A 144,179-nucleotide genomic window follows, 5' to 3' on the forward strand; every position below is an offset into this window, starting at 1 on the left:
TAATTCTTTCAAAATGAGAAGAGCAAAGTTAGACAGGAAAAATGTTTTCCATCCTGTTCTCTGACACCTAGTATTAGGTAGTAGCAATGCAGAGACGGTGAAGGCCTAGGCTGGTCTACTAATATACTTTCTGACAAAGGGCTCGCACAGTGGGAGGTGGCTAGAAGAAGTGATTTGGGGATTAACAATAAAAACTTCAGTAGGGTATTAAAGGCAGATGAATGCTTTCCATCTGATTTTTTAAAAAGTAACTGATGTAAGGGATGCTAATCAGAGAAAGAATAAAACTCGGTTTACAGGATGAATTGAGCTGTAAGTGATGTAAATAACACACTTCATGAGTGTGGAGATCCTTCATGCCTCTTTTTAAATTGAAGATATTACAATTATGAATCCAATGTTATCCTGGGTTCATGGATTTTTTTTCTCAGCTTTTCCAGTTTTGTTAATTTACAGCAAACAGTTTCTCACTGGTATCCGATATGGATTCTGTAATGCCAGTCCCTAAATCGGTGGGTTTTGGCTGTTTTCTGTCCGTGACTGACAGTCACTATGCTTAGCTTCGTCTTTGTAACTTTGGTTTTCATTGTGCTGCTTTGTGCGCCCTAACGCCATTACGCTTCAGCCTTGCCATTGCATTTCTTTGTTCGCTCGTATATTCCTGACCTAGTTTTGTTTCATTTTTTCCCCTTCATTTCTAGAAGCTGCTAGATTAATTTCTTAACTTCAGCTTTCTGTATCACTCACTCAGCTTGCTTGCCCAGGCACACATACAAGAATGCCTTGAGCTCTGCCCTTTTTGCGTTATTTTGCCAAAAGGTCCCTGGAGGTTCCTCCCCTGTGTTTGCTGGCAGTTTTCTTCTCTTCTGTGGTGGTTGTGCTGTGGGTTGAGCCAGGCTGGTGATGGCGAGTGCAACGTAAGAGGACTCTTGTCTTGGTTAGCAAAGGACATAACTGCCTTGCTTACAGTTTGCCGCTTAATTACGTGAGGCGATAGAAAGCTGTTCCTAGGTCTGCCCCTGCAAAAGAACTTACACTTTATTTCAGACTGACCCTGCTCTGTTTTGGAGGTAACTGGTTTTCATTTTGCTGTAATTCAGCAGCATTGCGGTCTAGCATTGTGGTATCTAGCAGTTGTTAGACAGAGGCTCAGAAATACAATTCTTGAATGTTTTCTGTGACAAACTACCATCTACAAGCTAATTTAATAGTGGCTTTAAATTTAATACTTAGGTGTAACTGACTTTTAAGTAGCACCTCTTCAAAACAGTAATATATTGTATTCCTGCAGTTGGGTTTGCCTCCTTTCAAACAGTGCTCTCGGAACTTTCAGTTGTCTTATATTTTTAACAGGCTGGTGGGCATGCTGTAAAATAGCCTATCTGGTACAACACAGGCTAATGAAAAGCTGGAATCCTTTTTATGTTCTGACAGATGCTCCGGTTGTGCTAAACTTGATGACTATCACTGCGGGGTTGGAATCTTTATTACTGCACCAAGTGCAATCTGGTACTTGGAACAAAAAGATAAAAACCACGCACTGTTTTAAAGTAATCTGTAAAAACAGTTACTTCGACTCCACATCACCTTTCACGATTTACTGCTTGCAGTGGAAAAGCTTTGAATTTTGGGGGGAGTCTACAAAAGTATCAAGTATTTCAAATTTATTTGATGGCTTAAAAGGATTTCTGTTCTTCGTCCTGATGATCGCTAATGCTATGAATGCTATTGTGTAGCAAAACCTGCTTATTTTATGGTAGTATTCAGTTTTACTTATAACTGCTTTCAAGTCTCAATCTTGAGAGTTTTTGTAATAACTGTCCAGCACGTTCACACACAGCATGCGCACACACACACAATGAATTATTCAGTCAGTGGCGTTTTTAAAACCATATTTAATCAGTTTTAGCTGTGGGACTTGCACTGTATAAAGTTTTCATCATGCAATCCATCACCTAGTGTGCAAGTTCCTCAAGGTTTCACTGAAATGTCAACAGTTTCAGTAAAAATACTCAGCTATGTGACGCCTCTCTTGTTATATGTGATACATATGTGTAATTTTTTTTTTTTTTTTAGCATGAGAGTATAAGAGTCAAGAAATTCCAAGTAGATAACTTGCTTTTCAACTATTCCTTTTATGTAACACTGGAAAGGCATAGCTTCTGAAAATGTTACCTTTGGGAAAATTAATCTTGGAAAAAGTATGCACATATTTAAATTAAAAAAAAACCAACCAAAACTTGAACTTTTGGTTATGTCAACTTTAACCTCATGGGATTTCCTAGAAGGGAAATGGTCAAAGAAGAAAATTCAGAAATTTGAACGTATTTTTACCCATTATTACTTGAAAAGTTAATGGAAAAGGATAATAAACTTGCTGGCTTTGTTGCTTCGAGGCTAAAAAGCTTCAAATGAGTTTGACTTGAACTGAACACAGAGTTCAAAAAAAACCTAGATGCTGGAGTAGAAAATCACAGTAGCACACACACAAAAAAATAAAGTTTGTTTTTGCTGTTTTACAACAGTTTAACTGATCTGGCACTTCTAGTTTCTAAACCCTGCAAGAATGTGGCTTGCTGCTTTTATCTGCAGTTAGCATTTCCCTAACAGGTTCTCTGTGCTCTGTTACAAGTCGTAGAGGGCAGGGGTATCGGAGAGCGCTTGGGCCTTTGTCTAGATTTCTTCCATCAGTGTTTTGTTCCCCCTTCCACTGTAGTTGTGCAAGATAGTGTGTTTTACCCAAAATTGTTTAAATCGACGATTGTTTAACTCTGTGCAAGTGAGGCAGGATGAGTGGGTTATGTGTAAAAGTATTTCTTAGATTTTTCAGTAGTGTTTGTTGGGGGAAAAAAGGAATAAAGCACATTTTATATCTTTCTTTGTGTTAGAAATCCACAGAAAACGCGAATCATTTTACAATGAACTGTCTAAAACAATGAAATAAATTTGGGTTCTGTACCCTTGCTACTTTGATATATCCATTGTTTACACGCTGTTCTTCTACACATAGTTTGTTAAATGTTTGCAACTTAAAACCAGTGAGATAATTATACACCAATACAAAAAAAAAAAATCCTCCTTTCCAAAAAAAGAAAACCCAAACCCCAACAACAACCTCCCCCCCTAATTTGTATTACTACTCCACAGGAAACTGTTGTGCTGAAAGGAAGAATTAACTGGTCTTTCAACTTCAGCCTTTTTATTGTGAGAGGGGAGATCACAGAAGTGTCACCATGGGGAGAACAGCAGCTAAAGGTAAGGCCTGGTAACTTTTATCCAAGAGGAAAGAAAATAGGGAACCTGTTAAATTCTCTTTTTGAAGGTGGTGGGGTTACTATACTGTTAGATTAAAGAAGACAGTTTATGATATGAGTACAGGTAAGTTCAAACTTCACGTTGTTTTAGAGTAAGTATGCAAAATTTGGCTTATCCTGGAGTTCTACAAGTTCAACCAAAGAAATTTTGTCCTGTGACAGCCTTGAAGCCATTATACCACTCTAAAATTGAAGAATGTGTCTAGGGTGTGATATTAAATAAAATCTAGTGCTTTATTCTGTAACTGCATATCATTTAGTAGGACAGTAACTGAGTAACTGACAGTAACAAGGAATCAGATTTTATCACAGTGAATGGCATTAGCAGCTGTTTCTTGAAGGTAAAATTAACATTTTTAAAGAAATTAATCCACAAATGCACAATGTACTGCGAAAGTGTGATTTCTGCTGTGTCATGTCTGCAGAAGTTTTTTGTGAATTAAGTGCTTTATTTAAGTGTTTATTATTTCACTCTTTATTCTAAAGAGTGAAACTTAGGAAGAAACAAGGGTGTTTGGCTTGGTGAAACAAAGAGAATGTGAAGAGAGAAAGACCCACGGTCTGAAACCAGGTTGCTGCTGCTTTTCAGAGCTTTCAGATGGGTAGTCCTCCCCCATAAAAGGCTACTAACACTTTTGTACTTTTCTTGAGCTTTCCACCTTCAGCCCAAGCTGCTTTATACGCTAGTGCACTCCCTTGGTAAATAATTGTCTTTTGCTTTAATAGATTTTCTGTAATGGCAGGAGTCATCCGTTTAATTGTCGCACCAAGAGTTTATGGAGGAAGTCTGTCCCTTTCTCTTGTAGGTTTTCTGCATGGCTGTTGTCTAAACATACTAAAAGAGACACCCGGTTCCGGGCAGATAAGATAAGAATCCCACTAGGGAAGCACAAAAAGAAGGGAAAGGAGATATTTCATAGTCACTCTGTCTTGCTGTCCCCAACTGTGTGCACTGAGGATTGCTGAAGGGTGGCTAAAAGGTGCTCACAACCCTGTGTAGTAGGGAGTAAAGTAGATTCCTGGGCAATGGTAAGTCTTGGACTTAGTAAACCTAGTGTGAAGGCGAGTAACTGCACGGCATGGGAGGAGCAAATGTTTGTGTCACCCAAAGATATTTCATATCCCTCAGGAAGAGACAAGGGGTTTCTTTGAGAAAAGTGGCCTCCTGCCATGTTTTGAACACCTGCTGGTTGAAGACTTTAAGGTGGCTAAGAAATAGCTGCAGAAATTTTGAAAGCGTGACTGTGAAGTGCTTTTACCCCACAGTGGACACCAAGCAAATAGCAAGTCTTAGAAGATAACAGGTATATGCCTTCTTGTGTAGCACACCATTCTGTGGTAAAAACTAATACTGTCAAAAAACGTGATGCTTGCCAGCATGCAGGCAAAGCAATCATTTTGTTTGTTGAAAGGTTAACTCTTCCCAGAAAAAAATATTGTAGATTTTTAAAGCATCTCAGACAAGAAGCTGGCATTCAACATAGGAGTTTATAAGAGGAACTATACATTGGTTAGTGGGATTATCTTTACCAGACCTTATATTCTAAAGGTGCCTTTTCTGATTGTCTTTTTTGTTTGTTTGTTTTGGGGTTTGTTGGTTGGTTTTGGGTGTGGTGGTTTTTTTTTTTTTGTATTCACAAGTCAGTCAAGATAGCTTTGTCTTTTTTCTTCCTTGTCTCTTAATTTCTTGCATGATAGATGTGGTTGGTCTTGCCTGTCTTCTGTTGAGTAATCTTATCAGCAGAAGAATTCTGTGGTTACAGATAGGGTGGGAGTAATGTAAACACATGGAGTTTTGAATTGGAAGGCAGAAAGTACCATGCTAAATAATCTTACTCTAATCTTGTTTTGTATCTACAGCTTTAATTTATGAAGTACACTTTAGAAAAACAGTTAGTTGGTGAACAATAGAATATGCTGCTTTTATAATTTTAGTATATGCTGGATTCTAATCTTGCTACCTAGAAGAAAACAATCTTTCATGGGGAGTTTTGAGGATAAGTATTTAGCCTGTATGTATTACAGGCTAAATGTATATATATATTTACATAATGAATATATAAACTCTGTACACTTATATGTACTACTATATTTTTGAAACTATCTTTGAAAATGGTATCCCATTCTTTGTTGGTTTTGTTATTTTTAAAGAGAGCTAAGTAGCATGTGATTTAAGTCCATAGTAGCAGCATTTCATTTTTGTTCATGTTTTGACAAAACGATCTAAAACTTATTGCGTTTTACATTGGAAAGTAGACTGAAACTTGTCTCTCTAAAAATGGACTTTATGAATAGAGGAAGACAGATAATGAATTAAACGGACATATTTTTTGGTCACCATGAGCTTCAATACTCTAGAACTAATAAGTCACTTCTGTCTCTCAATATATGAATAAAGTTCCCATTTTCAAGTCCACTTTTCAGGTTTCAAGGAATTAGTCATTGAATGTGGCTAGGTGAAGGAGATGAAAGGAAAATACTATTTGTACCTGCAGAAGTATTTCCCTCTTTCACAATCTAATTTTTGAGGTTTGACCAAGCTGAGTGTCATATGCTGCGGGAGTCATCTTCTTCAGCTGAGTGATTTTTGATATAATAGTCTTCCATGTCTTAATGTTGTTTTCAGTGGTCTTTTGAAACTAAATTTACTAGAATTAAGGATATCAGAATTTCAAATGTAGATTGGCATGCATTAAAAAAAAGGGGGGGGCAAAAAAGTGCATGTATTTCATATTTATAAAATTGGATTTTAATAAAATATTATTTTCTTTAATATTGATTTTGAAAATAAACCATGAATTCTTATCCACCCTAACTACTGACACTGGAAGTCAAACCAAGGCATTGTAGCAACTGTGAAGTATAGACTGGGGGAAAGTTTTCTGAGGTGGTAGCAGATACAGGATATCTCGTGTAAAAACAGGTTAGTAATTCTTGCTGCTGTTAGCTTTTCATCTGCTTAGACAAAACACTCCAGCTTTGTAAGTCTTCCCAGTGTTGAAGGTTGGAATGCATAAAAGCAAGGGGAGCCTTTGAAAAAAATCTTGATTTTATTCAGACTTATTTTTGGATGCTTCTGTGTGTGCTGGGTGAGTTTTACTTGAACGTTTTAAAGAGTAAATTTCTGGCCTTCAAAACCAAGTGATAGTGATGGTGCTTTGGGTTCATTATGAATGAAGAAGCCTCCATCTCAAATGAAAGGTGTTTAAACTGCTATTGAGGAATCCATTTCTTCTCATTAATGTCATCATCTCTTCTTGTTGTCATAGTTTTCTAATGGCTGATGGCAAGAAAAATGGGTTGCCGAGAGTGTTCCATTTCAGCATTTGTATTTGCTGTGATACTTGTGAGAGAGGCACTAAACCTAACTGGTACAGGAAATAATTCGGGTGGTGGTTGCCAATGAGAATGCATCTGGTGTCCAGGCTGTGGTTTTTTTACATTCTTTCACCTGTTCTTGGTGTCTCTCATCATGAAAGGCTGTCATCTCATTTGAAATCTGGCCCTGTGGGGTAGATACTCTTTCATGACTCCGTTCTTTCAAGCTTTGGGTGTTCACAGGAAGCAGTTATTATTTCTGTTCTATAAGTCTCTTATGTGGGACTCCGCTGGATTTCCTTTTCAGAAATAAGCAGATTGGGAAGTTATCTCTTCTGTAAGCTGTCAGCCTGATGTTTGTGACAGTCTCATGACTGCTTTTTGGGAAAGCCTGACTAACTGAGCTTGTAGAACATGGCAAAAGGCTCTGCTGGTGATTGCCTCTGCCCAGGAGAAAACTGGCTGGATTCAGTTCAATCCCAAAGGGGCTGGATGGAATATATTTCATTCTGTAGGAGGAAGGCGGCGAATGTTAGCCTTGTGTCTCATCATTGTTACTGAACTAGTTTTAACACTGTCCCTTCTCAGATTCCCACTGATGGTAGTTGTCAGGACATAGGGTGTCCACTTGTGCAGGTTAAAGCCCTACTTCTGAGGAGGTGCTGGGGTTTTAGAGCTCTGTGGGCCCCATCCAGAAGCATTTCAGCAGGTCCATCTGAAGTTGACCTCCATAAGGATTTTTCTTTGGGAACCTATCAAGTAGAAGATGTTTCAAAGCAAACTTTTTCCAAAAGAAAGAGCACGTAAGTCAAGACAGAAGACTAAGTCAAAGAGTAAACATAGCATTTTCTTTCCTTTTCAAAGTATCTGCGGTACTCTCCGTATCTGCTTTTTTAGAGACAGGTTATATTTTTGCAGGACATTTTGAGCAGGCGTATTTTCTAGGACTGTGGAGCCCGGGTTATTCTTGGAAGGTGTCTTGGCGCTGAGTACACTAATAGGTTTTAATGGCCCTGACCAACCTCACCTGGGGCCTCTCCCTTCTCTGCCCAGGACTCCACGTTGGCCTCCCAGGCCATCAGACCCTGCGCCAGCGATGCTGGAACAAGGCTGGTCTCCAGCTCCCCACAGCCCTGCCCTGCCATGGGCCCTGCCCAGCTGGGCCCACCCGTGGGCCTGTGTCCTGTCCCAGCCTTGACCTGTCCCCAGGGAGGGTGCCCGGTGCTGGGGTGGCCCTGGCAGGTGAGGCCCTGCCTGGCTGCCCCTGAGGAAGCCCTGGCCGGTGGAGGAGTACCACATCCTACCCGGCACAGAGCCAGGTGGATGGCTCATCCCCTCCTCACTGACTGAGTGGGGAGGATTTGGGGATTGATGACAGAAGATCGTCGTCATTCAGCTCTTGCCGTACATGGCGATTCCTCAGTGAATAATGAAATAAGTGGGTCAGCAATGACGAACATCACACGTTGCTCGTTGGTACTCTCTGTTTCAAGAAAAGCCTTACAGAAAACACAGAAGAGAAACGCTGTTAGGGCTTAATCTTTGCTGCAGAGCAACTCATTGTATCTCAAGTGTTTCTGTATCACCAAATGCTTCTTATTCTAGGTTAGGAGTGTTATTTCAAGCGCAAGTCAATCAACAGCTGAAGACTTAAGTGTAAGTAAATACAGGAACTGGCTGCCAACACAGTCTTTCAGTACCAGTGGGCCATCCCTTCACTTCTAACAGTTCAGGCTAGCTGGGGTGACCCAGGGTGTGAGCTGAGGCACACACCTTCCCAGAGGAGCGGCTCCATTCCTTGTGCTGAGGCGTTTGCGAACCAAAAGTGTTATTCTGCCACACAGACCTTGATAACCTTTTTAATTCTGCAAAACTTGTATTTTGCTTGCCAACTCAGTGTCATATCTGAATTGCGCTTGAGTCCATGAGTGTCAAAAGCAGGTCACCAGACCAACATATTTTAAAGACTACAAGGAACGAGTGGAACTGGTTCCCTCAGTCTTCTCTATTCTAGCCTCCCAGTCCACCTGTGTCTCTATGTTGCGAGTGAGTGGTTTGGACCGCTTAAAGAATCACCGTCAGGGGTATTAGCAAAAATGATTTAATAGGAATTTATAAAAGCGTGACTTCACAAAGTTCGATGGCAAGGTTCGCTCTATTACTTAATGCATGGATGAAACATACAAAGGAAGATCAAGTTAGAATCAAACTAGAATTATTTATACAGAGACTGCAGATGCAGAAGGGTAAGAGAAACACAAAGGAAAATTAGGTTAGAATTGATTTTTCGTGATCTGCAGAGAGATTGGAGGTGTAAAAAGGTAGGGAAGACCCTCCTATTGAGTCATGAGGTTCAGAGGAGGCTACCTTGCTTTTCTATACTCCTGATGGAGCTCAGGTGCGGCTGGATCCACTCCTAGTCCCAGACTTGGGCAGTGGTTTACATCTACATGGATTGTGTAGCAGCATTCTGAGATTCATTCGCAGTTTGAGGTGAATCACCAGATGTAGCAGAATTTGATCATTTTAACATTTCCAAAGTGATTCAATAGAATTTACTACAATCACAACAGTGACTTAGTGATAAATTTGAAAGGGCAATATTTATACTATACTTGCTGTAGGATACCTGGGTGAATTCACACACGCATGCACACGGACAAAGATAGATAGATAGATAGATATAAAGAGAGGTATACCTGTTAAAAGTTCCCCTCGAGTTCAGTGAAATATTCACATCAAATGTCTCAGCATTTTCTCAATAGGCAAAGGGTATCAGCCCAGGTCCCATCGTCAGCTTTCGGCAACAGTCCTCCCATTTTCACAAACTGGAGAGTTCACGAGCTGTGAGAGGCAACCCCCTCAGAGGGAGATGCTCGTTCCAGTCCGCTGTGATCCAGGAGATCTGAAAGGTCCTCACTTAGGACTGCCGTTTATCGGTTCGGAAGATGATTGGCTTTAGCCATCAGCAAATTACTGGAATTCCAGTAACACTGGTACTGTTTCACTCAAGCTATGATCCAGACAAGGGATGTTCCGAGGCTGTCAGGGGGTGACTAATTATTCCTGCTTTCGTTCCCCGCCTCTGCCAAGCGACAGGAATTCTTGGTACGGCCGGTGCCTCTCCCCACCTTAGCCATGCAAGAGTTCCTGGTATGATCAAGGGATGTGTAACCACCCAACTCATTGCACAAAGGCCAAGGCCTAACGGGAATTCCTGAGATCGTAGAGAGCCCGGGGGGGAGAGGAAAGGGGAGAATGCACCACTACACATTCACGCTGAAATCCGGCAAAAATGAGATGACGGACTCCTTTCTGTATGTGTGTAGAGATGAATGATCAAGAAGGTAGATTCTTCTGAATGTTTTTTTTTTTTAAGAAGTGACGTATGCACTGAGGTAGCTGCTTGCATTTCAGTATTCAAGATTTTAAATATAAAATGGAATCTTTAACTCAGAAATACGCTTTTAGGGTGGGTTTGGGTTTTTTTCTTGTTTCTCAGTTCATAGTGGTCTAGCCAAGATTTAAAAAGATATCCAGTGATCTTGAGGATCTCAAATTGTGTGCAGGTTGAGTAAAGCTGTTAAAAATTAGGACAGGGTTGCTCTTTGTGGAGCTAATAGTAGATTTTCTGCAGCTAGATTTATTCTGATAATGTAATGTAAACTAGTCAAAAGGTTTGCTTTTTCTTTCTGTACTTAATATATTTTGATAGAAAAAATAGTGCAGTGATTAAGTTTGTGGTACAAATACCTTTTTGAATATGCACTGAGTAAAAAGAAAGTCAGTATTTGGAACAAGACATTCTGTATTGTTTGAAAGCATTCTGTGTTATGCTGGACATCATTATGATGTGAATATTACATTTATTGTGTAATGGAATCTTGTCTTTTAGATTCAAAGAATATTAAAAAAGAGAAAGATGGAAAGAATCAGCAGGCAAACAACCCGTCTTTAAAAAGTGGTAGGTATTGCAGCTGTCAGGTTATTAGTTAAGGTACCCTAAAAGAAGAAGTATCTATTTGGATCGTACTATTTCCTGAGGATTTTTTTTTTTTTTTGCAATCTCTTTGGCTATTACTCGTGGGTAGTTAAAAACATACCTTTGCTTTTGTCTAACTCTGTTAGGAAAGTATGTTTTGGTATTGAAAATGATGGTTGAAACTGCTTGACTTGAGCCTGATAGCTTTACTAAGCCACGATAAGTACTCTTTGTATATATAATCAAAGATGCTGTGTAAACATTAATATTTTTTTTAGATCATTGCTGATTTGTCTGTTCTTCTTATCATGTATTTCCCAGTTTCATGCTTTTTCTGCCGCAGTTATCTTCTCTTTCCTTAATGTGTTTGCTGATGCCAAAAAAGGATTTTCAGGTTAACAGTCTAGAGTTTTTAGGATTGCTAACTGGATTAAATTGCCTGGGATTCTAATTAAACAAATTCCGTTTACAAATCAGTTGTGTTTTTATAGTAAACTAAGGAAACTACACACTTGAAGGAAATGATCCAGCTCCTTATCAAACTTAGCCTCTACTATCCCAACAGGTGCTGTAGGGCAGCATATACATGGGATTGTTGGCAGTTTAGCTTTTGTGGGCTGCAGTGAGAGGGCAGAAGCACCTTATATACCCTTTGTATGTTCATGTGGGTTGCTTGAATCTGGGGCAGTAAGAAATGTCATGAGTAGAAGTAGAAAATCTCTTCAGGAGTTGTTGGTTAATTCTCAATAAAATGTCACTGAGTCACTTAAACTCTCGCTCTGCTTAAATTTCTGTGCCCTCTGACTCCTAATAGATGATCTGGTTCAGAGCTTTTCTTGGGTACCAGCAGACGAGTTCCGTACAAGTAGTGTAGTCACTGAACAAATGTGCTGAGATACTAACATGGTAGCTGCATAGTTGAGGTGATGATTTTGCATAAAAGGTACGGTACACTGTTACCACCAGCCATAGTACAGCTTTCTGCTGTTAAATTTGTCAGACTTAATTCTTCCATGTCTTGGGATCCCAGCAGTCATCTTTGTTATTCTTCCCTGTTACTTTGAGACAGGAAAGGAGGTGTATTTGTGTCTTCTTTTCCCTCTTCTGCAGCATAAGAGATGCTCCAGTCAAACTGGACTTGGATAGCAAGTCTGTGTTTTAAAATAATGTCTGACATGACAGACGGAGCCCCATAAGACGCCCCCTCACCAGCAAAGCGCTTTTCATATGTGGGTAAGATAACCATATTTCATGAGTCACTGGAAAACGTCTCTGCCTCCTCCTGCAGTAGAGAGCAAGGTGTTGAAAAAGCTTTGTGGAGAAGCAGTGCTAAGTAGGCAAGCCTTATTTTGTCATCTGTGTTCTTCCACTTGGGATTACGCTGTTAATCTAGTGTCTGAGCACTGAATTTACTCATGAAATCTAGACTCAGCTCTGTCAAACACTTAGAGAGGAGTGCCTTGCTCAAGATCATGAAAGATCTCTGATTTTCTATAGATGAGATGCTAATTTTTATCCTGTGTTGTTGCTTGTTGGTGGCAAGGAAGAAGAAAGAGCCTCTTGATGCTGGATGAAGATGTCTTACAGTGCTTTGGGCTAGCATCCAGGAAATCTCCAGAGTTTTCAGGGGGATGCGTGATAGGAAAAGTTTAAGAAGAGGGAAGATAGAGAGATGTGAGAAGAACAGGTGAAAAAATAGACTAAAGTGGGTGGAGAAAGACAGGAGGAGGAGAAAAATTCTAATTGAATGATCACTACATACAGAAGGAGGTACAAGGTATAAAGCGGGATATGAAATACCTTACACTTAAGTTACTATGTTTGCAAGAGTATGTAAACCAAAATTAAAAGGAAACCTCATCTTTGACAAAGAGAGATTGTAGGCTGAAGACTAGAAAAAGATACGTCTCTGTGTCAAAGGTCTCAGATGCATGCCAAGGGAACCTAGGGATGAGATGAGAAGACACAAGGTGCTCTGTCTGCTTAAACAGTGTATAGGCTATGGTGATACTGTATTAAATTAACCTAAATAAACCAGGACCTTAAATCCTACCTATCTACAAGTGAAACTTAACTCATAGTTTAAATCTTCAATTTAAATTTTGTAAAACTTTGCCTTAAACTAAACTGAAGCATTATGTACAGTAGAAGACAACAGGGAACACTTTAGCGAACTGGGCATCCACGTATTATGGGAGTAGATGGGATGCCTCCAAGGGTGCTGAGGTAGTTGGCTGATGTTGCTGTGAGGTTTCTCTCTTATTTTGGAGAGATCATAGTGATTGGAGAAGTTTCATGATGACTGGAAAAGGGCAAACAGTATGCCCAGTGTCAAGAAGGAGAAGGGAGCACCTGAGGAATTACAGGCTGGCCTGCCTGACCGCAGTCTTCATGAAGACTACAGAGAAAATCCTCCTGGAAGCCATTTCCAAGCAAATAGAGGACAAAGATGAGATTAGGAACAGCTGAGATGGGTTTGCCAAGTGTGAAATGTGTGTGACTGCCTTTTGCGATAAGTGATTCTGTAAACAAGGGGAGAGCAGTGGATGTTGTTTGTATCGACTTTAGCAAGTCTTTCTGTACAGTTTCTGTAGTGTCCTTTAAGCCAAACTGGTGACACGTGGTTTGGATAGGTGGATGGAAGACTGGCTGGACTGCCAGTCAGTACAAGGTCCACCTGGCAGTTGGTAGCTAGTGGCGTTTCTCTGAGGTCAATACTAGGACTGATGCTACTTTATGCCTTGCTGACAGAGGAGGACGATTGGACAGAACACGCTGTCAGCTACTTTGTGGGCAACATCTAACTGGGAGGAGTAGCTGGTGGGCTGGAAGGCAGGACTGCTCTTCAGGTGGACCTCGCCATGCTAAAGAAACCGGCTGACGGGAACCCTGTAAAATTCAAAGGCAAATGGAGAGTCCCTCCTGCACCTGGGCAGACTGGAGCCCTGCAGCAGCCCAAGCCGGGAGCTGGGCTGCCCAGAAAGCAGTTTTGCAGGAAAGGCCCTGCAGTCCTGGCAGGCAGCAAGCTGAGTGTGGGCCAGCAGTGTGCTCTTGTGGTGAAAGACGTCAACTGCATACCGAGTCCTGTCGGCAAAACTGTAGGCAGCAGGCCGAGAGAAGGGGTTTGCTGCTTCTTGCTATTTGTGAGACCGTTTCTGGAGTAGCGTGTTCAGTTTTGAGCTCCCCAGTACAAGGAAGACACTGCTGTACTGGAGCAGGCTGGCTGCCAGTCCACCAAAAAAATGAAGGAGCCAGAACGCAAGATGTAAGCAGAAAACTGGTAGCGAAACCAGAAAAATGGTTTCTTCAGCCAAAAAGGGAAAGCTTATGGGAGATTGTCTTGCTGTCTTCAATTATCTGACAGGCGGCTGTGGAGGGGACAGAGCCAGGCTCCTCTGAGGTGCAGTGGAAGGATGAGAAGCAACAAATACTGGCTGGAACACCAGAAATTCCTACTTGATGGAAGGAAAGAAATCTTCACATTGACGGCGATGGAACCCTGGAGGAGCCGGAGGCTGAACTAGAGATGTCCTGGGGTCCCTTTTAGCTTGAGTTACTTTGTGATGGGCAGGCTTGATAAGAGGTGAGAGGGTGTTGATACAGCATTGCAGAGAGCATCAGTGGTCATTGACCCATTGGTCATTGCCAGTAACTATGGCATAAACATATTTCCTCCGTCTTTAAATTAGTCAGGCTGTTCGCACATGCTGATTATCTTGGATCACAGTATAGAGTCTTAGTCCTGTGTTGGTTACAAACTGTTTAATGTTTTTTACACAAGGTCCTAGTTACTTTCTAGTGGTTGGGGTTTTTTTTTCCTGTTCCAATATATGGTGTTTTGTTCTTCAGCATAAAAATTCCTTTCTCTCTAGCTTTCACTTGGCCGGTGGGTTATAAAGTTGTGCTTGTTGCATAATGGGTTTTTCTTAAGCTGTTTAATTCAGCCTGCAGGTTTGAGTGGGAAGAGAAATGCATGTTAAATCATTTAGTGCGAGCTAATTTTCTTAAGGATTTTTATTTCTCAGAAGTTGCATGTTTTCAGGGGCTTTAGAATTAGAAATTTATATATATATATATATAAAACAACTGCTTCTTTACCTGTGCACACTGAAATACAGAGAAGCTTTTTGTTTAGGGATTTCTTTCAATGTGATTATCTGCCTAGACATGCATCTTACATGTTGCAAACATACATTCATCTCCTATTTCTATGACAGTGGTAATTAAATGATAATTAGCACCATATCTGAGAGCTTGGTTTTAATTTAATACAGGATATCTTTGCAGGTGGAGAGATTCTGGTTTAAACTTCAGGTCATTTCTCCTTGATGAAAGAGGTTTTGATAACCAAGATTTAAAGAAAAGAGCCAGGCAATGTTGTTTTCCTCTTGGCTTTATCTGCAGCTGGCTGCTTGTGTTATCTTACGTGTCTCCCTAGTGAATGTTCCCTGGAAAAAGACCCTGTGTTTTTCCCTCTGTACTTTTGGGTCATCCCTCAAAATTTACAGTCCTGTTATAACAATTGAGATCATTTGGGAAATGCTGGTATATAGAGATAATTTTTTCTGGGTTTTCCAGGGGTTCCTCCTGGTGAAAGGTGCTGTCTTTGAAGTATCTGCATTTATACAGTCTTTAACACAGCGAGACTCTGATTCATGGTTACAGCTCTTACATCATGTTATATCCGAGACAGCTGGGATGTAGCTAACATTTTCTTTTTGCTAGATTTAGTTTTATTAAATTGGGTACTTTAAAGTTTACTAAGGTAAACTCTGACTAAAAAAACAACCTTTTTTTTTTTCTTTTTTTAAATCAGGAGTCAACCTGAAGTGGCAGCTTCATTATTAGACTCAAAGAAGATTTTTTTATAAGATGAAACATTTGCTAGCAGTTCATGATGTTTAATTTTTGCAGCCTCCTTGGCCTGTCAATGAAAAGAGCAATGGATCTGGAGGCTACTTCCGGAGAAAACTCTGAAGAGACGTTTCCTGAGCATGCCTTCCTGAAATACAAATATCTAACATATGCTTAAGTTTATGTACCCTGCCTTTTGTGAGTAATACAAAATTGATGTAACTGTATAAATGTGTGAATAAAATTTTCATTCCCAAATAGGCAGATTTCCAAGATGTTGTACGGAAACGTCTTTTTTACCAGCCTACATACAGTCCAGACCACTGAATTAACAGCTTTTGAGATTTTACTGACTCGTTACATAGCTAACAACCACATGGCCTCTGCAGTGCCAAGAACAAACTACTCAGACACTTTTAAGTCTGTTATGCCAAAGAGAGAGGATCTCAGTAGGCCAAGGGGGTAGTTCTCTTCTGCTTCAGGCACTGTATATTTTCAACTAAAAGCTGTGCTAACGCAGGCAGACTCGGGGTTTGAGCCACCATGCATGCTTCAGAGCAGCAGTGTGTGAGCGCTGGAAAATGCTGCTGTTGTCTGATTGTTTCTTTGCGTCTCCTCTCTCCTGAACGTTGCAGAAATGTGTTTAACTGTGCCCGGTGGCATTTTTGGAAGGATTACTGATAAACCCAGCACAGTCTCCCCATCATCACCAAGGATTTTGCTATAGGCCGTGTGAATGGCTGTTGCTGAGCCGCTGGGTGGCATCACTGCATCATTTTGGGGTTCACGGGTGATCGACTCTTCAGGAACATCAGAAAGATGCCAGCTGCCCAAACAAGAAAAATAAGCAGGAGAGCTCACTTAGATAGTTTAGGAACAAGAACATAAGCTGTGCTATTGTAGTTTTTCTCTGGTACTTTGTATTAGTTTAAGTAACGCTTGCTTCTATCTTTGATGTTAGTACTTCATACTGTTCCATTCATGCAATACTGATAACACTGATTAAATCAAATGTAGAATACACTCACCCATGCACATAAACAATGCCAATGTTAATGCTGCAAAAAATACCATGATTCTGTTGCTGAACATTGCCGTAGTATTTACCCTACAAAGAGAAACCTTTATCAGAGTTCAGATGAAAAGAGACAAAGATGCAGTTGGAAGGCTGTGCTAAGCTTTTTTGCTTTCTAGTGGACTGAGGATAGTATTCTCAACATACATTTCAACAGAATCTATGTGTCTGTGTTTTTCAACATATATCCTATGAGGTTATCATATCAGTTCTGCTGTTAGAGGAACTAAGATATAGAAAGGCTAAGGTGATTTGTACAAGAACGCTTGGGAGGTCCTTATGCAGATAATTGAGTCTAGATATCCTGACTTGTATCTTTGTCTATGGACCACAAAAAAAAAAAAAAAAGAATTTGGGGAAGCTTCATATTGATTTTGCCTATTGTGTGATCACCCAATGAATTAACAGTACTCTTAAAGCTCCTTCAAGGGTTGTATGTTTTTCAGAGTTGGAGTTTCTGTTTGAGAGTAATCCTGTTCTTGGAAAAAAAAAAAGAAAAAAAGTATTCTGTAGTTGCAGCCTGTAGTTGGTTTTTTTCTCTCCCTTTCTTTCCCCACCCCTCATTTTAATTTACGTTCCCTTTCAAAACTGTCTGTATGGTCTTTTTTTTATCTTATGTCTTCCAGAACAGTTTAATTGGGATGATTATCTGAAAGAGACTGAATCAGTAGCTGCCCCTCTACATTGTTTCAGACAGGTATGCCAGATACTATTCTGCCAGTGTGTGTGTATGTATGCATGTTATGGGGTGATCCTAGAGCAACTTTTATGTTCAGACTGCTTGCAAACTTCCCATTTGACTTCTTTTGATCTCTAGTTATCAGTAGCTTACAGTTTTGGCAGATGCTAGCTACTGAAGTTTTTCATTACCAGTTTCTGCCTCAAGCCAGACTTTGAGGGTTTCATTAAAATTGTAGCTTCGGACTCTGTTTTCCTTTTAAAAAAGACTAGTTAATGAAAACAGATAGTCTTATCAGAGTTCAAAAATATTTTCTACTTTTTTCAGTAACCTTAGAGGTACAGTGGTTTTAGTGAGAATTAAAATTTGGCTGATTGTCAGAGGAAGCTTTCTCCTGCCCCATTTCTGAAAGAGTCCGTTCAATTCTGGCTAGCTACAAGATGTGTGTGTATGTAGTAGAGTTCATTCACCACTTCTTTTCTGGATCTCTCAAATATGTTTAATTTTGTCTCTTTCTGAGCAGAGTGCTTTTTACTAAGGAGTAACAGATATTGAAGTTAAAATAAATCAAGGGGTATATATGGGAATACAAAGAAAATACTGGATTTATAGTGAAGGGTGTTTAATGTACTATTGTATATTTTACATTGTGCCCTGCAAGTTTGATTCTGCCCTATCCGATGGTGTGGTACGTATTTGCAGATGCAGTTTAAATCTGCCATCTTGTGTGAGCCAACGACCTCCCTGGAGGCCCTCCCCAGAGGACCCTCTGGAGACTGAGTCACCCTCTGCAGGCATCTTTCTCTGTAGATGGAGCTGGGGCCAGTATTTTCCCTCGTTGAGGAGTATCTTAGCTGCGTAAAGTTAAATAGGAGGAGTTCTGGACTGTATGCCTTCACTGTGTTAGGGAGATAGATGCTGAAGGAATTGGATAGTTCAGGTTGGTAGAACTGTAATAGGTGTGACAAGCGGTGCATGTCTAGTTTAGTGGATTGGGCATATTCAGAAAGGTATCTTCTAGAGTTTCTTGGTAGTCTGATGGTACTGTAAATGATACTGGCCTCCAGCGGGGACCAAACAAAAAGCAACATGAATGGAATAGTCTGAGGAGGAGAGGAACTGTCACTCAGTGAATCTGAAATAGTTGCAAGAATGGAGAATAGGGAGAGAGAAATGCAGGTGGTACCATTTCCTTGCAGTAGATCTTGAATCTCAGCTTGCTCTTTGCAGATGAGGATAAAGGACAAAGAGCCCCTCATATTCTGCTTTCAATGACAGATGGCCAAGTATAGCAGTGGCTATAGCTCTGTTTGAGTGGACCTTCAGAAATTAATTCTACAGTATGTGTTTTTCATAGTGGTTACCAGCTCAAGGCAGAGACCTCAAACTCTGCTTGGGTAGAGGCAGAGGGCAGTAGCGTATCCCTAGCTCATTCTGAGGTTAATTCCATCTGCACAGACCAGAGACCACCATGACCAGAGTGTATGCTCCCAAGAGATGTAGCTACTGCAGAAAGCTGCTCAGAAGCCTTTCCTCGTGCCTTACTTGCATCTTCCTCTTCCTTCCTAATGCTCAAGAGGTCCAAACTGAACAACTGAGTAACGCCTTAAATAAAGACGCTTAAGTGATGTACGTGTTCTGGGAGAGATAAATCTGAGTGACCTGGATTGTTTAAGGAGTGTGTGGGTTGGAAAGAAGAGCTTTAATTTCTGTGCATAACAAATTTCAAAACAATTTACATATGCAGACTTCCATTTTTTTCTAAGACCTTTAGGTAGAAAGTTATATGCAGTGTTAATTAGTGCAGAAGTAGCTCCTTTCACTACATGATGTTTGCAGATTTCAGAAACTAAAGTACTTGAGCTTTCTGTAGAACTAATTTGACTTTTATTGAGTGTTGTGGTTTAACCCCAGCTGGTAAATAAGTACCACCCAGCCCCTTGCTCACTGCCCCTGGTGGGATGGGGGAATGAATCAGAAGGGTGAAAGTGAGAAAACTCGTGGGTCAAGGTAAAGATAGTTTAATAGGTAAAGCAAAAGCCTCACACTGCTTCCCATCGGCAGGCAGGTGTTCAGCCATCTCCAGGAAATCAGGGCTGCATCACATGTAATGGTGACTTGGGAAGACAAAACGCCATCACTCTGAATGTCCCCCCCTTCCTTCTCCTTCCCCCAGCTTTATACGCTGAGCATGACGTCGTATAGTCTGGAATATCCCTTGGTTCAGTTGGGGTCAGCTGTCCCGGCTGTGTCCCCTCCCAGAGCCTTGTGCACCCCCAGCCTGCTCGCTGGTGGGGTGGGGTGGGGTGGGAAGCAGTACAGCCCTTGACTCTGTAAGCACTGCTCAGCAATAACTAACACATCCCTGTGTTATCAACACTGTTTCCCACACAAATCCAAAAAGTAGCCCCATACCAGCTACTGGGAAGAAAATTAACTCTATCCCAGCCAAAACCAGCACATTGGATTACACATGAATTGTACGTGTTCCTATCGCTCTGTGTAATGCAAAGAAATATACTGCTGCGGCCAGCTACAAAACAAATAGCAGAGAGAAGCATAACTTGACAATTATATCCAGAATTTGTGACCTGTGGGAGTTCTACAGAGTTTAAATTTTGTAGTAATCAAAAATAACCCGGGGAGCAATAAATTAAAGCCTCTGCCATGAATTAAGATACAGGCACAGGCAGCTAATGGAAATTGATTAAAGTTTTTTATCTGTTGCTCTAAGTTGTTTATAATTACTACTTAAAATTTTGATGCATCTCCCATACCTTTCTCTCACGCTGAAACTTTTTTTCCAAGCAGTTGAAAATTTTAAATAAAAAAGCTTAGTCCCTTGTGGTTTGAACAGAGCTTAAGATGAGGCTGCTACTGAGCAGGTTTTGTTGTTTTGCTGTAAGGATGGCCTGGCATGGAAGAGCTACCTTTTTAGTAAATGCCTTGAATTGTTGGTATTTAAACAAGCTAAACTTTTCTGCAAACAAATAAACAAACTCCTTAATTTCTCAATTTCAGTTGCCTTTCATGGTTGTAGAAGATAACAGCTTGACAAGCAATATCCTGAAATTTAATTGCCCTTTAAATTTAATATGCTCAGGCTCCCCTTACAGACAGCCTGCTGTCTGAATGCAGCATTGGCAGATGCTACACTCAGTGTTCACTGAATATTGCTCGATTCTTTGGGTTTTGGGCTCGGGCTCCTCCAGGGCTCCTGCCGTTGATCTAGGGTGTGCTGTCAATAGTGTACCTGCACACCATAGCAAGTAGAGCAAGATGTATTCTAAAGAATTAAATGTGGTGGAGACAATATGTCACTAACACTTCTTGCGGTTGCAGGTTTCTTCAGCCTTTTCCTGCATACCTGGACAGATAAGTGCACCCTCATCTGTTTACTATGGGATCCCTACCTGACCTGGTTAAGCGGGCAGGAGAAGGGACACAGGAATCTTGCAAACGTGAATGCCAATGGTTTTGTTTTTTCTACTTGCCTCCTGTATTAGGATTCAGATTGTGTTAGTCTGTATGGGGTAGCTACTGGGTTTAAATATCATGGGGAAGGCTGCCTCTGTGTCTGTCTTCAAGAGCAGCTTTGTACTTGAGTTGCAGGAAAGGGCTGCCAGGGTGATAGGAGAATAGTCATCCTCTCCTAAGAGAAACTTCAGTGCTTGGCTTATTTAACTTGTTGAAAGAGTACTGAGAAAGGGTGGGGTTGCCCCCTGTAAATACACTGTAGATTTTGTTGTTATTTGCAAAGGTGCAAAAAGAATTAAAGTTAAATGATACTGTTGGCAAAAATTTCCATTAATAAATTTAGGCTGGAAAATGAGGAGACATCTAAAGAGAATAGTGAGAGGCATTCAATCCCAGTTTTGAATGTCATCAGATGATACTGCCTGCAGTACTACAGTAGGCAAGTAATCAGACTGCGATCCAGTCAATCTCTGCCAGTAGTGTATTGATACATGAGTAAAAAATATTGTTCTTCTCTTTTGTTCGTCTTTAGCTTGTGACAGAAAGTTCTGCTCAGACCAAGTTGCATTCAAAATGTTCCTTTTCCCTGTGCTAATTAAATTGGCATTTCATTGTATGTGTATATTCTGTTTTCTGTGAATAAGCACAAGCTGCAATTTTTGTCTTAGCACAGAACTTTTATGTGACTTCAGGACTGTCTGTTTTCTTTCTGTAAAATGCAGTTAACACTAACTCCTTTTTCTGCCTTCTTTCTTTGTATTGTAAGCCTTTTTTTTTTTTTTTTTTTTTTTTTTGGTGCAGAAACTCTTTCTTGCCTTGAGCTTTTGTAGTGCCTAGTGCAGTAGGGTCCAAATTTTGTTTACATTTCCAAGATATTCCTATAATGAGAATAATTATTTCATTTGAATTGAAAGCTAATAAATCTTGTGGGTGTGGTTTTTTTGGGGGAGGTTGATTTGGGTTATTTTTTGAGTTGAATGTCATGTTTCCTAATGTACTTGTTTTCCATTCACTTCAAGTATTAATCACTGTTCCCCCATCTTTATGTTCGTATCTTTGTCAGGATTCCCTTGTTACCCTTCTTAGCGTGCTTATCTTTTTAGAAATCAGTCATGTTTATGCAGTAGGAACATCAAGTATCTGACTTGTTGTTAAACACTCAAAGTTCAAAGGCTTCTTTATATTTACAATTTATATGATATGTTTGGATGAATGAAAGCTGTATATTGAACTGGCTGGTAAATTTAGCAATACTACAACAATAAGAAAAAGTCTTTTACCTTTTATTGTAGTCTAGAATTCCACCTACGAATGATTTCAAAGTTGGCATGAAACTGGAAGCCCATGATCCTCGCAATGTTACCTCAGTTTGTATAGCTACAGTAATTGGAATCACTGGTGCCCGGCTAAGGCTGCGGCTGGATGGAAGTGACAACAAAAATGATTTTTGGAGGCTTGTGGATTCCTCGGACATACAGCCCATCGGGACCTGTGAAAAGAAAGGGGGCATGCTCCAGCCTCCACTTGGTAAGAAACAAAGCTTCTGAACTAATGTGTGTGGAGTATTGCTTTCATTAAGTCCATTTTACCTTTCTGTCTGGGCAATTTCAATGGTACTAACATTTCACCAATCCATTATTTAATTGAAAAAGAGGTAAGTAAACTAATTCAGGCTAAGTGAATTGTGGCTTTTTCTTCTTTTTTGGATTCTTTTGATATAAGAATGAGCAGAATAATTAGTTTTGAGTTCTGTTATTTTTCAAAATAGTCCTTTAATATTAAATGGGAGTGTCTGACAGTTTTCTTAATGATGAGATACGCTGTCATGTGCCCACCCATTCTATAAATGTTACCTCACACATACCTTGTCTTACCAGTGCATATGGATACAACGTTTTGCTTGATGCTGTGTGTGCTCCCTTTAGTAGACCTTCGTAAGAACTGGGGAAAGTTGACTTGCCTTTTTCTTCCTTGGTAAATCCGAGTGGCCCACCAGAAGGTGCTTACTGGTAACCAATCTGTGAAGCGCTCCGCAGGGCTGCAGGAGGTGCATCAGTTCAGACAGTCTGATGTTTTCTTGGGCACTGAGCAAACTGGTTGTGGTCTGGGAAAGGCAGCATAGGATGGGTTAACAGCAGTATTGCAGCATTCCGCTCTGAAGCAGGAAAAATAGCACTCCAGAGCTTTAGCAAACTGCAAGCTTATGTTGTATGTGATTTTCATCTCCTCAAAGTGACACGTGTTGGGGGATGTCTGATCAGTTTGTCAAGACTAGTTTGTGAGCACAAGGAATGCTCATGAAGAAGGTGTAGCTTTCCTGTGCTTAGAAATAGTAGGCAGTATTTCTTTTGCCTTCCATGAGCAATATGGGTGACAAGGTTATGTGTCTCCTCAAACTGAGAAATAGTGCTTGGGCTTAGTTTTATTGAAGAAGTTTATTAAATGGGGAACTGTACAGAGGAATTCCTTGCCATATGATGAATAGTCAGAGGTCATTTTGACTAACTACTAGGGGTAGTAAAGTGTGATATCACCTTTCTTTACTGTGATTAACCTGTATATTTATATCTGCATTCTTGTACCATTTTTGTTATAGCTTAAACTTATAGGTGTGGGAATTTTTAAAGATTTAAACACATTTTTTTCAATTTGGCCTGAAAATAGTTCTACTTTTAAAAAGGAGGAAAAATAATGACCAAAATTTATCTTAAACCACCACCACCCAAAGCTCCCACAACAGCAATACCCCCCCAACCCCGTTATCCTATTACCTTCTGTAATTTTTAGATGAGGCAAGAAATAATGTTCTTAATATAAGAAACAAACTGTAAGCAGAAATTGGTTACTGCTGGTTTCCCGTCTTATGGTTATGAACCTAATTCTGGTTTGGTGTCATCACTAACTCCTACAGGTTTCTCATCAGAGGTTTAGTGAAGATAGGTATGCTTTCTCTTAGTAGCTTCTCAAAAAACTTGTCATCCCTATTTGCTAACAACTTTCAGTTCTGTTTGAAAGGTGAGGTGAAAGGTATCCATTCACTACAGTATGAAACTTGACTTGCTTGTAGAGAGGCAGACAGATGCAGGTGCAGTTGACATAACCATTAAGATACTTCACATAGATTAGAAGGGTAGATTTTTGTGCTGTTGTGCTGCTTCAGAAACACAAGCAAAGCAATGCAACCAGTGTGCCACTCTAGAAAAATATTATTTGGGATAGATAGATAGATACAGTTTGAGCCCAGAAGGGCTTTTTTTCCTTCTTTCCTGTGGCTATATAGAGGTTTTGAATAAAAGCACTTGAAATTCTTGACACCTGGGGGAAAAGATTCTAAATTTTTTTTTTTTTTTTTTTTTTTGAGAAGTTACTCGGTTTAACCTCTCTGAAGTTCTTGGTATAACCATGTAGAATGAATGCAGTGATATCAGTATGAAAGAGGGTTGTAATAGAGAAGAGTATATTGATTCCTTCAGCTAAACATAAGTACGGTTTTAAATATACGGTTTCAATTCAGGAGCATAGTGCTTTTTAAAATGAGTTTCTAAACCAGTCTGATGAATAAAACAACTCTGATTGTGTATAATGGGGCAGTTGGTCCATTAAGAAGAGAAACTTTCCATGATCATCAGTAGAAAGGTTGATGCCTTCTCTTCGGATACTGTTTCTTACTCCTATCCGATCAGGCTGCTTGTAGTACAGAACCTAGCAAGCAGCTGTTTCCCTGCACCCAGGCATGGAAGTTTACCTGCCCTCCTAACAATTGCTGGTTATTCAGAGAAGAATGCAAGTGACATTATTTTGTCCCTCCTGCCCTAGATTTTTCTAGAGGTAGGCTAAATTCCAGCAATCAAACATTCTGGCATACCTAGCTAAATTTTTGAAAAAGCCTTTTTGGCAGTTTTACAGCATCCTGTTCCTGGGCAAAGCTGGGAGCTAATTGGGTGTATAATTACCTCCTGTTAGACATTTAAGCAACTGATTATATTTTTTTTTCTGAGTAGTGGGGAACCTTCTGGATACTAATGTTCTGCTTCTATCATAATAACTAGCTAAAATAGTCCCTCCTACCTGATTTTTATATAGGTTTAATTACGCCTGTTACATAAGGGTTTTGATAAAGTGGTTAATGTAGCAAAGGGTTCTTGTTCCAGCCTCTGTTTTTTCATAGGTGAGCTTTTTTTGTTGTTGAGAGCTCAATGTTCTCAACAAATTACGTTGAGGATAAAATTTTCTCTAGTTTTACCAGGACAACTTAAAGGCCAAATGAAATTAATTGAAACTGTTGTTTAGTTGTCACTCTTTGTATGTGTCTTTTTTGGGCTAGCTGGTTAGGAATATTGATTTTCAGTAACCACACATGTTTAGGTTGCATAAAGACTCTGATATCAAACCAGGACTGGTAATCAGCTCAGCAGCCGTCAAATTATGACACCATTTATCAAATATGAATTTTGTATTAATTTAGGTGTTGCGTGGGTAGTTCCAACTTGAAACCTGTTTATTCAACTGAAGACAGCTTAAAGCTACTAGTTAAAGAATGATTATAACATATAATCCAATTTTAGATGACTTAATGTTTTAACTGATCAAGAAGTGCAGGTATTTTCCACCTTTCTAGTTACTTTTTTTTTTTAAGAGAATTGTCAAGGCTGAGTTACGAGGGAACTCATCAGTTCCTGGCAGATTCTGATTTGCTTTGTGGAAAAACTTCTGATTTGCTCTGTTATGTCTGTTTTTCTGTAGAACTGTGCCAGACATATAACTGCTAAAGACGTAGAAAAAATGTCCACTCTGTTATCTTACTCATTCCTTTGAAACATCCATTTGGAAAGCGCAGAAAGCAAAAGGATTTTTTTTGTTTTGCTTTGTTCTTTTTTTAACTGGGAAGTAGTTGATTCTGAGGGAAGATTATCTGGAATGAGAATGTTTCAGCCAAACCTTTGTTCTGCTTGAATAAGGTAGTTCATTTAAAGAAATCTGATTATTGTTTGTGCTTTTTATTCACTTGTTAATGAAGAATATTAAAGTAGAAACATCTTCCAGTTTATGTTTTCCAATATGATACATTCTTTTATTAAAATAATTGTATCTTTTTCTTATCTTATGTGTTTGGTTTTAAAGGCTATTTATTAATTTATTTTAATGGGGGAGGGAGAAGAAAAGGATTGTTCTTTTTTTGTCTGTGGTCTGGTGAAAGAATTACAAGAGTCTCAAAAATAGAAAGGTATCTCCTCAGTAAATGAGAGAAACTGAACAGAGGATGTTGTTTTAGAATGAGACCAAAAAGCAGACCTGAAAAGTAAGCTAGGCGCTTTTGATGGGAAAGTTCCACTGGACCAGGGACTGTGTGTGACAACCTTATGATCTTCTGTAATAAACTTGGATGTTTTAAGTCCTAGATGTTTATCTGTAGTATCACAAATCAGGATGACTGATTCTGCAGGCAAGTCACTCAATGGAAATGCATTGCATGGTTTTCTGTACCAACAACGACCCTGTTTATTCCTTCTTTGCTACTTTTATTTTGGCCAAGTCCAAACCAGAGGGAATGAGGCATTAGTAAAACAGACTTTATATCCTTCTCCTCCAATTTTATTTTACAAACTGAAAGTAGGGCTATTTGTTTGTTTGTTACTCAGGGTTCCAGATGAATGCCTCTTCTTGGCCTATGTTTCTCTTAAGAACTCTCAATGGAGCTGAAATGGCACCCGCCGCATTCTTTAAGAAGGTAAGACGAAAGGGACTGCTAGTAAACAACTTTCCATTGACTGGTCCATGGTTACATTTTTTTAATGAGGATGTCAAGATAGTACCCTGTTGTCTGCAGCACAGGGAGGCAAGACTATTATTTAAAATTACTTTGAACTGGACTGGCAAGCTACAAAGCTAGGCAGGAAATGATCTGCTTCTAGTCCATTGAGATGGGCATCTCTTTTCCTGAGTTGAGACTTTAAAGTGTGGTCTGTTATTTAGAAAAATTATGTTAGCTCATTTTTTGTGTCTCATGGATTTAAGATACAATGCATATCACATTTCTTAACAGTATCATATTCATGTGATTGTGCACAGGAGTAAAAAAGAATTTTAGTGGGGGATAAGAGCTATTGGAATACAGTGGTGCCTGGAAAGGTTTTATTAAAACGTTTTCATTGGGCACGTACTCATCATTTAAAATGTAATTAGGAAGTAGTTGAAAATAGCAGAAAAAGCTGTTCAGTGTTTTAGATATGACTCTTGAGTAAGTTACTGTGAAACATGAAAAATTATATAAAACCAATAGTAATACTAAAATGACTTGTTAGTTCAATTTTTTTGTCGAGGTGTTAAAACCGTGCTGTTACATTGAGTGCCTTCATTTTTGATACTGAGAGTGATGTTGACACGTATGTCAGCAAATCAAACACTTTGGTTCAGACCTGTAATAGCATTGCTTGTGTGTTAACTTTATATATATTTTTTTTAATATAAGGTAATATAAATTTTCTGAGGCGTGATGAGCCATGCTTCCCTGTGTTAGCCTACCAGTACCTCTGAGATGGCTTTTGGATAATGAGGTTCCTGAGGCTGAGGTGGTAATTCAGGTTCCATCGGGTCACAACTCTTGCTGTGGGGGTACACCTATGCTGGTCACATTGACTCAATTTTTGTTTTTCTTTTGTCCACTTCAAATTGGTCTAAGGCCAACTGAGTTAACAGAGGCCTATAAATAATGTTAATGAATTTTTCATGAATTAATTGGGAGGTGAAGCTTTTACCAGACAGTTATCAGTCCCCAGAAATACCCGTTCCCTGAAAACCTCCTCTTTTTTATTAGCATGTAATAATTTCATTTTAGTGTCTTCGCTGTCTTGCTGCCCAGACATAATGTATTGGGTGCAACCTATTGCTTATGTAAATACTTTTAGCAGGGCCTTTCTGTCATGGAGAATTTTGCTAATTATCCCAGCTGTGTTTGTAGGAACAGAATCTGGATTTTTATAATACAGAAGAGCAAAAGCAAATCTGAAATACAAGTAAGTTTCCTTGAATGTCTACTATAACTTTTTGAGAGCAGTGAGTGTAAGAAGTAAGGGTGTTGAAGAAAAATAGAGGGGTTTTTTTATTATTCTTTTTTAAGAGGCCACAAATAAAAATATTCTACCACTCTTACTTTTGTAGGAGCCACCAAAACCTGTGCCAAACTGTTTTAAAGTTGGAATGAAACTTGAAGCTATAGATAGAAAGAACCCATACTTGATTTGCCCAGCAACCATTGGAGATGTTAAAGGAGATGAAGTTTTTGTTACATTTGATGGCTGGAGAGGAGCATTTGACTATTGGTGCAGATGTGATTCTCGAGATATTTTCCCAGTTGGATGGTGTAGCTTGACAGGAGATGCATTACAACCACCAGGGAACAATGGTAAGATGACCAATGATACTGCTTAATTATTTTTCCCCTCAATTACAGCAGAATTTTAAAAACAAGCTGCGTGTATGCAGATAAGACTGAAGATTTGATTTATGAGTAGCTGATGAGGATGAAATGTTGTTAAATTTTCTTTATGTAGTTTAAAGCTAATAGGATGGTTTCTGGGAAACAATTTTTGTCTGTTCATAGTAACTCTGGGAACATGTTTTATTTAATACTGCTGGGAGGGCTTTTGATAATCTTTAATTTTTGTGTGCTTGTGAAGAATCTTGGACTTAAACTAGATTTGCTGTTTGTATTATAGATAGTTAAATGCTCCTGTTTAATGATACTAATATATTGGCTGCAGCAGCACTTTATATTAAGCTAACTGCTAAGAAAGTAAAGTAGTCTTTGCTTCTGTGACAATTGGAGCTTTAAACTATAGATTTAGTGTTTCTTCCATCATACTAAAAATTATGTTTTTAGGCTGCCTATTCTGAATGTTTTATCATCCTCATGTCTTCAAGGATGTTTGTACATAGGGTTATAAAGTCCCTTTAACTAATGGCCACTGTGCTTTATAATGTACAGCTATCTACCTTAGAAAGAAGGGAAATGGAATAAAGAGGGATATCCCTGAATGTAATCCCTCTGCTACTCTGGGGACCTCCTGTCATGTTTCTGTAGTGTAAGGCTTTTCTGTCAAACTGTTCGGGCTCTTCTATCCTCACTCCCTTCAAATTTGACAGGAAGAGAGGTTTTTAAAGAGGGGAATGGTATTTTAATTAGTTATTTTAATATTGTTGACCAGAATAGTTTGTTCTTATGGTGAGCATTTTCACAGCAGGCTTTAGGTGAGTAAGGAGTGAGTAGACCAGTATCACAGAACTCTCACTGGAAGTACCAAAGGAACAGAAGCAAGAAGGCAAGGAATCAGACATTTCCTGCCCTCTCCATCCCCATTGTTTTTCCTCAATCTTTTGCCAGCAGGTCAAGAGCTGTGTGGAAATTCTAACTGAAATTAGATAAGGGTACCTCTGCATCCTTGCCCACACCTGCCTGTTTGTAGTTACTGTCTGCAGTTACTGCCAATGGTCATAGTACCTGTAATCTAGTTTAGTCTGTTTTAGCAGATTTCAGCAAGGGAACAACTATGTATGTGGCTGGCCTGGCAGATGCAGGATGATCTGCCAATACAAACCTGCCGTGAGAAGGCAGGGGGAAGTCAGGTGAGGACAATCTATATTCAGTCAGAAGTCATCTAATGGCGACCAAGCTGACCTCAGTCTTAATGTTTCTGTGTGCCCAATCTGTAAACTGTCTTCCTCAGCTTCTTCAGAAGGTTGACCTGGTCTTGAGAAATCATGAATGAGATGTGTTATTATGGTAAGCTAATGACATTAATTGTGGTGAAATAAAATGGCTTTCTGCAAAAGGGGCTATGTAAATAAGTGGCAGAAAATTTTTAGAAGATATTTTTGTGACAGTTTAGATTGCTGAGTCCAATTTCATCTTCTGGAAAGAAGTATTGTTTAGTCTACTCCAGTTTCACTGCTGGAAAACCAGCAGTATTTTGAGATAATAAGTTCAGAGTTTTTCTTGCCTGATTAGTGTTTGATAGAGATCAAGGAGTTTTTTAACGATTATTTAGTAAAGTTGATGATGTATTCCAGTTGTTCAGCTAATAAACAAAATTCTTGAGTATGTTCAAAGTTGCTGAAGAATTGAAACACCTCTACCCAGGTATTTCTCTGGATTCTATTGCTTTGTTATGAAAAACAATAACACTTTAGGCATTAATAAAACCTGAAACAAGGTTCTTACAGACTTGTAGTCAAAACTGAGAATTTTTGACATTTGATAGAAACTGAGGGTGGAGAGGTGCAGGCTGGGGATTTTATTATTTTTAATTCTAAAAGTGAGCCCAAGTTAACTGCGGTTTTATTAAAATTGTGTGTGCTCCCTTCTTCCCTGTTTTGAGCATAAAGAATTTCTTTCAATTTTGCTTCATGCACTTAATTTTTATGTGCTGTTTGTTCATATTATACGCACTTGTCAAATTTATGTAGCTAGATGAAATATTTTTTGCTCTCAGGTTATGTTTTTTCACTGTTATTTGATCGCTTTTGAGCCATTAGAGAACTGTAATGATAGTTCTTTATTAAGATGTAAATAATAGCTTCAAGGAGAGTATAATCAAGTCATTTCAATTCAGAAATATGATAATGTTGTCAGGATTCTTCATTAAGTCACATTAACATTGACTACTCCTGTTAAGGAAGAAAGTATGACAGATACTATATTGTAGGGATTCACTTGAAATATTATAGTATTATTCTGGCCTGGACTTTTTTTCTTGCGGGTTAGTTTAGTATTTCTGCCTTGAATTACTGCAATAGAAAGTGAAAATAATTGACTGTGTGGCTTAGATTTCAGAGTGAATATGATGAAAAGTATTCTTGGTTTTTGTAACTACCTTTTCTGAAAGCATTTAAATATGTTAAATCACTAGTAAAAGGACTGAAAAAACCCCCCTCAGTTTTTGGTGAACAAGCAAAACCAATATCCTGTAATCTGACAGTGATAAAGGATGCTTTAAATTTCATCCATACCTAGGACAACAATTTGTGCCATGAGACTTATATTTTGGGGTCTAATTTAGCCTTTTGAAAGAGAGATGAAATGCAGAAGGGAGGCGATACAAAAATTAGGGAAGATTTTATTTCAGCTGTTTACTGTCTTAGCCATTTAGGATGCCCAGAGAGAATGTAGGACCTCTGTCATGGGAGGTTTTTAAGAACAGTTTAAACACAGGCTGCTTACATATGGGTGAATTTATTCAGATGAGATTATGTGGTAAATTTAGTCTTTATAGCTGTATCTGCTGCAACTCACATTGGTTTTAGACAGATAAGCTAAGGAACTATGACACAATTAATAGAAGATAAAATGTAGAAGGTAGGTGAAAAGTTGGTTTGGACCAACCGTTTTTAGCATTCAGGCCTTAATCTTCGCGTTGATGTTTTGTCTTTGGTCCTTATCAGAAAATGTGACTTAAGTGGACCTGGCTGGGTGTCAGCATGTGCATACAGTGGTATAAAATGTAGTGTTCAATATTTACACTAGCAGAAGCTGTGCTTAGTTAATATTGTAGTTAGTTTCCTTAGAAATATCTCTGATAATAGTAATTTATGTTAGGTATGGTTTGACAACAGTGCTTGATGTTGGCTTGGCCTGCTAGCCCAAGGTTAATATTTTAAGGATGCAGGAGATTGTTTTCTCTGTGTCTCTTGGTCATTTAGGTGCTTCTAGAGATGACTTGTCACTCAGGAGCATCATTGTAGAGTTAGAGCTGGTGAAAGAAGTTGGCATGCTAATGTCTATGCTGGATCAGTCTGAAGGACCATCTGCTCTAGCAGGCTTTCTCCAGCAGTGGCTGAAAGCAGATGTCTGAAGAAAAGCATAAGCACATAGGAAAGAGGTTTGCGGAAGTATTCCTAATATCTGGCCGTCTACAACCCATTACCTCCCAAGCCCAGAATAATGCTTTTATGCGGAGAACCTCCTGGAGGAGCTTGATCTATTTTGTTCAGTTATATTTTGGGGCCATCTGAACTTCTAGCACCTACAACATGCTGTAGGTAAGGAGTTCTGTACTTGAGTATATGTTCTATGGAAAAGGAGATCTCTTTTTTTCTTGCTGGTAGTTCCATTTGTTTTCCTTGTGTTCTTGTACTGAAATAGCTTCTTGTACTTCCAGTGCTTGTACAGGAAGAGACAGTAAATAGTCATTCCGTAATGCCCTTCTTCATATCCATCACGATTTTGTAGACCTATATTCTAGCTTCCCTCAGCTACCTGTATTCCAAACTTGTAAAATCCTGTCCTGGCTTGATTTTCGTTGTTATGGGATCAGTTTAATTCCTCTGATCACCCTTGTTCTTCTGTACTGTTTCCATTTCAGCTATGGCGTTTTTGAGCCACTGGACTCAGAAGTGCAAAGAAGATTTAGTGACATAGTGGTGGTTTCTGTTTTGTTTTCTGTTCCTTCTATAATTATTCATGAATTGGTATTTGGGATTTTTGGACTTCTAATGGGCAATGAACTAATACTATAATAGAAATACTTATTTTAATTCTAAGATGTCATTTTTTTTTATACATAAGCTAATAGCCTGTCATTGATCACAGAAGCTGGATTATTTTGAATTGCTTGATACTGAATTTCATCTTTTACTTCCTCTGCTGAGCAATTGTTCAGCTTTGCAAGATCTATTTATACATCTTTACTGACTCAAATAATTGTTCAGCAGTTGTTACCATCTCATGCTTTACTCTTGTCCTAGATCATATGTGAATTGAATGGCACAAGCCCAAGCAGAGATCTCATCAGGATTTCTCTAGAGTCCTCTCTTGACTGTGGAAACATGTCTGCTTATTCCTGGCCACTGTTTGGTACATTCCAAGAAATTCTTGCAAAGGATCATGAGGATGTTCCCTCATACCCATTGCCAGCTAAGGATTTTTTTAAGAGACTGTGGTGTGAGATCTTGTCAAGCACAAATCCAAAGACTTATCAATTGACTTTCCATTGTCTACTTGCTTATTGACTCCTTAAAAAAATGAAATTCATAATAGATTTGTGAGATGTGACTGTTCTCTACAAAAGCTATGATTGGTCCTCCCCCAGCACATCATATTTATCTTTGGGTTCACTACCTCTGTTCTGTACAAGAGATCTTAGCAACTTGGCGAGTACAAACATTAGGTGTCCTGTCCATACCTTTCTGACTAGAGTGTTGGCATCGCATTAACCACCTTTTTTAAGTCTCTGTACTTGAGGCAGTTTTAAGGACAAACTTGCACAGCACCATCAGTAGGTTTGACATTTCATCTTTTAGTTTCCTTAAAATTCCTAAGTGCTGTATGTCTTGCCAGCTCTCTACAGCTTGTCTTTTCTCTGTTTCCTGACCTCTACTACTGGTACTTCACATGAGGGAACTTGTTTCAAATCCCTGCGAAGAGGGGTTCTCGTGGGAACCAATGTGATGAGCTTCCTTGGAGTGAGTATGAACACAAAAAAACATTCCATCTTGTTACTTTAGTTCTATCTTCTGCGTTTGTTCATTCTGAAATTTGATCGTCTGTTGGGTCTCTATTACTTCTGCTTTTGATACGCATTAAAAAGGCTTTTTAAGTTTGATATCTTTTGGATGTTTTTCTGTTAACTCTTTTTCTAGGCCAACCATACTACACTTTTCAATTTAACCACCATAGATTGTAATTTTTATTTTACTCAATTGGATAATAGAAGGCTGTTACTATACCTCAGAATATTCTTGTATTGCACTTAGCTAGTTGTATCTGAGGTTTATGATTGAAGTAGAGAGCAGATGACTGGAGATTGTCAGAGCAGTTTCTGTTTGCTTTTCCTATATAAAATCATTTTACTGTTTAGTCATTACATGTAAATGGCAGTTACTTAGGCAACCCACCTTTTTATTTATAATAGGAGTAAAACCTTTTCCATAAAAGAGAGAAAACAAAAGAACAACTGGGGACAAGCCATGTGGGAAATAAGTGGTTTCACCTGCAAAGATTGATTTCAGTATAAAGTGGTATCTGTCATTTAGATGTGAAGAGCATCTGGAGGGGTATCAGTTTCTATACATCTTTGATCCCCACCGTCTTATGAAGCTGGATCTTTGATGGATAAAGGTGATGCCAGAACTCATGAAGGAGGAACTGCTCTCTGCACTGTACAGGAGAGAATTTGGGTGACGAAAGGAAGATGATGTAGTAATCTAAATAAAAACAGTGATACTCTGTAGCTTTTATCCTTTGTCCTCTTCCCTCCTTCCCCTCTGTTTCTCCCCTTTTCCATGTTGTGTGTCCCCTCATTGCTTTTCTCCAAATTCAGTGCATTTATTGTCAGTGAGAGCAATCTTCCTTCATTACACTAATCAGCCTGCGATGTTAAAGGTCTCTTTCAGAAGCTGTCTGCAGCAATAAGAGTAGTACAGGCTCAAGCAGAGATTAAAAAGTATCTTACTTGTCTGTTTTATGATTTCTTAGTTTAGTTTTATTTAGTTTTCAGATGTGTTCTCAATGCTTACTTTGTGCAGATTTTTCCAAGCTAGCTACTGGAGATGTACTTCTCTGTTATTGATAATGAAATTACGTCAAAATAGCTGTGCTATATTTTCAGCTGAGTTATACGCAAATGTGCAACATCAATATAAACCTAATTACTACTTTGTATGTTTGCAGATGAAACAAAAGAAGTATTGAAACTTTAGACAGAGCTACAGTTAGATCTGTGAAAAGACTCCGCGTTGCTTAAAATAGCCAAAAAAAAAAAAAAATCAGATAAGCATAGTAATTCTTAAGTTTCATTAAAGAAAAAAACCAAATGCTGAAATGGTACAGTTTCATACTGCTGGAGGTTTCATTTTTCTCTTCGTGCAGCCAGCTTCTTTTCACGAGCAGGTCACAGTAGTTAAATCAGGCACATACAGTAAGCAGATTTATGCTGTCTTCAGAATTGTGCATGAAAAACTCCTCAGTGCTTCAGGCTAAAATCTGATTTGCCACATTCTCTCACATGTTAAGCTTTTTTTATTTGGTATTAATGTTTCTTGGCATCTTGCAGCAAGGCCTGGATGGTGCTGCTATAGAGCAGTAATCACTTAAGGAAAAATAGAGGTTTTGCCTTTCCCAAAGCTGTGACCTTCCTGTAAGTCTGGTTTCCTCACCATCATACCATGTTTATTTATAAGGTAGTTGTGATTTTTTTTTTTTAAGTTGGAAGTACTCCAACACATGTTTTTTTGACTGTTGCATGCAAAGTATTTTTTTTGTTTGCTCTTGTTCAGGTCTTGTGGATACTAATGTCAGCAGTGGTTGTGTTGCCCAATTAGCGGATGGGATTGAGTGGATTTTTTTCCAAATCTGTGTTAGTACATACAAGCTATTGTCATGGTTTCACCCCAGTCAGCAGCTAGGCCCCGCACAGCCGCTCACTCACTCCCCCCCCAGTGGGATGGGGGAGAGAATTGGAAGAGTAAAAGAGAGAAAACTTGTGGGCTGAGATAAAGACAGTTTAATAGGTAAAGCAAAAGCCACGAGTGCAAGCAAAGCAAAACAAGGAATTCATTCACCACTTCCCATCGGCAGGCAGGTGTTCAGCCATCTCCAGGAAAGCAGGGCTCCATCATGTGTAATGGTGACTTGGGAAGACAAAATACCATCGCTCTGAACGTCCCCCCCCCTCTTCTTCCCTCCCAGCTTTTATTGCTGAGCATGGCATCATACCGTCTGGAATATCCCTTGGTTCAGTTGGGGTCAGCTGTCCCGGCTGTGTCCCCTCCCAGAGCCTTGTGCACCCCCAGCCTGCTCGCTGGTGGGGTGGGGTGGGAAGCAGTACAGCCCTTGACTCTGTAAGCACTGCTCAGCAATAACTAACACATCCCTGTGTTATCAACACTGTTTCCCACACAAATCCAAAAAGTAGCCCCATACCAGCTACTGGGAAGAAAATTAACTCTATCCCAGCCAAAACCAGCACAGCTACGGTATGAATATCAGTGCTGTCATTCAGATATTGAGACAAAACAAATTGTGGCATTGCACTAAGCATGCTCTGTGTTTCTTTTTTCTTCCCTTGAAGCTTGTTGCATTTTATTGTTTCATTTTGGGCGTACCTTTCATCCTGCTGATGCTATTTGGGGAAAAATAATGGCAAAACCTGGGCAGAATCAGTAATGATGGGGTGAAGAATCAGGATGTTAAAACTCTTACCTGATGTGTAGAGCTAGGCTTTTCCAGGCTTAATGACAGATTCATCAACAGCACACCTAAAACTGTCTCCAGGTAAGTCAAGTTTGTGCTGCTTTGATAGTTTATTGGGTATTTACTTGCTCTCTTCCTTCTCAGCTTAGCAACAAAATAAAGTGGGTTTTGGGTTTGTTTTTTTTCGCTACTGTGGTTGCAATGGCAATGCTTTGTTGAAGGGTGAGATGAGAAGCTGCTTTTCACAGTTCTTGGTTTCTGGAGATTAACTGGAGAGATCTTTCCAGGAGTCTGTCTTTTGTTTTGCTTGTACCCCCTGTTCTCGCAGGCCCCCTGCCCCGGCTGGCTATTAAAAGTTGTTTTTTTGGAAGTGATGTGTGTTAATTTGGTTAGCAGTGGGTTTTGATGGAGCTTAATTAGTATTTTCACAGGTCTGTTCCGTAGGTGCTGGCTTGCCTAGCTCTTGAAAATGTGGGAGACTGGGGGTGGAGGTGAGGGACTGAAGGTGCCACAATGCCGCCTGGGGAAGTCACTAGGGAAGAAATGCTTTCCTTTCCTCCAGTTTTGTCTTACATTGCTTAGAGCCCTTGGTTTCACCTTTCAGGGCTGTGAAAGGAAGGCTAGGATTTTTCACAGAAGATAGCAAGAGATTTTTTTTTTTTTCTTCTTTTTGCTTTTTAGATAGCAAAATGATGACTTATAACTGATTTTGTATCATAGCAACATATCAATTAGTATCTCACAGCTGCCTCTTAACCCTAAGTAATCCAAACACAGATAGAAAGAGGTGGCATGTATTACAGACACTTACGCTTTTTTAATATGGCTCTCTTGTTTAATTGAGGCATAAGGACATAAATTTTTATAATCTTTGGCAGTAAGCTGTTCTGAAAAATTGCTAATCTTTTTCACCTCCTTTGCCGGTTGTCAAAACTATCATGATAATAACTTACTGTATTAAAGAAGGTTAATTTTATAGTTAAAATCCCGGGCTAGAACTCAGGAGGTATGTTTCCATTACTTCTGCTGTGGAATGCTCACATGGATTTAGGGTAAGTTGCTAAATCTCTTCACCTTATTCTTTTTATCCGCAGATGAGAGGAGGGCCAGGTTTTTATATTCTCAAAAGAACATTCAGCTTGTGTCTCAGTGGGGGCATAGGAACAGTAATGCAGTACAAATAGAACTGTTTCTGTCTTGAAAGAAATGCTGGTTTAAACACTGAATTACTGTTTTTACTGTCCTAATTGGCACCTTCACCTAAGGTAGCAATGCTGTGTTCCCAGAACGTACGGCAAAATGGGCCCCTGCCTTGCTTCATGTAATTTCACTTCAGCTTTTTTAAAGTCTTGTCTTGTAATTGCTGCTCTGTAATACTAACTGAATGGTAGATTTCTAATGTTTAAATATTACAAATCTGAACCTTTTTTTCCCTTGCTTTCCATAAAAACATGGAGTGAAACCGTCACTGTGGATGATTTGAGGGAATTTTACTAATTAGAATTGCATGAGAATTCAGGCTTCTGAGCTGTCCATCTGTCCCATCCCCTTCCCAAGTGCGGGAGGTTTCACTGTCAAGTAGCTTCAGATTTCACAGTTGTATTACATATCTGACTTATTCTGGCAAGACATCTTGGGGATAACATTCTGGGGTCAAATTTTGCAGTCCTGCATGTGTCTGGGCAGTCTTTCTGCTTCTACAAGCAGAATTTGGCCCTCCATTTGGAGTCAATCTTTCATGTCCTTCTCATGCAAATGAGCTTGGTTGACTCCAACGGATCTGCTTGTGTGAGTGAGGACTGAGTTGTGGCAATGCATCTTTTAGGCTGTGTGTTCCAAGACTGGATTTGGGGTTTCTCTTACACATTAGATACAAAGTTTATAGGTGTTGGGATTCTAACAGAACAGTTTGGGGGGGGATGGGGGGGGAGAGATAATATTTTGAATACGCAGTAATTGAAAGTATGTGAAAACTGTTTGAGTGTTGCATGAAGGTAGTCACCTATAGCCCTCGCTAACATGACAGTATAACTAGAGCTCTGTGAACTTTGAAAACGCCGTTTAGTTGCTAACATTACTATGGTAAAGTATGTTTGCATAGCATGATCTCTGTTCCTCAGTTATTGAGGATGCTGGTACAGTTTTTGGGTCTAAATAAGAGACTTGGTAAAGAATGCCATGCAATGCATCCCACTCCTGAAACTGGAGCAGTGAATATTTGTGTAAAGGAGCAACATGACACAAATGCTTGATTTTGTTTGTGCAAATGAGAAGGCCTTTGTGATGCAAAGCAGCATCCTGAAAAGGCAAATGTGCTTTTTTGGTTGTAAATATCCCAGCTAAATACTGCAGTAATTGCAAGCAGAGCTTGGCATTTTTCCTCTCTATTCTCTTCATCGTTATATTTTAACAAGTTCTCATGAGACTATTAAAACGTCTTAGTTTTTGGAACATGTGGCCTAGTGGGGATAACTCTGTCTACAGATGCAGTGGGTTGGCAGCTTGATTTTGCATGTCTTTTCATTTCCCTCCAGATCCTGTGACCCAGCGTAACCTTTGGTCTCCCTCTGAAGGCCGGGGTGAAGGAAGTATGAGCAGGTGACTGATGATCACTGTCAATACAGCCTGCAGACAATATGGGAATGACTTTAGCAGTCTCCCACTCCCTTGCGCTCCCCCCATCCTCTCTTAAATCAACAAATGCAAATAGCAGCCTCCTCATTTGCTGCTATCTCTGGGAAGCTGCCTGGGCAGCATGGGCTTTGTTGCAGTTCTGCCTATTGAAAAAAGCAGCTTCAGCCCTAGGCAGAAGAAAAAAATACCAAATGGGACCTTACCCCTCCCTTAATGGTAAATGCTGCTAATATTTGGTCCTCTGGCGTATACAGGTAGGAAGATGCTGAGATAAGGGTATTTGATGTTTGTGGTTCAAGAGGGCAGCCTGAAGTGGTTGGAGCTGTTTGCATTGTTCCTCTTTGTCCGGTAAATGTCCTTCTGGAAGGGAGTAGGGATTGCCCAGTGTCCCGAAACTCATACCTGTGCTCCCAGAACCTGTTGACATTGCAATTATCTGTGTATTTAACCTTAGCTGTGTCTTTGAGCATAGAAATGCATTTGCTAGATTTCAGGGTAGGCAGAGGCACAAAGAATTTGTGAAACATTTCTTTATGAGGTCATGATTGTTTTGTTAAACACATAGTTGTGTGGCACGAATAAATAAAAAGAGCTGCATTTTACATTGGTGTAAGCATAATAGAGGATGCAATATGTAGTATTGTATTGTACAGCATACAGTTGATATTGTTTTGCTTTCCAGATGTACAGCTTAATGCAAGGTGTCGTGCAGCAATTCAGAGACCTAAGAGTAATGCTATGCCAGCATTTGGTTAAAATTCTGTTCATCTTATTTTAAGCTGGCATTGCCTATGAAAATAAGTTTGGGCACGCATAAATAAAAGGAAAGTGATCACTTTGCGTATACAGAACATGGTCCTTCTCAGATATCTAGGGATATCGTGTCTGTATGTGATGTATTAGGATTGCAACCAGCCATAATGAAGAGATTTCTTCTGAACTGCCATTTAGGAATATTAGATTAGTAACCAAATCAGACAAATAGCAATGTATGTAAATGCTCCTATACAGCTTTAAAAATGTGTGTCAGTAGTACTTGTATTTTATAAGAAGTCTGTTTGCAGTGTGTATTTCATAGTACTGTGACATTTTGTATTGCAAATACTTAATAACAGTTAACTCCTGAATAAAATTTCAGAGTTGAAGTAACAGTTATAAAGCTAGGTGGTGGATTGTTAAGGTGAATATCACTCAGAGCTAGACATTAAAACTGTTACTCAATCTTTAAGTATGTTATTTTCTCAAGATCTCATTTCAAATGTATCTTTGAGTTTTATTTCATGTTTTATTTGCTTACCAGAAAGCCTCAACATACTAATATTTTAGGAGAAGAAATATTCCAAATGCACAGAAATCCAGGGAATTAACTATTAGCAGCCCCCTATGCTCCACTTTCAGTCTGCATTAGCACTTTGGATCAGGCACTGGTGACTGACACAGTCAAAGCCCACTTGAACCCTAACCTGCAATACTTCCACCTTGTGTCACATTTAGTTCATAGTGTTTAAGGTTAGGGTGAATCACGGGAGTTTCATCGTCGGCAAGATGCAAAAGGCTGTGGTAGGGGCAGTGTGATACTAGAAAGCCATCTAATTTTAGTGTTAAGGCTTCAAATTATTTCAAATATGTTGTGTGTTCCTTTCCCACACCTCTCGTGAAGAGGGTGGTTTCATATCACAAAACCTCCTGTTTTCATCTTCGACTTACCTCTTCCATAACTTATGCATTCCATAACTGCCTGCCAGCAGTCAGGCCAACAAAATATAATATTTGTGGGAATTTTGGTGTGGTACAACTTTGCATTGAGGATATGTCCTTATCCGTAGGTTTTATTTGGCATCTTTCTGGTGTTTTAATCTGTCCATTGTGAAGGAAATTGTTAAAATAAAATCATTATTACTTCAGAGAAGAGCAAGTTGGGTGGAAAAGATTGTTAACTAGAAGTTCTGTTCAATGAAATCTGATTACATCTTCCAGCTTCACACCAGATTATAATACGGTCGCATCATGTACATATTGGATCAATTTTGTCTTAGGATGGGAGATTCAACAGAGAACCACTTTAGTGTTAAGAATGAATAAAAATGATACTTTGTGTTGGATTTTTGGAAGTCCTTTTTCCAGATAAAATTTTAAGTCTGGATGGCTCCAGGTAGAAGAATCTGGTATAGTTATGTGAACCTAATTTTTTCTAAACTGGCATCTCGGACAAATGCTCATTAATGATAACTTTGCCTATCACCAGTTTCTCTTCTTCAGTGGTATGATTTTCTTCGCTGCTCAGAATTACTTTGTAGCTCCCTAGAAGTAGTTGGCATGTATTGTAATCGTGGAAACTGCTCTTAGAGGAGAGCGGATGTATTATGGGCTGTATAATTTGTGAAGTATTTTGAAAGCCTTCTTGATGAATGGCACTTTATAAATATCGTAATTAAAGTATGGGAAGCATTTATAAGGTGAGTAGATTAATTATTTTTTTAATTATTTTTATTTGAATGTTTTTCTCTTAGCAAAGTCCCTCTAAAGTAATGGGTATAAAGAGTTCTCTCTTTGGCTTTAATGAAGTTATATAGTTTCATGCCAACCACTTGAGTTCAAAATATCCAACTATATTTATTTTACAATGTAAATTATGCACTACACTTTTATTTTTTTTAAGCCTTTGTTAGAAAAGTTACTTTCCATCGTTCATTTTGAGGTTTTTTCCCCCCCTTCCCTTTTGTTTTTGTTTTTCCTCAGTTTCCATTACAAAGAGCAGTGCAAAAATCCAATCTTCCCCTTCCAAAGTGACCCGGCGTTCAATGCAGTCTCCACAGAAATCTGCTCCAGTACCAGCGCAACGGGGCAGGAAACCAGGTCGGGGCAAACCCCCTGGACAGTCTGCAGTTCCCAAGAAGGGCAGGTCTCCTAAAAATATTCCCCTGACAAAAAGCACCTCTCATACTGAAAATCTTAAAACAAGGAAAAAAAGTTTAAAACCTGGAAAAAAGGTTAGTCCTTATCTACTACTTTACTTTATATTGCAAAATTTTGTAGTGAGATTTTTTTAAATTATTTCTTTTTCTGTCTTCTCTTCAGCCTTCAGGGCTTTACTGTTCTCAGCAGTTGATTACAAGAAAAAGTCTAGAATAGCTATTCTGGAATATTCAGTATAAACTTCTGTGGATTATTGTATTCCAGAACAAGATTACTAATTTATTTATGAGTCAGTTGTTGGTGTTGAAAAATACTATTCTGGGATAGCCATTGCCAGTAAAATCACAAGAGCCAGGGAAGCCTTTAGGCTTTTTAGTCTGGGTTGTTTTGTTTCTGAACCATATCTATAGTTTGCATAACTTTTTAATTTTTTTTTGTTTTGTTTCGTGTTTAGAAACAAAGGATTAGGAACAGCGAGGTCTTTGTTGCAGAATTTAGGTATCTTAAGCATACAACTGGATTTGCCAAATGACTCTCTTAGATATCCCGTAATCCTGGAGATACTAGTATGAAGCAGGAAGCTTCTTTCCAGGCAATTCATTTCTCCAGGCGTGGGCCTAATTCTGCCCTGGTCTGAAAGAGGTGATGCCTTTCTGCCTTTCTCCCTGCCAAGCTGAGTCAGACCTGGAGTGTTGGCAGCTGCCTCCAGCTTCAGCTCCTCTGGAACTGTTTGATCAGGTACAAATTGGCACTGCTGTAACCCCCCCCTTCCCGCTCCCACGTGACAGCAACACTGGTGGGTAAACAATCCCGGAGTGAGCTAGCTCAGGGAGCTAAACTGGTAGACAGCTAACCCAGCATCCAGCCCTCTTACTTTCTTCTTTGTCTGCTCCACCCAAAAAAATCACAAATGCTACGGCTGCTGCAAGGAAGGATAGGATCGCAGCAGGGCAGATTTAGCACAATTTGAATTGCCGTGGAAGTAAAATCTATTTTCTGAGGCTTGCTCACCCACTGCAGGCTGGCAAAGAGGAGTAGCAATCTTGCAGTGTCTTTCCCCACGCAATTTGTGTCTGTCCCTGCGCTCCTCCCTCCTTTGCATTAGCACCAATGGCAGAGTAGAGGACATTGTTTTTTCTGTTGGGTTTGGTTTTTTTCCTTCCCCACCCTGCCCCCAAGTTTGAAAAAGTTGAAGTTTTGGGGGGTTTTCTACTCCAGCCTAGATCACTGTGGGCTATGGGATCTATTGCTAGTGATGTGTGGGAAGGGGTGGAGTAATGGCACAGGTGGGACTTCTCTCTTCAGCGATAGCGCTGTTCAGTGTAAAGTGCTAGTGAAGTAATATTATTAGAGCATACCCAGAAGGCTCTAGCACAAAGCTGGAAGCAGGCACTTCGTTGAAATGATGACCACAAGATAAATGATTCTGGGGACCAGCAATTGAAAGCCAAGTGCTGTCTCCTCTGCTGCCTGCCCCTTCCAGTTCGGTATCCAAACTGGTAGCCTACTGATGCAAGTGGTCTCCAGCTTTATCTCTTGCTTGGTGTATAGAAGTGCACAGAGGCATAGATCAAAGAGGAGAAGGGTGCTGCCATCCAGACTCAGCTGGTGCACGGGGTGTTCTCCATAAGTCTGGGGGGCTTTAAAGGAGAACATTGAACATAGGACTTCCATATCTTAAGAATGTACTCAGGTATGGCAGGGTGCGCACTTTCATGTAAGAGTTTTGTCCTCTGTATCTCATGAAAAAGAAATTGAGATGCTTTGCATATCCTTTGAAAGAATAATTGGAGGCATCTCACCCTTAGAGGCTTCTGGGCTCTAAAAGCTGGGTGTCTGAAAGTGTCTGCTTGGAGCACTGTATTTGGCACCTGGTCTGTGTGAGGTACTTGGGGGGATTTGCTTGGGGAATGGGGTTTACCACTGACACTCCCTGTCTTGAGGCAATGCACCTGAGGTACCTCTACACACTCCTGATTTCCTCTGTGTGGGACCAGGCAACTAAGAGTTAGGTTTTGCAGAATCTAAGTTTGATATATCTAACTTGCGAGTTTTACTACATTAACTTTTGCATTAAAAACTAGATCCTTTTGAGAATCCACGGAAGATTGTTATTGCTTTGGTACATGGTTAAATTGGCAAGGTGTTGTACATATGTGCAAGCTCTTCTTTGGACTGTTAGGCCTGTTAGCATAAGGGTGAAGAGAAGAAATGGCTTTGTGGGAGTTCTGCAGAGGCAGGGTATATCTGACGTGGAGTGCCATACAGCCCGTATACCTCACAATACATACACAAATATAATGCAAGTGGTATGTGCCTAGAGATTTGAAAGTGCTTCCCACCTCTCCTCCCTAGGCCGCTCCAAAAAAACCCTCCAGATTTCAGGCTAAGTAATTGTGCTTCATGTGTGAGCTGCCTATGTGGTAGTTCAAAAACTGTGTATTTAGGGAGATTGGTCTATGCCTCATACTCTGTAGAGCTGTTTGACTTTCTTTGCCCTTTTAGGTTCATTATGCTCCAATGTTTATCATTGTGTAGGTATTAACTTTTATTATACAGCTAGGAATGTTGAGCTGTTGTGTCATTTTTTTCCTTCAATGAAAAGTTTTCTAAGCTTCTCCCTATGAGATGCATGTTGAGTTTTGTTTTCCATTTGTCTCCCCCATTTTGCACTGTATGTTTTTACTCTGTCAAAATGAAGAAAAAATCTCTGTACATCTCTTTAATTATTTTAAAAGTACACTTTGCATAACAACGCAAAGAATTCCTTCCGGAATTTCTTGAGGAAGTGCCTTGGTCTGAGTGTGGATCACAGCCCTAAATTTGGCCTCACAAGAAGAGAGTTTTTAAGCGACAGGGTAAAGCCTGTGAACTTGACCATGTGGTGCCAGACTGTGAGCAGTGCGCTCTGCAGGCAAATGGAGCTGGTGTGCCTTCCCAGCTGGCTGGGGCCAGCCAGTGACACCCTGACCAAGCTGAGCCCTGCTGGGAATGTGGTCTGCCTCGTGAAACAACATGGCTTTGGGATCGCAGTTTGCTGCTCGTCAGTTTGGGGTTGCAAAATGAGAACCTCAGCTGAGCGAGCCTGATGTGCTGTATTTCCAAAACGTGTGCTCTTTCCTCCTTCTTTCGGAGAAGGTAGGAAATGTCTGGCTAGCCTCACCACGCTTACGTGTTAGTGTGGAGGGTGGATAGTTCCTCTGTCTTACAGTTTAGTGTTTGTATTTTGTTTTCATGCCTACATTTCTCCCATTTCCTCCTCTTTCCTCTCAAATCGACCACCCATATTTTGCAGCATGGTGACAGACAACTGCCTCCCCAAATAGTTCCTGCTCCAGAGGGACCTTCAGGAAAGCCTGATCAAAAGCTCCAACTTCCCAAGTGCATTTGTGTTCTCTGTGTTAAGGGTGGAGAGAAACCTTTCTGTCACCCAATGTTAAGATACATAGGTGATTCCTGACAAGTAATACATCACTGCTTGGTTCAGTGTCTGACCTGAGCCACCTTGTCTCATTCATGATCCAGTGCCAAGCCTTGGCAGTCTATTCCTTATATTCATGGTGATTCCACCCAGTGCCATGTTGTCAAGTAGTTTCTCCAGTCAAACCTATCTTCTCTGAACTGTAAGGGGCACAGAACTTTTCTTTGAAATGCCCTGGATTTCAGAAGAAAGTAAATTTATTCTTTATAGAAGTTGTGAAGAAGTTGAGCACTGCTGCTTTTAGGAAAGTGTATATTTTGATTGCTTTCTACATGATTTCTAATATATTATTCGGAAAAGATGCTGCCGCTTAAAGTGTAAAGGATGAATACTGCTAAATGGAAGAGGGCTTAGCCTCCCTTAGAAACTTGACTGAATTTTCACTTCACTATGGATTAATTTTAGCAGTAAATCCTTACTACATGAGTAGCCAAGTCTCTGCTGCCTTCAGCAATGTCAAGACCTTGGGTAATCTCATATATTCCTAATTTTTTTCGTAGGTAAGAGAATGAGAACATAATCTGTTCTCATGCAAGAATAAATGGTGAAGGGAGAGGTGATGAACTTTTCTCCAATTCATTATTTCTTTTATTTCCATGTATTTTCATAGCATGTCAAAGCAGATTAGAAATGTCTTCATTGTGCATGTCTCTGTTCTAAACCCCAGTCCAAACCAAATTACAGCAAAATTCTCCTTTTCTCAGGTAATGTGTGCTGACCGATTTCTAAGTCTTTGTGCTGTGAACTCTGTCTGTCATATGACAAGCTGCAAATAAGTTTGGTTTGGGAAAGGAGAAGGTTTTGGCAACCCACATGACTGGATTGTAACTACTGGTTTATTCGGTATCTTGCGTAAAGCACCAATTCTTGAAAGTGATTACTTGAGAATTTCAGGCCCTTTGAAACAAGCCGAGGGAAAATCTGGGTGCACTGTAAAGTTGATACCTAAATGTGACTCAAGTTTTGTATGGGAATATATACACAGCCCAACTAACTGATTTGAGTTGTCATAAATCCAGATGATTGGAAGGGTTTGGACAGGAAAATAATCCAAAACGCCTCTTTTGTGCTTCCTAAGATTTAGAAGGATCATGAATTAGCATATAAAGCTCATTATTTTCCCACTTTTTAGATAGAGGTGGGTTCCTTTTTTTAAGTAATTTGTCTTTCACTGCCTTACTTATGTAGGTGTAAATGCCAACTGACAGTTTCTGGTCTTTCTTTCCTGGACTTTATCTTCTCTGCTATGTGTAGTACTTTTGTAATAAGGAACCACTCACATTCAGTAAGATGGTAACTGATAGCAGAAAGGTTTTGCAGATTCCCTAAAAAACATGAAACATTTTGACTTTGGTTTTTTTCTCTAAACAGAAAAAAGTCTTGCCGGAACAACTGACTCCTGCATCTCCTTCTCCTCATTCTTCTCCTGAGGGGGACAGTGGCACTACACAGATACTTAAAGATGGAATTAGTTTGTCTGGGGCAACTGCATCGGTTATATCCACAGGTAAAAGATAAAGAAAAAAAATTAATGACATTTTTAGTGTGAAATGGCTTCCGTTTCAAGCAAACTAGTAGTGTCATTTTATGGAAAACGTGCAGCAAACTCATTACTTTAAATCATCATCCAGCTACCTTATTTTTTAAAGATATTTGTAGGTGCCAGTGTTACTTTGCAGAACTAGTATTTTGATGTCTGCATTACAGCAAGAAGTGCTGGAGCACAGGTGCTTTTGAAAGATCTCCCAGACCTGGCAGTTTGTTCCTGTCTGAAGATGGAAACTGTACAGTTCTCTCATGTCTGACCCGCTCCTTAATGTATGAAATGGGAGTAGATGTAGCTAAAAACCCATAGGATATTCTGATATCATGCAGGCTGTACTGTAATATAACAAAATGGAGATTTTATCTCTGTATAGCCTTACATAAAAAGAAACAGCTCAGACCGTTTAAGCCAAGTAAAGGCAGTCAGAGGAAATACATTCATCCTTCCTTTTATGCTTGCTTGTTTTTGAAATATAATGAAATGTATCTTGAAAAGGATTGGCAAAAGAAAAATAAGCTAGTTGATGAACTAACTCATTGAGGAACTTGTAACCCTGTAGTGAAACAATTTGTATGTTGTCAACCAAATCTCAGAACTTTCTAAAAACTCTATAAATTATGATAATTTAGTTTGGGGTGCTTTTTTACATTTTAAAACTGTTTATACAATAGAAGTTGTCAGGCTCTTCTCACTCCCAACTTCAGTCATGGATGAGAGGAAAATAAACCTTTCAGGAGGCAGTTGTTGAGCCCAGACAGAATATGCCATGAAAACTATTTTGCTGATTTGTATCTTTGCTTATTTGTACAAATAGGTTTCCTCCAATTTACAGACATCAGAGAGTGAGCAGATATGCATGAAGATATAAGATCATTAAGACACTTACAGAAATACTTAATTGTTAAAAATCCAGGTTTTTAACTAAGCCCAAATACTCCTACAGTTCAGAAAATATGGCAGTCTCTTGTAGGACAGAATGCTTAGATTGTCTGCTTAATCACCACAGAGGCACATTTTTTCATTAAGCTCTAATAATGTCTTGGGTGCCTTCCTGGTCATGTGACAGCCAAGGCAAAAAAGAAAAAAAATAAATCTTCTGTTATGGCTTTATCCCATGTTTTTTCTTCCTTGCTGTTCCTTTTGAAAGACAGTTTTGCATAGTCTCTGTAAAAAGTAATTTCTAAAGTCCTATTTGATTGTTTTGTGCTAACCACCTTACAGTATTTCTAGAGAAGTATGTTTATTTTATTTAGCAGAGAAGGCCAAGTTGCTGTGTGGAAATCATACATGAGTGGCTCGGGGCTTCTGAAGGTACAGACCTTCAGCAGCCATTATACATGCACACAGGACCATTATACATGCACACATGGGTGCTTCAGAATGAGCTTCAGTGGTAGGTATATACCATAGGGTTGTCTTTGTTGCAGCTTCTCAAATAGGACAAAAATTAGGGAAGTAACTTGGCAAGGCCAGCTTTTTAGAATCGCATCTTGATAGTTCAGAGTACCTGCCAGTAATTCTTTCTTTATTGGAACTAGTGTATGAACAGAGATTAGTCAAAATAAAAGATAAGCACAGATTACGACAGCTTTGTTACGTTAGTGGGGTAGAGAAGGGCTTTAGAGACCAGAAAGAAGTGGGTTTAGGACTCAGGCAGGAGAACCTCAGTGGAAGACAGAGCGCGCACTTTTTGTACACTCTGCAAGTACATATGCACATTCAGCTTCTTGAGTTGACAAGTACATCTTTTCCTCAAGATTAAAACTAAAAAGGTGGTTTGCAGTTGTAACTTGGAAACATGTCTTAGTTCCTCGGTGGTAAATATGGCTTGTTCTTTTTCAGTGTGTGTTTATGTCAACAAGCATGGAAATTCTGGGCCTCACCTGGATAAGAAGAAGGTTCAGCAGCTTCCAGATCACTTTGGACCAGGTCCTGTCAATGTGGTACTTCAGCAGGCTGTACAGGCTTGCGTGGATTGTGCCTATCAATCCAAAACAGTCTTTGGATTTCTGAAATCTGGCCATCATGGAGGGGAAATGATAACTGGTATGTGAAGACGCTTTGTTTCTTCTGTTTCTTCAGTTGGTTTGCGAACTTGAGGTAGGGCAGGAGAACTGAAGTGGCTGCAGTGAGTTTATATCACTTTTGTAACTATTTAAGCACAGTTGAGAACATGTACTTGTGAATTCTTTTATTTACTAAGCAAGTATTGGTGGTGTGTGATTTATCTGACTCCGGGTCCAGGATGATTTGAACAATTCTTTAAATGAGAATTTAGCAATAGCAGTGTTAAATTACATATACACAATAGAGTTAGATTCTTATACTAAGTAGAGCTCGTGCACCTGATTTAGCAGCTGTAGCCAAACATTTGTCAAGTAAACTCAGTACAAGTGAAATATCAGCTTTAGTAATTCAAGTCATTTGCATAATCTTATCCATACATAGTGTTTGTGTTCTTAATGCCTTAACCAAGTGGGTGAAAAGTTTCAAACTAATGTGTTTAGCTTCCAGGCAAGTGATTCCACGTGTTAAAGTTGCTGCTTCTCCCCTTTCCCCATTCCCCAGAACTGTAGCAGTATCTTAGGTCAGTGTTCATCCATCTATGTGCCCTATTATGGAATAGGTTGATTTCTGCTACATATTAATGGCAGGTCCACAGATAAATTATCTCTGTATCTCAAACTGTATAGCTGCTGCTTGACTTTTTTTACTTCTAGGCTAGGAAATATTCCATATATCAGTTAGCACATCAATTCATAATTCCATCACTGGCGATAAAAAGACTTTGTGTTACTTTAATCTCCTTACATTAACACCAGATGTGAAAGATTAGTGGAATACAGGTTCAATTAAATCCTCATAAAGATGTTTCTGTCTAACAATATTTAAAAAGCAGCACCCCAATCTGCATATAGCAGAACTACAGTAAGCCTTGCTTATGTACCCCCATGACTTTATTCACAAAATGGATGCTGCTTCTCAACTGCATTTGGTTTAATGGCATTGTATACGTGTGTTTTTGTAACCCGTGTTGCTTTATTTTTGCATGATATATGGAAGTTTATTACATTATTAATACCTTGCTGTACCTACTTCAGACAGGTCAATTTTCTTGAACAAAATGCACTGACGTGTGCATTGCCAGTATTCTGTTTGTGAGTTGTTTATCATGAAGGACTAAATTGTAGGCCGGTGGAGTTTCTGGGCTGTGACTGAGTTGTTGAAAATAATGATCTCACAGAGGAGAGAGAAATTTCAGAATCTTTATGTAGTTGTGGTTTGTTTACATTCAAAAATTCTGTACAGAAAGGAATTGCTGTTCTGCACCTGGCTTTACCCCAAGGCCTCGATTCAGAGAAACCAGCTCTGTAGCGCTGGATTTGAGGAACTTGATGATGTGGACTGCTCCTGAAGCAGAGTCCTGGTCCAGGTGATAGCGAGCCACAAGACCCCAGCGGGTTTCCGGTGTTCTTGAGCTCTTGCCTTCTTATTGGCGTGTCAAACAGGTTGCTGAGAAGCGGGTGAGCAAACACTCCCTGTCATTTTATCAGAAATTTGTGTAATGTATTTTGAAAAGCACAAAATGTGACTTAGGTTAATGTAGCACATTACAACCAGCTGTGCATATGTGAACAGGAAGGAAGAGGAGGAAAGTTACCGTAGAATAAAATGAGAGATTACAGAATGAAATTGTGAGAGTGTTTTCTTGTAGAGTTTTTAAAAGTGTTTTTGGAGTGTGGTTTGTTGTTCAGCTTTTTTTTTTAGACTGGCAAGAAAAAAAATATGTTGCAGCAGAGAATAAGGAAAGAAATCAAAATCTTTTGCGGACTGATATTTTCATGATGAGTATTGTACCTGCCGTAGGAGGAAACTGTATACTAATGAGGACATGGATAAAATAACCTTGCTAGAATACATATGAATAATTAGCGGGTTCTTTTGGTTCAGCTGCCAAGGAAAATAATTGTTTTGAATAGAAACAAATTTAGATTTTTTCCATCTTTTCTTACTCAAACAGAAGCACAAACCGTTTTATTTTTGCTTGATGCATAAGGTTTCAATTCAGGCAAATATAACTGAAAGGAAATTAAAGGCTTGATTAGCAAGCCCACTAATGGGGACAGTGTCAGCCCTTTTTTTCGCCTTGTTGCTCAGACACTATGGCATTTGGTGGGATGAAATAGACTGAGGCTCAGATAAATCTTCTCAAGCAGAGAATTAAAATCAAACTCTTGGGTGAGTTTCTTCACTATCAAACACATTTATCTCATAGCTTAGCTCTCAGCCTTTCTCCTGGCTTGAGTCTGGTATTTAAAACATACCTACACAATGGAAGGTGAAGAAATGAGAATGACTCTTCATTCCAGGGGCTGGGATTGCACACACAAGCTCCACTCCCTGTTTATTTGTCATTAGAGGTTGAGGTTATAGCACCTCAGCAGTACTCCTTTTTATTTTTTACCCTAGCATTTATCTGAGAAGAGGCTTATGTTGTTCCCAAGCAGAGCAGACAGTTGAGCCTATGGATCTGGATCCCACACCCTTGGAGTTCGTATGGTTGCCCTCAGGTGTTCAAGAGTACAAGAGCACTGAGTTTGCACTGAATCTTTATTTGTGGATTTTTCCCATGGTGTGTCTTGCTGAAGCAGTCACATTGCCTCAGCTGTTTCTTGCTTTACCCTCCTGACAACTCTAAGATAATATTGTTCTTTTCAATGCTTCTTTTCAAAATGAGAAATTAAGGCATGGAGAATAAGTGATTTCCCTAATGTCATATAAGAAGATCCATAAGGCTATTATAAAGCATTTTAATTTTTTGCTGTAGGTGACTACTGCCTTGCAGTAAATTTGTCAGGAGATCTGGCTGTGCTAGGTCTCACAGCCCATTTGCTTTCCAGAACTGGTTGAGTTCCAAGCAAAAATTTGCCTTCAGAGACCCCTTTCCCAAAAAGGAGGTAGAGGACCTTGTGTCTGAGCCACCTGCGGGACTGTGATTCATTAGCATTTCATTTGAATGTTGAGGCCTGGAAAAATGGAATGGGCCATGGAAACACGTTGGTCTGGGATTTGTCCCTGTAGTACTGACTCTTAAACTGTAAGCACTTGCATTGGGTCAGTCTGTCATGAAAACAGATGAGAGAAGTAACAACGTTGTTGTTGATGCTAGCTGGTTAACTTGCATTAATCAGAAGCTTCCTTACATAAACAGAGTTAAGTAATTGACACTTCTGATTTCCTAAGGAAGCCTAAAATATGCTAAACCTGGGCGTTTTCTTTGGTTTTGTGTATAGTATCTGTCTCTCTTGTAACACAATATGGAAATGTTCCTTAATTCAGATCTGTGAATAAAGGCTTTCTTGTCATTTCTGCGGTGGTTTTTATTTGTTTGGGTTTTTTGGGTTTTGGTGGGTTTTTTTCTTTTTTTCTTTTTTTTTTCTTTTATTAAAAGCATCTGCTACCATGCTGCCAACAAAATGTGATCTAAGGGATCACATTTAAAGCTTAAAGCTTTACTTACCGTTTGGAAACTTATGTTAACAACAGAAAGCTGCATGACAGGCTGAAAACCAAGACGATAAATTGATGCATAAACCTGGCGTTTATGCCACTTCTTTCTATCCCTAAGCTTAAGTTACAAATTTGTTCCTGCTTTGTTGTAATGTCTTTCTAATCAGAAGTAACTAAAAGTTTCAGCTAATGTAATGGTAATTATTTATCCGTATGTTGGTTCTATCGAGTCTTTTCAAAATCTTACTAATTTTCACAAAAAAAGGAAAATATCAGCTGCAACACTCTGTTTGTGGGACAAGGAAGGAGTTCAACAAGTAAAAGACATAGGCACATGTCCAGGCTCTTTGTAATCACTCAGTTTAAAAGACACCAGATCCATTTGTGGCTGTTGTGGTATCTCTGCCACCTAGCTCCTGTTGAAATAAATGGGAGCTTGACCACTGTAGTGTTGACAGCAGGATAGATTTCTCTAGGGATAAAATAGCAAATGGCAAAACAGTGTCTGTAGTAAGAATTTCAGTGGTAGTGGATGCTAGCACATTACCACAAGCATGCTCAGATCAGTTAGAAACTGCAAAAAAAAAACTTAAAGTTGTTTGCTTCCTTTTTTAAAAAAAAAAATTGTTTTCGGTTTTGGGTTGGTTGTTTTTTTTAGCAAGTGCTGTAAAGGGTCTTTTCTGTGTTATCTCCTGCAAACAGGTGGTGGAGAGCTTGCTGTTTTTAAGGAAACAACAGAAATTATACGTAAGGTTTTGGTAATGAGGGAATAGTTGCAAGTTTTGTTATGCTGGTGTGAATCCAAAATTATGTATTAAAATAAGTTCCCAAAGATCAAATTTAAACTGGCATGGATCCAACAGAAGGTAAAATCAGTCCTTTGGATGTAAATTTGTTAAACTACCAGAATGATTGCTTACTCCTCTCATGTCTTGTGTGGTTTAAATCAAATCTGGATGTCTTCTCCTTAAAGTTAATGATGGTGTTTTACTATACTTCATGATGCTTGGGGGGTGTTTGACATCATCTTCTTATTCACAGCTTCCTTTGATGGAGAAAAGCATGCCATCAATCTTCCTTCCGTAAACAGCGCATCGTTTGTCCTACGCTTCTTGGAGAAACTGTGCCACAGCCTGCAGTGTGATAATCTCTTCAGTAGCCAGCCTTTCAGCCCTTATGTGGGATGTGCACATAGTCCTACAGAGTATGACAGGAACAAACCAGGTACTGTTAAACAGCTGTTATTTTCAAGTGCTGGTATTTTTGAGAAGTGTGGCAATTTCATGAAATGTAATTTTTAAATCTGTCTTACTATGACGTGAATTGATTGAAATGAATACCCTTCAGTTCTTAGTGAATTGGTTCCAGTGCAGTAGTGCTTTGACAGGATGGGATAGCTCATACCATGTGTGCAGAAATCATTTTGTTCAGCAAACTCCTCCTTGTAGCCAAGCCAGGAAACATATGTATTGCACCACTGTGATACTGCTAAAAGGACAAGCTCAAAACTTTACATGTCATTGTTAGATTTATGATCGGATCATAAAATAAACTTACAAAAAGATACTTTCTGCCTTATGAGAAGGGGCTTGCCCTGAAAGGGAATTCAGTCTAGCCCTTACCACACCAGTAAAACGTCCTTTCTTCCCTCTTTATTCACCTTCTGAAGTGGTGGCTCTAAAAATTTTACATTCTACTATGTGCAGTCCAGTCTCCTAGTAGAAAATGTGGTGTTTGCAGGTGGCTGCTTGTGATATTTTGTATGAGGCCAGTATCTTTGCTGCACCAGGAGCGTGGAGTGAGTGGGAAATGAAATGGCTTGCACCAGATCTCCAATCAGGTTGTTTGCAGGGTTTGGCATTACAAGTTCTAGCCCAAAGGTTACCAGGAGCCGTAGCTGAGAAAACCTTGATGTCAGGGCAATTTCTAAAGATTCATACTGGGTATGAAGCTTCCTCACAGCTGTCTGATTGATTGGCTGAGTCTGTCTTCCGCGTGCTACTTTAGAAAATAAAATATTCACCCCTCCTCACCCCCCCCCAATGGAGAAATTACGTTTATAATTCTGTCTGTCATATGAAAGTCATTAGTTTTAACTCTTTTCAGAAAAGTAGCCAGGGTCAAGGTAATTTGGGCGATGACAGTATATAAGCTGTACTTGAGCTTTGAAAGTTTGTATCAAAATGACTGAGCCTGTGTGACACAAGAAACTGAATTGTAACCTGGTGAATGGCTGATGTATGTCTTTGCTTTTGTCCCTGGACTTTCCACCTGAGCAGCTTTATGCTAGAATAATAGGTGGTGACTTGTCTCTTCACAGCAAAAGAAGAAATACCTGAAAACAGGAGTGCTAAACGATACTCTCAGGACTCTCCGCCATATTCGGCTCCTCTTTCCCCTAAGCTTCCCAGAAATGATGCTCATCCATCTGAAGGTAATTACATTATGTCAGGATTATATATGAGGATTATTTATGGTTTCAGTATTTCCAGTCAAAAAGGACCGAGTTCAACGTATGTGTCTGGTTTGTCTCTAGCCTTTGACAGGTCAGGGTGAAAGTATGTTAATTATTGATCACTGGCACAGATTTTGCACTTAGGGAAGATCTACTGCAAGTTCCAGCAGTCCTTCTGCTAAACCTGCTAGCCTTTCTTGTGAAGGGGCTCACACAAATAGGTGACAGGTGAAGCCTCCTGCTTCATATATGGCTATTTAGCAGAAAACCAATTGCCCCGAAATGGATTAGGAGATAAATTGGAAGCAACCCTTAATAACTCTAGGCTGAAGCCATTAAGTGAGGAAGGGTGTAGCTTGATGGTACAATTCAGCTGAGTTTATGGTTAGCTGCCACTGAAAGTTGTGCTGCTCCTGCTTTCCTTGCCTCCTTGTCCCTGCAGTGTGTCCCAGGTCCCCTGGCTGGGCGGTGAGCTGAACCAGTGAGCAAAAGCACAGAAAACATTTTGGTGAAGAGTAGTTTGTAGTTTACTTCTCTGGACTGACTCAGTGTGGACTTGGGTGAGCACAAGGAAGGGTTCAATAAAATGCAGCCATGGCCAGGGCATCGGCGAAGCCTCCCCGTGGCAGCTGGCTGTTAGATTGATTTAGCTCACTGATGAATAGCACCTTTTCCTGCGCTGCAGCTGAGCTGCAGCAACTGAGCATGTGTCTAGTTTTAGTCTGCCTCAGATGTGAAGTAAAGCATCTAGGTTTAAACCTCAGTGAGAGAGACTTAAGAAAATTTTTACTCTGCGTTTGCTACTTAACTGGTTAAGCCATGGTAACTTGGTCAATGTTGAGTCGTCCTGATACATGCTTTCTGTTGCTGCAAGATATTTGCACAGCATTTCCAAAGGCTTTTTTGAAATATGGCAGGGATTAGTTATTTCTTCGTTAGGTTTTTTTTTTCTTCCTTCTTTTTGGAGATCCTGGGGTCATTTTGTGTCTATTAACATCAATGGGGGCAGAATGATCTCTTTTTCTGTGCAGATTAAAAAGTCATAGGACTACAGTTAAAGCAGAAAAGGATATAAAATTAAAATGTTCAAAATGAAAGCTTATCTAAAATGTTGCTTCTTATTATTTTATGTATACTTAGCATATTCACTTCTTTGCATGTTATAACAGCAGCAGGAAATACAGTTCTGCATTGATCATTGATTTCTGTGTCTTTCCAAAAGTACTGGCTTAAGTCCACAGATATATTGTACACCTAAGTCAGATATTTCTGGTATGTAACTTAATAAGAGTAGAGCACTTAATTATACTCAAACGAAGTTGTTTCAGTTGGAGCAAAACAAATGTTTGACTAGATCTGCATTATCTTGTAAGAAATCTCCTCAAAGTAAACATGCGTGCATGTACTGCTTTTTACTCCTTGTTTGCTAACGGATCCTCTTTACAGATGAAGTCAGTGTACTCCTTAAAATACATTTTAAGATCAATAGTTCATTATAAAGTGCAGTTATTTGGATAAAAAATAATTAAAGTGTTTTGCCATGGTTTCGGAGTTTTGAATTTGTACTCTGCATTTCAAGACGCAAAGTGTTTTCTAGGGTTGTGTGTTTCCCATTAGGGCAATGTCCTCTGCTGAAAATCTGGAGGTAATTTTATAGCGGTCAGTCATGGGTTGGTTAGCGAGAAAGATCTGCCCCCAAAAAGTTCTGGTTCCATTGAGACACAGTTGTCTTGAAATAGTTGGTTTGAAATACCATTTGAAGGCAAAATGGAATAATTGTGGGAAAGGGTCTTTCAAACAGCTCATTTTCTTTCTAATCTGCTCAGGGATATGTTTTGCAGATTTTGCTGTCTTTCCTGCTCAGTAACAGTTTCTTCTTAAAGTTATGAAAGATAAAGGGGGGTAGGGTGGGGAATAACTCGGTCTCCCTCCCCCTGAAAACAGAGTGTTCTTACTACTGAGGCCAATTACATCATTCCTGTTATGTATGAGGCAGAACAACTGGCTTCTAATTCCCGGAGGAGCTTCAAGAAAACAAAACGTCCAATTCCTGCTAAGGCCTTCAGTGTTTAAACAGTCTGTTGTCATCCTTACATTTGAAACATAAGGCCTTTTATTGGCTTTTTATTAATCTACCCAGACATCAGGCATTCTGAAGTGGAACCTCCCGTCTCTTTTCCTACAACTGTTATTCACAACTGCTCAAAATGTCAAGGTAGGAGAAGTGTGTCATTTGTTGCTCCATGGATTGCAAAGCTCCATTTACTAGATGCCAGTTTTGAATCAGCCATCATACCAGCTGACCACTTTTTCAACAAGACTGCAGCTTTGTTTTGTGTGTAGAGAAGCTAGATGGATAGAAAGGAAAGTGGATTGGACGCTATAGTTGCTGAACAGAAACACCTTCTCTAAAAGATGATGGGAAATATGCCAGCTTTTCCACCTTATGTATGTATGTGAATTGAGAATTTACAGTAAAATAAATTCAAATGCTGGTATCTTGGGAAAACAAGCAGAGCTGATCTTTCCCAGCCCTATTTACTATTCTTTACTTTAGGATATATAACATCAGAGAAAAATCTGGGATATAATTGGAATAAATATAATTAAATTCTTTTGTAATACAGTCAATTTAAAAAATCTTTTTGTCTTCAGAAATCCTGACAAGTATAATGTAAAACAACTATTTTTAAAAGCCCCTACATTTGGGACCTCTGCTTGTTTACTATAAAAACTACAAAAAGGTTTTTTCTTAATACATTATATGGAGTTGACTGGTAAATGCTTAAATACTCTAGTTGAAACCTTCAGCTGCGGAGTATCATCTCCGTTGTTTCATCCTACCTTTCAAGACTTCTGAAATCTAAATCTACAGGTTCAGTCAGTTAAACCTTAGGCTCCTTCATATAGCTTTGCTGTAACTATTTAAAGTATCACCTCTCCCTTTTGGCCTTGGAGTGAGATTTTTGTTAGTGATTTCATTCTTTACAGTTTTAATTTTCCCTTGGTTGGCTACCCTTTAATTTTATAGTGTATAGCATTGACTACATCTCTTAAAGTCTCTCTGAAATTCTATAGAATGATGGCTTTTTTCATTTTAGTGAGTTGCTGCAGCTACTTCAAGCTGACAAATGTAAATAAGTTAGTTTTCTTGTTTGTGTGTTTTCTTTGAAAACCTCAGCAGCTGCTTCTTTACTTCTGCGATTCAAGTCTAACAAACTAGAAAGTTTTGCAGTGGTTGTTTTGAGGGTTGAGTATATGAAAGAGGAGGTCCTGTGTCCATAAAAGCTTCTTTATTCCACGACTATCAAGTTTAGTAAAAGATGTTACATCGCCTTGCAGATCTTGCCTTACCACATTCACTGCGTAGGGAGATGACTCTCTGAGTGCCTTTGTTCCCTTTCAGGATTATGCTATCTGAAGACCAAAATACACTTAACAGTTCTTCACTGCACTCCAATTTTAAACAGGTTCCAGCAGAGAACCTGAGACCTCATGAAGCAGGTTGAAAACATTCTTGAGAAGCTCACTGGATTTTTTTAGGAAAATGCTCTTCCTTTAGTTTTAATTGGGTATTCGCCCAAGAAGTTCTTGAAAGTTGTCTCATAAGAATGGTAGTAAAAAGCTTATTTCAGGAACTTGTTTTGCAGAACATACCAGTTCTTATTCCAAAGAATATGCTGCTTCACTAGCATATGTTTTATAACTTCACTAGAGTAATTTTCAAGATGGCAGCGTGGAGTTTACACTTCTGTGAACCTGTTAGTTATATTTTCCAGCTCTTAACTCTCTGCCAAAGTAGCATTTGTTTCATACAGATTTGTACATCATGTTTCCAACTTCTTTCTCGGGCCAGATACTGGCCTGGCACAAACAGAGCAGAATACATATGATTGCTAGAGAATGGAGTAGTGTTCTCATTGATTTGGGGCTGGTTTTTTTCCTTACATGGCATTTTCTCCCAATCATGGCATGTTTCTCCTGAATTTGGTTGACCGAAGCTGGAATTTTCAGTGATCAGGCAAACCTGGCTCTTGTCTTGTGGCACAGGGAAAGGGATCTGCTGAACTCTGCTCATCTGGCTTAGAAACAGTATCGACAGGATCTAAAAACTCAGGAGTCTTCTAAGTGAGCGTTGTTTGTGTTTTGCAGAGTAGAAATTAGCTGAGAAGTGGTAAGAACTAAAAAGGGGAGTGGTGTTATACTCCCTTCCTGAGACCTGATATTTTTTTTTTACACTTGCTGGGGGGGGGTGTCAGTAATTTACATATCTAGGTTTGCAGAGTCTGTGCTCATAGACCCTGCCCTGTGCAAATAACTAACTGTATGTAGATACAGCGTTGCTGTCAAAACATGGTCTGTTACTGTGCTGTACCTGGCACTCACAGCCATCTGTGGCTTTGCCTGTAACCTGTTCAATTTTTAACGATGGCCTCTATGTCTGAACATATTGGGATCTAGAGATGATAATTGTCCACTTGTTTATGTAGTGACTCCCTCTGCTGCTTAGAACAAATTAAATAATTGTTAGCTAACATGAGAGTTTTTATTTATATTAAAAATTTCTTGCAAGGTAAACATAACAAACTCTTAATGGTTAGCTTTTTGAGAATATGTTTAAAAAAAGATAATGAAAATGCTTGACTAAGTTTGCTTGATGTATCAGTATTAACATCAAACAATTTTACCCCCCAAAATTTCCTCTGTCACTTCTCTGTTCATGGTATTTAACAAATACAACTGAAATGATATGGAAGACTGTCTCAAAGTTGACATAATAAATCTTTTGCTACAAAACATGTTTTAAAAATACAGTAAGAGCCCAGTGATTATTTAAGGAAAAGGGGCAAACACTCAGCAGCAGTGATTGCCTCACAGGAGAGTTGTTAATAGGTTTACAATCTGTCAGTGTCTTCAAGAGAACATAGCAAGGTGTTAAAAAACAAAGGTATGATGTCTATCACTTTGAACATATTGATACTTGCTTTTTGTGTAGCAGAAACATTACCTATAGAGGAAAACAGCATTTCCAAAGAACACCGATTTTCTGAGGACTCTATGGATTTTGCACTTAGTTCTGTAAATCCTTCAAGTCCGACCCATCGAAATGCCACAGAATATCGTACTTCAGGGAGTGCAGCATATTACAGAAATTCCCTTCAGCCAGTGACTGCTACCTCAAATTCAGCCCCAATCCTGCGCAGGCTGTCCTTGAGCTCTGCTGGGAGCAGCAGTTACTACGAAGTTAGTAGGAATCGAATACAGAGGCAGATTGAAGGTATGCTATATAAGTAAACTTTCCAAAGTATATAACTACTTTTATTAGTGCACAAAGTCTGAGAGTTATGAACAAAGGACTCCTTTGCCATAGGAAAGCTTGCATATGGAGTGAAATGTGCTGTTGCCAAGCATGTGAGCCCTGCTAATGTAACTGCAAATGCAGAACTTAAGCCTGTTAGAACAGAACTAAGACTGCGGTGCAAGCCAGGAGGGGTCTTGCCTGCTGCACCTTCCTCTCACTGCAGTTATGGACCCTGCAGCAGGTCAGACTGAGGAGGGCTGGTTATATGCAGCTCAGTTTCTGAGCATCTTATCAACTGTTGCCTTGTTGCTGAAATATGGGAATAGGGTCTCCTCCTGTCCCTCCCTCTGTCTGCACACCTTAACTTGGCTTTGCCACATTCCCAATTTATGGCATCTTGGGACCCAGGAGCCAAGTACAAGTCAAACTAATCCCTCTAGGTATGTCATAGTGCTAATGTTTATGCTGCTATAAATATTTGCAGTTATATAATGCATTTAAAGACAAATGTAACAGTTCAATATTATTTGGAGGAAAATAAAACATCTTTTAATATATTGCAAAGAATGCGTAATAAAAGCCGCATGTGAATATTAAGAATGTCTTACGTAAAATGGAATGTGTTATCCCTGTATAGACTAGTGATACTTCTTCCTTTCACAATATTTTTATACTAAAAGCTGCAAGTTCCACAACTGGACCAGATCTGAATTCACTAAAAAGGGAACCTTCAAGAATATTGAATAAGGATCCTTCCAGCTGGTCAATAGAGGAAGTAATGCGTTTTGTGAAAGAAGCTGATCCACAGGCACTAGCTCCACATGCAGAACTCTTTAGGAGACATGTATGATGCATATCCATTCTGTTCTAGTAGACTGTGTGTTGTGTTAATCTCTTAAAATACAGCTTTCCTGTCTATCGCTCTATTTGCAATTGAAGGTAGAACAGGCTCTACTTGTATATTAGGGGGAGGGTGAAAATTATTTTTCTACCTGAAACTCCTCCTGCAGTATATTTTATCTGTGTTCCAGTCTTGTTAGACTAAAGTAAATACCCACTGCTTTCCAGCTTATATGGAACAAGGCCAGTACTGGAAGTATCCAAGTTCTAATGGCCAACATCGATGGTACCCCCATCATCCCTGGTACCTCTAGAGAAGATGGCATTCTCATGTACAGCATGGGGCATTTAGCCTACAAAGACGACACCTCTCTAGGTTTGTTTTGGAGACTGATTATCCCGAAGTAGAGATGCTGTTATGCCTCATTAGCTTTACACCTGGTCATTAATACTAAAATTGAAAGAATCAATTGAAATGTTGAATTAATCTGTTTTGAAAAACAACGTGTAAGGTTTCATAATATCTAACTAGATGTTGTATTTAGATAGATAAGCTGTGTCAGTTTCTGTGCTGTTTTTGGTCTCCCCTCTTCCTTCTCGCTGTGATTTTCTATGGCAGATTGCTCAGCAAAGAGCTGCTTTCTTATTTCATTGTGTATATGGCCCTCCAAAAAGAAACTGGCTTTCTCTGTAGTAGTATTTCACCCTTGTTCTGCACCAGCTCCTACTAACAGTTAAATCTCAGAGTAAGCTGGATTGGAAGGAGAACTTAAAATAACTTTTAACAGAGCTTCCTGTCTTATGTTTTATTCTCAGTTGTATAACAAGACTAAATGTCACTTGTTTTGTCAGGTTTATGTTTAAAAAAAATGAGACAGAGTGGTTTTCTTTATGGTGTTTTAAGGAACTAACTGCCTGTCTACAGTATGTAAAGCTACTAAGAGCTTAGGACTGTCACATTTGAGCAGCTTCTCAACCAGGCAGTTGAAATCTGACTAAGTTGTCCTTGGTCTTGATCCTAACAATCTGTCTGCTTTAACCTGGACATAGATCTGTCTTATTTCACAGATTTAGATGGTCTGTAACCCCTTCCTCCATGTGACTGTTTGCATGAGCATGCCAGAATCCTCCCGCAGCTGTGTTCAAGGTTCAGTGCAAGGCCTCTGTGCTTGGATCATTTAATCTTTAACTGCACAGACCTTCCTTTGCAGCTTCTCTTTTTTTTTTCCCTTGACCCATTCACTTTTTTTCCCAGCCAGTACCTAATTTTGAGGGCTGTTCGGTCAGTTTCTTTTACTTACTATAATTTTCTTTAGCATCTCAAATACTTTAATTGTACGTTAAATAATACTAAAAAAAATTCAATTTCAGTGGCCATCTGTAAATATGAAATTATACTAAGTTACTGTTTTATATATAGTAGATAAAATTTTACTACAGCGTAAACAAATATAATGTACTTTTCAGTTTTACCATGCAGCTCATTAAAGTAGTTGTATGTTGTGTTTATTCTCTTCCTTCTGCAGGAAATTGATGGGAAGGCACTGCTCTTACTGAGGAGTGATATGATCATGAAATATATGGGACTGAAGCTGGGGCCTGCCCTAAAGTTGTGCTACCACATTGAAAGACTTAAACAAGGAAAGTACTAGCCAGTGGGAATACCACAAATATGTGTGTTCGTATCACACTAAGCTCTCAGGTTCACAGCCATCGCCTTTATTTGAAACTATTTTACTGATATAAATTATCTTTAGTTTTTGAAAGTGCTCTCAAAATGTAAAGAAGACATTCAGGATAAAGGAGGGGGGGGGGGGGGGTGGGATCTGTATTACATTCCAGTATTTTTCGAACTCTTTCAGAATGTCTGCAGGGAAGGACAGTTGATCATACTGAGGGCGGGCAGGTCAGGTAACAGTGCTCTCCGAATCCTGAAAAGTGCATTCTCTGTTACAGACTTCAGCCAACGTGTTCATATTCAGAACCAAAACAGCTGAATCCCAAAGGAAAATAATAAAACAAACCACATCAGGTGTTAATAATTTTTACAGGGGTGGCTGTAAACTTTTATATTGCAAGAAATATTTAAAATAGAAGATCTCATCTCTGTAGTGAATACTGTGTCTGGTCCTCAAGCAGAGTAATACTCTAGTATATTATTCTAGATTATTATTCCTAGATTTCCATAAAGGGAATAGCCATATGAATTGGTCATGGTGGATGGAGGTGTGGGGAGGGAAGGGCTATGGAGGAGAGGGCTTAATACAAATATAAGCTTTTATAAAGTGTGATTATCAGTCCTTTGGTAAGTTATGAGGACAAATGTACAGTATATTGTCAATTTATGCAGGCAATAAATATTTCTGTTTCATGGAAGGGCATATTGGCTGTATAAACAGCCATTTCTGGGACAGACTGATTTAACTGGAACAATGCATTCACATCTTAAACATTCCATCTTTTTGCTAACTTTGGCATGGATATGCGTGTTCATGCTTTTTATATATACACATGTATGTGTCGGGAAAATACATACTATATATATAAAAAAATATACATACACACTGTACATATGTATTCAGTTTTTTTAATGTGTACTTTGCACTGTGCCAGAGAGAACTGTACAATTTCTTGTTGGCTTTTTACCAGTAAATTTAGTTGTGCTCTACTTTCATATTCATTAGCACCTGTTTAATTTGTTGTCCATTCTTGGAGACAGAAGGTGACAAACAATCAAAGAGTGGCTTTATTCATACAGGCGAGATCCCTGTACTATGCAATACTCTTGGTTATTCACCACTTAACTCTGAGCCATATATTCTGGTATAGTTCTGGAAAGACACGCTTGGTTCTGATGTTTGGGGCTTTTATTTCCTATAAGGAAGTGCTACTATGTAACTGATAAGCCTTTTTTGGGTAAAATTGGTGCTGTTTATATAAGCTGCAAGAATGAGTGGTGATAATACAGCAGTTTGTTGTCACTGCCAATTGTAATATACGTCAGGGACAAGAAAATATACTTTCTGTGTAGGAAACTGAATGTACTGTATGTAATAGTGCAAGTGATAAAAACTATTTGCTAGGGAAGGTGTAGTCCTAAAATGGTAGGTTTTATTATATTTCTTACTGCCTTTTTATATGAAAGCATATAGTATAAATGTATTTTTTACAAATTCCTTTTCTGAAAATGCCTTGCTTTACTGATAGTCTGATACTCCTCAGGTTTCAGCAGAGATACTGCTGCAAAATAAATTTTGTGGCGCACAAGTGTCCAAGTATTTTGTTAGTTGAAGTGACTGCAATGCAATTTTGATTTAGCAAGTCATTTGGACTTTGAGAATTGTTTCTATTATTACATCATTAGACATTTGATACTAAAGGTTATCTATATTGATTTGTTTTGCGTATCTTTTGGGTGCATATATGCTTAGATGAATAATACAAGCATGCTCTCTATAGTAGGAAAAGGTCAGAGCATTGATTGAAGAAACAGAATATTTTCTCTTTGTGTTAGGAAAATACTGACTTGATTGTTGGTGTAACCATATGAAAGTTAATTATATATTGAGGAAAACATCATGCGATACATGTTTAGTATATTGTTTATACCTTACTTCTTCCACACATCATTATGCTGAATTTCAGAGTTCTTTAGTGTAAAAAGATCTCATACGATTTAAGTGGAAGTAATTGACTGAAAACAGTTTTCATTTATTACATTGGCATTGGTGTAAGAAAAACAAAGATGTTTAAATTTTCTGTTTGGCCTTTATAGAATGACATTTTTGTACATGGCACTATTATGGGTATATTATGGGTATAAATATTTGTTCAAGGCTTTCTGTGCACCTGTGTGCACAGGGATTACTGTGATGTTGCAGTACCAGAATTTCATCATGCGCTATAGTGTGAGATTCAAGCGTTCCAAGTGTTGTAGCAGAATATATTTTTTATTCTTTATTTTCAATGGGATGTTCTTATCTATCAACAAAAATAAAATAGTTTGTTCATTGTTTTAATTGTCCATTTTGTTTGACGTTGTGTGTATGTGTGAGCAGTGTTTACATAGGCAAGGGTAGCTATCTTATTTGGCATTTGGCAGTTCTTGACAGTTCACGTAAACATCTGATGTAAAGAAGTTTTAATCAAAAAGGTAAAATCATTCCAACATTGTTTATCTGAAGCAATTAATGTTTGAACTTGGGTTGGTCTGTGCTTTCAAAATACCAACTTAGGAATATATTCAACTATTTAGTTTTGTATATAGCATTTTGCCGCTTACAGAATTATCATATAACCACTGTGGGGAAGAGGCTGCTAAAAACTTTTTGTCCTATGTTCAGATGAAGACCTGAAGTGTTTTAAATCAAGGCAGTTAATAGTAATAGGTTTGAACTTCATACACTTCATGCTTTCTTATTTCTGTGATACAGGAGTCTGTTGTCCTGGTGGCTGTCTGCAGTGATAAGCCTGCGCTTGAGAAGTAACTTAACTTGGGTTAATGGTAACTTCAGATCCTTTCAAGGCAAATTATGGAACTTGGAAGTTGGTAGTGACAGTAGTCTAGAGGCATTTTGCATCTGATCTCTCTCAAAAGATACTGAATATCTTTTTGGTGTGTATTTGAGATAGAAGACATCATGATCTCTCTGTTTCTCTGACTTGCTTTTCTGTCAACAGGGATTAATCTGCTTATCTGGTTCTGTATCTTTTAGTTGCCTTGCAAGACAGTGCCGTAACTCCTCAATACATTGTAAGACCTCTTCTATTTGAAATTAAAATACTGCTACCTGGGAGGACTAGTAGCTCTCACAATTCTTGTTGCAGAAGACCTGTGCAATATTGAAATTGAAATTGAAGGGTGCTGTATGGCAGGGTGATTGCATGTTGCAGTTGACATGACTGCACTTCTAACAAGTTTGTTGTGGCTGTATACATATTGTAGGACTTTTTCAGGAATGACAGTGAAAGATAGCAACATCGTGTTATAAACGTTGGCTCAAAGGATGGACCATCTTCCCCTTTTTTGTTGCTTTTAATAAAGGCACACCATTTTTTACTTCAGGTGGTAGACACAGGGGCAAAGGTGTTCATCTGAATATGCATGGTATTTGTAGAAACTCTTCTTCCAGTCGCTCAGGTATATAATTTGATCAAAAGCAATGTTAATCTTCTCTGTAACTCTGACAGTTTTATGTGAGTGTGTGGATGTGATTGTGCATGCCCTGAACGTGATACTCAAATATAGAATTTTTGTATCTCACGTATTCCTGTAGGGGGGAAAATGAAGCCCTGGGTAAGGATGACTAAAATCTCGAAGTTTGAATCTGGTCAGCTGAAACGCCACAGTTTGTCTCATTCAACAGCGGGCCCACATTTTCCCCAGTCTTCCTTTTGTCACCTCTAGTCTATTTTAATGCAGTATCACGTGACAAAACACATTTTAAAAGTGGATGGAGGTATTTTTCCTTTGATTGGCTAGCTAGTTACATAATAGAGTAAAATGAACAATTAATTCCAGCATTAGATATGTGAACCTGTTCTAAAAGTTATGAGCATCTTCGTCTTTCCGCTGCTCTTTCTGCTGAATTGAAGCTATGTAGAGTTAGGCTGGCTTGGTTTAAAGAGAAAAAAATAGAAAAAAGAGACCCCCTCGAGATCAATTTCAAAGGTCATATATTCCTCCTCTCTTTTTTTATTACATGTAAAACTATTGGAGTGAGTAAAAAGTGCTCATTTGGAACTGCCTAAGAGTGATGCAGGGAGGCAGAAGCTGATTTCATGTCCATTTCAGTGGTGAAATGACTGCTGCTTTTTTTTCAAGTCTTGATTAAAATCTTCCACTCTGTAAAGCTTACTAACTAGCTTGTAATCCTGGGATCGTGTTCCCCAACTGTCAGCATTCCTGTTGTTTCAAAGGTCACACAGAGCCATTTTGAGACGTCGTCGTCTTAAAATCTGAACACTCTGTTGTAAACTCACTGTGTTTTGAGTCTGCAACTATGAGACATTTTATGTCTTTTTTTTTTTTACAGTGAGAACCTCAGAGATTGTTTTTTTAAAAGTAGCAAAATATTTTGCTACTTTCTTCTCTGATGGTTTGTCCTAAATAAATTCTCATTACTGTGGCTGTGTACATGATGGGAGTCCTATGTGTACTTAAAATATGCCATTACAGTAGTCCAATAGGCTTTTAAATCCCTCACATGAATCATCCATCCCTGTCCTAGCAGATCATTTTGATTAGCTGTAATTTGTCCCATTTGAATGGGAATTACCTTCCACCAGCTCCAGAATCCCCTAGTCCTGCTGTACAAGCTGAGAAGTCCTGCATGAACTGCTTCTCCTCATAGCTTTATGGACCACAGCTAGTTTTATTTCAGCTTTCATTATCTGCAGGGGAACTGTTTGGTGCTGATAGCGAAGGCTGCACACCTCTCTTTCTTTTCTTTTTAAAATACATGAAGACATTTTCATCCACAGAGATTGACTTGTCAGCCTCTGAAATCAAAGCCCTTCCAGGACAAACAGTACGAGAAAACAGATGCCAGCACAAGAGGAAAGGGAGATTGCATCCTATGTTGTGTGAACAGACAAATGCGAACAGATGTATAGCTTGGAGCTGGCAGAAACCCTCTCTGCCAGTAGTTCCTTTCTAGTTGTGACAGCTGGAAGGAAATGAACACACCACAAAACCACCATGATAATTGCCATTACCCTGCGTTGGCAGTCTCGGCACTGAGGTCAAGAACTGGAAAGACAAAGACTCATCTACCCTCCCAGGTGGAAGCTGAGGCAATTGGCAAGGCACTGGGAAAAGTCTTAATGAACGGTGGTGCACCTTAGAAAGTCTGGTGTTCAAATGCAAGAGGCCATAATTTTACTAGATTTCTCCCTTTCTCATATTTAGTTTTTTTCAGTAGTTATGGAGGCACTCCGTTTCCCCAAGCAATTGTGCTAGTGTTGTCCAGATCCTTAAGAGTGGGGTTTTCAAACGGGTCTGAACTCTTCTTCCCTCAACTTCCATCTCTGCAAACCAGTGCTGCCAAACAGGTCTTCCTCTTATTGGAGACCCTTTTGAGGAAGGATCTTTGCATGTGCTGCTTATTCCTGCGTGTTTTGAAAAATAAGAAAAGGATGCTGCAGCTTGCTTGCTTTCTCTCACGTATGTACCACCTATTGCTACTGAGGTCAGTCCTTGCCTGGGAATGTTGGTGGTACTTTGTTAGGAACAGATGCCTCTCACCTGGGCGATGTTACTCAAGGTGTGGTCTACAAAGGGCTTTTCTGTCTGTCAGTCTGTCTCTCTTTTCTTTAAGTCCCTGTGCTCACATGAACAAAACAGTGGGGAGGGAGAAATGAATAAATAAATGCTCGGTTTTAGTCTACCCTTGGTTTATGCTTATGCTTCAGGGGTGAGGTGCTAGATAGGTCATTGTAATGTACTGGGGACTTATTGCTTATTAGGCTCAGTGGGAAATGCTGGAGGGTTGGGGGTTTTTTTGGTTGGTTGCAGTTTTGGGGAGTTTCATTGGTTTCTTGTGGGGTTTTTTAACTGAATGCTGTCAGCTGTTTGTTTATTTCCAAGGGACCAGCTCAGCCAAAGGGAGTAAATTACTTTCATATATCTTTGCATTCACCATAGTGTATTAATGGTAAACTGTCTTTGCCTGGATGATGTTTGGCTACAGGAAATGAACAGGTTGGGGCAAGTTTAAATGTTTGGAAAGAAAACAGAAATGGAAGCCTGAGATGAGTGATAGGATTTATATGCAGTAAACATGGGAAGGAAAATATATGAAGAATGAAGAGAAAATCAGAAAGGAGAAAAACAGGTAGATGTACTAAGTTAAACTGTTTCAGATTTGGATGCACTGACTGTTGAGTCATGACTAGTATCTTTGTGTTGAGCTGGGATTTTAAAGAGGAAAGTTAGAAATTAATATTTTGAACTATGTTGGGGTGTGAAGTATTTCATCTTGATGTGATTTAATCTGAAAACATGGGCTGAGTCCTTGTAATTCCCTACCCAATTCTTGGTGCATCCTCTCTCAGTCCTTAAATTGTTTCTTCCTAGTTGAATGAGCTGCTGCTACCAACTCCCTCTTGATGTGATTTCTTTTAAAGCCAGACCAGTTGAGGAGCCAAAACCTAGGAATACAGGACTGGGTTTATTTTCATATAACTTCATGCCTTTATATCATAGCTTTCTAAACTCTCTCTCTCATTGTAGTCCATGGAGGTCTAGCTGACCAAGTTGAGGGTATGAGTGATCTGACCAGCTTTACATCTGCTTTACAAAGAGACGAAAGCTCTCTTGACTCTATGGGTTTTATTGACTAGATTTCTAGTTTCGGTCATGGGAGCCTCAATACCCATCTCATCTCACTTAACTTTAGCATGTAAGCTAATTCCCCACCTAAAGTACGGTTTGTTGCAAGTAAGATGGAACAGTCCCCTTACTTGAGCCCTTCACTGAAAGACCTAGTTGGCGCTCAGAAGGAAATGTTCAGATGCACGTGGTGCTAACCAAGAAATGCTGGCCAGATATCATGATCTGCCATACAAGAGGTCTTGCTTGAAAGTCCAAATGTCCAGAATATCTAGCCCCAAAAGTTTATCCATACAGAATATTTCTGCTCTCTTAAATCTTCATTGCTGCACAGTTAGAGTGCTGTTGCATATCTCCTGTTTAAAGTGGCAAAAGGCAGACAACAAGCATTTAAATATTCTGTTGGTCTTTTTTAACCCCACTCTGACCCCCTGTACATGAATACAGGTAGTGCTAGGCGAGTGTGGCATATGCATCATCAGGCTTGAAGATCAAGGGTGGTGGCGTTGTGCCATCATGGTTGAGCTGTGGAGGGTCTCCGAGGGGCAGGCACATGCTCTCTTATGCTGGACCATGCTCTGTGGACCAAGCTTTCAAGGCACTTATTTTGAAACGTTTGTTTAAAGAATGAAAATCCACTCCATACCTTTAGAACCGTGAATGCGGGTAGGAGTTTTTGTTTCTCAATAAACAAGAAATGACTTGTGTATCAGAAGCCTCAAAAATTAATAGGTTTCCCATGCTTCCTGAAGGACTTTTATGGGTTTTCTTGCAGTACGTAAGTTCTAGAAAGAAGGACCTCCTTGTTTTATGTCACAGTGATGCACCCTTGGTGTGCAAGATGCCAGAATAGGACAAAACATTGCCTATCTTTGGTCCTTAAGCAAAGAAAGATGGGAACTCTGTTGACGAGGATGTGGTGGGAAGGATGATATTGAAACAATGCAGAAAATGTGACTGTTTTGAGACAGCTGTGGGCTAAGGAACATTAGTAATCCCAGGATCAAGGGGCGGGCTGGGCACAGGCTGACGCAGGGATGCAAAGTGTCTGTTACCAGTGCTTCACTGGGAACATGTGCTACTTTACAGTGAAAACTTATGTTTTACCTGGAAAATAGTGCTCCCTTCCAGATAGTTGATTACATTGTATCCTGCCATTTTCTCTTTTAATTTTCCCCTCTTAGTTTGAAAGTATCCTCATCATTTCAGTACCAGGATATATGCTATTATTCTAGGAGAGCTTCGGATATATGGGCACAAAGCAGTGCTAAATATTTTAGCGATTAGTAATTTTTCTCCCCAAACATGAAGAAATGTTTCAGATGGTTCAACAACAGAACGGATTTTTGTAGCGTGGCTGCAATACCAGGATTTTAACAACTGTGGAAAATATGTTTTCCGCACTAAAATTAGGGGATTTGCTTGTGTGTGTAGGACTGCCCCAGAGTACTCTGAAATGCAAACTTCAGCATTAGGAGTATGTGGTACAGTCTAAGAGAAATGCAACTTTACATAAGAGGAGGGGGAAGCATTGAGAAAAAAGTGAAATGTGAGTGAAAAAAACCAAATTGCACAAATTAACATCATTAATGTTGCGGTGGCAGGCTGGCTCCATTCGGGAGGGCAGGAGCCAATCCAGCCAGAGGAAAACAAGGTCTTTGACTGAGCCCTGTAGCATGTTTTTATAAACTTCAGCACAAAAAGAAACTAAAACATCTGGCACCAGGATATTATGCAATGTTGTTTTATGCTATTTTCATTGTCTAAGATTCTTCATGAGGACTGTTAATGAGTTGCTTATTGTTGTCGATCGCTGTCCTGAGGTGCCTCTGTGCAAGTGAAGGAGCGCAGACTTCTCTGAATTGCTCCCTTCGGTGCTCGGTGGCCACTGCTGTGCCAGCCGGTTTTACCTGAAAGCTCTCTTGCATACCAGAAGTGCGTGAAGCCGCTTCTTGAGCCCCTGTGTGGGTCAAACCTCTGCAGGGATGTGCAAGGTGGTGTGATAGCCCAGGTGCTCTGGGGGGGCTGAGCAGAAAATGTTAAAAAAGAAAAGTTGGGAGACATAGTGGCATATCAATTTTACAGTGTGCAGGAGCGTGGGTGGTAGGAGAGCCTAGGTCGCGCGTGTTACTTCAGGCCTGTGATACGCAGAAACGGATGCCTTTGCTGTTCTCCTTGCCCTCCCCTTCCCACTGGGCTGGGTTTGCTGCAGCTCTTCCCCGTCACCTGCTGCATCAGGGCAGGAGCAGGAAGGCCATGCTGCCTCGCGTGCTCCGCGTCTGTGTGGTTTGATGTACGGTCTCCCCCCCCTCACTTCGCAGCCACCTTCAGCCCAAGAAAATGTTGCCCCCCCAGCTCTCAGTGCTCACCTTTCTTCCCGCTCTTGCTAAGCTGAGTGGCCCTGGAGCCTTGCCTTTGAAGCTGACACCTTCCTTTTCTCTGTCTGTCTGCTTATGGCCAAGGGCCGCAGCTTTCCTTCTCCTCTTCGTTCTCGGGCTGGCTGCTTGCTAACTTGAATAAAGGTGTGATGCTGTGATGCTCACGGGTCTGGAGGTGGCTCTTATCTCAGCTTCCACTGCCTGCTTTCATCTCCCCACCCTCCACCTTTTCCTTGCGCTCGTAATTGTTGTCTTCCCACCTGACTGCTTGTCTGTTCTCTCAGCCTAAAAACTGCCTGTTTCAGGTAAGTTCTCTGGCTGAGGAGCTGCTCATTCTTCTTTCGGATTCATTTCTGTTGCTAACAGCTCACTGCATGTGCTGAAGCCTTAGCCGTGCCCCCCTGGTCCCAGGGCCGTGCCTTGGGCAGCACAGGGGAAGGGGACCGGCTGCCCCGCGGAGGAAGGCTCCCAGCTGGTGCATCTGAGCTCTCCCACTCCGGAGGCTGCCACGTACCATGGCCTTCACCCAAGACGCACAGCCCTGCTATGCTCCTCCGATTTGGTGTCTGGCTTCCTGCAAAGCCCCTGCCTGATGGGGGGAAGAGAGCAGAGGAGAAGGTAAACCCCCCTCCCACGACCCTCTCACCCACCCTGTACTAAAAGCCCACACACCAAGTCCAAGTCGAAGGAAGCTTGGAGCCAACAAGGGGTGCCCTTGAGGGTCTGCAGTGCTCCTCTCTCTCTTTCTACCTTACATATACCCATCATTGTAAAACATCTTCCTCCTACCATTATGGCTTAATGACTTTCCCTTCAACTTCACAAGAGGTATTAATGTCTCCATTAACAGCCACCAGAAATGGAAGCGCCATATATCATGAGTGCAGCTCCGCGTCCTTCTCCTCATACAGAAGTTTCAGAAGCAGTTAAAATGTAGCCCTGTAGAAAATTAATGGCCCAATATACAAAATCTGTAATTGCCGCTAGAGGCGAGGAGGAGGTGGAAGTGCTCAATCTTGGTGTAATTAAGTGCCTTGTTCTGTGGCCGCCTCTCCCCCGTGCCAATGGGCTGTAGGTCTCAGGCTTCACACACGAGAGATGGTGGGAGGCAAATGGTCCCTACTTAGTGTTGTTTGCCCAACAGTTAAGCATCAGGAGAGGTGCCGGTGCATGGGTCCTCCTCCCATGGCACTGCCTTGAACAACAGGGTTGCGTGAAAGGGTGGCAGGGGGAGGGAGCAGGAGCTGCCCTAAGCCTTCCTGGAAAGATGCTGTTCGGAATATCCCCCTGCCATTGCAGTTGAAGCAATGGAAAAGCTGGGCATTGGGCGGGTGAGCCCAGTCTGCTCTGTCCGTCCATTTCTAGTGGGGTGTCTCCAGCCCGTGTCACCCCATGGGGGACACCCACAGTGACCAGCAGTGCCGGGGACCTTGGTCCTTCTGGAGACGGCCCCATAAAGCCAGGGGGGCTGGTCCTGGGTGGGGAAAAGGAGGATGCTAGGACAGCTGGAGCCTGTTGTGGTTTTCTCAGCCGTTTCAGAGCGCAGAGGCTGCACTTACTCTTGTAATGGCCTGGGGGAAGATGCATCTGCATGGCTGCTGGTCTGGTCTGCCTTTACAACCAGTACCAGTTGGCTTTAAAGTGAATTAGTTGCCCGTAGGCATTGAGTGTTTTGAAAGTGCTTGTATGGGTTTATAATAGTATAAAGCTGATTTAGCCTAATTTGTTGTCAGGGTTTCTGGGGCTTGTGGTCTAAATTCAGTTAAACCAGACCACTGTGTGAGCGCAGGCCAGGAGGTAGCCTGGGCATTGAAGTTAACGTGGGAGCACCAATAGCTCCCAGTAAAGGCCTGCGAAGGAGAGGAGGGAGAACCTCAGCAGCTTGAGCCAGTGTTGCCGACGGGCGCTGCTCTGCCTGTCGCCAGTGCCCCGTAGCTGGCAGGAAGGGCTTGCAGCGGCTGGATGCCCTCCCTCCGCCTGCTGAGGATGCTGTGGGGGATGATGCTTGCAGAGAGGTGGCGGGGATCAGGGTGGTCGGTGCAGCAGACGTAACAACCAGTGTGAGAAGCACACGCTTTTTGGGAAAAAAAAAAAAAAAAAAAAAATTTAAACAAAATCCCAGAAACTTCTTTTGAACTTGGTTCTGTCAACTGCAGAATAAAAATGACAGCAGCTAATGCTGTGACCTCCTTCTCTTTAAAGAATCTGCTGTAGCCCTGGGGAAAAAAACTACATTTTTCGGAAGGTTTTTGACACTCTGGAGTGGGCCCAGCTGAAACAGAGTGGGACAGTGACAACTGGGATGGCTGTCCCAAGGGATGTTGAAATCCTGAGCCTCTGCACTGCACTAACCAGAAGATGACACATTTCATCAGCACAGTTTCTTGGAAGGAGCAAAACAAAGTAGCAGAGTATTTTCAATTAAGAAAAAAAATATTTTAAGAAAATACAGTCAAATGACTAAACATTAACGAATCCATCAACGCTTTATGCTCTTCTGAACATTGTCAGTTCTGCCAGCTTTGGGAAAAATAAAAGGCTTTAAAAATACTTAAAAAGCGAGAGTTTGACAGAACTTGATGCTATGGTTATGTGAAAGTCCCCCATTTTTATATTAAGTGAGAGGGCAGCTATCCTTCAGCCCAAGAAAAGAGAAACAGCATGCCTTTCCTAACTTCCTAATGCAGATGCATTTTCTGAATAGCAAATTGGTGTCTGCTGGCATCAAAAGTTTTAACAGCTTTTGGCATGACCCTGGTGCCTACGGGTGCAATTAGACTTCTAACCCTGAAGCTGCTTCTTTGGGCAACTTCTCATTGCATGAACAACTGCAAAAACCTTCCCAAAACTGTCCAAGAGGAGTCTTGGAAGTTCCTTGGCTGCAGCTAGGTAAAGGAAGGCACAGTTAGCGTGCAACAGCATCCAGCTGATGGGTTTACAATGGCTTTTTTTATTTAGACAGTACTGGTGCGGTGCTGGGAACATGTAATTTGAAATAACAAGAAAAGGGAAGTTTTTCTACGTAACAGGTATAGCCACAAAAAAGGCAGTGCCCACCAAAAATTGTTCTCCTGCTCTCACATTCATCCTTTCGCTGGGATGGGTTTTTACAGGCAAGCCATGTGAACTTAAAAGCCAACAGAAAAATAATGCATGTCCACCTCGTTTCCATACACAAGTGCAAAACCGTAACCTACCAGAACTTTTATTTTAGTTGTACATTCACATTTCTCCATTGACGTGGGTGGCTTGTACACTGCCGAGTGATCAAGTTACACAGTTCTGCTCTTTCATGTGCATTGATTTCAGCCATCAAAAAAACTTAGAAAACTAACAATAAACAACCTTTCCATGTATGTGTAGTCAGGCTGGGAAAAATTATGTGACTTTTCCTTCCTCTCCTGCCCCCTGGCAACCGAATTCCCCCAACTTTTAGGCTTTTCTCTTTTAAATGACTAACAACATTATTTAATATTTTAAGATTGTTTCCTACAAGTCTCTCGCAATGAAGCTGGCATTAGGTGCACACTGGGCTGTACTGCTCGCTTGCTCTTGCTCTCGCTTCCCTGGAAGCTTGTTTGGGCGCATCGTTAGTGGCTGTTGTGACGTGCTCTCTAACAGTGCTGCAGGACAATATAATTTTTCTTAGCCTGCTATTTTTTCTTAACATTTTAGGCTGATCACAAGTCAGTTGCAACGCTTTACAGTTTACAGACTTTTTGCCAAACCTTCTCTGTATACTGAAAGCGAGTTAGAAATGACAAAGAATGCCGCGACCAATTAGCACGTACAAACATTTATTTTGAAATTTCCATTCTGACCGTTATGAAGAATTACATCATCAAAGCACTTTATGGCAGTGAAAATAGCTCTTACCCCTCTGACTCATCCATTACTCCATTAAAGCTGCAAAATGTGCAATCTGCTTGAAAAATAGGTTGCTTTTTATTCAGTTTCCCATGAAAAGTCAAAATTCAATAACAAAAAAAAGGAAAGGAAAAAAAAAAAAAAAAAACAACCCAGCTTATAGGGACTCTCCATCCGATCCTCTCCCCCTTCCCCCAAAAATAACTTACAAAGATAGTTTAAAGTTTTAAATGAGTTTAAAACCAAGTGCATCTTTTTTTTATTTTTTTTCTTCTTCTCCTCATAATAATCTTAAAACTCTAAAAACCCATAATTTACTTTCTTGGAAAAAAGGCAGCGAGCCGTTGCTTCTTGATTGGAAGAATATGTATCTCCGGCGAGTTCATTTTCTTTAGCTTTACGCTCCTGTTTTTGACGGGTTTCCTGAGGGCCTCGGCGCTGTCCCGGGGCTCGGGCGGGCTCTTCACGTCGTAGCACTGCAGCACCGAGTCCTGGGGCAGGTCCCTTTTGAAGGAAAAGTTTTTGGTGGAGACCCCCGACAGGCCCTTGATCTTGCCGCAGAAGATGGTGGGCACGGCGTCCTTGACGGAGACGATGACTTTGGCTGTCTGCGAGGTGCTGACGATCTCGATGTTGTTGCCGGCCTTGGGCTCGCAGCCTGCCCTGCCCGCCTGCTCCACCAGCCACTTCTGCGGCTGCCGCAGCAGCTCGGCCGGCCCGCCGGCCGCCCCCCGGCCCTCCGCCTTGCCCGACGCCTCCTGGGGCTTGCAGGGGGCGAAGGGGGCAGCGGGGCCAGGCAGCTTGTCCGGCGCGGGGTGACCGCCGGCCTCAGCGGCGGCAGGGCCGGTGCCAGCCGCCTCCCCGAGGGGCCCCGCCGGCTTGCGGCAGGAGGCGAGGGACAGGTCCAGGGCCCCGTCCTCGGGCGGCAGTGGCGGCAGGGCGGCCTCGCTGGCCCGAGGCGCGGGCGGCCCTTTCATGGAGAGGTCCAGCGCCTCGTTCTCGCCGCCCATCTTGATGACGGTGTGGCGGCTCAGCTGGGGAAGCTCCCGCGGGTGGAGGAGGTCGAAGGGCTTCGTCTCTTCCTTCTCCAGGGGAGTCTGAGTGCCCTTGCAGGAGTGGGGGGCGAAGAGCGGCGGCTTGGGCGGGTCGGGGGCCGCCTTGGCCTCAGCGCCGTGGGGCACGGGGATGGGGACGGGGATGGGGATGGGGACGGGGACGGGCAGGGGCACGATGACGGGGTAGGGCACCAGCAGCGTCGCGGGGGGCACCAGTGGGGAGAGGGGCGAGCTGAAGGCCTGGGGCGGGAGGGTGGCGTAGTCGGGGGGGGGCTGGCAGGGGGCTGAGCCCAGGGCGCCCTGCGAGGGAAACAGGTCCTGGAGGACGGCGGCGAAGCCCGGCGTCTGAAAGACGGGGGGCAGGACGGGCTCCTGCGCTTGGCCAGAGGGCTTGGGGTCCAGGAGCTGGGGCTGCCCGACAGGGGGGGCGGCGGTGGTGGGGAAGAGGCCGGCGTGCAGTGGGCTGGCGGGGCAGGCGGCCCCCGGGGGCAGCACCAGGGGCGAGTTCAGGTGCTGGAAGACGTGCTGCTCCAGGAGGACGGGCAGCGGGACGGGGCCCTGGGTGGTCATGACGTAGGGGGTCGCGGCGCTGGTGGCCGGCATCTGCGGGGCGGCGCTGCCAGCGACCTGCAGGTGGATGGGCAGGACGACGGGGCTGTCCCCCAGGCAGATGGGCTGCAGCACGGTGGCCGCCACCTTCAGGGCCACCCCGCTCTGCGACTCGGCCGGCGGCGTCAGGATGGAGGGCGCGGGGACCGTCACCAGCGGGGACAGGGCCTTCTTCATCAGGTCGGCCGAGTTGATGTTCCAGGCCTCGGCCGTGATCAGCTGGGCCACCCCGTTCTCCAGCTTGTTGTTGGCCATGGCCGAGGGCGGGCTGGTGACATCCATGGGCAGGTTCGGGGCGTCCTTGTACAGCTCCTCCATGTCACGGGGCTTCTCGGGCTTTGCCGGCGCCGCCTCTACATCGCCGTCAGTGGGACCCGCGGCGGCTCCGGGCTGCCGGGAGCATCGGCACCGACATAATTTGGCCTGCGAGCCAGAAACATGTTTTAGGCAGCGCATAAATCTCCTCCTTAAAATAATATTTGCAATTGCCTTTAAAGACCCCCATCACCAAAGAAAAGCTCCTAAACGTTTCCATGCTTCAGGCTAACGGCTCCGTAAGACAGTGTACTATATATACAGCGATGCTGGATATACATACATCCCTGAGTGTTGTACGAAGAGTTTTGAGGAACTTCTATTTAGCTGTAAACACAGATAATGTAAAAGGCCTCAAGGACTGCCTACAGCCAGCAACCCCCCCCTCCACCCAGTACGCAGCCTGATGAACAAGGACTTAGACCATCCGTTTCACGTTTTTAAACAAAGCTTCACGTAAAGGACAGTGCACGGCAGAGCCGAGCAACAGCGTGCTGTTTTAACTCAAGCAAAAGCCCCCAAAACAAACATTTCTAAAAATAGCACTGCTAAGAAACATTCCACCCTGAGCGAAGGGTACTCAGTTCCCCTGTAGCATTTGGCCCTTTTTCATCCCGGTGGGATTTACTAAATGCAAGCAGGCGCGCGCTGCACGGTGCATACAGCACCTCCGAAACGGCCGTGTGCAGGGTGAGAAAGGAGCGTGGCCAGGCAACGGCAAAGCAAAACCAACCCAAACCCCGGCCCTCACCCTGCCACAGAGCTAGAGAGAGACAGTAGTGTGAACCAAGCAGCTGATTGATTAAAGACCCAAGGAATAACAAAAAAATCAAAGCAACTGCAAATTTATTTTGACAGCCCAACCCTTCACATTAACCAAGCAAATGGCAATTAAAAAAGGACAGAGATGGTTTCTATTCATGAGTGCGGTGAAATTTCCAGCCTATTTCCTAGAAAGACTACACTCCGCCCCCCCCCGCCCCCAAAAAAAGCAGTAAATTAATGGCGCTGCGCATGCATTTATTTAGAACGATAAATAATTTCAACCCTGCGAGCTGCCACCAGCAGACTTTGTCTGGGGGATGGCTGCTCTGCCTGGCACCGCCCGTGCCTCTCCCAAAGTGTGTCGCGCATCCTGCCGTAGTAATAATCACCATGGAAACTTGTCCGGTTTCAGCTCCGTTACCACAGGAAAGCACTGGCACACCCCAAATTTACATTTTTCACCTGCACGTGGCTGAATTCTGCTCCCTATGAGCAAACCGTGTGCCATCACTGCAGGCTGGCTGGCACACTGGCATTGGGATGATAGGGAGGGCAGCGCCGCTCCGAAATTGGATGGGTAAGGACTCCCAGCCTGGGGATGTGTCTGCATCTGAGAGCACACGAAGAGCTCCGCTGGCTCTGACGCTTACAGAAATTATTTGCTCACATAGATGTTTGTAATACTGACAAACCTGCCAAAGGGACAGGGAAAAGGGAAGAAAAGAAAAAAAACAACAAACTCCACAAACAAAGGCTAAAAAATGGCCAAGGCAGGGAAGCGGGAAATCTCCCAAGTCTCTCCTGAGACTTGTAAATCCTTGGATTTGGCAGCAAGATGCTACAGTGAGCGCAAGACTACAGAAATGCCAGGAGTTAATAGCGGAGGCTGGTTGGGTAAAATGCTAATAATTTATCAGACGCGTTTGAGTTCTTAAAAAGGATTTTTAAAAGTAAACAGATGAGTCATTTCTTTTCCTCTCCTGCTGCTGGCTTAAGGAGAATAACTCCGGATTTTTCTCATCTCATGAAATGTTCTGCAGAAAGCATTCACAAATACAGGGTTGAGGGGTTTTTGTTTCCTTTTCCAGCTTTGGCTGAGACAGATTACAGGCAGACAGAGGTGCCCAAGCACCGAAAAAAAAAGAGCAAAAATCAAATCCCTTATTCAGAAAGTGACAAGAGTCAGTATAAAAAAAATTGCACCAGTCGGGGTTTTTTGGGGGGGCGGGGGGGGAGGGAAGAGCAATCATTTCTAAAAATAAAGACAATGAGGAGACCGCTCAGCAGATACAAGCTGGAAAAAAATAGATGTTGTTGTTTCTGTTTTAAGGAATTAAAAAGTCATTTTCTGCTGCTCTCATATAATCTCTCCCTGTTTTTAAAATGACCATTTTAAAACCCTGTGGTCTCTGCAGCATACACCAGCATCTTTGCTCCTCCAGCTGCTGCAGCACAGCTGAGTATTTTGCACATAACACTGGCTTTTCCCGATGTTTCTGTTTGCTTGAGAAGCGTGAGATCGCGGTGTTTTCATAGAGAATTAACGATCTGGCGGGGACAGGAAATGACCCCTGTTCCCCTGGCAAACCCATTTAATGTTGAGAAATAGAAAAATTAAGATGAAAATTATGCTGCGTAAGAGACTTGAGGGATTAGCATGCTGTACAGACCCATGGAGAGAGAGACAGATCACGGATGAAGATGAAAGTATAAGCCGTAATAAAATCCCCCCATTGCTGCTTTAAAAGGTGACAGGGCTGCAGGCAGAGGAAGTATCTAGATGAGGGGAAGAAGAGCTCATCTATCACCATCAGACACCTTGAAGAAATGCCTGTGGGCTTGGTTGTTTGGGGTTTTTTTAAAGCATAGTCAAATATTGTTTTCCACACTGAATCCTACATATTTCTGGGATCTATAAATACAGATTGTTGAGCTCGTGGCCCTACACTGCCTCTGGGAGGGCCCCACTGTGTGAGGGGAAGGAGAAGACAAGAAAGGTGAGATGCAGCCCTCGACCCAGGTTTATGGGTTTGGGGTGAGGTTTTTTTCCCCCCTCACCTCTCCTATGTGGAAGTTTTCCTTACTTCCAGTGTACCTGCTTCTTGAGCATGTGATCACTAAAATAAAATAGAAAAAAAAAAAAAAAAAAGACATACACACACACACACACACACACAAAAATATTTCACGATCCTGCCCGCAGCCTGCAGCTTGGCAGTAGCCAGCTGCCAGGTACAGCGGAGTCCCAGCACAACTGCCTCCTGCACCCTGTAAGGCAATTCTCAGTTTCACCTGGGAGGCAATCCCAGGGCTGCTAAAGATGTATTACACTAAACACCTATTATCAAGGTCAGTAAGCAGACAGAGTGAAAAGGATCCAAGTCCCCAAGCCTCAAAAGCGGAAACATTTGAAGATCTGGGATCAAGAGACAGTTTGAAGTTGTCCAAAGAGGTGTTTTGTAGTTCCTAGACTCCTCTTTTATACTACGTACACCGAGTACAAGGTACAAAACTGTAAGTCAACATGGAGATGACTTTAAAGTGATGTTTCAGTGTTGGTATTAACAGTGATAGCTATACTATATTTCTCCTTTAATAAAAAATCAACCTGAAACATGCGCTGGGTTTGGGGTTTGGGGGGGGTCTGGTTAAGATTGCTGCTTCACTGCACATACATTATTCAGAGTTACTCAGCTTTTAAAACAAGTTTCATGTACCTAATATACACAAATGAAGGTAATATAATTCAGTGAAATTGCTTTAAGTTTCCTCTGTCTACCACACCTCAGTGCCAGAAAATCAATTAATTTCACTTTGCCTACTTATCTATTTAATATTTAATTTGCTCTTTGTTTTAATTGAAAAGAAGCTTGCAACACTGAAACGAGCCCTATTGTAAATAACCCAGGCATTCCCACCGGGGTGCTGATAAGAGTTAAGTTCATGGCACTGTGCAATGATGTGTGTAACTGTACAGGAAATGGTATGTTAGCTATACAGAAATGCCATGAAAGGGTGCTGATAACTCTAGCTTATTTTTTTCATCTCCTGCTGATGGCCGTGCAACAGACTTTTCTCAGGGCTGTTGCATGCCTTCCTGTGGGACCGCAGCACCGCACCGTACGCAGCTATCCCCGTGCTCTGCGTGCTCGCCCGTACCGCAGCTTGTACTTCCCTATCTGCACAGAATTCAAATCACACTATGGGAAGGTTCTCAGATGCTCCCTTTGTGGGATGCCCTGCTCAGTACCCCCTGGAAAAATCGGGCTTCCCTTCAGTATAAACACAGTATCAAACACAAACCAAAATTACAAATCTTGACTTAATGGAACAGCTTGGGGACAAAATTAAGGATGGATTTGGACTTCAATGTTTTGCCAAAACTCACTGCTTGCCATCGCTGATCCTCCTGCCAGAAGCAACATGTTTGATTTTTGCTTTGCAGAAGCCCATTAACAAGGGTCATGGTGAGAGCATCCCTGACGGGGACGCCCCACCACCCTTTGGGAGGGCAGCAGACCTGCCGAGCACCCCCCGCAGCAAGCGCCCAAACAGGTCCTGCACCCCCCGGTCCCCGTCGGGCTGGTCGGCCACCAGCATGCCCTGTCACCCTCAACACTCCACGAAACCACACACCCAGCCCGTGCCTTGCTGAGACACGGGTTTCTGAAGGAGCTCAGGGTTGGGCCTGCCCCGTCCTCAGCAGTCTCAGCGGCCGAAGCCCAACCCATCTTTCTGCATCCTTCTGCAGTAAACATGCAAGTGGGCAACGAGGACACATATAGACCCAGACCAACCACTATAAGTCATCTAGTCATCTTCCATCCTGCAAATTTTGCTTTGTATAGTTCGAGCCATACGCGAGTAAAGGCTTTACAATAGTGTTATTGGTGTTTTGTTGCTAGAATAGAAAAACACGTATTTGAATAAAGTGAGCTTTCATATACCAGATACAAGGAGCTATTACTAGACAAATAATGTACAGGTGGGCTCTCCCATACATGAAAACCACAGATGATTTCAGCAGCGTTTGCCTCTCACGTTTCCCACCGATTCACATACTCAGGCACCTGAGACTGACAGTCCTGGCTATCCCGCATGCCCTTTTAGTAGTGTAATCCTCGAGCACCAAAGGGCAGAGGAGTAACCAACTCACAGCTAATGGTGAACCAGCCTTCTCCCCCACCTTGTTTCACCATTCAGGGTGCTGCGTTTCATAGCCCCCTACCTTGGCCAGGTGCAGAGGCACCCGGAGGGCCAGTGGGACCTGTCCCTTCTGCTCGCAGGGAGGCTGATGGTGACCCTCCCTCTGAGGTACGGGACAGAGGCAGAGTGGAGGAGACCCACAGGACATTTTGTTAAGGCAACCAGCCCTTCGCCCCCCCTGCTGGCTCACAGTCAGACCCCAAATGCAGTCCCATCGCCTCTGGAAAGGGGGCTCAATGCCCCCCACCTTGGTCATCAGCAATGGGGAACCACCGGGGATGCACTTCTCTGTCCCCTCCAAGGGGCACTGAGCAAACATCCTGGCTTAGCCCTGCCCTCTCCCCCCTTGTTCCCTTGACTCAACTACCCAGCAACTCCTTGTTAAGATTTAGGAGGCACCATTCAAAAGTGACCAAGGGCAAGGCGAGAAAGGCATTGGAAAGACGGTACCAGCCAGAGAGAGGAGGGAGGGCTACACCAGGGTACCCCTGCCAGTATGAAAGCTACACCCGCAGCCTTTGCTCCCCGTCCCTCTGCACAATGTCCCCTGCTCACCGCGCACCCACGCGCTGCCCCGTGTTACTTCTCACTCTACAGGAGCTACACGGCAGAGGATGAGCTGGACGCTGCCGAGGAGCAGTTAAAATAAGAGCATCTCATCAGACAACTTCAGAGGACACCAGAAGAGTAACAAGGCTCCCACGCAGCTCATGCAACAGGTACTTTTATTTTCCACCGCTGCATTATGGAACCTTCTGGGAGGCAAACCTATTTGTGTCAAGGCTCCCATCCAGGCTGTTAAGCCCTGGGGGGAACGAGAGGGAAAGGAAATCATTATGGCAGTGCAAAATGGCATGTTATAGATGGGACACTGACAATATGTATACACTGCTTCGGCACGCAGCACAATCGTTCCCAAATGCAGAGGCTTGACTGGCTGATTGTACTTTGGTCTTTCAAATAGTTCAGCTGAGAAATACCACGGTGGTCTGCCTATTGCACAGGCTAATCACCTGCAAAGAGCCGCGTTAGAGTCATATATTTGCTAACTATATTACTGTTGTCAACAGCCTGTAGTTAGCAATCTATTCCAGGGAGGAGAGAACTCACTTTCTTCTCATTTAAAAACAAATCAGACCAATTGAAAAAAAGATCCTGTCACAGGTCTCAAACCAGTGTCTCTATACCCAGGGGCAATATATACAAGACAGACGGTAAGTGCTGTAGAAGGAATAGAGCATTTGCCTGACAAATATCAACCTGTAGTGAATTTTTATACCCAATTTGGACACCTCACAAAAAAACCCTACATTTGCAGTGGAAACCACGACATACCCCAAGCATACGAGAGATGGCACATGCTGCCGTACTGCTAGATGCCTTTTCCCTTCCTCTGCTCCATTCACAAACTAGTCCACTAACTGGATATAACACTTAACTGATGGTCTCCTACTTTCAAAAGGACCACGACTCACGCAACATACAGTATTATATATAAGCAGGCACTATAAAAACAGGGCTACTTTGAAATTACTTGAGATTGATCTTGCTATTCCCAGATGCTCGTTTCTCATATTCACTGCACATCCCTGTTCCTGAGGTCTCTAAACTGTCACGCTTGGAGGAACCTTGCAGCAAGTTCCTGAAAACAAAACCTTTTGAATGGTGGTTTATTTTTTTTCCCTTGGCATAGTACAGAAATGCCTGAACAGTGGCAGCTTGCTTAGCCCGCAGTAAGCTGAACACACACTCTGAGGCGGAGACAGTGCACGGAAATCTGATGTATTAAATGTGACATGTGAAGGACAAATATAAATTTGCCAGCCATAATTACTGCTGAGTCACGTGCCACCCAGCTCAGTGATGTCCCTTCCACCCAGCAGGCTCTTCCAACTCAGTGCAGCTTTCGCACTCCAAATTTCTGTTCAAAAAGGGAAGGCAAGTTACCGCTTTTGCGACTGCAGAAGTATCTGTTTCAATCACCTTTCCCTCGATGCTGCCAGCAGCATGCAGATGTCTCCTCCCAAAGCGTGACATAGTCCCTTGGGATGGGGATGGCGGCGGCTGCAGCGTTGTGTTGGGATGGGTGCGTCGGTGACCCAGCAATCACCCCCCTGCCCTGAGCACCTGCGGTGAGGAGGTGCTGCCTGCGTGGCCATGGGGGAGCATCTTCTCACCGGCAGCTTCCCAAAAGCCAACCTGGAGGGCTGCTCGCCCCTGGGAAAGTCCTGCCGCCCTCCCCTCCCTGCCTCTCAGCCTCATCACATACTCTGCTTGCTCAGAGTCACTGAATCACAGATGGGTTGAGGCTGAAAGGAACCTCTGGCGGTCCTCTGTTCCAACCCCCTGCTCAAGCAGGGCCACCTACAACCACTTGCCCAAGACCATGGCCAGACGGCTTTTGAATATCTCCAGGGACAAAGACTCCACAACCTCCCTGGACAGCCTGTGCCAGGGCTCGGTCACCCTCGCGGTGAAAGAGTGCTTCCTGACATTCAGAGGGAACCTCCTGTGTTTCGGTTTGTGCCCATTGCCTCTGGTCCTGCCGCTGGACAGAGCCTGGCTCCGTCCTCCCTGCACCCTCCCCTCGGCTACTTCTATACATTGCTGAGATCCCCCCTGAGCCTTCTCTTCTCCAGGCTGAACAGTTCCAGCTCTCTCAGCTTTTCCACGTACGTGAGATGCTCCAGTCCCTTCGTTATCTTCATGGCCCTTTGTTGGACTCTCTCCAGTGTGTCTGTGCCTCTCCTGTACTGGGGAGCCCAGAGCTGGACACAACACTCCAGCTGTGGCCTCACCAGTGCTGAGGGGAGGGGAAGGATCACCGCCCTCGACCTGCTGGCAACACTCCTCGTGCAGCCCAGGGCACCATTAGTATTCTTTGCAGCAAGGGCACATCGCTGGCTCATGGTCAACGTGGTGTCCACCAGGACACCCCAGGTCTTTTTCTGCCAAGCTGCTTTCCAGCGGGGCAGCCCCCAGCCCACACGGGTGGCTGGAGTTGTCCCCAGGTGTAGGGCTTTGCACTTCTCCTTGTTGAACTTCATGAGGCTCCTGTCGGCCCATTTCTCCAGCCTGTTGAGGTCCTTCTGCATGGCAGCGTGACCCTCTGATGTATCAGCCACTCCTGCTGGTCTGGTGTCACCTGCAAACTTGCCGAGGGCACGCTCTGCCCCATCATCCAGATTGTTAATGAAGCTGTTAAACAGGATCAGACCTAGCATTGACCCCTGAGGTACACCACTCGTCACTGCCCTCCGACTAGACTTCGTGCCACTGATCACCACCCTCTGGGCCCGGCCATGCAGCCAGTTTCCAGTCCACCTCACTGTCTGCTCGCTCAGCCCATACATCAGCAGCTTGTCTGTGAGGATCTTACGGGGGACAGTGTCAAAGGCCTTCCTGAAGTCTACGTAGACAATATCCACTCCTCTGCCCTCATCTACCAGGCTTGCTTCTCACACAGTAGGTCAGCTTCCCACGGGGAAGGCAAACTGGCAGCAGGTTGAGAACCTAAGAAAGTCTAAATTAAAGTAGTATCAGGGAAAAACTGGACTTACTCTAGGGATCTCTCTTGCATCAGAGGTCCTGAGATTTACTATACCTTGACCTCCACGGTTTTCACACACGTGGTGGACCCACATGTTTACTTTTGGAGCAAGACCGTAGGAAGAATGCAGACTCATGCTAGCATTAAAAGACTTCTTAGGCTTGAAAAGTAAAGTGCATGATTTTCCTATGGGAAAAAAATATTTTAAACAATTTTTCCTGTCATTAAATATCCCGTTTAACTGATTATTTAGTATCGTTTTCAATCAAAACATTATATTCGCCAACTAAGCAAAGACAAATGAGCTGTTTTGAGAACACAGAGCTAAACAAAACAAACAAGAGAGCCGTTACTTTACAGTAAATTTTAAAAAACGTGCATTTTGTTTTCCCAGCAATTGATACACCAATGATAACAAGAGGAAAAGGATACCAATGAAACGTAATTGCCAGCCCCACTTCCCCCAAAACTCGAAACAAAAAGCACTCAGTGTCAGCCTGATAAAATATTTGCTCCTTTGCCAGTCGAGTGCTTTATTAAACAGTCCTTAAAGCATCTCAGTTCTTACAAAGGATTTCCAAGTTTGATGTCAGTGAAATGACTTCAAAGCCTCATTAGTTCCCCAGCGGAGGTTTGTTCTCTGCTCAGAGACGCTTGGCTCACTATTTTGTCCTGACCCTCTCCACTGATCCCAGGCTCAGATATTTTTATTACGTTCATTTGATCTTTTCTGAGATCCAGATGAGAATTGGTATTAGTGTGGCAAAGGCCGCCACCCATTGCCTGTCTCTTCTTGCTTATGTGAATCTGTCTCGCTCCCAGTTACAAGGGACAGGGACCCCTCACGGACCACTCACCAAGCCTCAGCCAACAGGTTAGTGAGGTAACGTTAAAAAACAGTTTTGAACTGCTACAGCACTTTTGCAAGTGAAACATCTGCCTTTGCCCCATTATACCGACATGGTTTCGACTGCTTCAGCTGTCTCCTGACTAGCCACACAAGCAAAGCACACCAGAGTACCCCTTGAGGGGTAAATCAGCTTCACCAGCTCAAACCCCATAAATGAAGTGAGGTGCCACCAGCACCACATGCACCCCGAGAGCCCTGGCCCTCAGACATGCTGCAAACCCTTTCCCATCCCCTCCTTATGGCATGCCAGCTCCAGTTAAAAACCACTTTTTCTTGGTACAGACAAGGCCAGAATAGGGCTAACCTCAGCACGGCTGAGAGGACTCCCCTTAAGCTCATCTTGCTTTCTAGACCTACCTGAGTCAGAGAGAAAGAACAAGTAGAAATCAGTGTTACTGTATTTTAAAGCCGTGGGGGTTAAGGATAGCAAATACCAACAATTCTGTAACTCATCTTAAATCAACTGAAAGCCAAATTTTCCCATAATCTCTCATCGTCCTGATACAGTCTGGTTTAAATAAATACATAATGGGAAGAAAAGCAAAACCAAATGAAAAACTGAATCTTCCAGCTCACAGATGCTTTTTGGTGAGGTAGAAATGCTCCTAAGACCACAGGTAAGGACATGCAGGTGATTAACCACATGCACGCGTGCCACCCAGCTTGCCACAGTGGGCTGAAAGGGCAAACCCCTTCTTTCACCTATAGCTCTGATAGCTCTCAGTGGCAGGGGTATTGTCCCGAATGACAAGATTCAGGGATGGGCCAAAGAGCTGGGGACCGAAAACAAACTCATCAGCTTCTCTTGTGGGACAGGGTCTCACTTGCGAGCACGGGCAGATAGGAAGGCATAGGAGTATTGGGGTGCTGCTTGGGAGCAAGAGGGTAGAGGAGTCCTCCCTCTCCCGGTGCAAAATGTGGAGATTTAATATTTCATCCTTCCCCACTGGCATGAGTAACCAAATGCTCCTTCAGCTTGCCACTTCAAGATCAAGTTTTATGTTCATAGCTTCAGATTTATTAGACTGACTTTCCCTCTCCTCCACCCCATCACTTTGATAAACGAAGCCCAACATTTCATCAGCTACCTGACGGTGCTAATCTTCAGCAGATTTCAAATTTGCCCTGCTCTTGCACCACCCACCCTATCTAAAAATGTGTGGATGGAAAAACTTTCAAGCAGAAATAGCCCCTTACTTTCATCCTTGCAAAATCTGTAAGCAGCTGCAAGGATTTTTTTTAAAAGAGACAGAAAAATGTAGGACTCCTGTGATGTGAGGAAAACTGCAGCATTTTTTCTTTGAATTTAGCATCCTTTTACACACTCACTTTCACCCCAGTGTCTGGAGCATTTCCTGGTCTGACTTTGAGAGGCAGAGAAATGACCTTTTCTCTCCGTGATGCACAAGATGTCAGCCTTCTGACTGAACTCAGGCTAACACTAGCGTGAGATGCAGCATTACAGTGCTGATGATAATGAGAAGACTTAACTTTTCACTGTGTTTTCACTCTCAAAGACCAATTTAGCCCCCCTAGAACTTCAGCCCCTGTGCTGAACTGTGAAATACAGATGCCTCTGACCACAAATAATATGTAAATAACAGAAAATACTGAAATTCTGTCTTGTTGCATTTCAGTGCTGCTGAGGTTACCACTGTTCAGTTAACCCATCCAGGCTACCTGTAACACCTACAAATGCCCCACACACACATGCACACATGCAAGTACTTCTTCTCTAGTGCCTTCTGCCTCACCTATTTGACCGTGAGGTCTTCTGGGCAGAGATCGTTTTGGCACATGATTAGCACAAAGCACAGACTTCAGCTTGGATGCCAGTGGCCACTGCAATCCAGATTACACCTTCCTCGTGGGGACAGGTGGGCACGCACTCACTGAGGTGGCACGGGACTGCCTTCCTTCTCAGTCTAGCTGCCGGCCACTACTTGCAGTTGTGTTCCTCCAGCATACCTCTTCCTCCCATTTCGTTAAGGTCTACTGTGTTTCTCTGCTCTCAGAGCACTTACAGTCTGCCTAAGGGTGAATGTTAATGTCCAAATTTTACTAATTTGATGCTATATGAACAGAGACCTTCCAGACAGTTCAAAGGAGTCTTCTCCAGCTGGGTATCCTGGCTCTGACCAACACACTGCTCGTACTGCACGGAGGTGAGACTATTCCAGACTGTGCCCAGACTACACAAAAAAGTAATAATGCTCTTTGTCATCAGGGATCCAGACTCCAACCACTCAGAAAAAAAAAGGTTATATTTTAGGAAATGCAGGCAGGGCAACCAGTGCTGTAAAAATAGCGCTGCTATTGCAAGCAAAAGTAAGTATTATTATCCTGATACTATGAACCAGTCAACATGAACGTATTTCGCAGACACATATTGCAAGAGGAAACAAGGTCGGTCCTGCCCATGCTTTTCCATCAAACCTTTGGAAAGCACATACATCATGATGAATGCAGTATACCAAACTTTGTTATTATCACCTCCCCTATCTTAATGATGGCTGCGTGGTTCCAGAAGAGGAGTGTGCTGTCGTAGTATATAGAGCCGCTGACATATTTACTGCAGCATTTTTCACCAGCAATTTCCGCTGCGATGTGTGCTATTACATGTTCAGAAAAACTTAGGGAAACTGCAGGATGCAGAACAACAATTACATCTTTCCCAGATGAGACTACTATGTTAATGGATCGGCGTCATCTATCACCACAGATCATAAGTCCTCTGGAGAATGTCACCAGGCCACTCCAATAAATCTGACCGGGAGATTTCGTATTTGGCTGTTCGGCTCAGCCTTAGGAAACAGTTTAGCAACGCACTCCGCAGCATGACTATGGGTCAGCTCTCCCGGTGAGGTGACGTTGCTCTACAGCCGTGAAGCTCTGGATGCAGGACGTCCTGCACACCAGCGTGGAAGGGTACACAGGGCTGCAGCCTGGCATTAATTCCTCACATAGTTGGTTCTTCAAAGAACCAAATTTTGGTACGCAGATCGAAGACTGTGAAGGAAGAAAGCTGACTGCGCAGCTTCATTCCTTTACCAACAACAACACAGAAAATAAAATGAAAACTAAAGAAGAACAAAACTAACAAAAACAAAACCAACACCTGCCAGCAGACCAGTGCAGCTCTGAAGTAAATTTTTTTTGCTGTCAATCTATCTTCTTGATTCTTCAGGCCACCTCAGCAGGCAGAGTAGACTGTCTGCCATTAAAATGTAAGGTGATGCTCTATTAGGGAAGAACATACTTCTCATAGGATCTTCCTTCATGAAAGCCAAACAAATAACCCACAGATAAAAGCCTCCATGGCTGTACCATGTCTTAGCTTCTCCTTGTAATAACAGGAGACTAGAACCTGAGGCTGTCTCCCCTCGTCTCCCGCACTAATGCAAATACAGGAGCAGTGTAAAAGCAGGCTGAGGGGAAGGTCAGCCCCATCAAAGTCCTTTTGGAAGGCAGCTCCAAGCAAGGGGGTCCGAGGGCACTTTTGTCTCTCCTGCTTTGTGTATATTCTGTTTCAGGCAACGATGTATTTTCCTGACACGCCGTTCACATAGCTGGAGCTAAGCATTTCCTCGTACAGAACTGGGGGTGGGGATCTGCCACGGCATCGCTGCTCCCAGGCTTAACTGTTTTGAGTCCTCTCTTCCCTTAGGCACCGGCTTTCACCACCCACCCCACCCCTGCCCCAACACCACTGGCAATGTGCATGGTCCTTCTCCCTCGCCCAGGTACCCAATGTGAGGGCATCAACACCAATGCCTGTTCCCACCAGGATGGGGCCACCACCGGACATGCCCCCTGAAATGGGGACAGCCTTGGGGTGCTGCCCATGCCTGTCCAACCCTCCCCATTCCCACGCGCCAGCCCTTAAGCTCCCTGTCCCCAGGGTGGCTGACCCCTCCTGCTGTCTCGGTGTGGGTGCAGCGGGTTTGGCCAGAGGAGCAGGGATGGAGACTGACGGCTTGAACTACTGCAGCTCCTGCAGCAGCGAGTAGCTGATGGTAACCAGAAAGGCGCACAATGGAGCTTGGGAGATTAGCAAAGCAAGGAGGAAATAGTTTTAACTACATAATAATTTCAGGGAATAAAAAACTGCCTATAGCCCGTGTAAGTTGTGAGAAACGGCACATGCTCATCTCGCCTCAGGCAAATCCATATGTTGGTAGACTAGCTCAGCTACAAAAATGATACCCTTTCTTGCAGACAGAAACAGCAAGAGCACCCAAGAAGTACAAAATGTTCGGTATTTACTTGGTGGGGTGTTAGAGAAAACAACCATGCTCATTTAAGAGCTTGCTGTTGGCAAAGGGGGAGGGTGGATGCCCCCAGCCCTTGCATCCTGCAAAAGCTCTCCACCATCCCTCCAGCAGGGCAGTCAGCATCAGGTCTCTGCACTTGCCCCCTGCTCAGGGGGCTAAACCATTGCCAGATGGAGAAGCTGCTGCACCCTTCAGCTCATGCAAAACGTGGGTCTGCCCCACACCACCCCAAGAAACTCTATGGCTCCAACTATGCCATAGGCACCCTCTATGTCCAGGCACCCCACGGGCAGGGACAGGTGGGCTGTGAGGTGCCAAAGCAGCGCGTGCCAGGCCGCTGGGCTCCCGGGGCCACTGCTGGCCGGCCAGTCTTTGCCCAGGGTGGCAGCTGAGGGAAATCAGAGGAGTCTGCAATACGGGAGGCACAGCAGGAACAAGCCACACCACAACAGAGGTTGCAAAAGAAGCCCAGAGAGCTAAGGTGGCAGCCAAGAAAAACCTCTGTTTTTACCGCACGTCGGTGGACGTGCTCACGTGCCAAACCCTTGGCTGAGCTGGGTAAACATCTGAACAGCACAAACCAAACCAGAGGAGACAGCTGTCCCCTGGCGAGCGCAAACCCTTTGCAACCCCAGCTGAATCTTTCCCAAAAAGGTGTCGAGATCCATAGTTTGAGGAACCGACCAGCCAGCTGCTGGCCACGGCTGCACCAACAAGGGTGGCCACCAGGGCAGGTGTGAGTAACCACAAACCAGGAGCCAAGCCCTCTGCCAGGATGTGCTCCACACCAAGAGGGCACCAGAGCTGCCCAGCACCCACAATTTTTGCAATGGGGAGGACGGGACGGGCTGCAACAACCAACCTGCATTTCCTTGGCTGCCTCATCCAACTAAAAGGGCCATCTCCACGTGATGCGTTTCCCGGAAAACACTTCATGCAGGTTAACTCCAGTAATCTCAAGGGACAGCAGCCAGCTGCTGGGTGCAGCTCTTGCCTCTGTTCAGGCAACATCCCTTGGCCAAACCCTGCTGGCAAAGTCAGTGCCATTTCCCATGACTTCACGGGGCACACGGCCACAGGGAGCGGGTCCCAGCACGCACCCATCTTGCCACCCCCAGGTGCCCTCCATGTCCAGTGGAAAGCCTCCCGCAGCATGCTGTAAAAGCATGAAAAATCAGTAGGCTCCATTGACTTTTAGCCTGACATTAGCAATTTCATAGCTTAATGCTAACCAGAGCAAAGAGGAGAGCATGCTGCTACCAAAAATTAATTAAAGGGGGGAGGGGTGGGGTGGATCTTCAAAGATCCCGAAGTCACCCAGTACCATGAACGCCTGGTAAACCCTGCCCTGTCCTCACTGTGATGAAGGACAATTCGGCCCCTCCTCCAGGATGAAGCTTTCGCCAGGACCCAGCCACCCACATGGGCTGGCAGAGGTCAAGAGTCAGGAAGAGGAGCAGCCCAGGGGCCACAGGCACCCCCCACCCACCCCCATGGTGGTGGCACCAAAGCCACCGACCCGGCAGCAGCGGCAGCACCAGGCACAGCATTGAGGGGCGCCGGCAACGGGGCGCTGGCGGCCAGCTGTTTGGGTTTATCTGTCTATACAGGCACTGAGGAATTAGGTCCCTTGGCGTCTTTGGCGCTAATTAAAGGCTGTTTATTATCCGATTGTTCCCAATAGCGTATATTTCTTCTGAGCAAGTTACGGGGTGCAAGGGACGCCCCGCAGCCCGCCCTGCCATCGCTGGGCTTGCTGCAGGCACGGCCGCTCGGTGCCGGGCCGAATGCTGAGCTCCGTCCGTTTCTTCCGACGCTGGTCGCGCCGTGGGCAATAGTTACCAGGAAGATAAGTTTTGGCTGAAGTGTTTGCTCTCAGAGCAGCACCAGTTAGGCGTGATCAGAGCTTAACAACATGGCCTGAGCGAGTGCACTCCAAGGGCAAAGTCGTTACCGGAGCATCTCAGGCAGCGCTTGTACACACAAAACGTGCATCTGGAACAACGGGCAGCAACCCCTTAACCGCAATTTTTGGGGCCCTAGAATGGGTTTACCTAAATATAGTTAAACACGGCCCTTTGGCAACGTCTGCGTCCTCGATAGAGCCAGTGGAACACGGGTGTTTCCTCCAGGCCTTGGCTTAGGTGGGCCGTGGGCACTGGGGGGCGTTCAGCTGGGACTGGAGCCTGGCCTTTACATTAAAAAGCCACCGAAGCTGCAAACACAGGCACTGAGAACAGAAATGCAACCTTCCCCTGGTTGCCTTGCCTATATGCTCCTGACTCTGCGTGGCTGCGTTACAATGCGTTCTTAAAACACACAGTTATCCCCTCTCTTTCCAAAGGCCTTGTTATGCGGCAAAAGGACATATGCAAAAGGAAAAAGTAATTTTTTTTCATAGGCCTCTTTCTTTGTAACTTTCAAGCTTCTGACTCCGAACTAAGTAACACTTTTTTTTCATGCCGATTTGTACGTGTAATATAAAAAAAATAAATTGGTCTATGAATCTGCTTTTAATGATACGATGCTACCTGCTACCCTTGTAAATGTATAGAATTATTTTAGTCGTCTTCTTGCTGTGTCTTACAAAGGCAACATACTGTAGTTTCAGCAGTTGCATTTTTAAACGTGTTTATCTGGGTCACTGCTACTTACAGCATAAGAAGATTTAGTGAAGCCAGTTTAACATCAGTCTAGTGCAAAGGAAAAAATTCTGTAATTAAAACCAGAAGAATTATACTGTTTGGAGGGTAAAAATCCCAACATTATCAAATTAAAGTCTTTGGGCTGATTCAAGAAGAAAATAGACCTCTGGGCAATTTCATTCAAAAGGCGCTTGGTGGTTTGGGGGTCTTTTTGGCTCATCACAAATTATTTCATGTAATTGGCAATTTCAGGTATAGAAAAGAGAACCGAGAGCATTACAACATCAGGATTTTCTTTAATGGTATGACGTAAAATCACTAACGATGGAAGAACATGACTCCTGATGATGGTGGTCCATCTGATGCACATGGAGCACTGCCGATGTGCGTGCCAGCTTGCCCCGAGCGGCTGCACCTCTTTGCCGTGTAGTGGCCATCACAGAAGACAGGGGAGAAGGCAACCTGTTTTGATGGCAGTGCTCCCAGATCTTTCCGCTAAGATACAACTGATCTGCAGACAGAAGAAAGCAGGGGGGACGTTCAGAGGCCAGGAGAGGCACCTAATGTAGTCTCCATGTGTTTCCAATGGTCCTAGCTTTCCCATGTCTTGGAAAATGCCAGAAGAAAGGAAGATGTTGTTCGGGAAAGGTGAAGCTGCCACTCACGCGGGAAATGACGTGTGAGGCTGAACAGCCACCGGGAGATCAAAGTCTGAGCGCGGCGGTGTGATGCAAGAACAACATCCCTCTGCATCACGCTGCCCGCCGGGTGACAGGGAAGTGACTCAGAAGACGAGCGCACTTCAAAGGTTCCTGGAATACTGGTTTATTTTAGCTGAAGCCCGTCTGCAGCGGAGTGGGGAGGACTGCAAGCAGAAAGCATCCACTCCGCACCCTGCAGCCACTGCTGGGGCAGTTCATCCCCCAGGAACAAAAGCCGTCCTCCTCTTTTCCCTTTCTTCTGGTCAACGGAGGAAGGCAGGCAGGGAAATAGCTGTCACTGCCGCTGCCAAACCACAGCCAGCGGAGAACTGACGCCGCAGTGGAGCGGGATGAGATGCTCAGCGCTCACCCCGATGTGCCCCATGGTCTCTACGACAGGAAGCTCGACAACTGTCCATCCATCAGTAGGGTATCAGTGCGACAGAAACATTAGGTTACTACAGCCACATCACCGTGATCCAGAGTTAATTATTCCCCAGATCCAAACAGCAGCAACATAGGGAGCATGGGACGAGTGTGTAGTCGGTAGTTTGATCCTGTTATCGATTGGATGCTAACAGAGGGACATAACTAACTATAAAATATTTCCTGTGTCAGAAACAGGGAGGAAGGATGATGGATTTTCTTCAGATTATTGGGGGCAAGAAAAGGAAAGTCATAAATTCTCAAAGCCTCAAAGTTTTTACTTAGTTTTTTCAAACATGGCAGATTTTTTCCAGGGTTTTGGGGTTGCTTTTTGCTTTTTTCAGTTCCTTCAACATATTCCTTGCTGACAGACAGCACACCAGCTATTTACTGGATATGGTGATCTACAGCTTCAGTCCTTGGGGTTCCTGTTTGATTGCAAGAGGGCAGCTTCTGGCACTCCCAGTCCTGCTGCAGCAGAAGTCGTCTCACAGTCAGCAGGGCCAGCTACAGATCAAGACCCCGAAGGAGTAAAAGGCTCCGTATCTGGCCCCTTAGAGAGGATTTATTTTATCATACTGGTTTTAGAGATTTATCACTTCCTTTACCTTCCTCCATACGCACAGTGAAGAAAATCTGTTTTAAACATGGGACAGGCACGGTTTCCATCAGAGGGTAAATTTTGGGGATAAATAAAGAAAAAAGGAGCTATTTTTACGACAGAGACACAAGTGTTGTTCATCATATTTACAAGATCAGGTTGCCACGCCGTTCTTCAGATGATCTGAGATCACTGGAACCTCTTTCCTTAAAAATACGGCTATAAGAAGTAATTAAACATCGGCTTGGGGTTTGTGCACATTGGCATGACCACTTTCTCCTCAGGCGCCTTGGAAGTCTGCCACTGGTCCTTACGGGAAAATGCACTTAGCCCTAATATGAGGTACCGCCAGTTATGAAGCCCTACATTCAACTCGGCAGGATTTTGGTGCAACAGCTTCAGAGCTGTATTGGATCAGTAATGCAGGTGCCTTTGCAAGCAGGTTGGACACCAATGCTGCGGAGACCAGGAGCATGCCCCAAAAAACTGAAGCAAGGGGCAAAAAGAGGGGGAAGGAGGGTAGGATGCAGGGCTCCTGACATCTGTATTGCAGAACTGCAAGGACCTCTGGACTGTCTCCAGATCAAAGGACCACTTGATAGCAGTCACCAAACGCCTTCTAGCAGAACACCACCATTCATCTCATCCTTCTCACATCCTCCCAAAAGAAGCCACTACGTTGACACACTTCATGATTTATTCGCAGGAGTAGCTGCAAATGGAAGGAAGTGGTAGCACATGGAGACCTGGCACCAGCAGAGAGATTGGGGGATCCAATTCTGGGGACACACATGGTGCTGGTCTGAAAAGTGGAGATGGTGCAGGGAACAAGACACAGAGAGTTCTGGGCCTCTAAAAAAACCAACCCAAAACAGAAACAAAAGGTACGACTGCTGTAGAAAAGACAGAGAGAGGAAGAGGGGAGCGCAGGAGAAAAACCTAGAGCTGCTGACACAAGCAATAAGATGAACGAAGCGGCAGAGAACACCTGAAGGGAGTTAGTTAGGGAAGATACAGAAAACAGTGACAAATAAAGAGCTGCTGTGCAGTGTCCTTAGCTTGCAAAAATAAGACTCATTGAGGGATGGATGTCTACTGTCTTTCTAAAATAGTTGCTAAAGATGGATGAAAAATTCCTCTGACCACAACTGAGGAAGTGCTCTATTTCCATAACTTTGAAAGCTGGAGAAGAATTGGGGTGTCTTGATCATACCGCAGAAAGCCAGGTCGTGCAAACAGGTGTCCTTGGGCAGACCCATGCTCTCTTTTACAGACCTCCATGGGGTCCCCACAGCCTGGGCGTGAAGGTCTGCTCTGGACTGAAGGCCCAAAGGAAGTGATTGGCCAGCAGTAGAGTCCCAGGACACCTCCACAGTATGATCCGCAAAACCATTCTCAGCTAAAATCGCAGGAGCTGAGTTTGCGCAGAGTGAAAAGATATTGAGGACAATGTTTAAGGCTCTCGAAGAAAAATACTCTACTTTCTGTCTGCAGTCACTCCCACATACAAATCCCCTCACACTTTGTCTTCTAGAAGGAAAGAATATTACACTGAAGCCATTCTTAAGCAATAACGTATCTTGAGATGACTGAAAACCAACTTTAAATGCATGTTGTCATTTACTAAGCCATTAGGAAATTTCTTATCATTGCCTTGAAGCCACAAATTCTTGTGGCCTGCTTAGACCCACTTTGCGCTTCAAATTCTTAAATCAGCACAATAGCAAAGACATTAGAAAATGTGTGTTATGCTGCAGCTGGTAAACACCAAGGAGAACGTCCTGAGCTTTACAACAAAAGGTTACCGTGATTTAACAGACAGCCTCCCATCTAAGAAATAAAGTAACTAAAGTAAATAAAATGGAGTCTGAAAACCAAACAAAATATATTCTCAGGCCAAAATGTAAAAGAACCTGAAAGAGCCAAAGAAGAGTCAATACAGATTTTCAATTTTATTACCTTGATTTAATAAAATTCTCTTGATAGTGTTGCTTGCTCAGTACAACCATAGAAATTGTAATGGCAAATACTGTACTGTGATTTATGGACTGAAAGGTTGTCTCATTTAATTATGCTGGTAAATATAACATTGCAGACACCTTCTCTTGGAAAGCTATTTCTAAATTGCTACATCAATATTCAGATAATCAAAATTGATATTTACCTTCTACAAGAACAGCATGTGTGTGTATGTCCACACATGTGCATGCATGCATGTGCGCGTGCACACACACTTATATTCTTAATATTTCTCCATCTTTTGGATCGCAGGAATACATGCTACAGGAACTGCTGCTTTATTCCAAAACAAGACCTATGCAGTTGCAGGGTACCCAGCCCTTCACATAGGACATTTCTGCTAATTGTGCCCTCTTCTCTCGCTAAAATAAATCCAAGCAGAAGTACCCAGCAGAGGTTCAGTTCAACCATTTGTTACTCTAGACCTACGAAGGTGTAACTTCACCTTCAGTTTAGAATGACATCACTGACGGATAAATCGCTGAAGCCCTAAAACCTGCAGTCCAACACTTACGTTAACGCTGTATTTTTCAGTCGGAGTAGAGCACGGGAAATAATTTTTTAACTAAACCTTGCTTTTCTCTCATGGTTTTGCAACAGAAGTATAAAGCAGCGTGTTAAGGCAGATTTCAGGTACCAGAGCCCACGTGCCACTCACTACCTACGGCATCCACGGGGCAGGAGGCTGACAGGGAAGCGAGGGATGCGAGACGGCACCAGCGAAGGAGAGAGAGGCAACGTGGCCAGAGAGGAACAAGGATGTCCCCCCTGCAAGGTGGAGCCCGCTGTCCCTGCCCACCCTCCCTTGCACACCCTGTGCCATGCATCCCTCCTGGCCATCCCCAAAAGTCCTGCCCTGGTCACTCTTCCCTTCTTCCCCATCGCACCGGTGTTAGACTGCCGGATGGCCACTTCGGGGGCCGAGGGAGTCGAGGTCCCACAGCAGGCACTTCACACGCTCTGCAGTGCCGGGGGAGCTGAGAGCGACAGGGACAGCGTCCTGGCACGCAGACCCCCGAATGCCGCAGCCTGGGCGGCCGACAGCACTCCTCCATGGCACAGACCCAGCCTCGGGCTGGCCCGCGAGCCCTGCCTCTGCAGCACGTCCTCCACGGCCAGCTCGCACGACCGTGTCCCCCGGCCCACAGGGCAGCAAGCCTCCGGGGGAACGCCTGAACAGGGTTGGAAGACGATTATGGGGACAGCAACAGAAGCTCCAAGGATACGTGCCCATCCTCTGCGGCAGGCGGAAGGACGAGGACGCGTCTAGCCATGATAAATCAACCAGGCCACATCCCCATTTCTGCGTGCCGCCGCAGGAGCCCACGGGGAGATCCTTTGCCTTGTCCCCCTCGATCACTGTCACCAGGAACAACCACCGGCTCTTATCAGCAGAGACGTCTCTGGGAAGGAGTGACTTCAGGACACAGTGTCCTTCCCTGGTCCCTTGAACCCCCAAGACAATTTACAACGCTGTCACTCATACACACTCCCTCCTCATCTGCACAGTTCTTGCCTCCAAATCTAACGTTTTGTTTTCTAAATAAATGTCCTTTAGAGCTCTTACAAGACCTTGATGATAAGCCATTTTATTGATATTCCATTTCACTTTTCAAAATATTTGCAGATTATAGGATAAATAGCGTTTGCTTTTATCCCTTCTTTGGGAGATAACAGTTCAGTAACTCACGTTATCCAAATGAGAATTTATTGGTTAGCACTGGGGAAAGCAGATCCTTTCCAAAATTAACCTTTGACCCAGTTAGTCTTTCATAAACAAGCAATGATTTAAAAAATCCTCAGCACCTAAGAGATGTTTGCAGTCGCAGCATCGACTTGCATGACTGTTGGAAGGTGTAAGGATAACAAAGCTACATCATCCATATTTCACAGCATCAAGATCGGGGATGAAAAACTACGGAAAACTTCCCTAATGAAATGTCAAAGCCAACTAGCTTCACTACAGCTAATCTGCAAATCTTGATGACAGTGCAGATTACCGAGCCTGCTAAACTGGCAAGCGCCCAAGGAAGCTCATCTCCCAGGGATTACACCTCCATTTAGGCTTGCCTTCCTCCAAATTATTTGGAAGAGTCCTGGAGGAAACAAGTTTCAGCTTATCCATTTCCTTCTCGAGGCTTTCAGTACACTACCCAGTCTTAAAGCATCAGGCAACAACAGTGTGCGCGCACGCATACACACACGCATAACCAGAGCCCCAAATATTGACGTTATTGTGCAATAGGCCAATCACCTGCAGATACCAGGCAGAAAGCTGCTGACAGGTGCTGCAGTATAAACCTCCTAAGAACCTTCAGGTTTGGTGAAGAAATCCCCTGTTCTCCGCCTGGATCCGAAAAACGCCCGAAATGAGTGATTATTTTTTTCTCACACTGCTATCTATGGAAGATCCTTTTTATAAGTCTCTGTTATGCAGCTCCTGAATGTCAGGCCCAGCAAATCAAAACACTTTATTGTAATTTCATATTGTTTACTTTTGCAAGGCAGGATCTTGGCAGAGATGAGCGTTTCCTCCAGGGACGAGGAGGATGGGGCTGGAAGGGGGGGAGGACGGAGGGATGGAAGGAAGCATTTTAATGCAGACTTCCTCATTGTCTGCTTTAATAAGGACCCTGGCTGAAATACAAAGGAAGAGGTAACTAAAAAGACCTTCGCTACAAATTCAGAGACGCCAGAGAACGGGTGTGAGGACGCACCAGGGCCAGCCTACGCAGGCAGCAACAACAGATAAGGGATGCAGCAGGAAAGAGCCCGCGGCCCTTGCCCCCACCACCCGGCCCACCCAGCAGGGCCGGGGGGGATCTGGGGCTCCTCTCCGGGTGGGCGCAGACCCAAGGGCCACGGCCGAGAAGGGGCAGGGAAGGGCAGCCTCCCCCACTGCTGCTCCCACCCCGCTCCCCCGTGTCCCTGCAGAGCCAGCCTGTCCCCCCATCTGGGGACATTCCTGGCTCCTTCCCCAGACCCTCCTCCTCCCTCCCCAGCCCCAGACCGCGGGCAGGTTGCCCTCCGAGGAAGACGGCACCGCCAGCGCATTTCTTTCCCCATCAGGGCTCTCCCGGGAAGGAGAAGAGGAGGAGGCTCCTCGCATCCTGCCGGCCAGGGACACTGGAAAGCACCAGTGACCCCACCGCAGGCGTCTGTTTTCCACTGCACATTTCCACGGAGATTTGACTCACAATGTTCAAATGTTTGGGTGAGCAATATTTAAGCTGATGAGAGCATTCAAGAGCTCTGCGTTGGGGGAATCGGGCATTTGTAGCACACGACATTCACGCCCCTTGCACAGACATGGGTTCACTCTGAGCCTGCTGCTGAAGCCACGGTCCTCCGAGGAGCCCGCAGGAGATGGACGATGCCAGGACAGCAGGCCAAAAGGGATTCCATTGCTTTCATTTTGTCCCCAACTGTCCATATCAGAGACCCAGACCTTCTCACCTTCTTTAATCCCAGCTTCCTTGGGCTGCTGCACGCAAGACAAAGTCCCGGGGCCAGACATGTGGAAGGAGCATGATGCCTTGAAGCCGCGACCTGCCCCATCTCTGGGACTACCTGCGGTCGCAGGCAGACGGGCAGAGGCACGTGAGACCCCCCCACTCCCACACACAGCCTGGCAAACCGTGGCAGAGCCCAGCTGCTGGCTCTCCGCTGGGCACAACAAATCTCCCTGTCCTTCGGCATCATCTCCCTCTCCTCCTCCAGCTTTGTTTGGGTAGAGAAAGTGGTTCACAGAGACCTTTGCACAAACCCACCCCAACGACAACGGCCTTGCTATGTAAAATGATTCACTGGTGTTTAAAAATCCCACAAACAGGAGCCCTCGCCGACTTTATGACCGACTTCCTACAAAGGCACCGAGGCCGGCAATCGCTAATGCTCCGTCTGGCATCGACTCCCCGCGAATATCTCTCAGCAATAACAACTGATAGCAGAGCTCGGAGCCTACACATCATCCTCCTGTTTGTACATAAATTCCCTTTAAAAGGATTTCGGCATCCTCACGCTGCTTCTTCCCAAGCGTTCAGGCTCTTAAAGCCAAGTCAGCCAGACAGAATGGTGCCACGCAACTACAAACAACACAGGACAATTTTTTATTACAATACATGGCACTATTCTTTCTAAAAGCACTGACAGTAATATGTTGTGTGTAAAAATACACGTTCATCATAAAGAGGTTAGATACTAATTCCTGCAGCTTAATTTTTTCTTAAGGGCACCAGCCCATTTTTCAATTAAGGCAGGATAATGTTATTAATCATAAAAAATTGCTGATGTGTAAAATTGTTTCCTTTCTAGCTAGCATTGGCTGAGAAACATCGGACACGCTGCCTCCGAATTAGTCTAACTTAGTGGCAGTATGGAAGCTGTATCATCCTTTTTGGTGAGGATTCACCTTGCTCCCAGCCTCAGCCGTGGGGAAAGGCACATCCCTCTGGGGAGCGCACGGACCCACAGGTCCGCTGCACTGGGTCCAGACTGGCAGTGGGGAGCCTACGGATATAGATTCCCAGGGAAGAGCAAGCACCGTCTGCTGTGGGGCAAAATGGCTGGCATCACAGGGCCGCCCCGTGTCAGGAACATGTTTTAATGGCCTCTGTTGCCTGAGCATTTCCGGGGCACCATGTTTCAGCACCCCCTGAAAAGAGAGATGGGGTTTCTGTCCCCTTCCTCAATTTTTAGTGCTAAATTTGGCACTATGGGACTCTCTGGTGAGGTTGTCAGTCCTATCTCTTTAATGTTCCCCCTCCCCGTTTCTCTCCTGCTGAATGGGTTTGCCTAACTCCTGCCAAAATAAGTGGGCACCTTGCCTTCAGACTGGGCCACCAAAAGTGGCATAAAGGAAAGAGAAGAATTAAAAAAACAACCCAAACCCCATAAAATAGTAAGTTAGGAATAACAAAACCTCTCCTTGCCCTATAGTAAGCAAGAGGGACACCTGGACTGTGGCTTGGCAGGACCCGAGAAGATGCTGCAGAGGTGTGGGCATGTAAGCATCCTCCAGAAGGACAGCAGCTCCCTGCCACAGTGCTCCCTGGTACCTGGCTCCACACCCTGCCCAAAGCGGGGACCTCTCGGATCACTCCCGGTGCGAGTGCCCAGCTCCACCCCAGGCTAGACGCGTGAATGCTTCAGGCAGACAGGAGGGGACCGGCGTGTGCCCTGGTCCTGCTCCTGTAGGCAGCCGGCCGTGCCCTCCAGGAGCCCTCCATGGGACACAGGCAGAAGCACCCAAGTGAGGAGCAGGGCTGCCCAAGGCCCCTCTGCACCGGGGTCCAGAGACGACCCTTCAGCACATTTGCTGGGGATGACGGCGCTGGAGGGAGGCAGCCTGGGTCCTGGCTCCGCAAGTGCCTGACGTGTACTTCAGTGGCACAGATCCAGACAGAACGCCTTGTCTCTGCCATGTGTGCAACCCTCTTCCCATCTATGGGCACTTTCCCTCCCACACATCACTAAGTCATATATCCCCCGACTTCTGTTGAGATTTTGCACTCCCCCACTTACAGGACCTCCCAGGAGCAGCTCATGGCAGTTATCTCCTTTGCAGCTCAACCCTTGCCCATCGCCTGGAAAACTTTCAGCATCACTCCCAACCTGTGTGCCCCCACCGTTCATCTCCTTCCTCCCTGGTCTTGTTTCTCCCCTGCGCTGGAAAATGCATCCTCTGTATTTTTTTTCCCCATAGTGACCAACCTCCTCCCAGCTGCAGAATTCCCCTCCTGTTTTTCCCCCACACAATCAACTCCTCAACACTATTCCCAGTTACCTGTAGCCTTGGGCCATTAGTTTTCTGACATCACCAAATACTTTCTTACCTGAAGCTGGTATTATTTATATACACATATATACAAAAGGCCATCTTCCACCATCTTATTAACTGCTGACCAAGAATAAACCATGTAAAGAGAAAAGGCCAGATGTTGGGACCACCTTGGGGGATGCGCCACCCCATGGTTGTTGCCTCTTGGCAAATACTACCAAGGGGAGCACTTTCACTCTGAAGTCTGCAGAGGCAAATCAAATAAATAGAAATTGTGAGTTTCAGCCAAAAAAATCATTTCTGACAAGAGTTACTCCTATCCATATGACTAGTCTCATTAAGATCAATGAGAACTGGAAAAAGCTGCAGGACAGAGTCTGCACGTGTCTCCTGGCTAAGATGTTCAGCCGTATTTTTCCTTGTGAAAAGGAAAACTAACCCTGTATCACCAAAGCAATAAATGTAGTGGGATTACTGGTCAGCAACTCACTGGATAACACTTCCAACAGTGCTATATTTAGTAACTACTCATTGACAGTAATTGTCACAAACAACTGAATTACCACAGAGAGATTTTTGTATTATCTACACCCATATATATATATAAAAATATCACTTTGTACAAATCCAAAGTATGTGAGGTTAAAGCTAATGGGCTAGCTTTGTTGAGCATCTCAAAAATCAAATTAACTGCAATCAAATTCATGGTACAACTCAGGGTTCATTTCATTACTATCAGAAAATTCAATCTCTGAAATCTTACAATATTAAGCTAAAGCAATGATCTTTCTGTTAAAGTTCTTTCTTTTTTCATTTTAAGGTGAGAAAAAGCTGGTGGGCCTGGGGAAGGTGGGGGCAGGGATTCCCGATGGATACTACTGAAAGCTTGGCAAACATTCAATCAATTACTCTTATATAAGGGAAAGAAAAAAAAAAAAAGCATCCTTTCAAACATACTAAAATACATTTTGCAGTATAAATTCTACCCCTTGCATCTATTTCTACATCATGCCTTTTCTTGCAAAAATTAAGTATATACACACATGCACGAATATATGCATATACATATTTAAATTCAAAATACAAATCCATTAGAGAGCTACTTAAAACTGCTCATTGCTGCAATAACTAATCATCTTATCTCTATGCCATAATGTAGGTGGGAGAGTCAGAAGTTCATTGCATTAAATGCAGGCATTTTCCTTGTTTTAATGAAGCAGCCTTTTTGGTTTATTTTACAGTAAGCCCTCTTTAACCTTACTGCAAGACCTAGTTGTAGAATACTCACTGCAATTTCAGCCTCCTTTTTTATCCCTCCTCTTCAAGGTTCCCAGCCAGGTTTCTCTGCAGGAGTCAAGTGTGGTTTTAATAAGGCAGATGAGGCAGGGCTTCTCAACTGCTTTTGATAGAGGTGAGGTGGTCAGCTCTTTATTGACTTTCTGCAGTACTGCAGCTACGGACCGTACAGACAATCTTGCTTTATGAGCATGCACCAGGCAGGAAATGGGCCTGGAAATTTCCAGCCGGCAGTGTTTGATGCACTGTTTGAAAAGCTGCACAATGTGCATATAAAGGAAATGAAGGAGAGCCTTTTTTGTTGTTGTTGCTGTTGCTAACCCATCACGCTGCAGTCGCTACACATACCTAGAAATGCCTGCTCAGGAGCCATTTTAAGAATTAGTATGTCTCAGCAAAAGGAAGAAAAACAACGTTGGTTATTTTGTGCACGTGAGAGAGTGCTGCATATCAAAGATCCTTTTATAAATGCTTGGAAAAATCACATGGGAGGTAACCAGCCGCTAAACGATTTTACTGTCCCTTTCTTATGTCAGCAGCCACAGCACATATACACTGTATACAGTGCACAGCTGCACCGATAGACACACATCCTCACAAGGGCACGTGGAAAAAAGGAAGCAATCACAGGCTGGTATCATGTACTATTAAGGTTTTATTGATACCAGCACAGAGCAATTGCATCGCTAATTAATGGATGCTCACAAGCTACACACATCCTTCCAATCAAGTGGCAATAAAACCAGGTAGCCTTCTTCACCCTCACATATATTACTTCAGCTATTTACCCTCCTCCCTGTTTTTTGGACTTCCACACACACCCCCTCCCCTCGCCACCCCACACCTACACTAGCAAGGTATATTCCTCTGCTCCGGATCAGGGAGATGCACACTCATGTCCCTGCTCACCAGCTTCCCACGTGAGGCAGAGTGACGAGCTGCTCTGAGTTGGGTTTGTAATGGCAGACAGGGTCCAAGCTACACAGACCGGAGGTTTGGAGTGTCCTGTCCCACCCATCAGTGTCCCTCCCCTCCCTCCCCCCCCCCCCCCATGAGATGTCTCTGCATATGCAGACACAAAAATAACTATTAAAATCAGGCTTGACATCTCCGCGCCTCTTTTACTCCCTGCCCAAGGGAGATAAAATCCTCCTGCCCCAGGGGAGCACAGTGACGGTGCGTGGATCAAAGACGGCAAGAAGGGTCAGAGACTTTGGTGATGGCAGCCCTACAAAAGCTAGAACAGGCTTTTAGTCCCTATGAAAATACCACACACGCGTACCCACGCCCGGGTGGTGTGCATGCAAACTCCAGCTCGCACCCAGCTGCAGCAGCATCAGCTGCAGAGCCACTCTTGTCAAGGACCGGCTGAGGAAGCCAGGTCCCACCTCCTGCTGAAGGACTGCACCCAAGGATCCAGAGCTGCGTGGTATTTATCATGATTTCCCATCTTTCTGCTAATTGCAAAGCTCTTGGGGACTCTGAAAATAAAGCTATACACACACACCCCGGTTAAAAAAAATCTTACAGCTACAGTGTTACTATCACAGCATATGCCCTTACTGCATGTACGATTTAACTACATGCTTAAATTCTGCCGACTTCAGTGGGACGTAAGGATTTGCTTAACTTTCATTATGGGCTTAAGTGTCTTTTCTCAATAGATAAGCTTTCCCGCACAAGAACTTTAATGTATACTAGCCATTTGTTTTATCGTTACCTGGATAATATGTCTTGCCTTTCCAAGTACAACACCGGGCTACTTCCACTGTAGGGTATTACTTGTTACACATAAATGGAAGAGCAGGTAGAAATTGGGGCATGCTGGATTTTTAGTTAGCCACGTGAAAAACATGGACAATGATGGGCAGATCATACTGCTGCACACTGCAATGCTATCTGAGTGCTCCCAAATTCTTGCCTGCTAGATAAGCATCAGTGGACAGCTATGCAACAGACCTTAAAAGAAGGTGAGGATAGGACAATAACCCATAGCACAGAACATTTCCATACCATGTTCTGCATTTTATATTTAAAATGCAGCTACAGGGAACAGGCGTCCTGTGAAATAACAGATGTTAGACTCTCACCACACATACACTGCTTTAATTCAGATGACCTTGCTGAATTAGGAAGCCAAATACAAGATAAACGTCCACCTTCTCTCCTGAACGCCTGTCTTGAGCAGACCTGGTTTTGCTGGTGTCTGGCTGATCTGTGTTTCCTCCCAGTTCCCCATCTGCAGTTCCCTAAAGCGCGTTCTACAGCAGTTTGGCTTGCTTTTCCAAATCAGATGCTGCTTACATCATGAAGCTCATGAATTTTCTTTGCTGATAGGAATTAGCGACTGCTTCACTTTAACCCTCTAACTTGGCAGAAGCTGGAGACTGGCCTGGACCTGCTGCCAGTTTGTGCTCTGGGTCTACTCCCAGTAAGCAATAGATGCTCAGGGCTTCTGGAGAATCATATGCAATACATTGATTTCATCAAAATTACATGCAAGTTCCACTCTTTAAAGCAGAATTTAAACAGTCAAATGATTAATGATTTCTTCAATTCTTAAGATCTTTCTCCCGCATGTGTTTAAAATACTCTAAGGGAAGAAACAGACTGGCATTGTCTTTCAGTCTTTTGCTGGTGGCAAAGCAGATTATCCCTATCATATTCTGCAGGGGTGCTGTCAAATGCTGTTCCAGGCTATGGGCCAAAACCTACCCCCAGTCCATGTGCTCCTTTCCCACTGGCATCAATGATATCTCCACCATGGACTGACAGTAGTAAATGGGCAGAGATGTGCTGGCTGCTCAAATAGCACGATCTATGTGCTGAATAATTCATTTTAAACTGTTGCACAGATGTCAAAATGTTATTGCTGACTTCTAGCCAGCAGAACGGGCGTTTCTTCTCCTGATACGAGTGTGTCAATGCCTGTAACGCCAGAGAAGATCTGGGGGATGTCTCAGCAAGACAGCAAAGCCCATACATGGCATGCTTGTGAACATACAATAAAAATGCTCATTGTAGGCCACCTTTCACTCTCCTTATTAGGATTCTCCTGTGAACGCACTCACCCATTGCCTCCAAAAAATTCCAGAAAAGCAGCTTAAAACATGCCGCAGTTACATAGGTTTGAGCACATGGTCTCCAACAATCACTTCAGCCCTTTGGATGTTCTGTAAGGTCCCACAGAAAGCCTCTAAGTACAACCAACTTCAGAGTCACAGCCAAGTTTGGATAACAAAATAAACACAAACAAACGAAAAAGCCCCTGCCTCTGTAAATGAGAGTAAGTACATCTATTCTATGGAGCTTGTCAGCCTCGCCATGGCAAGAGCCCCACAGCAGAAGTCAGAGATCTCCCTCCCCTCCAAAAGCAAGGAAGAGAAAAGGAGTTTTCCCGTGTTTCCCCTTTCACTATACCTGGAGCAGCCAAGCTGTTCGGCTGAGCTTAGCACCAAGATTGTCCAGGAGCTGGCTGACCCAGCCAGCCGGACTCCAGCTGCTGATGGCCAGCAGCCACCTCCAGGAGCAAGGTGGGACTCCCGTGTGCCCATGGGCTTGGGGTGGCATCACTGGGGGTGGATGAGGGTGACAGGAGAGAGGGAAGGAAAATGGGAAAGATGCAAGAAAGCCACAGGTGTTGAATTGAGATCAGAGATGGGGGATCTCCGACACAAACCAAAAGAGCAAACGCACCCTGTGCCAGCCCAAGCACATCTCTACTAGGAATGTGTCAGCTAAAAAGCGCAATTTTCCATGCTCGGAGATGGGCTTTTTCATGTCAGCTGATCTGTGTGGAAACAGACCTAGGCTTAATGAGGTCTAATTTGTTTTAAATCCATAGGTTTCTTTTTAATAATTAACAGTCCCCATCGCTCAGCAAAGCCATTCCTTACCCCTGACTACTTGCTATTAGGAATGAATTTACTGTGAAATACTGCTAAAAGGTGGAAAGCAAGTGACATAATTCAAGTTTTAATTAAAAAATATATATATCACACAAAGCCAGAGCCGTAGAAGGAATCGTAACTGAATAAGCAAAAAAACCCCCAACCCAACCCAATGCCTACTCTCTCCAGTTACCCACTTTATTCTTTTTATGCTATGTGAATTCTTGTAATTGGTTTCTCTTACTGGATGCCCTGTGCCCAGACTGTATGTAAGGTTTTCTCTCCGCGATTCCAGGAACTAGAGAACATGTCGGCATCATTACCGTGAACATCACACATGCTCACATTGCGAGGGTCCAGGAACTACAATTAACACATTAAGAAATAAGAACTGCCAAGGGAGCAACGAGAGATAAACAGCATGGAGCTGATGTAGCAAGAATTCTGCTTGGGAAAGGGCTGTCTCTTGGGTAACGGGCAAGGGAGAGAAATCGAAACGCTGTGCAGCACTACCCATTTAGCGAAGAAATCCCCCAAACCAGTTGAACAACTATTTATACATTAATTTCTTGAAATTTAATTTCACTAAAAGTATTGCTGGTTTTTAAACTAGATTTTTAAGGAATCCTGTTTACAAGGCTCCTGTTTACAAAGAAATAATATTCGTGTCCTGTTTGAAAGTTTAAATTTGATATGCTTTTTGCTATTGGAAAAATTGTCCTGAAGTGCTGTGGGTTTGTTGTTTTCTTGTTCTGTTTTTTTATAGAAGCCAAAAATATTTATTTCTTTTATACATATATTTTTATATACATATACAACAAATATTAAAAAATCCTAAAAAAATACTTTTTTTTCCCTGCTTAATATCTGTTTTGATGATTTCCTTTTTTTTGTTCTTTTTTTTTAAAAATGAAATTGAAAGAATTAATTCTTTTCAAAATTTTCCCAAGGATTTTTTTAATGAAAAAAATTCTTTAGATTCCAGAGTCTTTTATTTAAAGCTTCCAGTCTGAAAATGTTTTGTGTGAGTAGTCCTGCAGAAGCTGCATAATAAAAGCCTGCAAGAGCATGCCCACCATTTGGATATATATTTTCACCACTGCAATGAACAGAAATCATGGACCATGCTGTTCCTTCTGGATACCAGTACTGACTTTTGCTATTGCTTTCAGCTAGACCAGCTGAAGGCCTTAATACTTTATTTTTCGCTGAGATCAGAAGCCAAAGGAACACAATGGCACAGGCGACACTTATGGAATGTTTTGTCTCACATCTCTCCCACCTTAGGGCTGCACAGCCACAGAAAGCCCAACAAAAATCTTGCCATTATAACCCCTTTCCTCCATTCACTCAAATCCCTGTGAGGGAAAAGGGAGGAGGAAGAGGCACAGACACGAGGGCAGGATTAACAGCCCTGTTCAAACCCACCTTTTGGGGAGAGAAGGGCGAGCCCCTCTCCAGTTGGGGCGATGCCTGTTACCCACGTGGGGACTCGGGCGCAGGGTTTCTGTGATCCCCCATGCTGCCCCCAAGCATCGCTCATCAGTCAACTAAGACATTTCAGCAAATCACATGGCACTTTGTAAAAACATAATTGTTTTTATTTTCCAATTTTCCATGTTTTGTGCAGAGTGCTGCTGTGCTCAAGCGAAGTGAATAAAAGCATAAACAGTAAGCACCATCTGGAGAACATTCTTCCAGCACGCTGAGAAATAGCAGCCGCCTGTGCACTACCTGCTATAAATAAATGTCATTAAAAAATGTCCAAAAAATTGTTTGTTCCTATTTGATGGAACTGCAGCCAGATAAAACTTTCCTTAATCCTGTCTTTGGGTACCTGCCACCTTCACAACAACAACAAAAAAAGATGCAGATGTTTGTTTCTCATGACTTTATGTTAATATGGGTATCACTAACAGAGTATCAACCCTAAACGTTATTCTAATAACGGCAACAGAGGTTGCAACTTAAGAGTAACACGTGAACAAGACATTCCAAATGCAAATGGTTTTTAAACTCTTCCATGATCACAATATGGTGATATCCCTCAGCTGGCTAGCAAGACAACGGGTAAAATTATTCTTGCTCTAAACTGATAGTGTATCAGTTTGGAAGAAAAAAAAAAATTAAGTTGGTAATTTATTTTCAGTCTAGCACAAAGCCCCTCCGATCTCCCTCTCTGCTGACAAAATACAGACCAAGTTGGCTGTGGGGCTGTGTGATGAGGCTCTGTGAAGGGTCGGCATTTGCTGTGTTTGTTTAATCACTGCAATTAGAGCTATGCAAATAATGAAATTGTTTGCTATGGTGGACAGGCTGGGGGAGGGGGGGATTAAAAAGAAATGTTTGGGTTGAGCAATTTAAGAACTATCTTTCTTTTTTGGTAAAATGAAAAAATAAAACTGTTTTGTTTGTTCCACTCAGAGGGCAGCGAAGCCTTGAAAGAATCCACTCAGTTTGAAATGAAAAACACATCTTCACGCCGGAATGAAGCGTTTGAGCGTTTGACATTTTCCCTTCCTTTTTGTCAGACAAGCATTTCCAGCACCCAGAAAGGGATGCTTAGGAGGGCTTACTGCTTGTTGGGGGAAAGGATTTGGCCACCCCTGACCCAAACCTCCGACACACCTCAGGCCTTCACGCAGCGGCAGGGCTCAGCACCACGGATTCCTCCCTTGAGGACAGGCCACCGCCAGCCCTTCGCCTTTGGCAGACCCCCAGCTCTTCCCGCTCTCTCCCTCAGAGAAGTCCAGGGGGATCTTCCCGCTCTCCCCCTCAGCGCAGGGCTGGCGGGCTGCCTGCCAAAGGTACGGCGGCGGGAGCGGCAGCGGTGCCTCCTCTCCGTGACCGGTGGCCCCGTCACAGCTGACGCACCTAAGTTGCCTCACCGGTACTGGGCCAAAGCATCACCCCACTTACACCCACACCCTTTGGAACCGGCAGCTATGGAGGCTGGCATCTGGTTCTGGGAAGAGACAGTTCTCACCTCAGGGAAGTCAGTGAAAAGATTAAAAAGCTGACAAGAACAAAAGGACTAAATCTACAGCGATTAGGCTGCAGAAAAATGAGGGCTAGAGAAGCCTCAGAGGAAATGTGACCCCAGTACCCCGGGCACCACAAGACGCAGGCTCCTCTCAGAGGCCGGGCTGCCTTGATCCCTCAGAGAGAGGGTCTGCGCTGAAACGTCTTCCTCTTCCAGTGCTTCAGGGAACACTTCAGTCAGGTTTTGGGGGGAGGGAGGCACGTGCATGCCTCAAGGAGGAGGCTGAAACTACCCACAGACCTGGGAAACCGAGTACCCCGCACCGAGCACCCAGGTCTGGATGAAGCGATGGCCTTGAATCCTCCACAGCTGTAACAATTTACAATTGTCTGTTAAAAAAAAACCAACAATGACCTAAAGTCAGAGCAGCCCCTGGCATGGTGTGGCTCTCCCCCGGGCAGCACAGCCCCTGCAGCCCGCACGAGGTCAGGGTGTGCTTCATGGGGCAGCACAGGGCTGAGGGAGCCGGAGGCTGATGCCGGAGGCAGCCTGAATACTCACTGATGAGCCACCAGCAGGAAGAAGGATTTGAAGAAATTTTAGGGATTTTTTGTTTTGGTTTGGTTTTGTTTTTTGTTTGGTTTTTTTTAAACCTTGGATTAGTAAGTGTCATGAAGCGATGGGAGTGACTCTGCCTTGTGAAACAACATCCACGAAACCAGGCTGGGTCCCTTGACAGAGAGAGTGGCTGTGATTTCCAAGGCACAGGGTGCATCACCAGCCCAGCTCCACATCATCATTTCAGGGCAAGAGTGGAAATGATGGACATAAATCAGATTCGGTCCTTCCCTCGAGCTATGCTGCTTTCTCCAGACCCGAAGTTGTTGTACACTGGTATGTTCACAGAGCAGCTCTGCTAATGCCTTGCTTTCAGCTGGGACTGGCCACCGTTCCCACTGGAAGCAAAGACATCCTTCCCACTGTATTTTATTTTCTGTTTTCACAGGGACTTGGTGTGCCAGGAACTGCATGAATAGGGATGAGGGTACAGTCCCTTCCCCGAAGAAATCATCATCTCAAACCCACCAAGGGCAGGAAATGATAACGTGGTTATGGTTCCCATTGGCCATATTTTCCTAATATTTATATTTTAGCTACTTTTATTTACAGAGTCCACTCACCCTAGTTAAATGAGATACTTGGCAAAGGGATACTTAAGCTGTCTGGAAATGAAGACATTGGACTACTGGTTTTGTTAGGATGATGATTTGCCTAGATGAATAAGGTTTTCCCGGACCAGGTGTGCAGGGAAGGCAGGTGGTGGGAACGTGTCTGTCTGTCTGTGCACGCACACATGCATGCGTGCATGTGTGTACATACGGGGGTGGGGGGGGTGGTGTTCTTTGTTTTGGTTTTGCCTTCGGTCAAATTCAAACAATGTGCAGTAACAAGAAGTAAATGTCATTTTCCTCCCATCCATCTTAATTTGGCATCCATTTTAAAGCTTACCTTTGACCTTTTAAAATGTTAATACACTTAAGCAGATATAAAAAACACAAAGCTCCTGGAAAAATTAATCACAGCCATATCACGATGCTAGTCTAAAAATGTAACATCAGTTGTCTTCCTCTTTAATTTTAAGAAACATTTGTCCGATGCAGCCGCAGTTACTATGCTACAATTAGCTATTACTTCCTTTTCAAACAAATATCCACATTAAATGCTACAGCAAAACCCTATCAGCATAACCAGCACAAGCTACTATGAATTTGTTTTGCTGGGTAACAGCCTAGAACCACAGAAAAGGTCCTGAAAAGGACCTTGAGAAGTTGCCTAACCCATCCCTCTGCTCCAGGCAGGACCAGCTATATCTAAACCATTCCTGACAGGAAACCTTATTTAGGCTTCCTTAAAGCAGCAGCCTTAAATAGAACAGGAAAAAAATTGCACAAATAAAAATATATAATATAAATATGAAAAGAATTCATATATGTGCACTATGTATACAAATATGAAAATACAAAGAGACAACCCTGACCTAAATGATAACTCTCCCACCTCTGACCACTTCATACCCTTTAACCAAAGAGTTCAAAACAGGAAACTCTTAATAAAAACACCTCCTTCCTTTTTAAAAATAAAAGGCTGCTTGCTTGAGAACCTCAGCCCCTTGGAAATGCAGCAGCACCTCTTCTCAAGAAAAGCAGTTTCAGAAGCACCAGGTCCCAAAATATTTGGGCCTTTATGCTTCAAAGCAAAGAGCTCTTCAGTTCCACCAGAAAGCAAATAGAAAGCAAGAGTGTTGACTCACCTCTCCAGTAACCAAAGCAAATCTATCTGGAGCCTGTTCATGATCAAGGGCATCCATCTCGTTTGTTGACTTAACCGTTTCAGGTGGCAGGCTGTACCAGGTCCCTCTGGGATCGTCATTGCACAGCTCTGTGGTTCCACGCTATGAACATGGGGATCCATGGCACACAGCCATACACTGCTTTCACTTTCTCTTCTGTAGCATCTGACAGCATCCGGGGCTACCCCCATCAATTTAATAACCCCCTTTAGAAGACAGAAAGCTATGGCGACAGCCAAAATGTATCCTAAAAGACAAGTGATGGTTTCATGGCTAAACACAGCTGCTACCCAACCATTCAAAAAAATCACTTAAAGACCTAAATGGCAAACCCAAAGCAAAGGCACATGTATTCCATCAGTGAGTGGGGAAATATAACTCCTTGCAACTGCTTTCTTCTACCTACCAACATTACTTTGGTTACAGCATAACAGCAAGGCTCTTCCGTGCATTCCTTCTTCTAGGATACACTTGTGCAAGTACATGTGCATGCGTCTGCCTGTGTATATATGTATTTATTTATATCTACACACTACATGCTCTCTCTCATAGAAAGTATCCTGTGCCAAAGGGACCCTTTGCTGTCACACCAGAAGACCCTCCAGGGCTGCAGCCCCATGCTTCCACTGATCATCTGGGTGAAGCCCTCTGATCCACCCGCTCTCCCATGGGGCTTGTGGAGAACTCTCCCCCAAGGCCAGGCATCTCAGATAGCAGGTCCAACGGGCTTGGCACCTGCAACAACTGTCTCTGAGGACCCCAATGACAGCTGCCCAAGACAGTAACACAGACAAGATTTTTCCAAACAAGGAATGATCCTTCTCATTTTCTTCCCTGGAAAGTACACAACACTTGGGGGTTGGGGGGGGGGAGGAGTGCAAGAACATATATCTGTACATACATTCCTACTTCCCTCTGGCATCCCCTCAGCATCCCACAAGCTGGAGAGCAAGGCTCAGCCATGCGAGCAGTCCTCTTTCCCCACCTTTCTGTGGGGCAGACATCCTGGCCGAGAGCTGCCTCCTGATCTCCAGCCCCATCACCAAGGCTGGAGATGAGGGCATCTGTTATTCAGACAGTGATGCCTGACTGCTCAGTGAAGAAAATCCTGATTAAAAAACAATGTGTTGCCCTTCCTGTTTGCTTTGCAGTGGCCTTGTGTGGATCCAGCTCTACAGCAAGCGATCCAAAACCAACAACCAGAAAGATGCATATCATACACACACAAAAATACTTCACATTTCACTTAGTTTTCCACAGCTTCCACTCTCATTGACCTTCTGCATCATCTAGTTCAATGCTCCTCAGTATTTTTTCTTTAACCTAATTATTTTTATATATTTTATATATAGAGAGAGACCACTTAATTGCTATTTTTAAACCAAGGACCATTTTGTGCAGTACTGTCACATAAGCTTTCAAAGACAATCAAATTTTTTAAAAAAAACAAACACAATGAATACACATTTCTCACTTTGCCACTCCTGACCCCAAGTTTCAGGTTTTTTGCTTACATGCAACCAAATGCACATGTGTCATTGCCATACTGCTCACAACTGGTTTATTCACCATCTTCTGATATTCATGGACTATAAGTTAAGTAACACTCCTCCAGCTAATTAGTTTATTCAGGAAGCACAGATGACTAACTGATGAGCTACAAAAAGTCGCTATTGTCTGAGTCAGTCACCAAGTAACTAACTTGGCCATTCAACCAGGGAGAAGTTTTCTTCTCTGAAAGGTGACAAGTAGCTATGTAATGACTTCTATTATTTTTTCAATAAACTCAGAGAAAACAGGACATTGCAGCTAGAAAAACACAGAAAGAGAAATTAGCTGCTACTGTCATTAAGGATTCAGAGGCTGAAAAAGAACAGTTGGTGCAATGCAGCTGGAGAGGCTTTTCGGAGTAAAGTGATTATTCTCTGGCCCTTAATGAATTATTTTTTGCTGGAGTGCAAGACCTGCACTCCTCCAAATAACCTAGCTTTACCGCAAGGAGCACACTGTCTGCTGGGGCAGGCGAGAGCCATTGTCCTCTTGGGCCTCCTGGTAGCCACTGCACTTCTCCCACCTCTTTGTTTCCATGCCACAAGAAAAGCAGAGAAATAATTAAAAGGTTGAAGCACATAGAGGCACTGGAGGAGAGACTGCTCTTCAAAACTAGCCTGACCGACTGAATTTGGAGCTACGGCCTCGGGTGCTCAGGGGGGCACCTACCCTCAGCAGCCCCACTGAAGTTCAGTGAGGTGACGCAGCAAGCTTCCTTTGCCTCTCTTGCCTGTCAGAGCCCACCCCCAATCACTGGCTGAAAGATAACAAGATAATAAGACGTTTATGGACTTGGTCAGTCCTGGGGCTTGTTCTGAGAACTTGCGCCTGCCATGGGGGAGGTGGGGGGGGGGGGGGGCCAAATGCAAACCCAGCTTGCCCTTCAAGCCAACAGCAAGGGCAGTACTTCAAGGGGACTTATAAGAAAGATGGGGACAGACTTTTTAGTAGGGCCTGTTGCAACAGGACAAGGGGTAATGGTTTTAAACTAAAAGAGGGTAGATTCAGACTAGATACAAGGAGAAAATTTTTTACAATGAGGGTGGTGAAACACTGGCACAGGTTGCCCAGAGAGTTGCTTGATGCCCCATCCCTGGAAACATTCAAGGTCAGGTTGGATGGGACTCTAAGCAACCTGATCTAGCTGAAGATGTCCCTGCTCATGGCAGGGGGGTTCAACCAGATGACCTTTAAAGGTCCCTTCCAACCCAAACTATTCTATGATTCTATTAACTAGCAAAAATAGAAGGCTACTGGAAACTGGTCCAGCTCAGAGGGGTCCAGTCACTCACACCCAAAGCCAGCACTTGAATGGGGAGCGGCAGCTGCCGCAGGGGTTCCCCAGGACACCCTGCCACCAACGGGACTGGCGAAATCCTACAGACAGGCAAAATCCCACTGACAGGCAAAATCCCACAGATATGACCCCGTAAATTCACTCTACCCATGTTACAGCACTGCTCTGCACATTAAAGTACAGCATGGATAGACCTGTTTGGGGGGGGGGAGCGGGGAGGGAAAGCCAGAACTAACAAGCAACATTTAATCGCCCGGCAGAGCAGCTCCTCCACAGAGTGGCCTATTTACGGAGTTGCTCAGTGGTCCAGGAGGGATGGGCAATATTGCAAACCCAGGAATGGAAATACCCAAGGAGAACCAAGACAGGTTCATAATGATCCGCCGCAGCCTAGGACTGCTTGTACAGCCACCTCCTTTTTGAAATCTAGAGACACTGGGAGAATTTAGGCCTAGGACTTTGAACAAAAAATAAGGAAAACTTTTTCCTCCTGAAGACAGTCTATGAAACCCAAGCAGTGCTGAAAAGTGTTTTACTGTATTGTTATTCTGTAGATGTCATTTCTGGAGGCATGACCCAGTGCAGCCTCATCTCAAAACGAAGCCATTCATGGCTAGCACCACACACCGCCAACCAACTCCGTCCGCTCAAAATAAAATAAAATTTAAAAAAAAGGAAGTACCCCCATAAATCATTCATCCATCCCAGTTTCATAATGAGAATATTTGTCAGCTCCCATTTTGCTTCCCTTTCTCTGCCTGCCTGCTCTACAAAGCCACCATTTCAGCTGCCTGTGCATGCAGACCAGCGGGCACACTGTGCCGCAACAGCTCCTGCATCCCCATCCTCCTGCCTCCAGAGAGGATGGCCACCCTTCTCCCCCAAACCCTCACCCGCACCGCCAGAGATTTTTCAGGGGATATTTTTTTTTTTTAAATATATATATATTTTTATCAGTTGCTCTGGGGCACCCATCAGATGTACTCAGCTCCTGTAACAATCACGTGATTTATGTAGAAGTAATTGGGGTTAAACTATCTGCCACATCAAACTCTTCACATTTGGCCCCATCTTTAGGACCTAGAAACATCTGAAATAAATAAAGCCATGTGTCATTTCACAGGGTCTGGGCTTAATTAGGATCATTCTGGATTTTATGGGAGAAATCTTGTACTGCCAGCTTTATGTGGCTAGTCCACCACTTCCAAGGTTATCTGCTTTTTTTCCTTTAGTACCTACATCAAAATATTTCTATTTCCACACAGCTTTTCTTTCTCTTTCTTTTTTTTTTTTTAATCCTCCAACCAGCCGGATGACAACCACTCCTTATCTTTGGCTGTCTTCCATGCTAAAATAAGAATGCCGTTGTTACGCCGAGGGAGCTGCACCCTTCCACCTCCGTTCCCTCCCAATGTGCACACAGCTGGCTGCGCAGGAACGCCCGAGGTGCCATTTTCTGGCCATTTTTCTGCGATGTTTTTGCAATTTACCCTCTAGCTATGATCTGTATTACTAAATCACACCGGGCCTCTCTCATGCCATGGATTTTACAAACCTCAAGTGACAGACGGTCTCTGTCCTGAAGAGCTGGTGATACTCAGCCCATCTTCACTGCCACCGCTTCCCTGTCTTGACGTAGGCTAGCCAACACGAGGACAAGCACACAGCCAAACACCGCTCAAGCAATGCCGGGCAATTTGATTAGCAGCAGAGAATGACTGGATTAGAAGAGGGACAGGATTAGAGATTAATGAATAGCTGTGAGGCTGCTACGTCTGTATTATTGGCTCCAGCAGCAGCATTTGAATGTCGAACTGTATCCCCTCGGAGCAGCTAGGTACCACCTATCGCAGGCTTCAGGCTGCTATGCGCGAGGCAAGTGGGGAAGGTAAAGGGTTTGAGTTAGGGTCTGAACTGACAGCCTGGTATAGGCAAGCCCTTCGTGGGTCACAGGCCAAGATGAGGAGAGGGGAGGCATGGAAACATTAAATGATTTGCCCAAAGCTACACCGGCAATTTGCAGCAGAGGCAGAAACGGGAGCCAGATTTTCTAAAAAAATGAGTTCCTCATGCAGGAGATGAGCCAGCCGCCTTTGTTACATGCAAATGCATTTTTTCCCTGTAATTCACACCGCTGCAGGCTCTGCACAGCAAACGCCAGCTTCCCAAAGTTGTAGTGTGTTCAGCGCGACCTGCTCATCACACACGTCATGCCTGCTACATGACTAGCTCCATCCTCCAGCCTGCACTTGCAATGCAATCCACGCACGTTGCAAAAGCTTATCACTTGCATTTTTGGTAGGAAGCGATCAGGACCCTGCAAAACCCATCACTGGGGTGATTCCCAGTCTGACTCGGATAGCTCTGGTTACTGCAGTGCCTCCAGAATTTAATGTATACACGGAAACTCAGCATCACTCTCCAGTTAATTCGCACTGTTATCCCCTCTTCAAATTTGGCTTCCATCATCTCTCAAGGTAAAAGAGATTTCAGTGTCTCCACGAGAGTCCCACTAGAGCTTATCACAGAAATGCTACAAAATTCATCAGAGACGCCAAGAACAAAATAGTGAGGGTGCATTAACTGAACAGGCTTCTCTAGCAGAGCTGCGCAAGAAAACGTGCAGGCTATCAGCGGCCTCCTGGACTAGTTACTGTAGTTAACATCTGATTAACCAGGGCCACTCACAGAGTCATGAAAAGGAAGGAAAGGCTTTTCCAAATTTACATATTAAAAAAATGGAAGCGTGCTGATTTTCCATCCTGTACTAGTGTTATGCCTGAAACATGCCAATCAGTAGCATATTTGTGAGGAAATCTTTACTTTAAACGCTAAGCCAGTTTGCTAGTGATAGATTACATGAAAGGCTACTTGGAAAAAACATTTCCTCATCAAGTTTAAATGGAAAATACCTGAAGAATTAATGGGCAACCAGATACCCTTTCTTCTTTAACAATACATCCCCATTAGACTATACATACATTCTGAAGCCTGCATTTTAAGTGTTATTTTAAAAATTGCTCCTGATGAAGAACGGCGCGCGAGAAAAACGACATCAACAGCAGTGACTAAATCAAAGCCAAACCAACCTCGCAAAAAAGAGGGAAAGAACGAGAGAAGGCGATGGGCTGCCCTGCAACTCTGGCACAAGGGCGCTTGCACCCTGCAGCATCTCCGTCTCCCCGAGGGATGCAGAACTTCTGGAGCACGACACTCCGCCGAGGCACCCACCGCTCGCACGCCCGCAGCGCAGCCACGCCGGCGCAGAGGACCCACGCCCCGCGGCCGCCTCCCCCAGAAAAAGCCATGAAGGGGGACGCAGGTGACAGTTCACCCTGCTGGCAGCCTTCGCCGGGAAGCCGGGCGACAGCGGGAGGCATTTCTGCCCCGACTTCGGAAGGATAAACCCTCCTCCTCCTCACTTGGGACCGGCTGCGAGAGGGACCCCAAACCCCCCCACTACCGCCTCTCTCGGCACCCACCTTATGTCTTTACTCTCCTTCTTCCAGGGCGCGGACCCGGGTGCTTCAAGCCGCCGGGACCCGCCGCCTTTTCCTTCCCGTGGGGCAGGAGCCACAAGCCGGGGGGAGGAGGGGGGGGGGGGGGGGATGGCTCGCCGCGGCACGCGCCGCTCCTCCCCGCGCACCCACGGGCGTGATTTTGGAGAAGTTGCGCGGGCAGGAGGAGGAGGAGGAGGAGGAAGGGGCGGCTGGGGGGGGGGGGGGGGGTTGGCTCTGCCCCTGCGGTCACCGTCTCGCCCCGTCCCTCTCCCCGCCTCGGTCCTCCGCGTCCCCCCCCCCCCCTCCCCGCCACCGCCGCAGCCCCACTGCCGGGACAACCCGCACAAAGCCGCCGCCGGGGTCTCGCTGCGCCCGCTCGGCGCCACCAGAAACAATAGTCACGGGCCGAAGCGGGGACCGCGGAACCGCCGCCGCCCTCCCGCCGGTACCGCAGAGCCCGGCCGCGGCCGGCAAGGGCGGGGGGGGAAATTCCCGCAAAACGCCGCCGCCCCGGCCAACCTGTCACCGCTCCGCCCGCCCGCCCGCGGTTATCGGTGCGCAGCCGCTCCGCGGTACCTACCTCCGGTGGAAGGTGCGGCAGCCTCTAGCTGGGCTCCATGGGGGCCGCAGCCGCCGCCCGCCTCTGTCAACCCCGGCCGCCGCCGGGGACGCGCCGCCCTGCCCTGCCCGGTACCGCGTCCCGCTCCCCCCCGCGCCGGGCGGGGCGGGGGCGGGGCGAGCGGCGGGCGGGGCGGGGCTGCCCCACCCTGCGCCACGCCTACTGCCGCTCGCTCCGCCCTCCCGCCGGCGCGTCCCCGTCGCCCCCCCCCCCCCCGCCCCGCGCCCCCACGGAGCCTTCGGCGCGGGGGGGGGGGGGGCGGACGGGACGGGGACACGCGAGGGTTGCGTGGGGTAGGGCCCACTGAGAGTCCCGCGTGGCCGCCCCAGCCTTTGCGGGAACAAGCCCGACGCCCGGGAGGGTGCTGCAGCAGTCAGCGCCATGCTTCTTAATAAATCTCATGGATTTTCTGCTCCCCGCTTGCTTGAAGTTTTGCCCTTGTCTCCTCTGCCGCTATCTCAGACTGACCGCGTTTCTAGTTTCCTATTTTTATTCCCCCGCTTTCTCCTCTGTCGAAAAAAAAAATTTTTTTGGCCTGTCTTTTCCACCCTTGATCTCCCCTGTCCCCATTTTCCCCTAAGACTCTGGACATCCCAAGCCCCTTGACCGCGGACTCTGGGCTTTAAAATGGTTTTGTTGAGGGCAAAAGAGTTTTTCATAGGTTTCAAATCGCTATTAGTGTCACCAGCAGCTTATTGGAAGGTGCAGTGCATTAAACTAAATCCGTGGCTAGTATTACATAATATGCCCTCGAATGTACATAAAAGGTGATTGTAATTCCATCTGGATTTCTGTTGATATTAGCAAACCACTCGAGATTTCCTCTTGCGGTTTAATGGGCGTTTCAAAACCTTTGACTGGTGCTGGATCAAACAGATTATGATTTAAGAAAGGGTAAAGCACGTGCACTCATGACATTGTAGGAATTAGTGAAAGAAGAAAAAAAAATACTTAGTAGGTCATCTGCCTAATCCATCTTCCGAAAGAGAGTAGGAATGTCCCCCATAGGATAATTTATGGGCATTTGTCTAGTTTTCTTTCAAATGCTCCAAATATGTGGCTTCCTCATCGCCCATAGGAATTTAGGTCAAGCTGCCTGAGAGTGAATTTCGTAGCATCTTGGGATTTAACATCCACTACTGTTATTCCAAGGTTGGTTTTGTTTTGGTTTGGTTTTTTTCTCCCCAAACAGCACAACTGTGCATTTGCAGTTGGTCATTTCTTTCTTGCCCATCAGCACAGAAAGATTTTGGCCATCACTTCCCCCAGGTTGAGAGCCCAGGGACAAGAAGAGCTGGGAAAATGTCAGCTCCATGCTCTGTGTGGCCGAAAGAGTAAGTCAAATGTCAGGACTTGTTAGGACAGCAATGGAGAGGAAAACGGATTTTACGTTGGTCTGTAAATCCACGGTGCACCTGTGCCCTGAATACTGTGCAAAAAGGGCACGGTAGAGCTGGAATAGCTTTGAAGGAGGCTAGCAGTGATGATCCATGGTTTGAAATGGCTTTCCAGTTAGGTACATACAGCCTGGCAAGAGGCATCTGAGGGGAGATGTGACACAGGCTCCTCAACTCCCAAGTGGCACGGAGAGAGTGAGCAGGGACTGCTGACCCTGACTTCCAGCACAAGAAGCAGAGGCCATTAAATGGAGGTAGCAGGTGGCCACTTCACCTGACCGTATGGAGGTGATTCTTCATGCAAACACAACTGTGGAGCCCCTTGCCATCCGACAGCGGGCAGTTGATGTCATTTCAAGGGGAGAATGGATTAACTGGCAAAAGAGAAATCCACAGAGGGCAGCCAAATCACAGCCAGCTCAGAAAGATCCCTCCACCACAAATGGTTCGTGGCTGGGCTTGCTCTGTTCTTGCACTCTCCCCTAGGTGTCCATTGATAGCCATCATTTACCTGCCAGCAGTGAATACGCTTCTCAGATTTAATGTCACATCTGGGTTAATTTTGTGCTGCCCACAGCTTTCCTAGCACCTGTATTGCATAGAATTGAGTACTAAAAGGGATGAGTGGCTTTCTGGAAGGTATCAGGACAGTAAGGTGGAGCAGTCTTGTAAGCAAGCAGAGAGGCAGCTGGGAATGCTGTCAACCAAGCAGGCTGCTTGGGACAGTGGTCAGGAACGTGAGAGGAGGTGGTCACTCAAACGCGCAACAGCAAAACTGGTTTTAAACAGCTGTACTTAAGAGTGGAAAAAGGTTCTGGTTTGGAAGAATGGAGTAGGTTAGTGTTTCAGGACTGACAGCTGTCACACGAGTGCTTGGATTACATTACCACCTTTCCATCGAGAGCTGGAAAGGTCATTGTCAAACATATTCATTGAGGCATGTGTGGACTATGTGACATCACGTATGGAATGGAGGATGTACAGGTATGAAATCATGAGCCTGTTGTTTTACACTCTTGGGAAGGAGTGGAGAGGATGATGTTGGTGCTGGTGTCATAAGCTCTTAATAGTGTAAACCTGTAATTCAAAATTCAGTTCTTGAAGAAGATGTCTGCTAGTTTCAGTGGGAGAGTGGCAATGCTGTACCAATGCACAGCATGTCGTGGAAGTTGGAAGCGTCAAAGCCCACTGGAAAAACCATCACTATACATAGGGTCACTGAAGAGAGAGAGTCACTGGTTGCAAATAAGTTTCTCTCACCCTTCTAAAATGTGACAGAAATAATCAAATCTAGCTGTGGCCTGGAGACAGTGACCTTAATTTAAAATCAATCAAAAATCCCTCTGTCAATGGCAGCAGATCACCCTGTTCACATCTCAGACTGATGCTTTCCCAAGCCTGCCATTGTCAGTGCTGTTACACAAGTGGGTAAGCCTTGTGTCATCTTCTTGTCTCCCTTCTTCCTCCACGTCTTTGAAGTTGACATAGCATGGCCTCAAACACTTCTCTGTGTTTCTGACAGAGGAATTTTTTCTGTGCAGTAGTTTATAAAGCTGTACGGGTATGCCCAAGTGTCACTGCTTTATCCATGCAGCTTCTCCAGAGTTTACCAGTTCAATAGTTTTTTATCTTAGTACAATGCCAGGAGAAAAACTTGCTGTGGTGAGGTGGGTTGACATGCAGGAGGCAAACTACAGCAAGAATGAAGATGAAGGAGCCCGAACTCTGTACATGAGTGACCTTAGTCAAGTGACTCATGGACATAATTCTTTATGGGACTGACCCCATATAGTGTTTTCACAGTGTTTACACAGGAAAACTTATTCAGGTGGGTCAGGATAGTCACCATTTGCCTGTCAGGTTGCTCCCCCTCCACCTGAATCTCACCACAAATTCAGGCATGTGGCACTTCTGACCTCCCATGTAAGCTTTGTTCTAAAGTCCGGTGGCTAAGGTAACTATATATAGAGGAGGATTTGCATGAACTTTATGCCTGTGCTGGTAAGCATACCAATGGGCCGTTCCTCTTTCCTTTAGTGAGGCATGTAAAACAGTTGGTGGTATCGTTCATCTTGCCCTATTTCTTGGTCTTGTAGAAACACTTTGATCCCATGACAATACTATACAGCAGCAAAATTAATGCTGCCAGGTGTGATTATTAACATAGCAATCCAGGATGCACTGCAAGCTTTAAATTGGAATCACAAATTCTATATAAGGACTCACACTACAAATGCTGGGTGGGGAGAACTGACAGATGGGTGCATACACACTACCTGTTGTGAGCTTTCGGAGCACAGCAAGAGTGCTCATTGCACCTAAAATGGGGGTTCTGAGCAGATACAAGATTTGTAGTGACAGAAGTTGTTTTCAGTTTTTCCTCTAATAATACGTAGGCAGTAGGAAGCCTGTGGCAAGGCTGAATTAAGTACTAAGCAGCTTTAAAATTGTTTAAGGCATTATCTATTATAAGGAAGTTTATAAAGCTCCATCTCCATTATTTGAGTTTTCACGAGGTCATAATCCACTTGACCCTCGTGGTTTATTTCATCACTATTGTCCCTCAGAGGAATTATAACCTTTACCATTACCACTTGCTAAATATATCAAGAGGTTTTAGCGATATTATCATAAATCACCAAGCTCAGCTTTGTTGCTTGTAATGTGACCAAAGTACCTACTGATTTTTGATGCGGTTATTGTCAGCCTGATCTAGTTGTGTTTTTAAAATTATTTTATAACAAGAGCACATGCTAACAGATATGAACGTATTTGGGCTTTTCTTTTACATTTAAAAATTGCCTTTTTCTGAGGTCATCTGAACTTCAAGTGCTGGCTTTTTAGGCAATGTTTCTGGGATCAAACATGAAAAATATAAACTCAAGGATATTGAAATCAAGCACAGTGACTTCAGGTAATGCCATTCTCACAATTGTTTCTCTTTTCAATTAAATGTATGAGCGTTCATTAGAAATCATATTGTAATTCAACTATCCTGAAAGCAGTTATTGAGAAAGGCAAAGCTATCACAGGTAAGCCAGGTACATTACTACGTGGCTCTTTAAAAAGATAAGCCATAGGAAAACTAATGACAAGTGAGAATTTTGGATAACAGTAACGCATAAAATTATGTTGCTTTTTACAGTTCAATCTGTTTTCCAGCAGAAGGAGGGTCCCATGTCAACCCCCCAGGAGACCTTAAAGAGAATTTGCCATGAAAAAGATGTGCCACTGGAGCCAATTTGCAGTCATACTTAAAGATCAGCTAGGATCAGAAGTTGGCCTCAAAACCATTTTCACAAGATGTACCTTGTAAAATGGTAACTGGGATCCAGTCAAGCTGCTTCCAGCTCCAAGAAGGCTTCACCAGTGCTGTAAATCAGGGTTGCTTGCTGGAAGTGCTGGGATCCAAAACTGCGTAAGATTCTTCTTTGTAGCAGCACCTGCAAAAGAATTTTTTCTGTCTGACTTGATATTGTGAGGCAGGTCTGGGCATACAATACCATTTGAGCTGATGCACAGCAAAACACCTTGAACCAAAAATATCTCATCTGATGAAAACCTGGAAATCTGTCTTTGGAGAAGAGGAGGAGGAATTATCTGTCTTTATTCTACAGACCTTTCCACTGTGGCAGACAGGGGTACAGGAGTGCACTTCAGCATCCCCCACCTCCCCACCAACCTACAGGCTTGCATGTCTATGGTGTATTAATTTACATCTGAGCTAGTCTCTCTTCAACCTTCATGGTCAGTGGAGAGAAGTAGGCACTTTTAGGATGCAATTCATTTGACCTTTCTTAGACATCTACTTTAGGAAGAGATAAATCACTCCCCCAAGTGTCTATGTTTCTCTGTTGACCACGAAAGGACCAGAGAGTGATTAGTTCAGAGGCAGGTCTCTCTGTTGCAGGCTGTCTACATGCAATTAGGTGAATCCCAAACCGATTTTTTTCTACAATGCTGCTCTCACAATGGCTGTTGAAGTGCTTTACAAGGATTTTTATTTCTATATCATGAGTATATAAAATAATATATTTTTCTCCTTCTTTTGCAGTTTTTATTTTTGAGAAGCATTACGTTAGCAGGGCGTGCATGTTGTGTTGGGGTTGAGCATGTTGGTGCTCTGTTCAGAATTGTTTTCAGCTACCTACTGAGAAATTGGCAATTTTCGCACTATTTCACCCTGTGAATTTTGCCAAATACTTGTCTGATTTAATGAAAAGGTGGAAGAAGGGCATATTTTACACCAAGGAAATGAATACAGCATTAGAAACATCTCCCATCACTGTCTACAACTAGAAGGCGAAGTTGAATACACACACATTTTTGGTTTTATTTGATCACAGGGCAAGATTTTAAATAATATTAGTAATGAAAAATCTATGGCAGTGAGAGTCACTGTACTGCCATCAGCCCACTGAGCCTGTCCATGTACAGTACATCTCAGAAAAGGCCCAAGGCTCAGATGTCTATCTCTATGTTCTTGTATTCCCAACAAGCAGTGAATAATGCATTAGTTTTGCTTCAAGCATCCTATTTTGAATATGCTTTAGCCAGAATTATTAGCTTTCATGTAGTGTATATTGTTAACTGAGGTCATGCTCTGTGCCTATCTAGTGCTCTCTCCAGAAGTGCCCTGGTACAGCACACAGAAAGATTCCACTAGAAATCCTCCTTGTTGGTTGTCACCATGGGGTCCCCCAAGATTTCCATATTACAGGGCCAGATCCAGCTGGAGGTGGTGGAAATGTCCCTACGAACACCACGGGTCTTTGGCTCAGGCCCAAAATATTTAACAAAGCAGGAGGAGGGAACCTTTTCTATTACACTGATCTGGAAAGACTCCTACTTTCTGTCCTCATTCTGCTCTGTGGAGGCCAGCCCTGAGACCGTCCATCCGACCCTTCGCCCAGGCACCCCGAGCGCGTGTGTGTTGAGCTGCGTGGGAACATCTGAAGCCACGTAATAACGAGTAAGCCCATGGAGCTGTCCTGCACTTGGCCAAGGTGAGCATAGCCTGAAGAGAGCCTTTCTTAATCCCTTAGGTCTTGACAAGGGCCACCAGCACCCCAGTGCTGATGATGGGCCATCCCTGGTCATCTGCTGAGCGGGAACTTGTTTGAGAAAGGAGGTGCCCAGCTGAGTCCTGGGGTGAGGCCATGCTCTTGGCTGCTGTGAAGCTGTACCGCTCTCTCCTTCGGCAGCCGTGGTGGTCTAAAAAGAGAACTAGCTAGCAGAGAGTTATAAAGAGAGCATTATTTAAGATAAAGGGTATCATTTGCAAAAGAGTGAGCATTTACACACACACACGTGTACACGTGCACACACACATGCACGCGCACACATCCCTTATTTAAGTTTTCACAGCTACCCTTGGTGCAATGCAGCCAGCTGTTAAATCCGAAATAGCAACGAATGCACATCATACGCCCTCTGTATTACCATTTGAAAGGGACAGTTCCTTGGGAGGATGGGAATTTGACAGGATATGAATATGTCTGAGACTCTATTAGGCACTAATTCAGCAGGACTGGCTGAATGAGATGAAGAAGCAATGAGGAGGAGAGAATCTCTTCAAATCTGAGCTGATTGGTAATTTTGATGAAAGCCCTTTAGTCTCATTCAGTGACTGTTAATTACCTCTGGAAATTAACATTTATTTTTCTCTTCAGAAAATGTTGTTCACCTGCCAATATGGAAAGATTAATTAAATTCTTCCATGGATGAAGGTGAAAGTAGGGTCCTTGTGGTCAGTGCACATTTTGGCTGTGGAGGCAGGGATATCATGACAAATCCCCTTTTGAAAAGAGCAGTCCAGCTCTTTCCTCTGGTGTTTTCACAAGAAAATAAGTGTGTCCTTGTCCTTCTGGGGTGAGGCTGGCCTGTCATGTGCTTTCAGCAGGGAAGTCTGGGTGCGGGAGAGCTGTGAAAGAGGGGAGGGAAAGGACAGTGATGGCTAGAGTTAAACAGCTTCAAAGTAAATGAGAGGAAGCCTCTTGCTCCACCCAAGGAGAAATAATTAACAATTCAGGGCAAGTGTATCTCTGATTAAGTCAGGGGGAAACCCTCAGCTTTGACCCATCTATACAGAGTATCACAAAAGTTAATTGATTCCAAAAAAGTGATAACTTGAACCTCACATTCATAAGCTGTTCATAAACACGACAGCTTCTCCTACCAGTTCTCATTTATTTGATCTTGGCTCAGCCTCAAAAGCTGCTTTTGTCAGCACTAATGATGGCCCTTCCACTGCTCAAGAGTTTATTTCCAATATCCACTATTATGCCATTCACTCCTGCTGTGCAGAAGAAAAAAAAAAGGAAAGAAAGAGATAGTGGTGTCCCAGGGGAAACTCCTGTACGTGGTTGGTACGGGCATTTGATTGAGTCCCTGATTTGTAGCTGTCAAACAAATATCTGGGCGTAGTTGCTAAAAATCAGGCAGCATCATAAAAGGAAAGAAATGCTCTGTTCCTTTTTTTTTTTTTTTATTTTTTTTCCTGAAAGGAAGTCCTTGCATTAAGTTTTAATGATACATTAAATAGATGGAAAGTCACTTGGAAGCCCAACAGGCAGAGAGATTTCAGGCTGCCTCTGTTATGCTCGCAGGGAGGAAATGAGGCAGCTGAGAAGAAGCTCAGCGTCAGGAAGGAGGCAGACAGGTCAAACAGACAGGCTTTCCAGAAGCAACCTAGCTGAGTGCAAACAAGCAGCTGCAGTCAATCAAAACCAGCAGGGCAGCCAGCTCCAGAGCTTGCTCCTGGTTTCTGGCACAAGCCTAACCACCCCATGGGGACCCGCTCGTGCGCTCCCATCTTCCATGCAGCACCAGAGCGGCAAGCTGGCATCACCAAGCGACCTTGCCAGGAGCATGTCAGCTGGATTGGGAGAAGGATGCTGATCTGCACGCCAGCCTTCACACCTGCAAAAGCCATCCCCTCCACACACACACGCACACATCCAGCCCCCTGCTCGGCTCATCTGGGTGCTGGACTGGGGACCTCAGAAAGGGGCTGTCTGGGAAAATCAAGAACTTGGGGTCTGATCCTGGTCTCAGGCAGGAATATTCTTCACACGTCTGCCAGGATCAGCAATGGGCCACCACAGCAATGAAAAATGCAACCCTTGCTGACTTGACTTGCTTTGGTCAGGGGGAATTCTGCCTGACAGAGGCATGGGATACTATCTTGTAGGTTTAGCCAGCAGCAACATTGAAGGGTTGAAGAGTTACACTTTGAAGGCTCTGTTATGGGTGAGAGACCTGTCCGTTTTGGCTCTTCACTGTTCCCTATGCATAGTGAAGAGGAAATAATACCTTGGCCCATTGGCAAATTCCACACAGATTACAGATTTTACCTCTAGTCTACTTTAGAGTGTGTTTTGAGATCAATATGGGAAAGCACAGTGAGCCACTAGTGGTTGCTATATTTTGCATAAGATATAAAGTAAGAGGTTGCTGCCAGCCAATGGTGGCATCTTTTGCTTGCAATAAATTTGGGGATTAGTATCTTAGAGTCTCTTCAGCTGAATCCATGCTGGGGAGGAGCACTGGAAATTATGAAGACAGGCAGCAAGAAGCAAGCAAAAGTTATATGAACAGAGAGGATGGGATGGAAAAGAGTGAGAAACTCACATAGGACACATCTGTTTAGTGGTCAGTCTGGAAAATCAAAGAAAAAGAAGAGATTTTTCTACAGGGTCTAACCAGCCTAGATCCCTTTTAGTGGCTTTTAAATAATGTCACACGTGGAACAAATATATAATTTCCAGAGAAAAACACGGAAACTCTCAGTTATGTTCTCATGAATGTTTTCTATTTCTTTCCCAGCTAAATCTGTTTACCAAGTTGGACTCGATTCTGCAAGTTGCTTCTTCAAAACTACATTTTTTGACAAATTCATTATTTGCCAAAAACATTCTCCCAGCTTTAATTAAAAAAAAATACACCAAAATTCAATGGACTGGAGAGAGTCCAGTAGGCTTTGGTTCAGGCCTTGTAAAGCAGCAAATAAATATTTTCTGCATGCTTTAGGAGAGCATATGACTCCTCGGTCCTCCACAGTCTCTGTGTAGAAGAAAGGAGCTACACACATGGAGAAATACCTAGTTAGATTTATTTCATCTTCAGTTAGAAGGCAAGCTAGATCTCCTTCAGCCTCTAGCACTGATGGCAGGCTGTCATGATTATAGTCACAAAACCTTTTTTCTCTCATATGGTACACAACTCCAAGTGTCCCAAAGTACATTAAAAGGTAAGTAAATAACACCATGAACAAAAGAAATGAATGCACATAAGTGAAATAGAGAATACTGAGGCTACCTGAAATAATTCTGTCTTATTTGAACTTGCTTTTAACTTGTCTGCCTTCAACTAATCATATTATAGCAAAGAGGAACATGGAGGTGCTATGATAACAGCATGGTGAATGTGTTTTTCAGGCTGATGAAGCTAAAATGCAGTGTTTGAAGTCTAATGGCAAATGAGAGAGAAAACACCTATTAGACATGTTAGATGAGCAGTGTATCCAGTTCCTAAAAAAATGCTGGCTTGAATGCTGTCTTCTGAGACAGAAAGAAAGGTATAGAGATATATACATATATAAGTGTAACAGAAAGAAACATAATATAGATATACACACGTATATATGTATGTCAATGCTAGCACTGAAGGAATGGTTCAGAGCTGAGTTAGAGGTGCACGTGTACATGTTTTTGTATGTCCTTCTTGCTGCAACTTTCTTTTCACTGTCCAGAAGAGTTCACCCTATTATTTGCCCACTACGTTTGCAATATTACCTGCTTGTCTTAAAATAGCAGCCATACTGTCTTCCTACAAAGCTCAGAGAGTGCTGGCCCTCTCTTGCTGTTGGGATTTTGTGACAGCTCCTACAAGAGCAGCCAGTGCATGAGTAATATTTGGAGCCTGGCATCCTGTGTCATCATGATTCCACGAGACATTATTTTATGATGCAAACACACTCTGACCTCCATAGCATGCAATATATCAAATGTGTAATGTATGCAAAAATGATCCCAATAAGGGAGGAGGTAAATAAATTTGTTATGATTTTAATGATATGGATTTTAAATGTCACTTCTGCTGAGCAATTAAGGTCTGAAGAGAGTGACCTTTGCACAGTGCCCAAATTGTCCTGAGGCGTGGTACTTCTCCACGTATTTATTACTGCCTTACATGATAAAGTGTAGCTGGTACAATGTAAGTAAGTCCATCATTTGTGGTAGGGACCTTTCTGGCCGAGACACTCAATAAAAGCAAGGTGGTGCAAACATTTTGCCACAGTGTGTTTGGTTGACACTGGTCGGACACCAGGTGCCCACCAAAGCTGCTCTATCACTCCCCCCCTTCAGCTGGACAGGGGAGAGACAATATAATGAAAGGCTCGTGGGTCGAGATAAGGACAGGGAGAGATCACTCACCAGTTACTGTCACGGGCAAAACAGACTTGAGTTGGGGAAAATTAACATAATTTATTGCCAATCAAACCAGATTAGGACAATGAGAAATAAAACCAAATCTTAAAACACCTTCCCCCCATCCCTCCCTTCTTCCCAGGCACAGCTTCATTCCCGAATTCTCTACTTAACCCCCGCCAGCAGCGCAGGGGGATGGGGAATGGGGCTTACGGTCAGTGCATCACACGTTGTCTCTGCTGCTCCTTCCTCCTCGGGGGGAGGACTCCTCACACTCTTTCCCTGCCCCGGCATGGGGTCCCTTCCACGGGCTATGGTTCTTCACGAACTGTTCCAGTGTGGGTCCCTTCCATGGGCTGCAGTCCTTCAGGCACAGACTGCTCCAGTGTGGATCCACCGTGGGGTCACAAGTCCTGACAGAAAACCTGCTCCAGCGTTGGCTCCTCTCTCCACAGATCTGCAGGTCCTTCCAGGAGCCTGCTCCAGTGCGGGCTTCCCACAGGGTCACAGCCTCCTTCAGGCATTCACTTGCACCAGCGTAGGGTCCTCCACGGGCTGCAGGTGGATATCTGCTGACCGTGGACCTCCATGGGCTGCAGGGCGACAGCCTGCCTCACCATGCTCTTCCCCACGGGCTGCAGGGGAATCTCTGCTCCGGCGCCTGGAGCATCTCCTCCCCTCCTTCTGCACTGACCTGGGGGTCTGCAGGGCTGTTTCTCCCACAAGTTCTCTCTCCTTACTCTGGCTGCTGTTGCTGTTGTGCAGCAACTTTTTCCCCTTCTTAAATATGTTCTCCCAGAGGCACTACCACCGTCGCTGATGGGCTCGGCCTTGGCCAGTGGCGGGTCCGTATTGGAGCCGGCTAGCATTGGCTCTGTCGGACATGGGGGAAGCTTCTAGCAGCTTCTCACAGAAGCTACCCCTGTAGCCCCCCACCACTACCAAAACCTTGCCACGCAAACCCAATACACACAGGAACGCTATGTGAGAAACAAGGGATATTATTTACTGAAAGGCACTGGCCCAGTTGAGCAGAGACAAATGCTGCCGCCCAACAACCGCTCACAGTTGAAACACTTTGCTTGTAAACACGGTGCTGCCCACTGCGCCCACTTTGGGGGGAATCCTGTTGCCACCGGGAGCAATCAGTTTTGCAGCTCCTCCTGCCCATTTTGCTCGGTGGGTTGCGAAGGGCTGGGCCTGCGACCCCAGCACACACATGTGCCCTCCCAACACGCACACGTACAGACGTGGGCTGGGGGTCCCCTCCTGGGCAGCAGAGGACAAAGGGGACCAAACCTCCAGGCCATAGCGTGGCACACTGCCCTTCCCCTTGCTTCCCACGTGAGCAGCATGGTATCTGGCCAAGCCAGGGGAGATGGGCCATGTTGCCCATCTGGGTGTGGGAACAGCATCTTCTTCTTACCCATCCCTGCTGCTGGATTCTGCTACAAGCCCAACAACTTCCAGAGCACCATCTATTCTCAGGTGCACCCACCCTCTGTATCAGGTTTAAGATATTTTACCTACTCAGTCAAACCAAGAAGAGAGGTTTTAACTAGTGAAATGTGGACCCACTAGTCTCTCACTACTGACGGCAGTTTCCAAGGCAGTCTGTTGGGCAGAGAAGTGCCCCACGTGGTAAGGCAGTCCCTCTGCTGTAGCTGCAGCAGCAAAGGGGAAGCAAAGCCATAGGCAGCTGCCTTCCACTCCTGTGCACTCACTGGTGGTACCAACCGTTTGAGTACGGGAACTACCTACACCTCAGGTCTAAGGCTATAAAGTATTATCTTTACAGCTGAGGCATTTTAGTATGTGGTAAAATGCAATTGCAAGTAGGAAATATTAAAGTACAGGACTCTGTTTTGGCAAGGAAGAACACAGCAATAACATAGTAATGGGCAAGGTCTACCTTCCAACTGCGCCTTTGTAAGCGCTGCCATAAATACTAGACATCATGTGGCATCTGTTAGCTCATAACCAGTGTGATGCATCACCAGAAAGAGCAATGGCTTATACAGAGCCATTTTTTTCCCCTATTCAATATTTTCCCTTCAATATTCATAACAAGTCAGTGTTCATAAAAGCTGAGTCTCTGGTGGTGACTGCTGGAGTTGCCTGATGGTCTGACAGCAAGTGGTAAGGCTGGCAAGAGGACTAACGGCTCTGCTTCGTCAAGAAAGCCCCTCTCCAAGTTGTAAGGCCAACTTTAGCAAGGGATATTCAGGCCACCTCTGTACCTAATCCGTTCTTGGTGTTATAGCTAGCAAGGCTGTCCAGCATTGGGCAGATGGCTAATATTTTCTTTCACTATCAGTCTCTGTTGGATTCAGACCAATGATGTAAATATAAACAGCTCTGGCTCTCGGTCACCAAAGCCTCCTGCCATCAGCCCTCCCAGACAGGAGTTATTTAAATGAACTAGGGAAGTGGGCATCAGTGAGTAAAACAAATCAATTTGCCACACAAACTGGGGAATGGATCTCTTGAACCGAGTACTCGATTTTGCCGTCACTAGCTCATATCCAAGGGGATTCAGTTCTGTGTTTACTACGTGCCTGGTGTTTGGTGGCTTTGCAGGGTGGGAGAGGTGTCAGAGTATTGAGGACAGTGTGTGTTTTAGGCCATCTGGCATATTTGAGCCACATATGGAGCTCCCGCAACTCTGAAATGTGGAACAATTGAAGAAGAAACCTGGTGGTCTGCCCAAGTCTAGCTGTATTTCCATGGTATGAGTCCATCTCTGTGGCTGATTCCAGTGAAACCGGGGAAAATTCAGGTAATCGGTTAACAGCTTAATAGTACTTTGTGCCACTTATTTCCCATGTGCCCATATGTGTGATTTAGTGCCAGCAGTTCTGCATTGTCCTTGCATTCCCATGCTCTGACGCATTCAGCACGCTACTATGGGGCATTCAAGTCTGCTACCCCGCAGGTAAGGGTAAAGGTATGAAGATGCCTAACACTGCTTCCCCATGAGGAAGAGTCACTCATGTGACACTATCATTCATGTCGTCCTCACCTGACCTGCCCACACGGTGTTAGGAGGAGAGGGACTGGTCTTACCACTGGCACAAACCCATCATGGAGCAGTACTCATGACTCCACCCCAGCTGAGGAACTCATCCTAGAGGGACACCAGTCCCTGCCATCATCCCACCCTGGGCACAATGTATTTTCAGTGCAGCATTCTCCCTCCTGGTACCTCGCCTCCCTCATTGCGTGCTCCTCCACATCCTCGTGGCTGATCTTTCCTGAGCAGCAGCATCACCAGTAGCAAGCTTGACCCTTTTCGGTCTGCTCTTGCTATGGCAATGCATATACCACTGGGGTCCACAAGACATCGGAAGTCTACCTCAGGAACACCGCTGGGTTTTTTTTCCACTCATGGAGTAGAAAAGGGGAATATAACAGGAGATGAGGAATGTTTTAAGTCCAAAAATCATACTTTCCCAGGCTTAACTGTTTAAAACCTCAGCTTCTGGAAAATCTCCCATTCCAGAGTGGAGACACCCCACGGCATCTTCATTCCCAGCTGGGAGGGAGACATTAAATCAGAGAATTATGTAGCATTAATAGGAGAAATAGCTTCTCTAATCTTCAGCAGTATGTTCCATCTCAGGAACATTTGCAGGTAAGCAGCAGTCCTATACATCATTGGAGAGGTATTTAGTTTTCATGTCTTTCAAAAGCATTTTTGCCTGTTGGTTTACAATGTCATGTGTCTCAGGTCTTTCCTTCGGGTTGGTTGGTTAGTTTGCTATAGCAAAGGGTAGTGCATTGGGATGGGATGGTGCTGGCATTATTCTGGTTCTTACTACATCTGAAGCCAGTATGCACCTGTTGTAGAGCAATGGCTTCAGACGGTAGGAGGGGAAAGGAAGCATCTATAGGTTTCTGGATTATGCATTAAAAATGAATCATGGATTAATTTAATGCTGCCATAGACAGACTTCATTTCAATGATAACTGAAAGAGAAAGGAATAGTTCACAGGGCGTAAACAAACAGGGAGACTCTTAAAAAAGAAAGCATGCAAATTATAGGGAGCAATATTCAATACTCATTTAAAATATTGAGTCTGGAAAGGGAGTCTAGTCTGGATGGGGGATATGTTCTCATGCAATTTTGCAAGGATACCCATGTTTTACATTTACAGTGTTCCAGGGAATATCTGGAATTCAGCCTATGCTGCCTTTCAGAGGTAGAATAAATAGAGGCAAAATACGTAAGAGTGAATACATTTAAACAAGGTTAACTTGCATCTAGACTTCTAAGAGCCTGGTATTTGCCTCATCTTATAATCAGAAATTTCTAAAAGCATAGGCTTTTTTAAAAAAAGCCAGACAGAGGATCCTTCTCCCCTCTGGTGATTTTTCTCAACCACTTGTGCTTTCGCTGTGCTGCTGGAGTAGCTGGGAGACAATTGGAGGTTATTTTTAGACTGACTCACTCTGTAAAGCTGACATTTGTAGGTTAGGCGTACCAGTTGCCGACTGCTTCTTCTTCTGCATCTTCCTTAAATATTACCCTTCTAAACAGGCAGACATCCCCCTCCTCCTTCCTCAGTCTTTCCCCGTAAATATCAAAGTACTAAATCCACGTTGTGTATGTCAACATTTTCAGTCGAGCTGAGTTAAAAGCATCATTTAAGAGGCACAGTCAGCTCATGTCTTCTCAAGCAGCTGGAAAAACCCAGCGTGTTGCGGTGCTTCTGTACCTCAGATCTGCTCCTAATGGAGCACAATGCGCACAGCATCCCTTTAAAGCACACAGGAGACCCAGCCCGCGGGCCGTGCTGCTGGGTCAGATTCATGTCCCGAGGGTTCCCGTGGGGTCCACACCAGCAGATCTCCTTCTCTGTTTGCCATCCTCTCTGAGAAACCAGGCACTCAGAGGAATTTGGCTGCCTACAGCCCATGTCCCCCCAGAGAAGGGGATGCCCAGGAACACCATGCAATGTGGCCTGCATTTCTAGGGCTTGCCTTTTGACATCCTCATCCGCTGAAGGTGGAGAAAAATGAGCTAAATTTAGAGTTAAAATTGCTGGCGTGTCCTGCCTCCGGGGAGTTATCCGAGCAGGGGCATGCAGGCACTCTTGGTGAGTGCCATTGCAAAAGAGGCAGGAACGTATGGCAACCATGGGCAGCAGCCCGTGGGGGCCGGGGTGCAAATCCCTGGGACGGATTTGGTCGCTGGCTCAGGGAGCTGGAGAAGTCCTGGTGTATAACAGACTCCGCGCTGCAGTTATTCGCTGCTCCTAAGCCTTAGCACTTAGCAGCATGGTGAATTTAAATCACTGAGCTTTCAACTCTGAACTCTCTCAATCTGCTGGAGTTTACAGAAACACAAAGACCTTCTAAGCCCAAGAAAGAAAGATGGTTGCTAAAGTCAGAATTCAACAGCAGATTAGATTATGAAACTTCCATTAACCTACTCTATATTATAATCTCAAATCCTTCTAATATATTTGGCATGCAGCAGTACAAACATTATTTTCCACTTTAAATTAAGGCTGAACAGAAATCCTTTTTCCAGTCAACCTCCTTCTTTCCCTGGTGCTTTTGGGGGACTAATTTTAAAATGAATATCTTCATGCAAATTGCAGCCTAAATAAATCCAGGCACATAATCTTTTAGGGCAAAAATCCGTTTTTTCCAGTAGAGACCACATGTGGGACCCGTGCCAGGTAAAATCTAGTGTGCAGTCTAGTGAAATCCATCCTTAGGTACCCCATGAAGACAGAGCTCTGCTGTCCTGCTCAGTGCAATGCTTCTACTGGAGTTTATGAGCACAGAGGTGACCATGGACCTCCACAACGCTCATGCTGAGTTAACAGGAGCATATCACCCTTTTCTGCCCTGAAAATGCATATTCCTACCATGGTCCATTTAGGACAACCTCAAAATCTCCTTCCAAAGAGCTGAATGAGGGGAGACAAAACACATTGCTGCTGGACCCTTACCTCCTTCCATGTAGCCCAACTGCACAAGGTGGCTGGGAAACATGCGGCTGATCCTTTACACCAGCATCACCCATGTATAACACAGAACTGGATTGCTTTACCAGAAACAAGTGCTATTCTCATCCCACCAAAGAGGGAATTTGGAGCGTGACCAAAGCCAAGGTGGCTGGAAGTAGGGCTGCTAGGAGACCAGGACAGCTCAGGCAAGGACATGGTTGAGGTTTAAGTAGTCATTGGAGGGGGGCATTGCTGAGCAGGGTGACCAAATAGGAGAACAGACAACAACCTAAAGCAAAACAAAAAAAAAAAACAACCACCAGATTCTTCTTTTCTTAGCTCTGTGCCTTCTGCTGGAATGAGGTCAAATGAAAATGTTATTAGACTCTCTGTTTTCATGAGATTTCAATAGTCCCAGCAACGTAGTCCTCTTGGTTGACATAGAAGACCACACTGTGAGGGAAGCATTGCATCACACAGGTTGGTCGAGGTGTCTTGGTTCATGCTTGTAGAAGCCCAAAGTTGTTGTAGCTCTGCCAATTTGGAAATATTCTGGCTCAGGAAGCAGCACTGTGTGTAAGTCCAGGGGCATCTCCTGCTCTCATGTGCACCAGAGAGCAGGGGAAACCCTGAAATCCAGCAGTAAGCAGGATTGTGCCTGTGTTTAATAAAAGTACACCTGTTATTTTATTTCCCAGAAGTGTTCACTGCAGTGCTAGAGATCCCATGAGGGCACAAAAGCATCCTCTCCCTACAACAGCAAAATAATATCACAAAGGTCATGTTGGTAGGGCCCCTCTCACCCATCACTACCTCCGGTTGCCCAGAAACAAATCTCCTGAAAATTCAGATCCTAAAAGCAGCTAAATGGAAATCAAAAGCAGAAATTAAGAAGGAAGGAAATGTGTTACCAAATTAATTAACCGATTGATGTTACTTTGTTGGTTCTTACCCCACAGTCAGCATCAGTTCAGCAAAATGTGCTTTCAAGAGAAATGATGCTAATTAAATACATGACAAAGTAGCCCAGGTAGTAATTAGCAAGGGATAAAGTGACCATTCATTGGGAATTTTTTTGTCAGGCCTGCAGCTGATTTATATTTTTGTTTGTCTGCCCAAATCTTGGGCTACCTAAAAAGATCTTCACTAAATGTAGCATCCAGATCCCCCTGGTTTAAAAAGCAGCAGAAAACTGAGATACAACCACCATTCATTTTCTATTATGCAAATATAACTTCACAGTATGACACATCTGTAAGGCTTCATTTGATTCCCCCCTGGCACAGTAAGCATCTGCAGCTTTAATGCCTTTGATATACTGTTTTTGATTAGATTAAAGATGATATTTATAGTAATTTCAGTAATGTCATTAGCTGTCACTAGAGTATCCTCCAATATTTTGTTTCCTCCATATGTTTTGCAGAAGGGATAATGAAATTTGACTGTCCTGCAGCTTGGGTATAATAGCCTGGTTTGGGAGGAGGTTTACATGGGATCAGTTGCTACTCGTCAAGTGAAAATGGTGATGATCTGGTAGGCTCTGTAAGCTGTGCATGACAAGCCTGCTCCCAGCGCTGCTGCTGTGTCCTTCCTTCTCCATTACCCCAGAGACAAGTTCGTCTTCCCTGTAGGTTGGCTGAAAATGCGTTACTTGTCTGTGGGGTCAGGTCAGGAGGGATGGGTGGAAGGACAGACAGACGGGAGGGTAAGATTTATGAAGAGTGACTACAGATCACCAGTATCTTTAGCAGAGAGAGGAAAATCCTGGGGAATATGATGACAAGCAATAAATACCTTCAGTTTAACAGTTTAAACAAAGGTGGGGAATTATTTATAGTAGAACAACAAGTGTTGGCCAAAGGTCAAGGAAATGAAAACTTAGACTTTTGGGGGCAGAAGGTATCTGGTATGTAGCACAATTGCCAAGACCAGAGGCCAAGGCTTATCTCTGTGGCCATGCAAGATGAGAAAGACCCTGGGTTGGGGTTACATGGTGACAGCCCTGCGAGTGGGAGAGGGAAGCTGGGCACACTACCAAGAGATTTTCTTTTCTTTTTCTGATCCTGAACCTCATCCTGCAGATCACAGACACTTGCAACTTTCCAAAGGCACTCCCGCCTGGCTCTGTGTAGTTACTTGTGGGATTAAATGCTCCAGTTTGGGGATTGTCCTAGCTTCACTCTCTTCAAGTCCCAAATACACCGTGTTACTTGGAAGAGTAAGTGCAGCACTGGCATGTCTGTCAGGCAGTGGGCACACTGGAGTTAAATTATTATTGCAGAATTCAGTGTTATAAATATTCACTCCCCAAGAGGTGGGGAGTGAAAGTATGTGTGTGAGTGACTTTGTTTAAGTAAAAGAAGACTGCTTGACTTTGCATTAATCTTTTGGATTCATTTTGCAGCAAAAAAAAAATAATTAAAATACTCCACAAATATCCCCCAAGAGCATTTAAAGGGACAAAAAAAAAGAGAACATCAAAAATGGATACATAAGTTGAGTGTTGCTCTTAACGGTGCATTCCGAAGTTGTGCATGCTGAAGCTCTGACCCACTGTAACACAGCTGTAAGCAGAGGGGGGATCCAGCCCTGCTGAGAAGGGCTGGGGGCAAACAAGGGAGAGAGGTCCCGCCAGCCCCTGGAGCATCCTTGTGCCAGGTGCTAGGAGCAGCAGGGACATGCACAGCCCGGGGGCCTTGCCTGGTAGGGGCTGGAGATGATGGACATGCCAGACTGATGGTGGGCATCTGGGCATGGCCCCCTGAGCCTTCCTAGGGCAGTGCCAACTTGATCAGTTTAGCACCCAAAAAAAAAAAAAAAAAAGAGTCATTATCATTAGGAACTTGCTGTGCCCCACAGTTTAAGGTGAGTTTTGCCCTTAACAGGAACAGATTAAATCACTGCTGGTTTAAATGGGTATGGCGCAAGTACATCACAAGGCAGTATCTCCCACACTTGTGGATCCAGCCCTTGAATTCAGCCAGGGTGCTGCTCTGAGCTAAGAGCAATACTCTGGTCATAATAACTGTTTTTGTCCTTTTTACCCAAAGAAGAGAAGCTTGCTGGGTGACCGTAACACAGGTCCTTCAAGCCAATTGACTTTCTCTGGCTTTATACGAGCTTAAGCTGAGAGCAAATGATCATCTGATCAGTCTAATCATGGCTAGTGAGCGCTTTCAAGCAGCAGTTCCCTTGGGAACAGCATATATTTTGCAATCAAACTGTATTCCACCACTAGATCTTTATACAAAGGTAAATAGGGCAACCAGCCCCTCTTTTTTTGAAACACATTTTGCATTTTTGAAAATGAAAATGTCATTTGAAAAAGCAAAGTTGAAATCTTGCTAAGAAACTGTGAAATACAGTTGTTTACTTTTCTGAAAATTACCCCTTCCTTCCAAATTCTGGTTCAAAAGACATGCAAACCATGCTTATATATTTTCATATATAGTCATATACATACAATTTATATTCATATCAGTACATTTGAAGATACCCTCATAGTTTGCAAATACCTATTACATTACCTTTGTGAATGCTTTTGTTCATCACCAAAGTTAATTTGTAGGAACTACAGTAATCCATCTATTTACCTAAGCTGCGTGTGTACATCCGCAGCTCTGCCTTCTTTGCTGCTGGCTTCCCCCTTCCATTTATTCTTTTAAACCTCCCAGACACTTTCTACTCTTTCTTTTGTTCATTTTTACCACTGAAACGTCTGTCCCAGGCTCATTGAGGTCTGGTTCACCCTAGTTCAGAAGTCCATTTTATTGGCTCCCACATCCCCACCCCAGGGGAGCCCCTTCCCCAGGCTGGCTCCGCCGGGGCGGCACGGGGCTCTCGGCTCAGGGTCTGCCCAACGCGCCTCAGAAGACGTGTCCACCTCCCATCAGCCCACGGCTACCCTAGATCCTGCTGCATTCCCACCGTGCGGGGGTACCACGAACTCCCCACACTGAGCATTAAGGGTCTGGAAGGGGAAATGTTGATTGTTTTCAGATCCCTCAGTTCTCCATCCTGATTAACGTCTCATATGGAAGAAGTTTATGTAAAACTGATGTTCACAGGCTCTGCAATATGCAATATCATTCTCCACCAAACAATTCTTGTCAACACCTATAGTCTGTTTCTTTGTTGGACTCTTGGTGAAAATTGTTGGAGCTCATGTTTTAATGTTCCTTCTTCCATTATTTATAATATACTGAGTTACAAGTGACAACTAACCAAAACACAGCTACAGTTCTCGGTAGATCTTTTAATGTTCTGTATACTTTGAGAATGAAGTTTTCTCTTTTTAAAGCACAGGATGCTTAGCCTAACAGCCTCAAAATGTAATTAAAACATAAAATAGAAAAATTTTATAGCTGTCCTCCAGATGTCCTGAAGATTTCCGCTAAGGAAAAAGATGTAATCTCTTTCCGATGTCCTCATGGCTTTCTGCAAAGTTCACCCTTTCGAGCTGCCAGAATTTACTGCCTGCTGAAGGTACATATTTTGGGGGAGAATATGGAGATGATCCTTTTAATCTTGTCTGTTACGTCTAACGGAGGCTACAAGCCACTTTCCTAGCCATATGAGACGTTCCCAGCCGCATCAGCTTTGTCTGCTATCAGCCACCCTCAGCTTCTAACCCCTCGTCATGTTCCTCATTAGCTCGTGTCACGGGCTGATTTATGATCGTCCCTTCAGCAAGGATACCCGGTGTCTCTCCTCCCCGTTGGGTAGCCTGCAGTGCATGAGGAATACCCAGGCCGACCCCTCTGGGCGAGACCCGTCACCTGCCATCAACTCACATCTCCGTTTGAGACGGCACTGTGCATCCTTCCCAGCCCTTCGGCGGTGCGGCCGCCTGCCCTGGTCTTCTCGGCAGACTCACCGGAGTTTCAGGGCTACCCTTTATTCCCCCACAACAGGGCAAAAATGGAGCCTTTTAGGCAGAATCAGTTGCCCACCGCAGCGCGGGGTCTGATGCTCCCGCCCCAGCCTGCTCCCTGCAGAAGAAGCCGAAGGCAGCAGCTCTTCTCCCACGGCGCAGCAGAGGACTTTTATAGCCTGTGAGTCATAATGAGAAAACTAGCCACAACCACCCTCAAGCCTAGCCTGTGCATGCTCCCATCATCTCACACGTTATCTCCACCAGAGCTGCTCAGGGACCAGGATTTTGCCGTTGAGGAATTTGCAGCGCAGAGGGAGGGAGCAGCACTGAGTCCTAGCAGGGAGCGCTGCATCCTGCAGTGGCCCAGAAAATCCAGCTCTCCTCCAAAATAAATCGCAGAGCTGCCAAGACATCACGTTTTGGTGTGTTTAATTTTGTTTTTGTTTTCACTTGCACACCAAAGCATAGTTGTGTATCAAAACGGCAACACAAAAAACATCAAAATGACCTGAGCTGCAATTGAGTGGAGATGGAAGGTTACAATAGTTTCGCATGTGCCAACACTGGTATCAACATTACCCCACAAAACATTTAGCTGAAACTGCATTTTGCCAGAGAACAGCTCAGTCTAAAGGGTATTTTGTATCGTTTTTTCCCCTAGTCGTTAAGTTTAGTTTTGCTTTTTTCCGAGTCCCAAAGAGCATGTATATGTTTGGGATTATAATAATTTTGGGACAAGCTTCTCATCTGCATGCCACGCTGGGCAACAGCTGGCAGATGAGCAACTCGTTTTGCACCTTGTCGTCTACACATGGTGCCACTGTGACAGGACCAGCAGGATGTGCCCAGTGCCTCTGGCTCGGAGCGCGCCGACTGAACCCGCAGCCTTCGATCCCTGTTTCGGAACATCGCCTCTAAATCCCCTGCCCTGCAAAAGCTCAGGGGACCTACAGGCTTCCCTGGTAATCTCCCGATCATCCAAAATCACAATCTGGGGCAGGGCTGCGGCAAGCCACTTGTGCCTGCACAGGCTTTGGCTAATTCTGGAGTTAACCTCTCTGCTTGGGTATCCTCATCTGCAAATTGAGGAATAACAACACTTCAGAGGGGCGGCACGGAAAGGATTATCTGCGATGCCACTTTGAAGCGCTATATATATGCCAAATATTATAATCAACCTAAAAGTGAGGCTGGGATAATCCATGTATTTTTGCAGCCCCAGAATCCTATTTGATTTCATCTGTTTTAATTAACAAATTTAATTTCACATTATTAGGGAAAACAAGGATAAAAAAAATGGAGCCTGCATATGCTTTATTACAAATTATTGTTATCAGCTGCCCCGCAGGACTCCAGTCGGCACTAAATATGAACAATGGTTAAATTACAGGGGTCAGGGAATGAGCACAATCAAAATGCAAACACTTTTCTTCTACGTGAGACGGGTAGGGAAAAAAAAAAGAGGAAGGATCCTTGGAACCTCCTTGGAGCCACTAGGACTGCGGAGAAGCATACCAAGTAAATTGTAAAACTGATTACTGGGCTCAAAAAGGCTAACATGCAATTTGTGTTCTTTTTATGTAGATTAAATGCATTCACTGCAGCTCATAGAGCTTAGATACTCAGCAGGGATTCAGAGGGCTGGGTATCAGTCAACCACAGCCAGCCACTAAACCACAGGGCAAAATCTGCTATTGTACATTAGAATAGTCACTTAATCTATCTTAATGGGTGAAAAACCCACGGGACAAATGTATATTAAAATCAGAAAGTTAGTTGTAATGTTTAAGGAAAGCTGTAAATATTTTTTTGAGATAACACTGTAAAACATTATTAATGAGTCTGAAAACCTCTTGAACATCTTTACACTTAGCTCTTGAAAATGCAGCTGCCCAGCAGCTATTGATTGGGAGGAAACCCAAAGGTACGAAATGCCTGCCATAAGGCTGCACCCAGAGTAAACTGGGAAGGAATCAAGCAGGATTTCCTTTGGCTGGCCGAAGGAAATGCTGTCTGATGGGTTTCTGT

General features: G+C 43.6%; 2 protein-coding genes across 21 annotated transcripts; one reads left to right on the top strand and one right to left on the bottom strand.

Annotated features, from left to right (window-relative positions):
* Positions 1-3,134: 3,134 nt before the first annotated feature.
* On the top strand, positions 3,135-64,583 carry SCML2 (Scm polycomb group protein like 2). Of its 18 annotated transcripts, XM_049834860.1 has the most exons (18): positions 4,251-4,343; positions 4,444-4,618; positions 10,528-10,596; positions 13,979-14,197; positions 15,529-15,666; positions 17,170-17,240; positions 21,992-22,226; positions 26,339-26,427; positions 27,858-28,101; positions 41,257-41,507; positions 46,286-46,421; positions 48,303-48,506; positions 53,013-53,195; positions 54,292-54,405; positions 59,423-59,704; positions 60,409-60,572; positions 60,797-60,944; positions 62,095-62,183. In XM_049834860.1, exons 7-18 carry the CDS (start codon positions 22,028-22,030, stop codon positions 62,100-62,102), a joined length of 2,022 nt encoding a protein of 673 aa, XP_049690817.1. In that variant the 5' UTR covers positions 4,251-4,343; positions 4,444-4,618; positions 10,528-10,596; positions 13,979-14,197; positions 15,529-15,666; positions 17,170-17,240; positions 21,992-22,027; the 3' UTR covers positions 62,103-62,183. The 18 variants fall into 18 exon arrangements, with proteins under 18 accessions (XP_049690811.1, XP_049690812.1, XP_049690813.1 ...); XM_049834861.1 differs by lacking the exon at positions 13,979-14,197 and having other exon boundaries at positions 4,426-4,618; XM_049834867.1 differs by lacking the exon at positions 13,979-14,197 and having other exon boundaries at positions 21,972-22,226.
* A 9,634-nt stretch (positions 64,584-74,217) lies between these two features.
* On the bottom strand, positions 74,218-120,608 carry RAI2 (retinoic acid induced 2). Of its 3 annotated transcripts, none has more exons than XM_049834884.1 (2): positions 120,448-120,608; positions 74,218-77,232 (listed from the first exon to the last, which is right to left on the bottom strand). In XM_049834884.1, the coding sequence occupies exon 2, from the start codon at positions 77,125-77,127 to the stop codon at positions 75,460-75,462; it is 1,668 nt and encodes a 555-aa protein (XP_049690841.1). In that variant the 5' UTR covers positions 77,128-77,232; positions 120,448-120,608; the 3' UTR covers positions 74,218-75,459. The 3 variants fall into 3 exon arrangements, with proteins under 3 accessions (XP_049690841.1, XP_049690843.1, XP_049690842.1); XM_049834886.1 differs by lacking the exon at positions 120,448-120,608 and adding an exon at positions 119,850-119,951; XM_049834885.1 differs by lacking the exon at positions 120,448-120,608 and adding an exon at positions 104,289-104,415.
* Positions 120,609-144,179: the final 23,571 nt, after the last annotated feature.

Source organism: Accipiter gentilis, chromosome 32 (genome assembly GCF_929443795.1).
Source record: "Accipiter gentilis chromosome 32, bAccGen1.1, whole genome shotgun sequence".
Classification (NCBI taxonomy): domain Eukaryota; kingdom Metazoa; phylum Chordata; class Aves; order Accipitriformes; family Accipitridae; genus Astur; species Astur gentilis.

Coding starts and splice junctions, on each gene's coding strand:
- RAI2 (XM_049834884.1), bottom strand. CDS start 77,127: ATGGAGGAGCTGTACAAGGACGCCCCGAACCTGCCCATGGATGTCACC.
- SCML2 (XM_049834854.1), top strand. CDS start 3,234: ATGGGGAGAACAGCAGCTAAAG. Junction 17,241..21,991: donor CTCTACATTGTTTCAGACAG/GTATGCCAGATA, acceptor CTTTTATTGTAG/TCTAGAATTCCACCTACGAA. Junction 46,422..48,302: donor TGCATCGGTTATATCCACAG/GTAAAAGATAAA, acceptor GTTCTTTTTCAG/TGTGTGTTTATGTCAACAAG.